We start from the raw sequence: 144,179 nt of genomic DNA, 5'->3' as shown, positions 1-144,179 counted from the left end.
CGAACGTAGGGGTGGATGTTTTGTAGAGTATAAAATGCATTTGTACCTAGTGGCCCATGTCTCTTTCTTTGGAAAATCTTCTATAATCCAACGACTTCGAGATGAATTCTAATCTGTATCTATTTGAAACGAGTCTCGCATATTATATTTACTTTTGGAACATAATTATTACAAAGTTTGCACAAAGTAATCATAGATGTTTTAAATCGATTTTCATACTATCAAGATATATATTGTAGGTAATATATTTGTGTATATATATATATTATTTTTGTTGCGAATATATTATCTATTACTTGTAAGTAACTAAAAATTCATTTAAAAAAATACATTCTGGAACAATTTGTTCGAAATTATATCGAACGAGCAGTTTATTATTTGCTATTATTTATATTAACATTTTAAACAGATAACGTATAATGTATGCATATAATCATACTAATTGTATTATATAAAGCTGATAAAATTTTCCAATAAACGTACTTTATTATTTACATATTAAAACGATATACATAAAACAATTGACGCGTATAGCATGTAATTACAATAAAAAGAGCTTAAAATAATTATCAGAAAGAAAAAATCTTTGATAGGAATATTGTGTTAAAAGTAATAATCACAAAGTAATAATTATTCGAAATCACGAACATTAACGTCGTTTTAATATAAAACATTATTATCTAAAGCGGAAAAAGAATATATCTTATGAAATTTCAGATGTTTTTGGTATTAGTGATATATCATGTTTTAATGTTGGACCATGTCAAAACACTTGTCATAGTAGAGAGTTCGATACATCGTCGAAAGTAGGAAAATGCATGCAAGTTTACACGAGTTGTCGTTCTATGTAGGATATTGCACCGGACAAAACGTCGCTCTACGCGGTAACTAGACAAACAAAGCCGAGCATACTGTCCATCTAAATCGTGCCAATCGATCAATCGATCGATCGAGCCTTCGATCAACGAGTCTATTCTCAATTAGCATCTGTCCGATTAACGTCCGTATATTCTACAGTAGGTGAGCTATTCGACTGCATGCGTATTTAGATTTAATTGCAGGACAAATCCGTGGCTCGTACTAGTCACCGATTCGTTATTGTAGTTCTTGTATTCACCTATGTACAATTTATCGTATCTATTTAACAACGTAACAATTTAAACACGTCAGATATTTCTTAGATAAATTATATGTTCAAATAACTTTTCAAAAATTTTAAATACAAAATTGTATTTTATTTATGTTGTGCGCGAGTAACGTTTTACATTTTGAAACCGAGCATCGAAATGTTTTTGTTTGTTTAAATTTAGAGAATTCATTTTTTGTTAAAATACATATAGATTTATATTTAGAATAATTCTACTGTAGGAAACATCTTTTTACCATATAAAAATGTACCATGTTATATCGTTTGTTGAGCTAAGAAGAAAAAGGAAAAAGAAGAAGAAGAAGAAGAAGAAAGAGAGAAAGAGAGAAAGAGGATGAAGACTCGAGGATTTCTCTTAGCAAATGGAAAATATTTATTCGCTCGACTTCACAAAAGCTTCAGCTCGTTCGTTCCCATATCGAAGGGGGACTCCTAGACGATGCGATGACGAACGAACAAATTCTGCGTGTGCAATAACTCTCTTTTAAGATCTTCGACCCTATATCTCTTTCTCTTTTCCAATTCTAAAAGCGTGAGTAAATGAACATGCGGGCCATTCTGCATTCACGGAATCGTAAAAGCACAAAGAGAGTACGACATTTTACATTTCCATCCGACGACGACTATTCCTGATACTTTTTCGGCAAATATTAAAAGAAGAAAGGGAAAAGAGAAAAAAGGGGGATCGCAAATTATCTTTCCGAATGATCGTTGAAAACATAATAGAAAGAATAAAGAAAAAAAGGGAAAGTGAGTGAAAGAGAAAGAGAGAGAAAAGAAAAGATTTTATTCTCACGTGCGATCGAATAACTTTTATCGCGAGATTGCAATTACAGTCGTGGAACAGAAGGTGATATCGGTCGAAAGTACCGACGACATCGACCCTCGCGGGACGTGTTTCCTCTCGAAGTGAAGTAAGTACGATCTTGCGAAACCCACGAATACGAAGATACAAGATATTTTTCGTTTTGTACAATACAAGAAACGGAATTGGGTCGGCTTCTATCCTCTGTATTATTGAAGATAAAAGTAACTACGGTTGCACTCTTAAGGGAGAAACTAATTTCGTTGAAAAGTAGATCTTATTGCAATCTTCAACCTTTTTCTTTTCTTTTCTTTCTTTCTTTCTTTTTTTTTTTCCTGTTTTTTTTTTTTTCTTTTTTCAAAGAAAATTAAATTTCTTTCATTATGATTACGGTTAATGTTGCCTACATTCAAGAGAACTTTCAATAAATAAGAAATAATCAACGATAATAACTTATCCCTTAATTCTTATTTTTTTTTCTTTTTTTTCGTAGATTAATATTTGAATGATAAAAAAAGGATTAGATAAATCGAGGAATCATGTTTCGTTTTTGAATTGATAACAATAATGATTCTAAAATCAAATAGAACTATCGTTGGAAGTATCGACTATACGGTCCGTTTCGTTATTTACCCATGATTTCGCTCGAATTGCCGGTGACAAAATCACCGCGATGTGGGGTAGCAAACAAAAGAGATAAACCCAGGGTTTGGCGCGAGGGAGTCGAAACACGACGGAGCGAGATAGAACTCATAATGAAACGTTTTCATTGGACGTTGTTAAGCCGGGTTGCAAGCTTACGTTATACGGGGGTAAATTGAAAGCAAAAAGAAAAAGAAAAAGAAGAAACAAGAAAAAAAAAAAGAAAACAAGAACAAGAAAAAATAGGGTGAGAGCGGGGGGTTGGAGGGGGAGGGAAAGAGAAAAAAAAAAGTGGAAGCAAGCCACCACCGCTGCCAGGTTTCGTGCGGTCCAACGAAATTGAACAAGCCCCTTCCTGCCTCTCCGATCTCCGTACCTTTTCGCAACCCCCTTAACACCTTCGCGTTCGACCAAACCCCGAAGTTCGTTTCATGTCGAGCATGTCTCTCTTCTTTTCACCGTTAGTCTCCCGTTAAATCGTTGCACTTTTGAGAGTTAATTAATGATCCCCGTGGTAATTGATTATTCCGCCCATCCGATGGTCGCTCCTGTGCCGTACATTATCATTGGATTTATCGCCGTTATAAACTTTGCGCGCCAGAGTATATCGTTCGAGCGGAATATCACAACCGAGCGATTCGTCGAAAAGATATTGGCTTAATTAAAGTCTTCTCTCTCTCTCTCCCTCTCCCTTTCCCTCTACCCCTTTCTTTCCCTCCCTCGTCTTCTCTCGCTTTCTATTTATCTACTCATTTATCTATCTATCTATCTCAAAGTACCGAAATTAATTTGGCAGGACGTTTGCTCTCTTTTGTTTTATTTCTTTTTTTTTTTATTCTAATTTTTTTTTTCCTTCCATAGAGCAGAAAAAAAACACGATAAAGTACAAGAAGCCTTTCCGGTGGGAAAATCAGAATGAGTGAGAATAAGAAGACGAAAAAAAGTAGATAAAGATAAAAAAGAAAGAAATAGTAGGCGTACCGCGTCCGTTTTTATTTGTAAAACGGCGTAGCTTGGCGTTAACGCGCCGTGACACCCTGTTCCCGCCTCTATATTGGGATTATTCGCATTCGAAATAACTGAAACGTTAACGCAGCAGGACCTTTTCGCAATATCGGCCTTCCTGTTTAACGAAGCGAAATAGAAATTTGCAAGAACGTAAGCAAGAACGTAGGAATTGGAATTTTTTTTTCGAGGAACGCTCGATCGTCGTGTAAAAAAAATCGTGACCGGTTACTATTTTCTTGATCTTTTAAGCGGAAAAAAAAGATACGAAAAACGGATAATTTCATTCGTTAGTTTTCAGATTATCGTAAATACTATTGTATAGGATAGAATCTAAATTATTTGAACAATTTAAAATAAGATACGTATCTATTATTTTTATATAAAGATATAATTAGTAATATTAATTATTATTATTCATTGTAATATTGAATCATTTTTCTTTTTTTTTTTTTTTAAAATAATATGTGTCTAATTTTGAAGCAAACGAACTTTATTCCGCATGTTGCAAATTATTCTTCGTGCCTTTAAAATTTATTATTCGTAACGAAAAAAAAAACAAATACCTTGTTATTTTAATCAATATTATTAATTATTATTACATAAAATAAAAATAAAAAAAAAAAAACACGTTTAAAATTTAGAATACATTGTACGAATTTGTAAACGTATGTCTATATTTTTTATTTAGTTCCAATGCAAAACATTTAAATATCTCAACACCACTTTAAACAAAAAATGAGTCTCGTATGTAAAATATATGAAAAAAATATGAGAATAAAATGTAGAAGAAAGAGACGAAAAAATCGTTATTTTTGTTGGAAGAAATAATTGATTTTCTTGGCTTCTATGCGAGGATGAGAGAAAAAGATGGAAGGGTGGAAAAAAGGAGAGAATTCTTGATAGGGAAAACAGGAAGAAGAGGAAGAGGAGGAGGAGGAGGGGACCATCGTGTCGCGTGCTTGTTTGCATTTCCCCGTGCTTCTCTACTGCAATTCGGCATGCTGGCATGCCTGTCCTCAGCCTCGATCCCGTATGCACGTTTGTCTCGTTGCACGTTCCTATATCTAGGTATATATACCCATATAACCTATATAAGGATATACATATACGTGCATATATATACATAGATGTATATAATACACCCTTACGAGATATAAGAACGGTTGAGAGCTCACCACACTCTCATCTCTTCTCCTCTCCTCTCCTCTCCTCTCCCTCTCTCTGTGTTTCTTCACCTTTACCGTCCTACCCCTTTTTCAACCACTTCTCACTTCTATCTCTCTCTATCTCTCTCCTTCTCTTTCTCTTTTTTGTCATCAAAATACCTACATAAGCTTTGTGGTGTGTCGTTCCGGCTAAGAAAAACTTCTTATAGTTTCGTGTCAGGAAACGTAAGACGAGATCCCATGATGAAGAAAATTGAAAGACTACGAAGAGAAGAGAAACAGAATGACGAGTCTTTTTGTTCTTCCTGATAATTGTAACGTAGGAGTTTTCGAAACATAACTAATCTAACAATAAGTTCTATAGCTTGATTTTAAATTATTTTAAAAATGCATACTTTTCACGCGATACTCTGGCAAGGATTGCTCTTTTTTTATTCTCTTTTTAATCACTCATGTATTTCTTTTTTCATTGTATTATCTTTCTTTGCGAAAACACTCTCAACACACACTTACGCATATTTCGATAACGTTCAATCCTTTTTTAATGTTGTCACGGCCGTCGAGCACAAAACGTTCCCTTGATTTCTTATCGTTCGTACACACATAACTACTATGGAGGCATACTATCCCGTTACAACAAAAAACCACTCAATTTAACAACTTTTCACTTCAGAAAGGATAATTCAAGCAATCTTTATACGATTAGCCGGAGTAAAGAAACGAAGTTTCGTATAATTTGAAAAATTCAACGTGTTATGCCAAACCAGTATAATTTTCTCTCTTTTTGATCTTAAAAATGATTTAAATTCTTTCCTACCAACATTCGGTTATTATTTTTGCATCGCAAGCTTTCTTTGTCTTCAAACAGCCATCGTAAAATGTGCACACCACGGGGGCGGCGTCGGCGTCGGCTTCCTCCTTTTCTTCTTCGTCGTCGTTTTAAAACAAAAAGAATATTCTTGGATTTATTCGTGGAGATACTTTTGGCGAACGTTCTCAAGGACATAAATAATGCAGGACAAGTTTTGTACTTCCTCGTTTATTTCATTTATTTTCTCCCTTCTCGACTTCCCTCCACCACCACCACCACCACCACCACCACCACTCCACCTTTCTCCCTCCCTCCATCCCTCTCAACTTCTATATTCGAACAAAGGTGTAATCGTGGCTTCTACGATATATCACGATTCTCCAACGGTGATTTAAAACTCTCGAATCTGTTTATCGAAAGAAGCTACTTGATTTACATAACACAAAGGAAAACTCGCCACGGCGAAAGGACGATACGTTCGAAGTTTTATAAAAGACGTACGAAGGAATCGAAGGAAGAAACGTTTTTGGGTAAGAACCGAAGTCCTACTACCTCTAGTCCATTTCGTTGGATTCGAAAGCATGATAAATAGTCGTTCGCATTTACGGAATTGATAGACCTATCCTTTGCCGTAGTAAAGAAACTCGGAAACATCCGAGAATAAACGGTAGTGAAGTTTGTACGAGACGACGAGTAACGGTTTAGCTCTTGTAACTATTTCAAAGCTTTTTCCCCGATTGCTCTTAGGTTCCGCGTAAACGTTTACACGTCTAAAACGAATGATATTGTTAAAAATGTGACATTAAAATCGTTTAAATGACGTTACGGGATCAAAATACGAAAAATAGAATAACATTTTGTACCGTATGGGATTTTCAACATAATAATATCATACTTAAAGTCTTAAATAATTATTAACGAAATTAATTTGAAATATATAACAATTAATTGTCTATAAAGTGGTTTGATAATAAAATTAGTACAAAAATTCGAAAAATATGAAATTAATCAATTTGGTAGGTGAACGAACGGCTTATTTGTTGAACGGTTGGTACTATCGAATGTAAGTTCTTTATTTCTTCTTACTTCTATAGAGAGAAGAGACGGTTAACCAGTTCGAGTTGAGGAACGCAAAAGTTTTGTGAAAAATCAAGGGAAATAGAAAGGGAGAGAGAGAGAAAGAGAGAAGAACTCGCGCGAGAAGAGACAAGACGACGATGGGTGTACCGTAACACGTTTCTCGAGGAATTTCACTCGGAATTCTTGAAATTCGTTCAAGTCTCGTAGAAAACAAAAGAGAGAGAGAGAGAGAGAGAGAGAGAGAGTTAAGAACAAGAAAACGGAGCAAACATTCCATCGTGTTTTCATCGATGGTAGTAGGATCCTTCAGTATCACTTGGAATAACGCTTGATCCGATTGTGTTTTCACGAAGGAATAGAACGGAATCGAGAAGGGCAAGTAGAAATGAGGAAAGGTAAAGGGTAAAAGGAAAAGAAGGATTCGTTAACGACTCGTATACGTATAAGCTGATGAACGTAAAAACAATTAACTGACCCCTGGAGGGTAATCAGATTTCTGTCTATGTAGATAATGACATTATCCACGAGTGCGGACGTAATGTATTAAAAAAAAAAAAAAAAGAAAGAAAAAAAAAGAATGAAAGAGAAATAAGAGAGAGAGAGAGAGGGAGAGAGAGCGCGAGAGGGAAAGAAAGAGAAAAGAAAAATAAACTAAAATAAAATCATAGAAGAAAGAAGTCTACATTGGTAAAAAAGAGAGAGAGAGAGAGAGAGAGAGAAAGATAGTTAACGATCCAATCGTTGTTCTCATTGGAAACCGGAAAATCGAGTATTAGCTCGTCCTGTGTGTTTCTTAATTTTCACAGCCGCAATGGTCGTGAAAAGGATAGCCTCTGTGGAGTTACCGGGGCGCGATCGATTTGTCAGAATTTTCAAGTAATACCGAAATCGTCGGTCGGACCATGAATGGCTGAACGAGGAAACGAACTAACGCGAAATGGTTAAAATGGCGCGCGAGAGCGGTTCATTTGTTTTAATTACATCCGCTCGTTAACGTGCCCTTGCGGTACTACGAAAATGCCGGAGAGATAGAAACGAGCGAGTGGGAAAGGGTATGGATTTTCGCGAAACACGTCGACGCGTCGATACATCCGTCTATATGTGTGCTTTTGTATATATGTGTATCTAAAATGCACGTGTACGTACGTGATAGAGATTGGATGAGCAAACGGTGCCGAGGGTAGAGATAGATAACAACCAGAACTGTTCGGAACACGAAAAGATTGCCTCAACTTTCGCCATAAATAAAGAAACGCGCAAGGAGGAGAGGATAATGCAAGGAGGAATGCACAGCGATAAGCTGCTTTAATAATAATAAACGAGCAAAGGAGTGGGACAAGCTCTCTTTCTCTCTTTCTCTCTTTCATTTTCTTTTTCTCTTTCTTTCGTATTCTTCTATATGCTCCTAAGAGAAATACCTTATTATCGTGCTCCACCGTTAGAACAACGTTTATGCTTATCCCGAACATTATCTACTCGTAATTTTTTTTTTTTTTTTAACGGAAATACTTTCCCCCTCCCTCCCCCCCCGCCTTTTATATTTTAATTGCTTTTAAAACTCTCTTCAGACCATAAGAATAATTTTCGTTAGTGCGAACTATCCCGTAGAAAAATTTTAACATGTGAGTTATCACTTCGACGACGATTAATTCAATTCCACCCAAGATTCAATTTTCTCTCATAATATCTGTTAATTGCTGTTTCTTTTCTTTCTTTTTTTTTCGCAAATATATTTCCAATTAATTTTCTATAAATCGATAAAAACAAATTTATTCTAGTAATTAACGAAGTATTTCATTCTCTTTTTTCTTTTTTTTTCTTTTTTTTTTTTTTTTTTTTTTTTTTTTTTTCTTATTCTCTCACCTTCTTTCTCTCTTCTTCTTCTTCTTCTTCCTCTTCTTCTTCTTCTTCTCTTTCTAACTTTCCATTTTTCTCACAGACAAAAGTTCGCTCAATCGTTCGATCGCGTTGTTACGTTATACGCGAGAATCTATCGATCCTTTTCGATACCGTGGTGAAAGAAAAAGGGTAAAAAAAAAGAAAAAAACAGAGAAAAAGGGAAAATGAGAGAGACCAAGAGCCGATGAAAACGGCTCGCAACGATCGCGACGATACACAGAAGCGTACGGTACGGTTGCATAATATGCAAATCAACGAACAAGCCCAGCCGATTTCTCTCCCCCCCCCCCCTATACACTCTCTGTCCCTTTCTGTTTCTTCCTCACTCTCTTTCTCTTTCTCTCTCTCTCTCTCTCTCTCTCTCTTTCATTCCCCCTCTGGAAATTACTGATGGAAATCTCGTTCGGTATCTACCTACTTAATGAATAGATACGTGAGAGTGCACCCCTCCGGATCCTCACGGAAATTCGAAACGATTCGGTCAACGATAAACTCGATAACGTTTCGTCCTAATGCTTGTCTCGCGAATTCGTGTTTCCCCTATCAAAACGCACGTAAAGATAGCAAAACGATTCTCCTCTCTTTCCGATTCAGCTTTCGAAAACGAGCTAATTCGTAGGGACAACGTGTTTCGTTGGTGGATCTTACAAAACAAAAAAAAAAAAAACAAGAACGGGAAGAAAAAAAGAGGAAACAATTCCGTATCGTTTTTACAAATTATCTTGACGACTTATCTATGCTAATTTTTTTGATAAAATTTCAATATAAACGGTTTTCTCGTATTATTGAAATGTAATTATTCGGCGTTGCACGTGACCTGTTGTTTTTAAATAATACAGGTTATTAATTTGCTGTTATATTTTCATGTAGGTTTTATAGAAAAAAAAAAACAAAGTTCAGTTATATTGCAAAACACGTCTACTGTGTAAAAAATTATAATTTACATTAAAAAGAGCAATTCAAAAATGAAAATAACGAGAACAATTGGGAAACTTATAATATGTCAAATTGATTATTTTCATCGAAGAAACAGTAGAGGAAATTATTGTATATGCATTGTTATAAATAATATGTATAAATTTATATACATTTTTCGTATCATTTATTGTTAAACAATCATAAAAATTAGTGCCATTTAGTGATGTTAATCTTAATTAATCTTAAAAATATTTTATTTCAATTATGAAAAAGTTAAGAATCGATCAAACGATTAGGAATAAAAATTGTAAAATATTTAAATAGTTGAATATTAATTCTAGTAGTCTTTTTATATCTCTATTTAAACAGATAATTGTACACAATTACATCGGTGGAGTAAGTAAAAAATTAAAAAAAAATAAAATCGATTACACAATTTATTTGTTAATATAAATCGTAAAATTAACATTTTCAATTATTATCGGACAAGTTGATAAACGATAGTTTCAAGACGTTTCAAGGTAAGTTATCGATAATAGAACATATCGGTCATCTTGTATGAATTCATAGCATCGAATTATCGATACCTTAAAGTGATATCGTATGATACGTGGATCTTCATTTACAAGAGAGAGAGGAAGAGAGAGTGAGTGGGAAGGGGGGTGAGGGAAGGATGAAGAGAGATATCGTCGACCACGGTTAGGATATCGATTTCCTCAAACTGTAGAGAGATCCAAGACCTTCCGCTTTCATCGTGATCCACTTGTCTTGGACACTTCGAATATACTCGAGTAATTATCGACAAATTGTTCTTGATTGGCTTAGAACTTGAATAGTTCAAGCTATCCTTGAAAGCACTCTCCGATATAATTTCGAAGCATCTTTTATCCGCTCGGTTTAATCCGATAATTTTCTGAACAACCGACGTTTCAATCTTATCGAAATAATCAATGTAATTGTTGTTTATTTTTTTTTTGTTTTTTTTTTAAATGGAAAACAGTAAAAAAGAGATAGCAACATTTTTTTTTTTTAAATATCAAGTATAAAATATATATACTTTTTTGTGGTTGCACAGTTCGATTAATATTTTTTTTTTTCTTTTTTTTTTTTTTTAATAATGCTGTAACTATAGAGTCATACATTTTGAAATGAAACACACGATATATTGCACAATTCTATATATTTCTTTTATTTTTATTTTGTTCTTGATAAAACGATTGCCGAGTATTCTATAAAAAAAAAAAAAAACAAAAAAAAAATACAAAATGCGAAAACCGATGAAGAACTAAATTATTATATAATTAATCGAGCTTGTTTTTTAAACTTTACCGAGCGATGTTTGGATAAAAAAAAAAAAGAGTTTATAAGTCAATTCGCGAAGTGAACTACTTGAAAAAAGGTCGCAAGTGTAGTCTGACTTGTAATAGTTTTTTCAAGATATACATCGAGGAACGCGAGGAATAGAATCGTCTCTCTTTACTCGCATTCGCATTCCACGCCTCCTCGTATCGTGTATTTTCGAGAAGACAAAAAAGAAAAAGAAGTGGAAGAAGAAGAAATAGGAGAAGAAGATAAAGAAGAAGAAGAAGAAGAAAATAAAAAAGTAAAAAAGTGAAAAAGAGAGAGAGAGAGAGATAGAAGAAGTAGGAGAAATAGAAAGAAACAAAGTATGTAGGATTTAAAACGCTAGAGGTTTTCGAGCGCAAAGTGCTCGAGCCACCAGTATGCCCTCCTCCTCCTCCTCCTTCTCCCTTACACCCATTCCCACTACCAGATAATTTCCACGTTGGGTTCCTCTTGGAGTTCCCTTTAGACGAAGTAACTTAGAACGAGAGGCAACTTACGTACTTTAGGCTTTGCTCTCGTGCGTGCTTTTACTTTTGGTGCCGGCGCGTAACGCCCACAGCGAAGTGTTTTCCATTTGGCTGACCTTGTAGCAACTAACTGCCGCCAACCTAGTAACGTATAGAAAGAAAATAGGACAAAAAACAAAAAAATAAAAAAAAAAACATGGCCAGCTCTATTTCTTTAAAACGATTCCTTAAACTGTCATTTGCGCTAAACAATAGACCCTTCCTCTCTGGTAATTACTCTGTCAGAAACAGATCGCAATTAAATCTACAACATACTCTTTAATGACAAGATTACTGGCATTCTTTTACGTTTATTTGTAGTACTTACTTATAGTACGTGTACATAGAAGTTAAATCGATTTTTATGCAAGTAATCTTTTAATTATTATATTCAATTAGATAAATTTCGTTTGCAAATATTTTCATTTATAGAAAATATATTTGATTAACATTTCTATTGGGTATATTTTATTTCATGTGTGTTTTTTTTGCTTTTTTTTTCACGACTTATTTAATAATGAGTAATATAATTAATATTATTACAAATATTGTTTCATTTATGTATCTAAAAATTAAACATAAAATATATGTATTACATTTGAAATAATTTATATTAACTTTGATGTTATATATGCAACGAATTAACGTTTAAGAAAAAATGAATCTTGTGAGATATAAGTTACAATAAAAACTGAGTATATTTATAATACAATTTTTACATCCATTAAAGCATATTTAATTGAATTTAATAAATACTATATACCATCTAATTGTTAATATTGAATATATTAAAAGACATATATTAATTTAAATGAAGGAGCTTAATGGTAGGCTAATTGAATTCAAAAATTTTGTTATGGATAGTAAAAGCAACTCGGAATGAGGGAATCTATGCGAGTGCTTTCTCGGAAAGTTGTCCGACTTTGAAAAGTTTTTGAAACGTACGGCCTGAAGAAGACAGGAGGCAGCAAAGCTCGCAGCTCATTTCGGACTTGGCAGACATGTCCGTGGACAAGTTCGAATTAGCAAGTTCGTAAAGTTGTGGAATGTCGATTGGTGGTCGCACGAACTGCTTTCCGTTTTCCTCGGAGAGTCGAAAGAGAACTCGCGCGAACGACTACCAACCTAGTAGAACTAGCAAAGCCTTTTGGCCAGCCATGAGTTCACGCTAGCCATGACGAGTACCTACTTCAAGAACCAAAACTCCATTTCGAGTGAAGGACAACGACGGAAAACGACGACGCTGAATGTTGGTTGGCGGCAGCTTGGTGAAAAATATCAACGACTTAAGCCTCGAGTAGAAATGCAGAAAACCGGAACAGAGTCACGAGTTAACTCGTAAAACTTGAAATTCTTAACTTTCTATTTTCCTCTTTTCTTTACCACTCCTTCCTTATAGAGAGTTCCAATATTTTCTTGGTGTTAGTCGCCTCGTGAAAACTAAAGCCGGCTCGTAAAAGGATAGAGATAGACAGAGTTCGTGTTTTATGACAAGAACTATTCCGTTAATGAATTCTTCATAGAAATCTCGAATAGTATCCCAAGTTGTAATACTCTTTTTTGATAATTACTACGCCGAATTTCATTTCATTTGATTTTACCTTTATTTTAACGTCCTTTTCTTTAAACTCGGTGTGCAATTATTTTTCAAACATCTTCTTTTCCTACTTCTTGGAGTTTTCAATACTTTTACATATTATAATATTTGATTAATAATATTAATTATACAATATATGAAAGCTTAGTTGAGTCGGAAATAATACTTTTACAAATTCGTCAATGCATTATCTATAATCATGAAAATTTATTCAAATCCTTTATCATAACGAAATTAATTACGAAAGAATATACAAATTCAGATAAATATTTCAAAGTAAAAGATGTTTATTACAATTACTTAAGTCTAATTTAATATAAATTAAAAAATAGTGGAAAGAATTTTACTATTAGGTAATACCATTAATAATAACTAAAATAAAGTACATTAAAGTAAAAACAAAAAAGTAAATTATAAAAAAAAAAACAAAATACCAAAAATACACTATTTCATTATTGATCATTAATAAATCAATATCGTTTACAAATCTGCCGATGAACAAAACGGTTTCTATATCGTCGTGAATGAAGATTAAACAAAATTATCTAAAAGAACGTGCACAATTCTACAAATTATTTTTTCATATGCGTATTCCGAGTTGATTTCTAGACAATTGTCAAGAAAGACATCGTATACCGGCAATACCGTATGTGTTCTAATATGCATTGAACTAACCGTTGATCCCCCCAGTGCGTATATGTGAATGCATTTCAAACATGCCTACCATTTCAGAGTGTTCAGACTCGCACGTGTGACGTAGTAGGATGCACCAGTTCAACTATAGATGTTATCGAATCGACATAAAGTGCTCCACCGACATTGTGATCCCCTTTCACCCGAATCTTGAGCATAATTCGACTTACAAGAGGCTTCACACTTAAGCCTGCTCGATGCAGTCCAAGCTTGTCAAGACACCTCAAGCTTCTCTTTACTCTCTCTCTCTCTCACTCTCTCCCTCCCTTGTTCATGTTGTGGACGATTGACGATAACAATCCTTCAGATTTGCAATCCTGCGAGACGTAAGAACTCTACAGAGAGAAACGATTAAACTTCTTATTGTTAAACTTTTGTTTGGAGGGATAAAAATCGTCTTTTGTCCGAATGTTAATCACCATTTAGTTTACGTTCATACTATCTATTAAGAGGTATCGATAAGTATTTTTATGTCATAATTGAAAAATCGAAAAAGATCATTGAAAAAGAATTGAAACAACAAAAACTTCAACAAAGAACTTCATTTGTGCTTGTACGTATATTCGATGGATTAAAATACGTGAAACTTTAATAAAATTCATTTTCCTATTTTTACACTTTCGATAATGAAATCTCGATACGTTTAATTCAATAGAACTATTATATTATATTGATCTTCCTTTGCACAAATATCATCTTCTATAATAATTAACGTATTTTTTTTTTCTCTAGCAATTAATTTCAATTTATTTTTCACTAAACATTTTGCCCCCTAAAGATATTTAAGGACTCACCCAGAGGAATAAAGAGCTCACGATTCTAGACATTTACTTCTTATTAAGCCGTGTAAAACTAAATCTCTCCATCTTTTGATCCTAGATCTGAAGGACAATAAAATAGCTATGTAGGTGGCTCAGCTAGCTCCTCACTTCCGATTCCGACGCATCCTACGGATCTTTCTTATTCTTCCTTTTTCTTTTCTTCTTCGTACTTTTAGATATAGAACTTCGTATCGTATTTCACAGACAGTCTCCTAGGAGGTAAAAAAAAAAAAAACTTAAAGTCTTCCTATCTCTTTCCCCTTTCGTCTGTCTCTTTTATTCTTTCCCCTTTTTATCTTCCTTTTTATTTTAACAAAGACTCTCTCTCTCTCTCTCTCTCTCTCTCTCTTTCTCTCTTCTCTCTTTTAATACTAGTTACAAAATATCGTTCTTTTATACCGGAAATAGGTCATTCCCTGTAACGATGAAATATATAGGAATTTCGATCGCAAATACCATTTGAAATAGTTCACGAATATTTGTAATTATTCAATTTATTTCCACATCGAGTTGTTTACTTTCAATTTAACAAGGGAACCTTACACTGGGATACCCACGGATTTTAACGAGCTTTGGTATATTAGTAGTATACTATTAGGTTGTTATCGTGGTAGAGTGTTTTAGTTTAACGCGAAGCCATTTTTGAGAAAAAAGCTTTTAAAGTTTTGATTTTTTTATATACATGTTTATATTATCTTAAATGCGAGTTTTTATCAAATAGCGCTAGCGTATAGTGTTCGATTCTTTTTTTTAATAATTTTTTTCTATCTGTTTTCAAATGTTTTTTTATATTTCTAAATTTTTAAATATATACAGGAAAGAGAAAATTATTTATTACAAAAAAATTTGAAATAATAAATTTTTTAATATCTTGCGCACAAATAATAAAGGAAAATTTAATCCTTGAATTACAGTTAACATTTTATTTTTTAACAGGTATATTATACGACCCTGACGGCCAAGATGTGATGTAGCACCATCACCACTGTATTATATAAGTAATGAACGTTACAAAAAATAGGTGATATCGTTATCTTTCTGATTCGTCTCTCATACTCGCATGTAAATTCTATCTTGCGTCTCTTTTTCCGTCAAACTTCCGTCACACGGTAACCATAGAAATCCGATATTCCGACCTTGAATTTTAACTCCGGTCCACGTAGAGAAGTTTCACTTCGAAAAAGTTACATTTCCATATTTAATACGACGAGAAACGATGAAACGTATTCGTATCGGATTTTTAAATGAAACAAAATCGTGTTCGATTCCCGTTTTCTTTATAAAACGTAATTGCACGTTACTCGATAAAATCATGACCGACGTTACGCTACGGAACTTTGAAGAGCATTTCTTTCGATCTTTACCTTCCTCTTTTTCTTTTGCCGATAAGAAAAAAAAAAAATTATAGAGAGAAAGATAGCGAAAAGAAAAAGAATAAAAAAGAAGGTAACGAAAGAATAAAGAAAGAAAGAAAGAGTATAAGAGTCGTTGAATTTAATCGAATTCGGGAGACGAAGAGGTGCTCATTCGTGCACCGTAAAGAAACGATATTTTTACGAGTGCGCACAATCGTAGAAGAAAATTGTAAGAAAAAAAATTCGCAACTATATTATGAGGAATTGAGCCAGGAGAGGAAGTAAGTACAAATATCACGGCCTTGAGAACAGTTCGTAAGTGAACCTTTCATGTTGGTGGTATGTGTATAAGTGTATATACACACATGTCTACATACAAATTCTATTCTTTCCGTATCTATTCTGATAACACACGGACGTATTCTTATATTACGAACATACGAGTATAGATCTCCCGTCACGTATGACGGTGCAATAAAACCGTTCGCTGATGCATTCTAGAACACCGTGACTGTACTGTTAAGACAGGGACTTTACTACTGCGAGAACCTCACTACTACTTGGAAGAGAATAACAGAGAGAGGAGAGAGAGAGAGAGAGAGAGAGGGAGCTTTTGAGAGGGTCGACTGGGAATCAGCAGCTTACTGTGCTTGCTTTTGGAGAATTCTACAGTTGCCGCGCTGGATCTAATCTCTGTTAGGTCGATCGCGTTAGTCCAGCCCGATTGCGAATCAAATCGAACGTGTGGGAGCTTTCGATCCCTTCAAATGGTCCAACGTTCTCCAGTCTCTGTGCCGCTGTCTACACGAAAACGAGCAGAGTATGCGCGATAGACTCAATTTAGAGTTAACGTGTATAAATGTGTGTCTCTGTGTGTGTGTGTCTGTGCGCGCGCACGTGCGTGTGTGAAAGACAAAAAGAAAAAAATATAGATAGGGATGAAGTGAAACGTTCTCTCGTCCTAATTGACACCGCGAATTTCTTTCCGTTCGATCAAATCTTCCATTTCGAATCTGAACAAAACAAAACAAAAAAAGTGAATTATTTGGGATATTGATCATACACTTCGTGACGAACTGTGCCGTTTAATCGAAATTTTGTTATTATTTGATAGACGCGTTGTTAGTTTCTTTTCTCTCTTATTGTTTTTCTTTTTTTTTTTTTTCTTTTATATTTTCTTCGATCTTATTCAGAAAAAATTGATAGGTAATATAAGTTACAACAGTCACGTTTTGCGAGTGATTTAATGTTAACGTAGATTCTCTTGCTAAAGTCATCAATTATAGTTAAATTCCTGAACCGTATAATGAACGAAAAGGAGCTGAAAAATCGAAGATAGGGGGTAGAAAATTCTTGCGTTGAACCTTTAGAAAAGTAGTTCAAAGCATATAGCAGCTTCAAAGTACTGTTCTGGTTCGGTACTAAGATAAGAGTATGAGCCAAACAAGAATCGAGATTCACCGGGTACGATAAGATAAGATACTTTTCGAATTTGATTACGGAAGTCCGTTCGCAACAGTAAGATCCGATGATAGCTTTGGCTATCATTACCAAAGCTAAAACCGAATTGAGACGATAAATCGTTCGTCTTCCTTCCTTCCTGTCTATCTACCTACCACGTGCAACATTCGTGATCAGAGAATTCGATGAAATCGAAAAAAGGGAGATGGAATTAGAGAATGAAATGAGAAAAATAAATAAAAAAAAAAAGAGAGAGAGAGAGAGAAAGAAATATAGGGTGAGTACAAAAGGTTTTATTCATATCAATCATCTTTCCGTATTTTATTTGTATTTCGATCAAATTTTGATATATGTGCGAGCATAGTTCAATATCGAGGCTGCAATTTGGGCAAGAGGTAGCCTGTGTGTAAAAAATAAATTATTTCAATTTCAACAAATGTTTATTTAGTTTAGAACAAATAGATTGGAAATAATTATAGCCTAAGATTCTTTACTAATTTGTTGTTTTGCATGGTATATTCTACTTATTAATTTTGGAGGATATAATTTCGCCCAGTCTATTGTTGCTAAATTTTACTGCTGTCTCGGTGTTCCCATTTCCTCCCGTCCCCCATTGACTTCTGTTCTCGGATTTTATATCGCAGAACTTCGTATTTAGTCATTTAATCGTCGATATTTACAATTACACGGCCTTCGTTATTTTCCTTATCCTTTATTCATACTGATACTTTGTTAAAAGAAATTCTTGTTATTTGAATTTCAATATAATTTCAGATTGCATTTGCGTCTATCGAATAAAATATCAACTGTATAACAAACCATGTCAATTTTCCTCGTAACGCGATCTTCAAACTAACGACGACATTATCGATCGGCGCAACCCTTCTTTTTTCTACCCTTTCCTTATTTCTTTATTATTATTTCTTTCTCATTGTATTTGGATTCTCGTCTTGAAAACGACGAAATCGTTATACCTCCATAATCGATTATACGATAATCATGAAATTCGACTGAATAAATTTCATTACTTCTTTCCTTTCCTCATTTTCTATACCGTTTTATAAATTTTTCCCCTAGAATCTTTTTTCGAGGAAATATAATACTTTAAAAAAAAAAAAGACGAAAAAATCGTTTTTAATTTAAAAAAAAAAAGGATCTTCTTCTCGCATCGACGACTTGTCGAACCTGTTTTAGCGTTTCGATGACGTAAACTCAATTTAAGCTGTCACATATGCCGGTTAAAAACACACTCAAGTCAAGTTTGATATCATATGGATAGCAAAAGAGGATTTACTTTGTCCACGTTTCACGCTTCGTTCTAGTGCTGCTTCCATGGTTTAACTCGCAAGAATAAAGGAGAAAGAGAAAGAGAAAGAAAAGCAAAGCAAAGAGAAGAGAAAGGGAGAAAGAGAAAGAGATAGGAAAATGTGGCCCCTTCTAGCCCTCTTTGGTCCTTTCATCCCTTTTGTTCGTTTACTGGCGTTCCTTCGTCTAGTATTCTCTCTCCCTTTTCTTCTTCCTCTTCTACTCCCTTTATGATTAAACTAGAAACAGTAATTAGACTCCTATTTCAAACGAGACCGGACTCCAGAATCCGTCTGTTCGCTGCCAATTCCAGTAATAACTTTCGACCTCGTATTAAGTACTTTATTTTCCATCCAGGCTTTTCCTTTGAGATGTCGTCATGGAAAAAGGAGACTAGACGTTTCTAACGTACAAGCGTAACGGATTCGAAAGCCTTCCGTTGCCTTTCCTTAGAAAAATCTCTATTTCAGTTTAACGGAAAAGTAAAAAGGGAACAGGGGGAAACGAACGGGGGTGAGGATGGAAGGAGAAAAAAAACGAAGATAGCGACAAAAGTATAGACTCGTTGAAAATTGGACGACCAAGTGTTGAGGGGAAGTAAGAGATAAGAGGATAGAGGAGGTGGGGTGTGGGGGGGAAACGATAGTACGGAAAGATAAAGAAGACAAAAAAAAAATAGAAAGAAGAACTGATTCGCTCGAGTTACAAAGTAACGTTGGAAAAAAGTAAGGGATATACCCATCCTGTGTGTCGACGTTTGCACTGATGTTCTAGCATGACGTTTGCACGTGCTTGCTACAGTGTAGTATAAGAGTATGAGAAAAAGAAACTAGAAAAAAGGGGTAGAAATGCAAACGTTATCTTTAAATCCTAGGAACAGACCGTGGATGAAAAGATCGAAAAGAATTACGACCGTGACGCTAAAAAATCTGCGATTGTTACTGCAACTGTATAAACTGAAACTGTTTGCTATCTATCCCGTATTGGAATGTAAATTCACCGATACGAGTTTATTTATTTCTTATCGTAAAAGAAAGTATAAGTATGCATCGAGTGAACTTTGTTGAATTTAATAAAATAAAGGATCACGAGTTTAGGTATGTAGGAGTTTAGGGTAATAGTCGAGGTTAGAAAACTTTTATAAAGTAAAGTAGAATTTCTTTGTGATGTTGGGTTTAGTTCTTTCTTACGCATCCCACTTTTCTTACAATTTTCTTATTTTCTTATTCTTTATTCTTACAAGAAGAGTAAAAGAGAAGGTAGAGAAAGTAAGAAAAAGTTAACACTTAATGAATTGTCTTTTCCTCTTTTTCTTTGTGCATGGCTTACTCGCGAACAAGATAAAGCGAATTAAGTTTAACTTGAATTTTAAATGGAAATTTTGTCGCGTAACCTTCAGCGCGTGACGGTTAATTCGCGATAAGGATACCGACGAGAAGGCAAGTAGGTTCTTTAGTAGTCGTGTGAGCTCGAGTTCCTCTAAACCGTAGACAATGACGATGAATACGGACCATGAATTATAAAAAAATTTAATTATATATGTGTTCACATATATACACGATGATGATGATGATGGTGATGATAATGATGAAAAATATGGCTTTCCTTAGTTTTATGTTTAATTCGTATGAAGGAAATAAATGAAGTGTAATTTCTTATTTATTTAAACGTTGTTTTTTTTAAATCTATTAGAGTATCGGAAAATAAGAAGAAAAAAATACCGATGGAAATGGTTTCATTGACGATAACTTTTTGTTCTATCGAAAATACGTTTCGTTAGAAGTATAACTTAAGTGTAATTTAAGAATAAAGTTAAGATTTACATAAAGTACGAAAAGTTCGTTCTATTGAGAGGTAACATGAGTATCGTTCAGAGTATCGTTGAAATTAAGCATTAAATCGTAGATTTCAATATCAATTGCAGACTTTTTTACGATACTCTCGTTATCTCTTTTTCAAAAAAAAAAACAACTTCTTTTCTTTTCCAAGCTTAAGATTTTAAAACATTGAATACACTAATGGTGCTCGCAATATGATTTAACAGTAATATAATACAAAAAAATAAGAAACAATAAAAATAAAAAGTTAATCGACATTTTCTATATGAAATTAATGTTTTTATATGAAAAATAAATGATCATTTTTCTTTATGCTTGGTTTTTCGGCCTTCTATATACCGAAAGTATAAACACAACAAATACCAAAAAATCTGTTATTTGATTAGATGAAAACATTAAAAATAAAATCGTTATTGTTAAATAATGTAAACAAGAAATAATTCGATGACTTTAATTCAGTCTTCCTTTGCGTTTCGACGTGTAAACATCGGTGAATGTAACAAATGAGTAAAATTTAATATTAATTTATTTAAATTTTTATTTCCAGATGCTGGAACCTCTTCAAATAATAAGACCTGGACACACAATATTACTTTCGAGTATCCACATAAATAATTATTAAAATAATCATTCATTTGTTACCAATTAATCTATATTACACTTATAATGAACAAATTCGTATCATTGCTTTTAATATAATAGGAATATCTTGCAATAATATTGAAAGCTTGCCTTTATATTTTTACATATCTTTATTTTTTTTAATTTATGTTGAACATATTGAATACGAATTAATAAATTAAAATCAATCACGGCTTAATATTATATATAACGCGATAAAGTGTGTGTAAAGTGTATTTCAATACTGTTCTTAATATGTTTGTTTTTAGCGAAAATATTAAAGAATTTATTTATGTTAATTATCCGAATTGATCAAAATAATTTGTGATATAATAAATATACTTTTTACAGTTATTTATCATTATAATAATTTCGAATATCATTGTGCGTGATATTAGAAGTACAAAAGAGAATGCTTTAAAAGTATGAAAAAGTGCAATGAATTCCAATTCCAATTCCAATTCCAATTTTCCATTCCAATATCATTTCATTTTCCAATATCGTATCATAAATTCCAATTTGATTGTACATAGATTAAAAATAATTCTTAAATGTAATTGCAAGTTATGGCTTTGTCAGATATTAAAAAATAACATTTACAGGAATATAGATTTATTCGCTATAATAACGAGAGTATATACAACTATTTATGTATAAAACAATAACCAATATGACGGTGAACAAGAAATGTTTAAAAATTCAATCATTTCGATAAATGCTTCGAATTATTTCAATAATAGAAACTAATTGCTATTTTTATAATTTTGTTTAAATGTCAAATTTTTCTTTTTATATTTATATATACTTATATATATTTGTACAATTATATTATCAAAATACTGTTATTGTTAACAAATAAGATATCAAAAGCAACTACTTTCAACTCATATCATATTATTATATTAACAGATGACTATAGAAAATCATGTTTTTAAATAATTTTCATTTAATAACAGGTACCCCATGGACATTGTTTAACATTGTTAGAATTTAATTTACATTTTACTCTTTATTACAAATTCAGATTAGTTATAATGCATATTAGTAATAAGACATCATTTTAAATAATTAACAAATTTCATTCTATATATGGATCCTTTTGAAGCTTGTCAGCCAAATTAAGTATTGTTTTTAGTGTAAAATTAGATTGATTTAATTATTAAATAATAATAATAATAGTAAAGTCACACCGTTGCCTCGTGAATCTTTGAAAACAGTAACCACCACACGATGAGATCTGGACAATATATATTACTTTCAATTTAATGTATATCAATTAACAATTATATGATAGAAATCTTATCGAAAATAATATCGAGCTAATATATCTACTTAACTAAACTTTAGTTACATGCATAAGTTTAATTAGAAAGAAAACATATAAAAGTCTAATAAAATGAAATAAAAATATGATATATATCTTCCTATAAAATATCTTATCATCTATCTCTACTTATTTGCCATGGTACAATAAATAATACGATAAAATTGTCTAATTTAAAATCTAACGGAAAAGTGAATTTTTCTAAATATCTTTTTTGCTTTATCACCTCACTTAAAGGTTTATCGTAAAAGGACTTTAACGTGGTCTTTTGTAGTCCGAGGGAAGACATCTGATGGTGTAGTTCCAAAAATGCGAATAGAGTTGTGGGTGAGTGAAGGTAACGTAGAGGAAAAGGAGATAGAGAAATAGAATCGGGGCAGGGGGCGGGGGTGGGAAAGGGAGAGGGTAAAGGAAGAGTATATGTATGTTGACTGCAGAAGCACGCACAAACAAACAAACGAATACACACATATAACATCTATACACATAGGAACCGAGGCAAAAGCAGTTAGAACGATTCGAGGACCCAACGTGCACGAGACAGCGGAAGCACTCGAGAAAATCCCTCGTTCGTCCCGACCAGCAATCGATTGCCGAAGAAAAGCATTCCCAGCAACATTGACCGTCGGCAAACAAACGCGGAAATTCGAGGATCTCTTTTCGAGGCATAGGCATCCTCCCTTCTTCTTCTCTTATTCTCTCTCATCCTCGCACGTTCTTCTCCTTTCCGAACTAAATCGAAATTTCGTACTCTGTCTTTTGTTCTATTCGAATTTTTATCGTACAATGTCAAATAATAAAAAGTTACGTGTCGATTCTTTTCCTTTCAAATATTACGATAACATTTTTTTTTTCTTTTTTTTGTTTTTGTTGATTATCTAATCGAAATCTCTCGTATTAAAATGTTTTCAAAAAAATTAATTTTCGAACGATTAAAGAGAAATTAAATGATAGTTTTACAATCAAAATGCAAGTATGTTATTATGGGACTAAGATTTTATATGAAATTTAGTTTTGATTTTAATTGTATTAATTAATGAAGAGCGCTCTAGATTTAACGATGTCGTGTATAAAATTATTGATCTATTCTTTTTTTTTTGTTTTTTAAATGACCTACATTTATTGGGGATTGCTCTTTTTTACTATATAAATTGTTTTAAAATATAAAGCTATGTATATATATATTTGACACATACTTTTTCATATTTCTATTTTATATTTATAATTTAAATCTCATAACTTGTTTAAAATGCCAATATATTTTTATTCATTTAACAGTAAATTGATTTTCATAAAAGAACATTAACATATACTTATTATTTTTTTATTTTATAGTTTATTTTTATAATTAGATTTTTTAATTATCCAAAATTTCGAATAATTGAACGTTTTGCTTTTAACTTTTGAAATTAATAATAATCTTAAATAAAAATGTATTTATTATATATAGAGTGTCATAGTTGAATATTTTCATTGTTTTTATTGATATAAGAAATTAATTGTACGATATACTTTGATTGATTTTAAAAGAGTCTCGTAAAGTCATCTTTTAATGAATTTTTTCAAAGTCGTCGATAGTTTTTAACCTATAATCGTGTATTCTTTTATATTGTACTTTGCAGTAAGGTGAGAAATAACATAAAAATAATTTTACATTTTTCTCAATTACCGTGAATGCAATAAAAACGAATAATCTTCTTTTGTTCTACAAAGACCAATCATTTATCTTATAAAATAGTTTTCAAAGAAGAGCAAATATTGTGGTAGCAACATTGACCGTTGTCAAACATGCTTGAGGAACTTCTAAGACCTAAGGTAACAACTTAGTATCCACTTCTGCGTTTAAACACATTAAATAGACATTGTGTGTTAGGTTATATATAAACTAAGGAAAACGTTGCAAATCGTTAATACCTTTGACGAGTATCATATTAGTACCTGTTAACTACAAAACGCTACAAAAACGCTAATATAACGCGCATGAATATAATTACTGTACTTGACTTCACGCATGAAAAGAAACGTGAATGAGAGAATGCGACAAAAAGTCTCGGATATGGATGAGAGCGCATTTTTAATTCTGACACAAGAGTGTTTTCAACTTTTCCACTATTTTTTTACTATTCCTGTTTTTCTCCCTCTCTTTCTCGTTCTCTTCCTGTATCTCTTCTCTCATTGCAAACGAGAATATCATAATCCAACTGGTAATTTTACTCGCAAAACTCACTTTTTCATGTGAACAGAAAAAATAGAAACACTAGTGTATATACAGGTAATATAACATAAAGAAACCCCTGGAATAGTATAGTTAATTATAAACGATATATAAATGGCTCTTATTTGTCATCTATTCATATTTACTCAAATCTTTTTACCATTATGAATATTGAATGTAAATGTATTTGTGCATTCATTAATAGTTTTTTTCAAATAAATTTATATCATATTTAGCAATCAATTACAATACAATATTAGTGAGAACTTGTACAAGTTTTGCGAAAATAAAAATATTAATAAAAAAAAAACACTTTTCAAAAAATATCTTATTCTACTGTATAAAAATTTGATATGTATCAATTTCTTATACGTAGATTGGCATATATGTTAGTAATATTTTCCTAAATAAATCATGATTTATTTTATTATTAATTTTTTAATTTCAGTGAAAAATTCATATGTGGAAAAATATGATAAAAGATTAATTATTTTATTTAAAAAACAATATATATAATATAATCTAAGCAGTATTCCAAAGAAGAAAATATTTCAAAAAGATTTGTGAAAGTTTATGTCTAAATCGTATTATGTTAAACATGCGTGTATTTAAATAGAATAATTTCTAAATCGAGTATAAATCTTTGATCGGTTCTTACGATTTTCATGTAATTGGAAAATACAAAAGTAATACGACCCGCGAACATGCTCTTAGTCGGTACTGAAAATGAATGTTCAAACTGTTTTCACATTGTCGGACGCGGAGGTACTCGCTCGCGAGTACTTGCGATGGTAATCAACTAGAAGCTACTGGCTGAAGCCCCTTTCAGATTGCCCTCGTTCAATTAGCATACATACGATAGCTACGGTGGCTTTTACTCGGCTACTCAACCCAGTTTCAGCTAAAACAGAAATATCAGGGCTGGTTAATTAATTCGAAGAATAATATCGGTGAAGTATAAAAGTTTGCTTAAGACGTTTCAATTTTCAAATATTCTCATTAGAAGAAAGGCAGGAAAAGCAAGGAGACGAATAAAAGAAAAGAAAAGAAAGATGCAAAGAAAAAGAAAGATGATGAAATGAGAGTGATAGGAAGGAAGAAAGAAAGAAAGAAAGGAAGGAAGGAAGGAAGGAAGAAAGGAAAGAAGAAGGTGGCCAAAAAGAAAAATAAGTACAATTTATTCTGTCGGCCCGTCCCTTTTAAATGCAAAGTAATCTGTGCCAAGTACCATCTAATTAGACATGTTGCAAAAATGAAGTGGATTAAAGTCTGCCTCCTCTGCTAGTCTAACGAGAATTACTAAAAGAGAATTCTTCGAGCGTAGAAAAATTATTACGCTTTTAAATAAACTTACGTACGAGAATACCTAACGGGTTTATTGTTACACTCGCGAAACTAGCAGCTAGGAGTTTCCGTTCTATATTAAAACACGTCCCGATATACACAAAAACAAGAGTTGTTCAAATACTGATTGGAGAATATCGAATTAACGCGGATATCATTTTACATATGTATAAAATATTATTCGCGAAATATTTTTCTATATTCAAATTCTCTTTCGTGTTAACGAGCGAATGTTCATCGTAGACTAAATCACGCGTATTTCCATTGAACGCTTCTCGAACAATTAAATACTTTTAATGAACACAAACAACAATAGTTAAATTATTGTTATCCTTGATAATATTATTATTATTATTATTAAATTGATTTAGAGAAATTGAATAAGACCACGTAAACTTGATATTCCTTGGAAGGCGTTTAAAAAAAATATTTCTTATTATCGCATTAGTCCATAGTATTCGAAAAGAAAATTCGTAGTAGTAGCTTTGAAATTCATAGGATTCGAAGATACGGTTAGAAAAGTATAGTATACTTCGTAGGAAGTACTTTTCAATGGAAGTACGTCTCGCTTTTCGTAACTCGAAAATGTTTCATGAAAATGAGCGTGCTACAGCATATTCGCATAGTCCGCATTGAGCCACTTTGTATCTCGACTTTGGCACTAACGAAGGGATACACGATTTGAACTAGCAATTCCAAAGGCGAATGCCGAAAGGCACTACCAAATTACGGAGAAGCAAAATGTATTCACCTTTTCACCCGTCAAATTCTGCATGCACGTCAAACGAATGAGTCTAGAGAAAGAGAGAGAGGGAGAAATAGAGACAAAGAGAGAGAGAGAGAGAGAGAAAGAGAGAGTGAAAAAGATAGAAAATATTTAATTAAATACATTATAAACGTTCAAAGACATATAACTATGATTAACGAATATAAAACAAAGGACCAAGCTCGATTTTGAGATTTTTGAGTAAACAATGTAACATTTGCTAAATACGAACTTAGGCATGCTACTCGGAAGATTGAACGAGGCCACAGAATCAACAGAACCAATACTCTTTCCGGAGATAACGAGCGAATTCGCGTTTTCTAAACTTCCATGTCCACTTGCCGCTTGAGCACGTTCTACTAAGTACGATAGAAAGAAAAGTACCTACCTGAAAGTTCGAACAAACCATTCGTTTGGACGAACATTATAAAATCGTCTTCTTGTACTTTCATTCCATGTAACTTTCCTCTTTTTACTTTCTCTCTTTTTTTCTCTCTTCTCCTTCTTCTTCTTCTTCTTAAATTTTACTTGACTTTAGAAATTGACACCGACAAAAACTTTTCTGTCCGTTTATAATTACTCGTCTTTTCTTTTTCTTTTATTATTATTCGCTTTACTTACCAAAGCCAATATTTGAAAAATCCCAAGATAAAATAATACCTAGAATATGAGAGTTAATTGCGAGTATATATCGTTAGAAAAACGATCAAAAAGTAAAAAGAAGATTTTTATCTTAATAAAGAAACGATTGTTATGAGTCATTAATATTCATATTACTTATCTTGAAATATTGTTTCAAGTTATATATTATATTTGGTTATTAATTATGAAATGTCTGATTTCGAATTGAAAACACAAATCTAATAACTATTCGTCTTTCGTGAATTCATATTTCGTGTAAGACATAGGTTTTTGTGAATTATGATTGAATTTAACGGTAATATATATATATTTAAGTTTATAACTATATAATTACTTACCATCTTTAACAAAATTTGTGTTAACGTCTAAAAAAAATCGCATAATGTAAAATTTATACGCGTGAAATAACTAAATTATATATAACTTATATTTTGCATCAATGAAATCATAAATTTTCGGGTGCGAAGAAACAACTAATTTAATAAAATAAGTGAAACGTAAAAATGTATGTTCCGATAATTATGAAAATAGATGAAGCTAAAAAAATGCAAAAAAAAAGTGAATTTTATAATTTATTTTTTGGTACAATTATTCGTATTACAAAATTAATCGTAAGATAAAATTTTTTCCCCTTTTTTTTTTAATATACGAATGTATGACTTTACAGTAACACGATATTATGAAAGATTGAAATTGTTAGATTTTCCCCTTTGTTTACAAATATTCTATTCTATGACCCACAAAATAGAAATCGAAAATGAAAAAAAGTTGAAAGTTCAAAAAATTAGATTTCTTTGAAAGTCATTCGCTGAAAACGTAGTCATTCGTATAGGTAGTACCTTTCTTTCTATGTATGTATATATATATTGTATATATAGATTTCTAACTACTACTTTTCACCAAAATCCGTACGCGTTTGCCTTGCTCGATTAAAGTTTAGCGCCACGAGTTTCGCCTTCCAGTTCGTACAGTCGTATATTTCATAACTCGCTACCCGCAATTTCGCTCCGTGTTCCGACTCAATTTCCGTTTCCCGATGTACGCCGATGGGACGACATATTTTCGAGCTGGCCAGATCGAAAATTTTCTCGAAATAAATTTCAAATGAGGGATAGAAATTAATGAACTGTAAATCGCCAGTTACATCGACACTATTATTATTCGAAAGAATATTAAATTAAGTAACCCATTTAATTACGTGCATAAACCCATGGGAAATATCATAAAAGAATAAAAGAAAGAAAGAAAAAGAAAAAAGAAATGTTTGAAAATTCATTGGTCAGATTTATATGATCGAAATTCGAAAAGAAGACAAAGAGAAACGAGATTGCCAATGTAAAAATATGGAATCGTAAGATTTGTACAAACGAATCACGAATGTCGTGAATGAAACAGAGGAGGAAGAAAAGAAAGGAAGGGGGGGGGAAGTAGGAGGAAAATGTATAAAAGAGGTGGAAAGGGACGAGAAGAAAAAAGAAGGAAGAAACAACGGGAGGGCGGTGGAAGTTCCGAAATTTTCTGATCGGTCAATAACGATTCTAGCGGAAATATAAATGGCTTCGTGAGTAATCAATTCAAAAGGGGGGGTGTGGGTGGGGGGTTGAGGAAAAAGAGAGGAGGGGGAAAAGAGTTGGCTTTGCCTTTTAATCTTGTAGCTTTGCCTCTTTTAATCTCGTTCTATCGATTCGGCCCCATTCCCCCTTCTCCACTTCGTAGCTATCATCTAGCCAGTGCAATTTCTCCTTTCGTTCGTCTGTCCGTCCGTTCACCTGTTCTCTTGTTCGTTCGTTCGTTCGTTGGTTCGTTCGTTCGTTCGTTCGTTCATTTATCCAACCGTACATCGAATGACCAAGCCGGACATCCGGTTCGGAGGATACGCTCGTCTAGGAATTCGAGTGAACGAGAAAACGTGCATACTGCGTGCGAGAGAGAGAGAGAGAGAGAGGTACTAGGATAAACACAGAGACGTATGGTCCACAAAATAAGCTAGTACCATCAACGAATTTTCGAAGTATTGGTAAGCTTGACGATTCAAACGTCGTTTTTTCACTCGATATCTCACTTTTTGCCATGAGGCATTCCTCTTTTTTTATTCTTCTTTTTTTTTTTTTTTTTTTTAAATAAAGAAAATAGATGGATATCAGTATCGATCTATGAGGAGAAAATTAATAATTGATATTTTCTCGGACAAACGAGTACTTAATTGCGATCATCAATTTATTGTAATTTCACAGTCTCTTAGTTTTGTTCTAGGAAGATGCATCGTTTTAATTATTGATTATTACAAAAAAAATCATTGAGAAAAGAGAAATAAAATACAATTAAATGATACAACATTCTTATCCAATGGTATAACTTCGTCGTTAAAAAAATGTTTTAGCGATGTATATAAGTTTGTCAAAAATTAATAAAACTTAAATGAAAAATCCAAAAAAACGTTTATTATTACTCGGTTGAATCTTTCATATCGAATATTTTTCTTTCCCAGGAAGACATTGTTGTAATCGATATTGAAATACTTGCGTGACGTGTAAATTTGTTTCAAGAATTCGATATGTCATATGTGTAACCCAGTTAATGGAACGTTTTAATTTAATGTATCGCATATATGTGGCGTCCAGTCTATAAAATGAAAATTTTATCTACGAACCAGTGTGAAATATAAGTCACTCATTTGTCAAATCAATTAAATCAAAATAAAAAGTAGAGACGATTAATAAAATAATATACATTTTCGTATAATTTATTATTAATAGGCCATAAAAATTATTGTAATTTAGTAACTTTAAATTGAATTATTAGATCTAAAAAAATTAATATTTATCAAATTTATAAATGACACGTATATTACATACGAGTATATATTATATATAAAAAAGAAACTACGTATGACATATTGTGTAAAACTACTTGGAGAAAAACATGGACTATATCGATAGTTTTTCTAAGCAATCCATGATAGCAATGCGTTAATAGTAAATCGAAAATACAACAAAACGAGTTCTCTTGAATTTGTAGGAAAGGTAATTTTCAGAAACTATCCATCATAATCTGAAAGATACTTCAAATTCAGCAACCAACGTAAATATCCATATTTATGTGAGCTACTTTATCCTGCGTAATTGTAAACGTTGTTTTCTTCCGTATTCGTATTCCGTACTTTTGGTTTGGTTTGTTTACGTTCGACAAATGAATATTGGCTCGCACATATTAACAAGAAAGAACGTTCAGTGACGAACTCTGCTTTGCAACCACCCATTGAATCTGAATAATTCATTCGCCGACGTAAGATAAACGTGAATTTATTTTCCACGAAATCCTGGAACGAACTCGTTCGATATTATACTTGTAAAGTCATTCAACTTACTAGTCTGACGTGTTAATATAAATATACTTTGATTTTTTTCTTAAAAAAAATTTAAATCAATTTCCTCTCATATAATATAATTATGTAAATATTTATTAACAATTTATGATCGATCAAATGATTTCGATTCAAAACATTTCGTATAAGCTTGAAGATATTTCATAATCATAATATTATCATTAATTTTGTTTCCAATCGAAATTTGTAAAACAATTGACGATTATCGCGAGAACGATTAGTATGTGGTTAAATCTTTTCAAATCGAAAAAATAAAGGAAAAAAGAAATACAATTTAATACAGGAAGAAAGCGGAGATCATTTTCTCGCGAAACGAGCCGACAATTTTCAACGTTGAAATCTCGAGACGCAAGTATAACAGTCGGGCGGAACGCATAAATCAGCTGCACGCGAACTGCTCGAGCTTGTAGAAGTGCCGAGGCCAGCCGAGCGGAGCCTTCAATAAAATGCAAAGACGGAAAGATAAAGTTAAAGATAAGCCGAGCCCAGACCCGCACAGAGAGTACTTGGACGCTGAGTCCAGCGACGAGGAGAGAGGCAGTAAGATTTACGAGAAAAATATTAAAGGCTCTAAGTTCGTTCGCAACCTTTCCTCTCTTTCTTCTTACCATGAAATTTTTCTTTTACCTATCTATCTCTTTTTCTTTTTCTTTTTCTTTTTCTCCCTGTCTCTCTCTCTCTTTCTTTCTTGAATTCTTTCACATTTTTTATCCACTCAAGATTCACTTCTTTTGACGAAATAATCGTATAATTTTCGTTTTCTCTTTTTCTCTCTCAATGATAAAAGAATTTATGTCGATAATTTTACAATTTTTTAATTCGAAACCTGCAGCTTCTTTCTTGATTTCACTTCCCCTTTAAGTTGGGTTAACTTAAGTTAACAGAATATACGTAAATAACGAATATCTTCTTTTATCCTCGTGTTCCTTTCTCCTTCGGGAATAATCATTTTATCAAATTACTATAAGTATCTATATAGATTCCTGTCGATATTCGATAACAGAATTCTGTATCTGTGAACTCTCTTATTTAATTCGCGATAATTCATGAATCACTATCAACGAGATCACTTTAGTCAAGATAGGTGCGCGAAATGACCTGCGTAAAAGCCATCTCTCAAACATTTTCGAGGCTTTTCGAGTTAAATCTCGGACGATTAAATTACAATTGACGTTAAAACGAGAGTATGGCTTTGAATTATGCAATGTCACGACTAACGCGACCGCTTCTCCTCGATTAATCGACTTGGTCTCCCTTAGCAGTAGCAACACCACTACCACCACCCCCCATCACCACCTCCTCTACTTACACCTCCTCCTCCTCCTCCTACGAGTTTTCCCTCTTCCTCCAGGGGACGAGTTTCTAATTTGTCTCTTAGATTATGGTAATTTCTCCCTCATACCAAACCGCTTTCCCTAGAGGGAGGGGGAGGGAGGGATAGAAACGAAGTAGAGGAATCCACTTGCCCGTTGGAAAATGAACCTAATTCGTCCACGCGCGAGTTCTCCCAGTACTTGCACCGCTTCCAAAGTAGATAAACTAGATAAAGCGGTAACCTATATATGTATGTACTACGTGACCGCGAACCATGTTACGCCAAATGCACCCAACCTGTGAAAACGTAGCGAATTCCGAATACTGAAACTGTCCGCGATTAAAGTCTCATGGTTAATCTTACACGTTGATCTTATAAAAGTAATTCGCATTTCTATCGATTAATTATTACAAGTTTTTAACGAAGGATCTTTTCGAGAATCGATTAGAAATTTCGTTCGACATAATCTTTAAATCCTGTGATAGTTTCTTTTCTACTTTCCAGACGAATAGTAAAGTGAATTTAGATTTTGTATTATTTGGTGTTAACAAATCGTAGAGACAATTTTAAGTACTGCTTAATCTTTTCTCGTCCTACTTTTCTCTTGCAACGAAACAGTCATCTTAAATGTTGTTTTATGCAAAACGCATTAGTAGCGGTTGTTGTACAGTACTTTTCATTTGTATTTAATTTACCGCGGCCCTGAGTTTGCAGCAAATCGATCGGTTTTTAAAGTGCTAATACTATGTACATGTACATACAAATAAATGCTCCTTTTCTTTCTTTTTCTTTTTTATTTTTGCTGTATACGTAATATTAGTGAGATAAATCGAATTTTCTCGATCGAAATTCAAATTTGAACTTTTTGTTTTCTAAGCAAATACATAGAACAACTAATGTTAACTGTCTAAGCTTTAAAGACAAATTTCCTACAAGTTTTAACTTAATTAGAAACAGATAATCTCGTTCCTCTAGATATATATAACGAATTGTATATACTCTTACCAAAAATATATATGTATATACGAAATTTTATTTATTTTGCCCTTTAAATTTTTTTATTATATTGAAAAATCTAAATAAATTGAAAACGTCAGTTAAAATTAAACGTCAGTAAACCTGACATTTCGCCTCAAAGCCTTATATCACTTCAAACCTAAAATTAAAAATGACAAAGTTTTGTCAACAGTTTAATTCAAAATTTTATTTTGTATATGTTTCAACGTGAAACAAAAGGGATGATTTCAAAGATGTTTATGATGATACATGCAAGGGGGGGGGAAGAAAATGGAGTTGGGTGATAATAATAATTGCGAACGATCCGTCGACAGCTACAAGTCAAACTCACAACATCAGTTACCCAGACACGTTAACCGATGCATGAGCGTTTAACCACGACCACATAACACGAAGGTAAATGCTAGTAGCCCGGTGCCTGCTAAATTTTCGAACGTTTTGCGGAAATGTCATACGATCGAGCTCGACCCGTTATCCGCTGTAATCAGGGCGCGTTCAAGTTTATCTCATGCTATGACACTGTACTTTCATGCACAGCCTGTTACATACCATACACAGGGAAAACCTGTCGTTGCTTTCCAGAAAATTCAACTATCTCGTCGATAAAAATCAAAGGAACCAATTTCGAAATAAAAATTTTAACCTTTTTCACTATTTCATCAAACCATTTTCCCATTCTCACCTCTTTTCTCAATGCATTCGTACGTTCTCGAATCAACTATAAATGCATCGGAGAGAATTCATTTTTCCAATAGATTTTCGGATTTATTAAAGTACTTAACAGAAGAGCCACGGTGTTAAAAGGATTATTTTGGTATTAAAGTTTACCCTAAAGAAAGAATTTATTCTTTTTTTTGTTCCATTTAATTGAAATTTAATATATCTATTAAATATTATTATATATAAATTTAATAAAATGTAGATTTTTATTTGTTATTATTATTATTATTATTATTATTATTATTATTATTTATTTCGAATTTACAATTAGTTCTATATATTATTTTATATCTCTTCAAAGAAAGACATAATACATATACACTCTAATCAATTTTCTTTCACGATATTAAATATAAACGTAAGCGGATGGCCTCATTGAAACAAGGAAAAAGTGTAAACTTTTTTTTTTCAAGACCGTATATACAGTTAATACTTACCTACTTTAATACGGACAACTCATTCTGTTAAAACGATAAAAAACAAGTGGTTTTTCAATACGCGCTAAATAAAGGTATTACTGACCTAAATAAATTCTTAGAATTTGACTGAACACGTCAATGTTAGACAAATGTGACACATTTCACATAAAAGTATCATTGACCTATATATATATATATTTTTTTTTTTAATTCAACTCATTTAATCGATAATAAAAACACGTGTGTTTATGATACGCGTATATATATATATATATATCTAACATATAAAGATATCGTTGACCTAAATAAATTCTCAAAACACGGCACGACGAGTCAATAAATAAACAGATGTGTTCTCGATACTTTCATAGCATAAGAATATACTCTGACCTACATAAATTTTTCAGAATTCGACTGGACGTTTAATGAATTTCGAATAGGTCGTAAGTCGAAGTATCCGATCGTTGATCTTCCATAAGGTGTATATATAGAAGTAAATTTTATATAGAAGTAATCATAGTAAAACGTAACGAATGTCTTTTGAAATTTGTAAACCCTTGCACGTCAGACATTTGTTCAATACAAATGTGGTGCCACTGGACAACGGCATATTGTATATAGGATTTTAAACGAATAAACACGGATAATAAAAAATAATATATATCGTCTACATACGGATTAATCAGCAAATCCAAATATCTCTAATTGTAAGTAAACGATAAAAATCACAATAAATAAATGTTTCTTTTTTTCCAGAAGAAAAAATTCGAAAAATAGAAATAAAACCAATACCATATAATAGGTTATATACTGAGTTCAATAGAAAAAAAAGAAAGAATAGCATATCCGTTTTCGTTATCTTTCATACACACATTTTATCGTAAAATGAGAATCCCTCGATCCTCTGAGGTCAAATATAAGAGACATTGATAAGTCTCCTAACGGATAGAAGAAGATGTCGCTAGAATTCGCATAATGTGTTCTCTATCATAGTAAGAGATAAATTACGGCAACGTATCCTAGAACTGCTCTCTCGTCTCGATTCTACGTCGACCGACGTGTTTCCTTTTCCGTCGATTTAGTAGCTCTTCGCGATTTATCGTTCCTATTAAATCGGCTAAGGGTAAAGTCGTGATAAGTTAGAGTGGAAGCAAGAAAGAAAGAGAGAAAGAGAAAACGAGACTTGGACGTCAGGTGAAAGACAAGAAAGAAGAAGAGTGGGTTAGAAAGGGATGGAAAATAAAAAAGTATTAGAAAGAAAGAGAGAGAGAGAGAAAACGATATCGGTATCGAGAAAAGAAAAAGAAGGAAAGAAAGAAAGAAAGAGGGAGGGAGAGAGAGAGAATGATATCGGTATCGAGAAAAGAAAAAGAATAAAATGAAGAAAGAAAGAAAGAAAGAAAGAAAGAGAGATTCCTAGAACGAATGCCTTCGATTTAACTCTCCTCTTCGATTTAGGAGGGCCCATCGCAGCAGGCGCCTTTCCAATCGACGACTAACGAACGATCCGTGCGTTCGTAGAATTTGTTTCCCTTCTCCGCTGAAGCTGTCCTTTTTATTTACGAAACCCTTACCCTTCCGTCTTTTTCTCTCTTTACAAAGAATCTTCGCGTCTTTCCTAGCTAGCTAGCTAGGCTATGCTAGGCTAGGCTAGCTAGCGAACAGCAGAGCAGAATCTTTAAATTTCTCAATTAAACTTCCCGACGATTTTATGACCTCCGTTTCTCGTGATTTAGGATCTAGATGAATTGAAAGTTAAATTAATTGCAGAAGGAGACGAAGGAAAGGAGGTCGAGGAAGAATTAAGAGCGGACTATACGAGGGAGGAATTGAATGAATTGGTGAGTGCCTTATACTACTTTGAGAAAAGGAATTGAGAAAGATGATAAAAGAAAAAGAACGTGTCGTTCCGCGTTACAAACGAGTAAGAATATAGAAAAATCTTAACGTCGGGGAGAGATAACTCGCGTCGAATAAAATCATTAAGGGCTAGATCATTCGTATAAAAAGACAGTTAAAAACTTTTATCCAATTTCTTATTAGAAAGTAACCGATCTTAACGATCTTTCAATATCGTTTTAATTGCATTTTCATTAAACACGTTCGTTCGTTCCGCTTTTTTAATTTATCCATCTATCTATCTATCTATCTATCTATCTGTCTTCTTCTTTCTTTTTCTTTCTTTCACACAATTTTCTTATAACGTTCGAAGAGAAAGAAAAGAGAAAGAAAGAGAGAGAGAGAGAAAAAAAAAGTAAGATCACAGTTTTTGAAGAGAAAAGTTCTTAATCCTCGGAGAATCTTAAATAGTCTACGTTTCTCGAATACAAATCATCCTCACCCTAGACGAATTTTCGTTGTTGGCTAAGGTATACTGCGTAAAAGATATGACGACACTGAGTGGATTGTCGAAGAAGGATTGGACGTATCAGTGTCATCTGATTATTCAAGAGTTCTTTGAAAGCCCAAAGCATCTCGTGCTCTGCATATACTACGAGGATAAAAGGAACGTACCAACGGCCTTACTGTATTTCCCGTCAACACCGGTACACGAGCTTTGTTACTTCTTACGGAAACCTAACGAGATATTTCGCTTGGAGAATTTCCACGACAGCGTTGCGTTTGGCTCGTTCAATGGTAACGTCGAAGCTTACATTCTCGGAGTTATTCAAAATGCTCTGGCGCCAATATTCTTTAAGATAGACTCCTGGCCCGACAGTATCCTTTATAACCCTTTTATTTTTATCCACTCGTATATTTTATTTTTCCTTTTTCGGATTAACTTTGAAAAAATCCTTCCTCTTTGGCAATTAAACTCACCGGGTGATTTGGAAAATCTTTGTGTCGAAATATCGAAATATGGCAAAAGTAACACTGCAAAACATTCGATATACGAACGGGTATATAGCAAGGTAGTAAAACAAAGAAAAATAAAAAGAGAAAAAAGAAAGTAAGAAATATTAGGCATAGGAAAGTTTTACGATCCTTCAAGGAACGACACGTGCCAGGCGAAAGTTTAATTAAATGCTCGAAGCCAGAATGCCGATCCTTCCGATAAGCGAGAATATCTTCATCTCCGAGGTAGAATCAAATTTAACTTCTACCTCGTAAATGATCTTCCCTATTCTTTTTTATCTAAGCACTCTTATTCTTGCATGTGCCTTCAATGTTATATATAATTAAATGAAAAATAATATTAATCATAAGAGAGAGAATTGGGGATTTAACTAACCTAAAATAGGTAGTAGATAAATGTATAGAGGATATATTATCGTAAAATGATAAAAGGGAGAAAAAAAGAAAAGAGAGAAAATTTAATATGTTAAGGAAGAGATATAGAAGAGAGGAAAGGTCCTAATCGTTAACTTCCAGGCAGTTTCGGTCAGTCCGAAACGGTAGGAACGAACGGGCAAGCAAGCAAGCAAGGAAACGCGGGCGGATGGAAGTAGTTGCGGTAGTTTCTCTAGATTAGCCTAGCACGATGCCAAGGGCGATCACGTGGATACGCGGACCGCACATTCGCTTCGGCTTAAGGTCATAACAATCTGACGTGATGACATTACCAAGTGAATTTGTAACTTCACTCGCAATCCCGTTACTAAAACGCGCGAGCAAAGTTTTCGAAAGCCCACGAGTTCTGCCGACGACTCCATCCACGTGCTGAACTCCTCTACGTTCCTGCGCACACCGAACGTTATAGTAACAGCAGCTCGATTTTCTCCTCGATGGGGACGACTAGGGAAAGAGACACACACACACACACACACAAAGAAAAGACAGAAAGAGCATACCAAGCGAAGTTATTATTACCATAATTTTCGGCTAAATGCACTGCCCAACTCGGCGCCGGTAAATTCAACGTCGATGTTTGCTCACGTACGTGAACGAAATTACTCAGTCGCCGAATACGAAACGATTGCGTTGCATTCGAACGAAATCCACTTCGTTATTTCTAATGGATTCTGAAGTAGCGGATTTGATCGAATTTCCACGGTTCATCGTATCCCTCTTTTTTAACTCTTCCATGTGACTCACTTCTGGTACGAGAATTTTCTGGATTTGTACAAACTTTTCATTTCTAACTGGTTTTTTTTTTCGAAATTTTAATTTACGTTTGATTATATCACCGATGACGTTTCTATTTTAACGACATATTTTCAATAGTCGCTTTCCTTTTGTGATCTTTTGAAAAGTAAGATTTGGTTCGGTTTTAAAAACAAAAAAATATAGCCGAATATTTTTATATGTATCACGATATTATAGTAATAGAAAGATTTCTATTGGAATTAAGAACATCCTAATATATATGGAAGTGTCGATAAAGACAATTAAATGTTACCCCTACCTTAATTCGACCTTGCTTCCGAAGTTTATTTATCTTCCTTAACTAATGGCCCACTGAAACACATGCGTGAGGATGGACTTTCACACGAATATGGACGCTTTTCTACACAACTTGACCGATCTCACGTACAAAATGCTGGGCTTAACTGTGATATATGTACCAACCTTCAATAAAGATCTCACTGTCGAAAAAGCCAGCGCTGATAAGGAGTTGATCAAACGGTTCGAAACTGTGGTGACTTACTGGACCACTCAAATCAAATTGACCCTTATCGATGAGGAAGAAACCGACCTGCACGAGCTTCTCTCCCTTGATGACGAATACGAATTTTGGATCTACAGATGTAAGTCAAATTCCTGTTACTTTCTTCAAATTATTCGGTTTAACGATCGACACGATTCAAATTATTATTATTATTATTATTTTTGTTGTTGATATAAGAAAATTGTTTCTTTACTTCGTTCTCAGATGATAATCTCTGTGGATTAAATTACCAACTTCAGAAGTCTACGGTTGATCGTATCGTAAATGTATTATTGGAAACTCAGTCAACTTACGTGCGTCAATTTTTGACGCTACGAGAAGAAATACAACAGAAAATGCTCGAAGCAAAATCGAACATTGAGTATTTGACACTTCTAAGGGAATCTTGTGAGGAATTAAAGCAATGTACGAGACCAGGTGGGTTAGTTCCGATTCTGCCAAAAATTATACATCTCTGTAGAACGATTTGGTTAAACTCGCCCTTTTATAACACCACCGAGAAAATGGCAAATCTGTTTAGCGCATTAAGCAATCAGATCATTATAATTTGTGGGAACTTTATCGATCTTCAGCAAGTATTCAAAGGAAAAACTCGTGCCAGTATCGAAATGTTCACCGATTGTATTCGTGCTTGCGAAGATTATAAGAAACATTATTTTCAAGTAATTACATTTATACATATTCTTTTAATCGGTAAATCGATAAAAATCCAGCCACGCGTAATTGAATTATATTGAAATTTAATTTAACTGCGTTGTTCATTTGATTTGATTTTTATTTTTTTTTTTTTTTAGAAATATCTGTTATTTTTAAAAACTAAAATATTTGAAAACAAAAAGAAAACCAATATTAAATTGCTTCTACAAAAGTTTCGTACAAAATTTACATTCGTTATAAAGCGAGATTGTAATAAATCTCGAAATATCCATTTCTCTTTCTCTGAATGCAGAAATAGTATGCTTTGGCAATTACAATAGATTACAAAAATATGGAATTTTTTGAAGTCGAATAATGTGTTTTATATTGATCAGAGTGTTCGGAATTTTTGAGTACATACAGAGAAAAATATTAATATGCTATGTAAAGTAAAGAAGGAATTTAAAAACATGGTTTTTTATTTTTGTTCATTGATCAGTATACGCGAAAGCCTGTCAATTTAAAAATGTGTTCAAATATTTTCATAACCAATCTACTGCATTTATATCTACTGCATAAAAATAATATGAGTAGGAATAATATGAAAAAATGAAAACTTATTCATGATCTTCGAAAGCAAAATTGATTTTGGTATTAATGAAAATTATTTTATATTAAAACTGCGCGTTTAAAATCGCATCATAAATATACCATGGATAAATACATTCAAAGCTTATTGTAAAGCTTATTGTGTCATATAATTCAGTAGAGCCATAGGTAAATGCATTAAGAGCTTATTGCATTTCATGTCATTGAAATTATTGTTAAAGTATGAGAATATCATAGAGAAAAATATATTAAATTGGAGCGTATTATTAAATAAATGTATTAACGTTAATCTACTGGAAAGAGATTTTTTATACATTCAACATTTATTCTACACAATTGAGATTTATTTATAACAATAACATTAATTGCTTTTTATTCGTATAACGTATTTTGGACGAATTATTTGTCAGTAAACGTAAGTCAATATTTGTCGCAGTACAATTTATAAGTATCACATTCGATAAAACGAAAAAAATCAAATCTTATTAAAATCGCTATTCAATCAAAAAAAAAAAAAAATAATCAAAATTCGCGCGCGTGAAAATTTCAAATAACGTGTAAGTTAATCTTGAAGAGTTGTGAACAGTGAAAACCCCTATATACCCGTTTAACTTTTCTTTGAGAACATAGAAGTAGTTTAGACAACGTAGGTATAAGTTTTCGCGTAAACCGAAAGGTGCAATAACGCCGACTTAGGCTTTCCCTTTTCGCGTAACACGATAAGCACGAATGAAATTCTCCTATGCCGAGTAATACGTCGCTATTTTCCGAGTTTCCTTAAGAAACTATATAGGTATAAGTAAGGTAGACGACTACTGTAAAAGTTAATTTTATGGTGACAAACCTACGGATGATATTTACGCCGCAATTATAATAAAATGTTAGAAACTAATAAAAAAGTAAATAAATTTTAAGTTACGTTCGCAATTTGAGCGAAATAAAAGTAAAATCTTTGACTCTCCATAGGATCTCTTTGTAATTTTATTACTCGATAAAACAATAACATAATTATTTGACAGATTTCAGATGCCCATATTACTTGTACCGAACATCCATGGGAATTAGAAGCCGATTACATTTTTCGTCATATAAACGTTTTTATCGAAAGATGCCAAGACATGATAGTCATCTGCGAAGGGATGATAGATTTTGCCAGGTATAAATATTCGGACATTTATTAAAAATCTTTAAGTTTACATTTTTAATAGATACATTTGAATATCTATTTTGGTTTATGTAAACATATATATATATATATATATGTGTGTGTGTGTGTTACCGTTAAAGTGTATGTTTCATTTAATTTTCATGAAATAACTAAAAAATATTATATGAAATAATTAAGAATTTTAGGAAAAATTGTTCAATCTGTTTAAATATATATTGAAAACAATTTTTATTTGAATTGAAATGTTTTGAATATATTTCCCACGATTCGCTATAAAATCTATAAGAGAAAACAAAAGATAGTATTTTTCGATTATTTTATAGAATGGACGAAAGAACGAGCATCCTAAGACCGACGTTTCCTGGAACCAAAGGAAAGGAACATGGTAGAGCCTGTCAAAAAATTGAGAGACTCTTCTTCGAAAGTTTCGAGAAAATCGAAGCAAACTCTCATAAAATATTCGACGTGTTGCACGTCGCTTGGAAGAACATTATGTCTATCTTTCGCGGCGAAGTCAGAGAATTGGAGATAATAATCGAAAACTTGGTAGCAACCGTCTTCGTCGTCATGAACAACGTGCAAGAAGGTATCGAGAATCTCCGTGGATTTTACAATTATATGAACAGAGAGAAACTACAGGAGCTCTTCAATAATAAGACTATGGAGGTAAGCGAGTTTCCAGAGCGAACTCGAACTTCGAAACAAGATTCTCTAAGTTAAACATTGCAATTGGAATTTCGAAAACTAATAAACGTAGCTATAAAACAACTCAGAAATGTAATATATGTGGGATTCCCTCTCTCCAGTAACATACATATATATGTATATAAATGAATTAGCAATTATATATCATTATTAATTGGTTTTAATTCATTGTTATTCATTAGTTCAACCACTGAGATTGGTACTAAATGTTTTAATAATAATTTAATATTAGCTTATAAATGACACATTTTATATTTTCATAAAATATATATATATATATATATAATATATACGCATACATATAAACGTTTGCACCAGCCAGACATATGTGTATATTCAGCTTTCGTCTNATATATATATATATATATGTGTGTGTACCTAATATAATATATATATTTAATTTACTCTCGATTTCACGTTAGTTTGAACTCATTTAAATTGTAATCTTTTAATATCTATCTTCATAACAGACCCATCTGTATAAATAGCCAATATGCTTTAGATTAATTTTAATAAAAACTTTAATAATCTTTTTTCAGGTATGGAAAATGTTTAACGATGATATTCAACACGCAAAGCAAGATGTCTTAGATAAAAAAGAAGAATACTCATCGATGACGTCATATTATTCCGGAAGAGCATTGGCTCTAGAGCAAAAAGCTAATAGCTTGCAAGCAACGAAAAAAATGATGGAAGAAGCTGAATGGTTGCCCTACTGTGCTATGAAATTCGAGGTCTTCTATCAGCATGATATCGTGATAAAATCAATCAAAGATGCTATAACCAATCTCTATAGTGAATGGATCGAAGCAGCTGGTGAAAATCCACGCACTCGTTTAGATCGATCCTTGATAAAGCGAATGGAAAAATCACCTTTATTATTCGAATGTAATATGGACCCTTTTATATTAGATCTTTGTCGAGAATGCGATAGTTGGATTAATCTTCTATTCGACATACCAATTCAAATGACTGTCATACACGCCAAAAAGGATACCATTTTTTTCGTTTACGAAGGTGTCCTCGCATTGATTTACACTTACAATACAATCATCGAAGGTCGGTTAATCATTCATAATTCTTTTATTTGATAATTACAATAATTCCTCAACCGGGAAAATTGTTGATTGATTAATGTGCATATATGTGTATCTTTTTATTTTTACTTTTACTTTTACGGGTTCGAGTCGTTTCTTTACAAATACCTTCTCATACTTATTCAATTCTACCAAAGAACCTGTATGGTCAACACGGTTTTTATTTTTGACGTGAACTAGTAATTCAACGTGGGCAAACAGTTGACATTAATGTGCATAAATAAAATTTATTTTAATTAAAAATAAATTGATACAAACGAGGATAGGAAGGTTCGAATAAATCAATGAACCGCAAAAGTCGAATGGTATATATTTATAATATTTTTTTGATGGAAATGAGCAACGAATGTTTAATTATTTAAAGAAAAATAATATTTTGATTATGGGTTAAAACTCGTTTTTTCACGTTTATGAATTATTTATATTTCGAATTAATCTCTCTTTTGTAAAATTAATTCATCTTCTATAAAAAAAAAAAAAACAAAGTACCTAAATTATCCTTGTAAACAACTATCTATTTTGATCTATCAAAGATTGATCGTTGAGAATAGAAAGAAAATTTCGATGAAGATAAGACGAACTATAGATGCTTAGTTGCAATATCTTTTATTCCAAACGATTTCCACGTACGAAATGATAAACGAGACTTTCATTTTTTAGCATTGTCCGACATGGAACGTGAACTGTTTCGAGGATTAATCCTACGACTCGACGGAAAGATCAATCCTGGCTTAAGTAGACTAACGTGGAATACGGACAACGTCGAAAATTTTGTCGAGGATTGCTACAACAAGACCGCTAAAGTATGTTTCAAACGATTTCAATAATGTTAACTTATAAGTGCTAAGTATAGTGCTATAAGTATATCTCAATCTTGATTTCATTTCATTTACTATGACATCGACAAAATTCCATCTCTAAAGTTGTTAGAAACTTTATTTATCTCATCGTCCATTAGGAAGTTAATTGGTATCTGTATGTAAATCTAACGAAGTATAATTATAATAATAGATAGAATAAACTAATCTAATTCGAAAGTTAAGTACACTTGAAAAAATAAAACCTGGATACGAAAGAAAGAATTATTTTCAGCTTAAACGATTCGTCGATATTTATAAGAAATCCAATTTTGAGATCCTTAAAATATGTGAGAATATTTGCAATTCGCCGATGATCAAGTTAAAACCAAATTATGCGTACACCTTGTCAGAACTGCAGGAGGAACTAACAAGCGTGAGGTGAGCCATACAATTTTGAAGCATGGAACTATGGAACTTTGAAACTCTCCCTAACTTTTCAGAGATGCGGTTGTTGCCGATATGGTTACAAAGTACAACACGATAGTTCAATATGTCATGGTAGTCTTCGAGGGATTCAAAGGAGTAATCCGAGAGTTAAGTTTTTTTTTATAATCAATACTTTTTTATTTACGATTACTATAACATATTGCCAAAGTAATACAATATAATTGAATTCCAATCTGTTTAGATGAATTTATAAATTTCACATATTTATTTATTTTTATTTACTTAATTATTTTTATAAATGTCTACGTATTATAATATTAAGGGTAAAACAAAAGTTCGTGCGTTTTTCTTTTTATTAATATTTCACTTGTATATAAAGTAATTTTATTGACTTTAAAAAATTGCACTATTTGAAATAACACAATAAACGCAGGAACTTTTGGTTCACCCTGATATAATATAAAGGATCAACGTGTTAAACAGTAACAAATATCATATATCATGTGTATGTATAATAATCTCAAAGTTATACAAGAATGTAGACGCTTAAATATATATATATGGCAGCACATACATTTTAATAGTAAAAGCAGCATAATGTGTCTACAATATGTTAAATTAAAAATATCAAGTAAGGTAAAAAAAAAAAAAAACGATAAAATCGTCTCTCGTTTAAAAAGACTTTAAGTATCAAGAAAGCGAAACAATATATATATATATATATATATATATTCTTTATGTATATATATACAATCCTTGAAGAATTTCGAAAAGATACTTTATAAATTTATGCGCTCGTAAAGCTCGCTAAGACACCGTAATAGTGCTTAAAGATCTGAAATTCGCTTCTTATGATTTTATGCACTCGCGGGACTTTCCTAGGATTACCTCTCGACTACTTACGAAGACTTTTATTGTCGTCTCGACGAAAAGAGAGACGAGGAGCACGAGATCCGTAAAGAGAAACGTTGAAATCGACGAGGCAGTCGTAATACGATCCTCTCGCATAGACGCTTGATGCGTTTACTCCGGAGATTAAACTTTCAAGTTATTTTTACGTTCCGTGCCATAATCGTACACCTATATATATATATATATATATATATTACATTATATTTATACTATACTCAATTCCATTGAATAACAAACTACCATATAATTGCTCGATTATTTAAGTTATTTTACGTAATAACATAACCAAGTATTACTATAATAATTATAACTATATAATAATTATAAATATTCATAATTATATAACAGTAACTATTTTATATAAATTAAGAGTAATTATTACTCTTATAGAGTCTCATTTTGGTCAACCGATACAAAACTTAAAATATTTTCATCTATTTTATTGTTTCTACTAAAACAAGTCATGGTTTGGAATTTTTTCTTGTGTTTTATTATTATTATATTTTTAACTAATAGAAAATAATCTTCCTTAATTATTTCCAATGTGAACTTTTTGAAGAAAGCTCCTAGTGATTTGCGTAGTCGCTTTAGTAATTATTTCAGTTCTATTTTTGAAAAAATTGAATCAAATTCTTTCTTTGTATGATTGTCGTTAATGAATATAGAAGTATAACAAAATTTTATTATAGATTGATAAAATGATTCTATAGTTGAGAAAAAAGTAAGTCATTACATTAATGTCACAGATCCAGTTACAATTCATCCCTTGCAACAACGTAAATGTCTTCACGCTCGCATGCACATTCAGTTAATTCGAAAAAATGTGACGTTATCATTTTTCAATGTTATTTAAAGAATAAACACAAAAACACGTCTATCTATGTTCTTAACATTTTTTGATATATCACCGCGAGAAATAAAAAGAGAATTTTTGTAAAATCGAACCTTTAGTTCCCCTTTAATGCAAGCCAAAAAGCGTATTAATTTTTTTTCCCCTCAGTTCTCCAACCGAATCCATCGAATAAATCCGTTTTTCAGATTACAACGACCAAAATGAATTATCCTCTTTCATATAACTCGAATCCAAGCCATAGATTTCATTTTTATATATATATATATATACATATACATATAAAGAGTCTCTCATTCAACCGCGTTCATCAATTTTGTATTTCCTTTTTTAAATATGAACTATTCAAGTTAAGCTCACAATATTACATAGATTCTATGGAATGCGAGTGCGTATAAGTATTGCATTGTTAAAAAAAAAACGAAAAGATAATATATATTTAAAAATATTAAACTGTCCAGAGGAGCGTAATTCGTACAAATTTTTAAGTACTATTTTCAGGCAACACATATATATATATTTAAAAATATAATTTAAACTAACTTTCCGGGGTATATCCAATAGTATATATATTCGCATTGATTTATTAACTTTAAATTTTCACTTAAACTTGAACGCAGTACCAATAATATTGGAGCAATCTCGATATACTGATTGAGGAAATATTGATATAAGTAGTATTATAACTTCATACGATACGTTAATTTAAAAAAGTTTGTTCATTTTAGACTTTAAAGCAGTGGCAGGAATATTTGGACAATCTAGATGTACTGATTGAGGAAGCACTGAGATTCTGCCTTAAGGGTTCCATGGATATTATGTATGAAGCCCTTCACGGAGACGGGACGACAGGACCATCTCCTCTTCTACTGGTGCAAGTGGACTTGCTCAACAATAAGGTAACAACAGAGAGAGCCATAATTGTGTCCCTTCGTAGACATTGTTCGAACGTCCAACGTTGCTAACCCTTCGGCTTACCACCTCGGAGATTCAAGAGAATCACGATACTGGAGGGAAGGGAAGCGACCTTCGACCAAGAACACTTGAAAGCTAACACGTTCGTGTCCCCGTGTTCAGATAAACTTCTCACCAAACCTGTCGGATATTGCCACGACCCTGTCCAACGTTCTCAATCACCTATTTACACCGATTAAAAACTTCCAACGATTAATTGAAAAATTCAAGGTTTCCTCATCTAAAGAAATACAACCTCTTTGGAAGGTCTATGAAAAGGACGAAGATCTTATTCGTTATCAACAATTGCTTAACAATGGTATTAATATTGTCTTTTGTTTTCTTTACTTTTTTTTTCTGATACAAGATGTCCCAACAAAATTAAGACCAAACTTATATGACATATTAATGAATTCAAATAATGAAAAAAAGTTCTTATAAACTTATACTCACTATAGTGATTTACTAAAGAGTAATAAGAGTTTATTATATACAACAAAAATTAAATAAAATTGAAATATATTTTCATGCATAAGTTTATGTGAACTTTCTTAATCTAATTGATCTCATTAATACGTAATATAAGTTTCGTCCTGATCTCTGGGAACATTTTGTATATATATGTGCTTTAAATAATACAAATTTCGAATTAATTGACAGAGACGAATTATTGTTTCTCTCAAGTACAAGCGTATCTTAAAACGTGGGAACCTTTTAAGGACATATGGGAGGTCAATAAGGACATTTTCATTCAAAGGTGATTTTCTTTTTACTTCGTTGTTCTGACATATCTATTTATAATCGTAAAATTCTATTGTACGCAACACGTTGTGCATATAAATATTATACATATATTAATTTTCCTCTATTGTTATACAGATACGAGAAACTGAAGCCAACGGTTACATCTTTCGATTCGGACATTAGCAGATACGCGAACGTTGCATACACTGTCGAGATGCAAGAGACCGTGATGAACGTACATTTTCTCGATATAAATTGCGATGGTTTAAAAGACATTATTATTCAAGAATGCGCTGCTTGGCAACTGAAATTAAGCACACTCATGTTACAAGTAACCGAAAACAAAGTCAAACACGTCTATCAATATATCGCTGAAAATTCGAAAAAGTAAGCAACTTTTATTTAAGAAACATTAACTACACAATGGCCATTTAAAAGTATTATTCACAAGAAAATATTAAATGTAGCGTGATGCTTAGGTCGATAACGCACGTGGTAAATATTCCATATTTTATGGATTTCCATGGTCCATAAACATAAAATTTTAACGATCCAAACCACATGTTACGCGAGTGATGGCATGACTTGCTCGATCGTTCGAAATGTTCCTTTTTCTTTTTTTTTTGCTACTATTTTTTGTTTTATTCTTTTTTCAATCCAAAGAACGCTTGCATATAAATTTAACCGTTCACAGAATAACGAAGGAACCAACGGATTTGATCAGTATGCAATTCGCAATACAGTTGTTCGAGAGACTTAACGCTGAGATTCCAAAGGAGGAGGCAGAATTTCCTAAGATCGTAGAGTTCTACGAAACGTTGGGTAAATCTTTAAATGTTTCCTCCTTTACGTGGAAAGTAAAAGGATCAATAATATGATTCTTTCTCTTTCTCTCTCTCTCTCTTTCTCTGTTTCTCGATAAGAATTTCCACGTAATTTAATATAAAAAAAGTTGTAAACGATAAACTTTCAAATTAATTTCTATATTTAAAATCGTCTCTTTTTTTTACTTCGAGAAATCGTAATATAATTCGATAATCGATCGACATAAATTAACAATACGTGATTTTAATCATAGAAAAATACGATATACCGACTACGTTTGAATTTAAAAGAAAAGTAAAAGACATCGACCGATCGTGGGCTGCCTATTTGGAGCTACTTGTTTCCTACGAAGCAATTTTACTCGAAAAGAAGGTACGTGATTCGTTCGGGTACGTTGCTCCAGGCCCTTTTTGAAATAAAATTCTACTTTCTTCCTCTCGCCTTTTTTCTCTTGGTATAAGACTAGAAAGTGCTAAGGTAAAGGGAAAAAGAAACAAAGAATAGATAAAAGAGTCTTCTTAACTTAACGAATCCATTACAGGAGGAATTCAAGAACGCTTTGCTTAAAGATTCTACTATGTTCCATGAAGATATAATGACTTTAGTTCGCAAATATAACGATACAGGACCGTTTACGTCCGAATGGCAAATAAATGGTATATATAGTAATTATTTTTCTATTTTATTGAATATTTATTCAGATTTACAAGCATATTTTGATTTTACACAGATGCATTTACGTGGATTAATGTATTTTATAAAGAAATACACTCATTGAAGGAACGAGAGAAAATGCTTAAAGCACACCTCACAGTTTTTGGCTTGAGTCAACCCGATTCTTTGGAATTGATAAAACTTAAGGAAGTACGACTTGGGGAACTCAGTTGAATTCAATAAAATTATCGTGAACCGTTATCGCGTTTCATTAAACTTTTTCGCAGGACACAGCAATCATCGAGATCGTATGGAAACTGACTGCCGAGTGGAACGAAGCATGGAATCGTTATAAGACCGAACAATTTTGGAAGATAGAAATGGAAGAGATGGACACAACTGCGAACGTTCTATTTCGAAAACTCACGAGACTCTACAGAGAGCTTAAGGAGAGAAACTGGGAGATCGTTGAGCACACGAGGTACGTCGAGGATCTCTTTCTAGTTCCTACTTAACTCTTCTTCTTCCAGTACTGTAGCGAACTTGTTCACTAGCTTATTCTAATACGGGTCACGGACCAAAAAGAAAACTGTGATTTGGTATAACGAGACTTCACTTCAAAATATTGACGATATTCTTCTTTTAAAAATTTCCTATAAAACATATTTTATTCGTTTTGAGAGAAGAAAAATGAGTATACTTTTGTATGACGTGAATTTCTATAACATGAATTTTTATAGCTAGTCAAAAATATTGCAACCACTATTTCCATATAACACGATTCTTCGTATGCCGTGGTTAATAATAAAATGTGTGAAAATTCCTCGTATTTAAAAATTAAATTTGCTTTAATTTTATTTTAATTTTTAATCATGTTATCAAGAATAGTTAGCAAAAAAGAGAAATGAATAAATTATAAATTATCTTGAAGAAAATAAGAAATAAATCTTATTATACGAGGAAAACGCTTAATGAAACGCTTAACATATTAATAGCATTATGCAGAAATTTACTATATTTGTATTCATCTTAACTATCGAATGTGATATTTAGAAAATTATTTTTTATTATTTATTAACCGATCATGAACACTTTTATCGCATAATGAACTTTACACATCCGAAATGATTCGTCGTGTTTTGTAACCCGAGAACTGTATATATGTACATCGGTGAGAACATAAATGGGCGAAACAAGTATAGCGTGCTCAACTCTGAAAAGCAAATGAAAAGCAAACAGAGACACGCAATTGACGCTAATTCTCAATGATTGTAGCATGTAGAGAGAGAGAAGCGCTTCATTCCGTGTCGAAATTATGATCACACGTTATCACGAATGTGTGAGTTCAAATTGACAAGCACAAATACCGAATAATTAACTACAAATTTCAATCCGAGCAATACTAAATTTAAGTGCTTTTTTAACGTTACATTTTCTCATTTACTTTTATCAAATATTTTGTAACACAGATCAAGAGTGGATAAATTTCGTCGAACGTTACCACTAATAACAGATTTGAAGAATCCAGCAATGAGATCTCGTCACTGGAGGAAAGTTAAAGATACCGTAAAAAGAGAATTCGACGAAATGTCCGAAGATTTTACCCTTGACGTTATTGCCAATATGCAAATGCAGAATTTTGCCGAACAAATCGCCGAGATCTCGAACGCTGCAACGATGGAACTTGAAATAGAAATGGTGAGTCTTTGGTTTCAGAAAAGATTTGTTCAAAAATTCTCCGGTGTCACAATCTCTCGCGAATTGGATCGAATGTTAATTTAAATTTTAATTTATGACGGCATAATGATATCGATAAAATTTCAAATAAATCATAGAAATAAATTTCAGAGATATTAAAAATATAAATTGGTAAAACCACTTGTGATAGGTCCCGCGATATATAAATTGTAAACTCATTAATACTGAATTCAATAACATTAAACATTAAATTTCAAACTTATATTAATGATTTAAAGTAATTATAAATATTGAGAAAGAATTCGATTCAATTATATTACTGTTATTCGTTTGTATAATGCATAAGTCAGTTATTTTTTCAACATCAAAGTAAAATCCATGAGAAAGTATTTTTGAAGTGAAACTTTTTAAGCGACGATAACGATAAAACTTTGTGAAACGACATGAAAAAGAGAGGGAACATAGAGATATGAAGAGAAAGTAGTAAAACAAAACACACAATAATAAAATATCAGATCGAAATTATTTAATAATCGCAGTATATTAATTTTTAAACAAATGTACTTTGCATTATTCTTACTCTAATGATTATTATATAAGCTAATATTTAGATTATAGTTCGATTAAATTTGAAAAACAAAAAATATACGATATTTTCGTAGGGATTGAAACGTATCGCTGAAGTTTGGAACGTAATGCCAGTAGAGATGATACCGTACAAGACTAAAGGTATTTACAAATTAATGAGCATAGACGACATATTACAAACACTAGAAGATCATCAAGTTCTCTTGTCTTCGATGAAATCGATGAGGTATCTATATTTATAAAATATTTTGATCACGTTAGTAGGATATTATTTATTCGTCCGTTCATAGATTTGTCGAGCCATTCGTAGTAGATGTCGATTATTGGGAACGGGCCCTGTCTACGGTGGGGGAGGTTCTCGAAATGGTGCTCAGCGTTCAAAGAAGCTACTTCTATATGGACAATATATTCTCCAGCGAGGACATTAGAAAACAACTTCCAAAAGAGACCGACGAGTTCGGCAAGTTGACAAGATCCTGGGTGCAAATCACGTCCCGCATGGCGGACCAAGGATTGGCTTTACCGACCACTCACGTTCCGCGTACGTATATATATATATATATATATATATCTCGAGATCGAAAAGTTTTATCAACTACGCCCAAGAGTTAACGTTGTTCGCGTGTACTTTCTGTGCAAAGAAGAAAAAAAAAAGAAAGAGAGAGAGAGAGAGAGAAAAAAAAAATGAATTAAACCCCGACAGATTTTTTTCTTTAACTCATTTCGATCGCAGTCTCGAAATAAAGGTACGAAAAATAACGCTTTTATTGACTTTATCTATTGTAATATTCCGCACTTTCTAACGCGAGACTACACGAATTTTCTTATGGAGATAAGAATCATTTAAACGCGAGGAAATTATTCAAATTACGAGTTACGGCTACGCGGACAGGATAGGATAGGAAAATATCTATCTTCCTTGGTAGTGAAAGAAAGATAGAAAATAAGAGGGAGAGGGAAAGGGAGAGAGAGAAAGAGAAAAATAAAGGGAAGAAAATGTCGTGCAACGAGGCGTCCACGTGCCTGCAAAATAATGTAAATCTACTAGAACGACCGCATTTGCATTTTTTTGCTTACTCTACTGAACGTACACCCCCGCTCCTTCCTCCCACCAGCCAATTTACTCCAAGTTCTGAATAAACTTAACGACAAGTTGGAGGCTCTGCAACGCGCTTTGGAACAATATCTCGAAACTAAGCGATACGTATTTCCAAGATTCTACTTCATTTCGAACGATGATTTACTTGAGATACTCGCCAACTCGAGAAAACCAGATCTCATACAGCCTCACATCAAGAAACTCTTTGAAAACATAAAATTTCTCACTTTAGGCAAGGTATATTACAGCGACTGGCGTTTTTTTTCGAAAGAAACGTTTAGCTGAATATAATATTGAAATATTTAACATAAACATATCTATATTTAACAATTAACAATTAATATTTAATAACGTAGAATTACGTCACCTGCATTATTCAGCTAAACAATTAGAAATGACGTCTCAAATGTAATTATCACAAACGATAATTTTTCTAACGTTATATTCTATCATCTTTATAATCTGTTTCTCAGTCATTAGCAGGTAAACCATTAGCCAATGGCATGAATTCCAGTGACGGCGAATACGTTCAATTCGTTCATCCAGTTCTCCTCGAAGGTCAAGTAGAAAACTGGTTGTGCAATATCGGTGAGTAATTGTTAAACTAACAATTATATTTTTATTTCGATACATATTTCGTTCGTTTTATATTGCGATTTTTTTATCGGTTGATACAAAAAAAAAAAATAGAAAACCCCTCTAAAAGAACCGAAAATCAATGGAAAGTCGTTCGTAATTTGCAGAAGAAGCGATGAGAGTGAGTTTGCGCGAGTTATTGAAGCAATGCAGAGGGGTGCTGCGGAAAATGCTCGCAAAACGCGACAGGTGGGTAAAAGAGTGGCCGAGCCAACCAGGAATTACGTCCACTCAAATCCAGTGGACGACCGACTGCACCAGGACACTCATGCACTGCAAGTGAGCGTTCCCTATGTATCTCTCTCTTCTTTTTCTCTTTCTACACGAATATATATACATACATATATATATATATATAGACATATGGTAGGTGCATTTCTCGATTGGTAAAAATTTAACAGGAGTTATCCAGAGAAATCGAAAGGTTGCAGGTTCTTTGCCTTTCCAAGTTAGTTTCGAAAGTTCGATTCCGGTGAAAATGTAGAAGAATGCATAGAAAGGAGAAAGAGAGATGGAAGATAGGAAAGGAAAGTAGGAGGATAAGGGAAGAAAAGGAGGAACCGAAAACGGGATAGGCAGAGGGTAAACGAGGAAAGGGACACGGTAACTCTAATAAGAGGAATTTTGCATATTCTACCTCTCGTCCTGCGATCCAACCATGCCACCCTTCCTCTTCTCGTTTGCATATACTAGCCGTACTGCGAATAATTTAACCCATACCAACACTACCGGCCATATCGTCTCTCTCTCTCTCTCTCTCTCTCTCTCTCTCTCTCCCTCTCTCTCTCTCTCTCTTTTTCCCCATTCTCTCTCTTGATCTCTTCGGCGGAGTAAAATCCCTACGTCCCGGGACCTTGGCTGTAAACGTTCATGTTACGCGAAGCTCTGTGTACCCGGTCGTTGCTCGAAGCATCTCGTCATGAAAGCAGAGAGAAAGCTGGAGTAAGAGCTTGGTGAGGAGAAAAAGAGCAGCCGGAGATCGTTGAGAAACACACACGGATGGTTGGTAAAACGTAAAGGAAAAATGCGTACACTAGGCGAATATCGTAGTCTTGACGATGTTGAACTTTGAAAGAGTGAGTGAGAGAGAGAAAGAGCAGAAGAAAAAGATAGACATTTTTATTTCTTTTTCTACCATAATCTTTTTCTATACACTCTTCCGTAATCGCGAATAACGTATGTTGGATAGATGTGAGTTACACTAACCATTACGATCAATTCTCGAATCTGTTGTCCATTCTATTCTTACAAAAATCGATTTTTCCTCACACACCCTAGATGTTGAAAGATTTAATAAAAAGATTTGTGATTTTTATTATTATTTATTTATTTATTTATTTGGAATTCAATAGATTGGTGGACTCCAAGAAACCCTTGAAACGATTAAAAAGGAAACAAAATCAGGCGTTGGCGAAATACTCGGAGGCAATAAGAAGCGATTTGAATAATTTGGATCGGCTCAAGTTCAAGGCCATTGTTGTAATCGAGATCCATGCGAGAGACGTTATCGAACGAATGTACAAGAACAGTAAGTTTTTATTTTTATATATTCATTTTTAATTTTATTATATATTAAAAAAACATTAATAAAAAATACATAAGAATAAAGAATAGTAATTGAAAACGAGGCGACGTCGATTTTTAAGATGCAATGTGTTTTTTTTTCACGATCATTTAATTATAACTAAACGTAGGAAATTAAATTAGAAATATATTTCGAAATTTCATTTATTTCACGTTACTCGAAATAAACCACCTTATTTGAAAACAAGTTTTTTAGTGTGAAAACTTCAAACCATTTCTCGCTTTTGAAACGTGCGAGAATTTTCAAGAACATTTCTAACAAAACTTGGTTAATTTAACGATGACTGTATGACCATAAGAAAATTTACCTTTTCCATTTACAAATACGAAATTACTCTTATTTTTTATGCCCTTGTTTGTTAACATACCGTGAAAAGCTCTTTCATACGATGAAGTTTATAGAAAAAAAGAAATAGTAAAAAAAAAAAACATTAACAACTAGTAAAAAGGAAGGAAAAAATAAAACAAAATTTCAAGTTATCACGCAAATAGTAAAATATACTTTTTATAAATAACATCAACTTAGAAAGAGCACCGTTTAAATCTCGTAACTCAAACGAAAACGTTCGAAAAGCTCTTTTCGTTTTCTTTCAGATTGCAAAGACGTCGCCGCCTTCGAGTGGTTATCACAGTTAAGGTTCTACTGGGAAAAAGACATTGAAGATTGCATTGTACGACAAACTAATACTTACTTTAAATACGGATACGAGTATCTAGGAAATTCAGGACGTCTCGTGATAACGCCATTAACTGATCGGTATGTTAAAAATTAATAATCAATTAATCAATTGATTCAAGTTATAGCTGTAACTTTAACTTATTTTTAAAAGCTATTACAATTTAGGGATATAATAAAGAAAAAAATAGATATTACTTCAATTAAGAATTCTAATTCTAACAATAAAACATTACTTTTTTTTTATTTTCAAAACTAATTTCAATCAATTAGAAAAGATTTGACGGGAGTAGAATAAATTTGAAGATAAAAAAGAGACGATAATGATTATTACAAAATAATAATAAAATTTTGAAAATATTCGAATAATAATAATAATAATAATAATAATGATAAATTTAATGGATAACATTAATAATGATCGTAAGGATAATAGGTGTAGAGGACTTAAGGAAGATAAAAAAAAGTTTACAGGATAAGAGTAAAAAGAACGTAAAGCGTGAAGAAGAACGGCAAAGGAGGAAACTAAAGAGACAGAAACGTAATCTACGACGATACTTAACGCGGTATCGATTTAATCGCGATAAAAGGGTACCGCCCGCAACTCCGGTGTCTAATTTATAGACAGGAGCTGGCCGATTCGACGCTTACTTTCTTTTTCCTCCCTTATAGAGAAGAATTTGTCTCGCGATAAAGAAGGATGCCAAGAACGCGCCCAACATCACCACCACCACCACCACCACCACCACTACTATCACAAATATATACTACTAATACTACTACTACTACTACTAACGCAGCCATTGCTACACAATGTCGAGTTATTATATCGAATTCTTTTCTTTGTGGCACGCCGTGCAATCGTTCCGCCCTTTTATTCCCTTCACCAGTCACAATCCCTTTATTTTTTTTCTTCCTCTTCTTTTTTTCCTTTCTTTTTCTTTTTTTCCTAAACTGATTAAATCGTAAAGTGCACTGGAGTATACAAATTCGATAAATCGAGACAACATTATTCTATTGCATCTCCTTTCTTCAAGAAAATACATGAGAGTGAAAGAAATATATATATATATATATATAGAGAGAGAGAGAGAGAGAGAGAGAGAGAGAAAGAAAGAAAGAATGATGAGTATGTAGATATATAAACTAAGAGGAAGAAAAAAAAAGGAGTGAATTTTTTAAAAGTATGGCATGCTCGATTTAAGACATTTCATATTCTTAAATTTGATTTCCATCACTTTTCCTCTAGTTTTTCTTTTTTCTTATTTTCAAAGAGATATCTTTTATTTTTTTACAATTTCGTTAATGCACAATCGTCGATAATATTCTTAATATCATCTTTTTGAAATCTTTTTTATATTTGATTATTTCAATACAGTTCGTTAATTTTTTTGCTTTATCTCGAATGTTTCTTCAACGTCACTATAAGATACAGTTCATTGATTTTTTTCCATTATATTTATTACTTTCTGGTAAGCTTTCTAGAATACTATTCCCTCTGTTCATTGGCAGATGTTACATTACTCTAACGACAGCACTTCATTTGTATCGAGGAGGAAGCCCTAAGGGCCCAGCTGGAACAGGGAAAACTGAAACAGTTAAGGATCTCGGAAAGGCATTGGGATTTAACGTGATCGTGCAGAATTGTTCCGAAGGGCTGGATTACAAAAGTATGGGAAGGATGTTTTCGGGTTTGGCTCAGACGGGTGCTTGGGGTTGTTTTGATGAATTTAACAGGTTAATAAAAGAACTTAAATTAAATTCAAATAATCGTTTTAATTTAAGCAATCATTTTGATCTATACTTTCGTATCGTAGAATCAATATTGAAGTATTGTCTGTCGTGGCACAACAGATACTATCGATACTAACAGCACTCTCTCAGAAACTCAAGAAATTCGTTTTCGAAAGCAAGGAGATAACATTGATCCATACCTGTGGTATCTTCATTACGATGAATCCCGGGTATGCTGGTCGCACCGAACTTCCGGATAATTTGAAATCCATGTTCAGACCAATCTCTATGATGGTACCGGACAGTAGTATGATCGCAGAAATCAATTTATTCGGAGAAGGTTTCCAGGAAACTCGTGTACTTGCTCGAAAGGTTATTATCGATCGGGCTTCGTTTCAAATTAATTCACTATCAAAGTTGTTGGACATTTTGTAATTTGAAAAATATTTTCTAGGTCTTCACCTTGTACACATTAGCGCAACAACAATTAAGCAAACAGCATCACTATGATTTCGGGTTAAGAGGTATAGTTACTTTGACTCGATACGCCGGTTGGAAGAAACGTCTTTATCCGGATTTAGCCGACGATGAGGCGAGTAAACGAGATAGGAAAAATAATAATAGAAAATAGTAATTCCAATAATATGTTGTTAACTGATATATATATATATATATTTGCGATCCTTTTCATTTCGTATAATTTATGAGGTCGTTTAGAAATGATTTCGAACGATCCGATAAAGTAAAATCTCATCGAAATGCAGGTGATCATTCTTGCAATGAAAGACATGAACGTGGCTAAACTTACGTCAGACGATCTGCCTCTATTCCTTGGAATCACCACCGATCTATTTCCAACCGTCGACGTGCCAACCGTAGATTACGAGGAAATCATCGATTATATTACTAAAGAGGCTATCAAGTTGAAGCTACAAGTAATTTCTACATATGATAAAATATTATCTCTCTCTTTCTCTCTCTATTCCTATTTGATTTTATTATTATTATTCTCGTTATTTTTAATAAGAAAAAAAACAAACCTCCTACCCTTTTTCTCAGCCGATTCCATCGATAATCACTAAAGTGATTCAACTTTACGAGACGAAAAATTCGAGACATTCTACGATGATTGTCGGTGATTCTAACACAGCGAAGACGGTCATATGGAGAATATTGCAAAATACGATAAGTGGGATGAAGAACGATGGAAAAGCGGGTTACAACGCCGTTCATGTCTATCCAATTAATCCTAAAGCACTGAACCTCAGCGAGCTCTATGGCGAATACAATCTCTCGACCGGAGAGTGGCTTGATGGAGTAATATCGTCGATCATGCGGAAGACCTGCTCCAGTAAAATGCTTTTATCTCTTCTCGAATTGAACTTCTAACAAAGAAAATGATTTCTACATTATATCGTTGCTATCATCATGATATTATTAATCCCATTTGTCTAATTATTAAAATAAAAATCACAACAAAGATCATGAGATAAACACCAAATATAATCAAACAAATATTGATAAATATCCTCAAAATTGTTTATAAAAACAAGCTCCAAACACAAGTGAATCTTGAACCATTATTATCTTTACAGGTGAATCGCTCGATGAAAAGTGGATTCTCTTTGATGGGCCTGTCGATGCCGTTTGGATCGAGAACATGAACAGTGTCATGGACGATAACAAAGTAGGTCTACCATCGGTTTATTCTAAACGAAATTATTATCACAGTTACCTCACTTACCATGAAATATTCCTCGGCACGTATATGCATGCATACATACATACATACATACGTAGTACATACATTCATAGATCTTGACACTGATCAATAACGAACGGATCACGATGCCGGAACAAGTATCCTTGTTGTTCGAAGTTGAAGATCTCGGTGTAGCCTCTCCTGCCACCGTTTCCAGGGCTGGTATGGTCTATAACGATTATAAGGATCTTGGTTGGCGTCCTCTCGTGAAATCCTGGTTACAAAGTCACGAGCAAAAAGTTGATTTCGTTGAACAGGTGAAACATACTCTCTCCTCAGATTAAAAATATATAATATAATAATATAAGAAAAAGAACCGAGAAGAATAAACCAACGAAAAATTTACATCGAAGTCATTTAAATGAACTTATCTTAGATGAAGGAACTGTTCGAACGTTTTGTCGACCCAACGTTGGAATTTAAGCGTCAGAAGTGCGAGGAACTCGTGCCAGTTCCCGAATTAAATTCCGTTCAGTCCCTTTGTAAGCTCCTAGATGTATTCGCCACACCCAAAACCAGAATCGAACTTGGCAACGACGAAGAAGCGTTCACCACCGTTTGTAGGATTTGGTTTCTTTTCTGGTACTTTCCGACCTGGTCTATCTCTAAAATATCAATTGCTACCCTTGCTCACGCCCGATTCCAGTTTCTTCCATAAATTTTGTCGTGATTCCTCTTGCATCTAAACGAAATTCCGCATTCGCCCAGATTGCACCTTACTTTTTATTATTCTTTATCTATTTCCATTTCTTTATCGACGATACAATTCGCAATAAGAAAACTATACTTATAACGTTATACTTCTCGGCTTTTTGGATGCTATCCATTTTGGATTTACTGGTTTCTCTTGCACCATTAATTGCAATTTCCTCTCGAATTGCCAAACGTACGTCGGATTACGAACGAATCCCTCCTCCGCCATTGATCACGGATGATCGGTTTACACGTGGAACGCTTAACTACGATATGATTCATTCGAAGGAATAAATTTTCCTATATCGGTATTACAGMACAATATGGTCATTGTGCGCCTCCGTTAATGAGGATAGCCGTCTAAAGGTGGACAATTTTATGAGAGAAATAGAAGGATCCTTTCCCTTGAGAGATACTGTCTACGAATATTACGTAGACGTGCGTCAGCGTAGCTTCGTCTCCTGGGAAGAGAAATTATCACAGAACTGGAGGTTCCAACCGGGGTAAGGACAAAGGCTTTTAAATCTACTCCAAACGATCTCTTTTTCGTCCAACGAATCGAACATTTTATTTTATTTTATTTCTCTTTATCTTTTTCTTTCTTTTACTTTAACGAGGAGAGAAAGAAAGTAAGAGGTTTTTTCGTCCTCAGGACACCGTTTTACAAGATAATTGTCCCAACAGTAGACACTGTTCGTTACGATTATATCGTGAGCAATTTGTTAATCAACGGTTATCCAGTTCTATTGGTTGGACCTGTAGGCACTGGTAAAAGTTCGATTGCAAAATCTGCTTTAGAATCGTTGGATAATATTAAGTACGGACTACTCGTGATAAATATGTCCGCTCAAACAACATCGAACAACGTACAGGTAATTTTAATGATTATTCAGTGAACCTCGAAAGACTTTTCATGGACGTCGGAAACAATGAAAAGGTACATTCAACAATGAATTTCCTATACGTCTAGGAAGCCATTGAGAGCAGACTGGAGAAACGCACGAAAGCGGTTTACGTTCCCGTCGGCAATAAAACGATGATAACTTTTATGGATGACTTTAACATGCCGATGAAAGAGACGTACGGAGCACAACCACCATTGGAGCTGATCCGTCAGTGGATCGACTATGGATTCTGGTAAATCAAAAAGTTTCACGAAAGTCCACAGGGAAGCAGATCTATTCGTCTATCGACTTCGAGAGGTGGTAAATCAAAGAGTTCGTAGAAAAGCAATGAAACGTAGTTTCTCTTTAAACCACAAACCCATCCACTTTTCAAGAATTTGTCAACGGAATTCGAATAACCGTACTGAATATTTTCATCATTTTATCGAATTTGACCAATTAATTATAGATCATATTTCGCAATAGGTACGATAGACGTAATCAAAAGAAAAAATATATACAAAGGATGCAATTAATAGCGTCCATGGGTCCACCTGGTGGTGGTCGTAATGTTATTTCAAATCGTTTATTAACGAGATTTAATATCATCAACATGACATTTCCCAGCGAGAAACAAATCGTTCGAATATACGGGACGATGCTTAATCAACAACTCGCTGACTTTCATGCGGAAGTAAAGAGAATTGGTAAATTATAATATTATTCTCTTAATCGCGCGCTAACGAGCTCAATTTGATTTGTCTTCTCAGCCGATGGAATAACGCTTGCTACTATAACTTTGTATAACAACGTTGTCTTAAAGATGTTACCAACGCCCACTAAAATGCATTATCTATTCAATTTGCGTGACATATCTAAGGTAATCTTTTTGCCGGTATAACAAAAAATTATTAGAAAAATAATCAAAAACAACAAAATTTACGCGATTCTATTTATTTATTCTAATAGATATTCCAAGGTTTGTTACGAAGTCACAAGGATTATCAATATTCGGCTCAGACCTTTTTACGTTTATGGCTTCACGAAACTTTTCGTGTTTTCTGCGATCGTTTCATCGACAAAAAGTAAACGAAAATTTCAAAAATATTGAGTAATTTGATCGCGAACCGTACATTTCTTTTTTTTTTATTTTTCTTCAGAGACACAGAATGGTTTCTTGGACAGATAAGCGAACAGCTTGGTAAATATTTCGAGATGACAATGGCTAACGTATGTCCGGATAAAAAAATTCCTCTTTTCGGTAAGCATTACCATTCCAATCTCTCTGGAATAATTTAAAATTAACTTAATCGCACAAGTTAAATGAATTCAGTAAAAAGAAATTAATCGTGCGCGAGAAAAAAGATAAAAAAGAAAGAACACGGCATATGTTAACATAACGCCGAATTAGAGTCATAATACGTACGCAACGATGAAGCCATAAAAAGACTGTCTAAAGAAAATACACGAGCGTAGGTAACTTTATGAATGCCTGGAACATATACGAGGATCTCGTGGATATTGCCGCCGTGAGACGCCATATAGAGGAACAAATGGACGAATATAATGCTTCTACTGGTGTAGTACGCCTCGATCTCATTCTTTTCCAGGATGCGGTCGAGCATATATGCCGCATTGTCCGTGTGATATCTCAGGTCAGTGATTCGTGAGCACCAGGTATGATATAATACGGGCATCAAGACCATTCCATGCCGCGTACCTTTTTTTCTTTTTCCTTACCAAAGAAAGTAGACGATTTTCTCAAATGCGACATGCTATATAAACTTTTATTTTTTATCTATAAAGTTGAAAGAATCATGAAGTACCCTTAGAAATCCTTTGATTGTTAATCAAATAGATTTGATTGTATGCATAAATTCAGAATTTTCATTGATCAAATTCAAAATTTTTCATTCTGTTGGTTGCAATGATTAATACAATATTGTGTCAGCGTACGTTAAACGATAGTATAACTCACAGAATGATATTATGAGAGATCTTTAATAAATACGTTGTAAGACATATGATTTCCTTTCAACGATGATCGATGAATATGAAACTAAATGGAAATTCCGAGGAAGACTGTCTGCTTTCTAAGCTAATTTCTAATGTCAGAAGTTCATAATGGCTCGAACAAGACTGAAGAGTAAATGTTTCATCTTGTAAAACGCTTCCGTTCTGAGAAACTATTCTAAATGAATAATTTAGTGATAATATTCGTCTTTGAGCTTCTGTTATTATTAAATTCGTATTTCATCGTCTAATCGATTCGTGAAATGCAAGGACAATCGTTTTGTGTAGCCCCGAGGCAACATGCTGCTGGTCGGGATAGGTGGTAGTGGCAGACAGTCGTTATCCCGTATCGCAGGTTACATGTGCGAGCTGACCACCTATCAAATATCCGTTACGAAGCAATACAAAGTGATGGAATTCCGTGAGGACTTGAAGAAGCTTTACTCTATGGCAGGGGTTGAAAACAAGCCGACTAGTTTTCTCTTCAACGACACCCAAGTGGCGGAGGAACAGTTTCTTGAGATCGTTAACAATATGCTGAGCACCGGTGAAGTAGCCAATCTCTACAAAAGCGATGAAATGGAAGACGTGAGTATCCATGCGATCACTGTAAACGTTGTAAAATCCTAGTACTTTACTACGTAATCCTGATCGTTAAAAAGGACTTTCTTTTCTCTTTTAAAAAAAGAATTTATTATGGCAAAGAGAATATGAATTTATCTTTATTAACCGATGACTGACCGATTATTCCTTCACTCAAATTTCAATATAACGATATCATTATAAAAAATGTTTTCGAGACAATATGCTCATATAAATCGTCTTACTTGTAGATAAAAATGCGTTTAACGAAAGACGCTATAAAGGCAAACATAATCCCGTCAACGGAATCGATCTATTCCTTCCTGATCGAAAGAGTTCGCGCCAATATGCACATGATATTGTGCATGAGTCCGATCGGGGATGCCTTCAGGAACAGATTACGGCAATACCCATCCCTGATCAATTGCACGACCATCGATTGGTTTCTGGAATGGCCGAGGGAAGCTCTTCTCGAAGTTGGCAACAAGTTCCTCATGAATCTCAATCTGACGCTCACTATCACCGGCGAAAATAAAGTGGTGGGTCTCGCGAGTTTCGTCCCGCACTCCTCCTCCTCCTCCTCCACAACCTTCTCCTTCCTTCTCTACTTCCTCTTTCTCCTCATCCCTTTTCTTCCTTCTTTCCTCCTTTTCCAGCCGATCGATTCGGCTCGACTAGATTCGATTCTGGAAATCGACGCCCCTCGCTTCCTCCTCCCCTGCCCGCTTTGCCTTTCACCCTCTCCTATCTACTGTAGCTCGCTTTCTCTTCCTTCTCATCGGCCGTACCGAGAGTTTCCGCAACCATTTCGTAAAATCCGATTATTTTCCCCTTTATAGTTTCTCTCATTCGTGAACGATACGACGCTTTGGCACGTCGCATCTCTCTACCATCGTCGTTTTCTTATCGGGTGCTTTCGATATCGAGAACCCCTTCTTTATGACCTTCCTTATTAATAGTCACAAACTCTCCTACTTCTTATTTATTAAGTTTCTTCCTTGTTTTCTTCTTTTTTGTTTTTTTTTTGTTCATCTATTTACAATATTAAATACGAAAAAAAAGAAAAATAATATATATGCGAACGATTGGAAACGTTATATTAAGTAATAAGGTATGAAATGTACGTTTTTTAAGTGGAACCAATAGGATGTTTCATACTTAATGATATATTAATAATAATAATAATAATTAGTTATATTATAATACAGGAACCAAGACAATCCGCGACTGCTATTCCGCTTCCACCGTTGCAAGAACGGATGCGGGATGGTATTGCATCAACGTTTGCTTTGATCCACGGTATGGTCTCCCAATTTTCCATTCTTATGATGAACGAAATGAAACGATATAATTATGTCACGCCTACGAACTTTCTTGAACTAGTCATTGGTTACAAAGAGTGAGATTAAATTGGATAATACATCCGACTATTAACAATCTAACATTTCTCTTCAATTCTATGCTTTCTTTATTTCATACAGAATGTTGATTGAAAAAAGAAAGGAATTAGCCAATCAGGCGAATAAACTTCGCGGTGGCGTATTCAAGATCGATGATACTCAGGCGAAAGTCAATGAGATGGCCGCCGAGTTGGAAGTAACGCAAGAACAAGTTCAAAAATCTACCAAAGAATGCGAGGAATTCCTGGTAACTATAGGTAATATTTGATTGATTTTTTATTGTAATAAATACACGCAACGGAAACTATATAAAATTAATCAAATACTGAACGAGTGATGAATTCAATTTTGTTTTTTTCCACCCTCGATATTTATCAAATGGTACATTGTTTTTAAGTTAATCAACGCCGTGACGCCGATGAGGCACAAAAAATGGTAACCGCCAGATCCCTTCGAATCGGTGAAGAGCAAAAAGAATGCAAGAAGCTCGAAAAGATAGCTCGTGCCGATTTGGCCACTGTCGAACCAGCTCTAAACGAAGCTATAAAAGCGAGTATCCTTCTCTCGTTTAATACCTCGTACAATTTCACGGTACAAGTGATTCGTTAAATAGCATTCTACTGCATAGGCCCGATACGTTCCAGTATAACGCATATAGTATACGTGTGTGTGAAAAGGATTAAAATACATAGATGCATGAGAATCCGCTAATCGAAATGCTATCGTCCGAGATTATGTAAACATATTCCGAAATGCTTTTGAATGGGTTGCCTATATTAACCGTAGAAATTTGAACTACGAGAACTGATTTTATTAAACTGGCATGCGCTAAAAGTAAAATTATCTTTTCAGGCTTTAGAAGCATTGAACAAGAGGGATCTGGCAGAAATAAAGTCCTTTGCCCGACCACCGGCGAAGGTTGAGATGGTAATGGAAGCGGTTATGATTCTTAAGAATGCAGAACCAAGCTGGGCGGAATCCAAACGTCAATTGGGAGACGTGAACTTCATTAACACTGTACCGATTCGTTTCTCAATTCTCTCTTTTCATAGATATATAACATTTTCGAACAATGATCAAGCGATATATTATCCCTTTTCATTTTTAGCTTCGCGATTTTGATAAGGATCATATATCGGATAAAGTATTGAGAGCAATTACAAGGTATACGACAAATCCAGAATTTGATCCTGTTAAAGTAGGTATTGTCTCGGTAGCCGCCAAATCACTTTGCATGTGGGTTATAGCCATGGAAAAATACGGAAAACTCTATAGGTATGATGATACTCATATATCTATTTATCTATATCTATCATATATATATATATATATATATATATATAAATTCATACGTACATTAGATAGACCAGATAAAGAAAAGAATAAGCGACCTATACCTCACGTAGAGGTAATACTATAAAATCATTCTCTCTCTAGGATCGTTGCGCCAAAAAGAGAGAAACTCGAAGCCGCCTTGGAATCTTTGCGGCAAAAGGAAACTGCTTTAGCGGAGGCTACGGCGCAACTGCAAAAGATACAGAAGGAGCTTGAAAGGTTGCAGGAAATGTACGACGCGAAGATGAAAGAAAAGGAGGATTTAATCAAAATGGCAAGGGAATCCTCTGGATCTATGTCTGTCTATCTATCTATATCTCCTTCTCTTTTTCTCTCTCTCTTACATTTGCTTCGTATAGGTGAAAAGATGTAGCCGGGAAATCTCTTATCTTTTTTTTTTTTATTTTTTTATTTTTTTAAATTTTATTTCTCATGACACGCCTTCTCTCGATCTTATACGGATAATATTCTTCTATTTGACAGGCTGACTCGTTAAGGGTGAAATTAGATCGCGCGGCTATGTTAGTCGAAGGTCTATCAGGAGAGAGAATTCGATGGTTGGAAACAGTAGAATCGTTGGGAGAGTTTTTCGATTGGTTACTCGGTAATTGTCTGATATCCACGGCTTTCGTGTCTTATTTGGGACCTTTCGTGTCAAATTACAGAGAGAAACTATTCACGATTTGGATGAAAGAGGTGAGTCAACTAATACTAAGATTCTCCTATAACTCGGCACAACACGTTTAAGCTCGCGCGTTCGTTACAAAGTAAATTACACAGAGATTATTCAAATTACAACGGGGGTATGATTGAAACGCGCGAAGGTAAGCGAGAAGGAAATCCCGATGTCGCCTAGACTCGACGTGAAGGAATTTCTAGCTGATCCCACGACGATCAGAGAGTGGAACATTCAAGGATTACCTTCAGATGGGTTTAGTACCGAGAACGGCATCATCGTGACGAGAGGCACTAGATGGCCACTTGTAATCGATCCGCAATGTCAAGCGATGAAGTGGATCAAGAACATGGAAGCAAAGAATGTACGTGTTCCATTTTCTCCTTTATCCTTTTCTTCTTTCTTATTCCTCGAAATGTCTTTCTGTATCGAGTTGACAAACCAACGGACGGACGGACAGACGGACGGACGAACAGACTGACAGATACTTTCTCTCTTTCGCTATTTTCTCTAATTCTCCATTTAGAGTTTTTCGAGAAAAAGTTTCGCGCTTTACCGCGTGTTCACAAAGACCACGAGGCAGCCGTTCGTTGAAAGGACGTGACTTTTCGCCCTAGCTTTACCAAATGTTATTGCAGTCTCTGCGAGTAATCGATTTTGGCCAAGCGGACTTTATGAAAGTTTTGGAACAAGCGCTCCAGTTTGGCTGGCCGGTTTTGCTCGAAAACGTTGGGGAAACTCTCGATCCAGTCCTGAATCCGATTCTGGAAAAAGCTTTTATCAAATCAGGTAAACGTCAAAGCCCCCCCTCCCAACAGCCTCCCCCCCCCCTCCACTTCACTCGCTATTGTTATCTCTCTCCTACGAACTCTTTATTGTTTTACCTATCGAACGATTGATTCGCAATTTGATATTTCCTATCACGTTACATTCAACACGCTAGAAATTAATTCGACCGTAACAATACTCCACACGTTTTGTTCTCATTTTTCTCTGTGGAATGTAGAAAATATATATATACGCGTTTCGTTATATATATATATATATATATATATATATATATATGATATATACGTGTATATGCAGCGTTTATATAATACATATGTATGCGTGAAAGTAATCACGCCTGCGTTTATATATGCGACACAGGTGATCAAGTGATGATCAAGTTTAACGATAAGATGATCACTTACAATGCAAAATTTCGACTGTTCATCACGACGAAACTTTCGAACCCCCATTACGCTCCGGAGATATCCACTAAAACAACGTTATGCAACTTCGCCATTAAGGAACAGGGTAACTAATTATCTTAGTGTACACCACCGAAATAGAGAGATCGAGAGCCTGAGTAAATACTTGTGCGCGTGTGTGCATGAAAGCTGTGTATGAAGAGTTAAAGGAAGGGAGAGAGAGAAAGAGAGAGAGAGAAAGATAGAGAGAGACTCGTTGATATGAGTGAGTGAGAACAACGACTCGGACATTTCCCTTACCACACCTTTGCCACACTTGCAGGATTAGAGGCACAACTCTTGGGAATCGTGGTCAGGAAAGAGAAGCCGCAACTTGAAGAACAAAAGGACAGCCTCGTCCTCACGATCGCATCCGGCAAACGGACGTTAAAGGAACTAGAAGATAGAATTCTCTAGTGAGATCTTCCATTCGCCGAATTGTTTTTCTACATTTTTATCATTCCCTTTGCTCATATTTCTCTTGCCTTCTTATAATCCTTATTTTGTTCTGATTTCTTTCTCTCTTTCTCTTTCTCTGCTGTTTTATATGCTACAGCTTGCCTTACAGACTTTTCTTTTTTACGAGAGATCTTTTGTTTATATTTTTCTTCTCTCTTTAAAAGTTTCATTTTACTTTGGTTTCTTTTTTCTTTTCGTGTTACGTGCCGGATTCAGTAGTAAACAGGACGCAATATGAATTCGTCTACAGATATAATAAATAGCTGAGGAACTTTGTACGTTTAGATGTATATTTTTATATTTTGTTAAGTTAGTAAATAGTAATTGAAGAAACTTTTTTAAAATCGAGAATAGATTAATTGGGAATAATATATTAGTTAGGCCGGGATTGAAAATTATTTGGTATGGATTTTGGAAAGAAAGAAAAAGTAGATAAATAGTGGGATATTTTTGGAGAGTTTTCAAAGAGCGAAAAAGATAATTAGAAGTGTAGGTGGAAATAAAGGGAGTCCATTTGTTGAGGAAATGTCTAGGTTTAGCAATAATAATATAATAACAATAGTAGATACGCGGATAATGGTGTAAATAATGATAATAATAGTGGAAAGGTATTTTATATTCATGAATTTTCGTTCGCTTATAAATTTTTAACAAAAAAAGAGAAAAGTTAAGAAAATAATTTGAAAAATATTTGGCGTAAAAAATCTCGAACTATTATTATCGTTGATACAATCAATAGGAGACGAACAAGTTGAATAACGAAATGTTCTAAAAATCTCATCCTAAACGAATCCCCCTCGTAAACACTCCCCGAGTGTCGATTAGGAGAATCATGTCTAGAATTCTCGATGACTGGAACGTGCGATATCCCTTTTGTAGTCTTTTGAGCGAGGCCGGACCTAACCTTCTTGACGACCTGAACCTTCTCAATACTCTGCAAACGTCTAAGGCTACGTCAATATCCATTGCTGAATCTTTAGTGACGTCAGAAGAAACCGAACGAGAGATAGACACAGCAAGGGAAGGTTATCGACCATGTTCTAAACGAGCTTCGATTCTTTTCTTCGTTCTCACAGATATGAGTTTAATCGATCCGATGTATCAATTTTCACTTGACGCATATATCGCCTTATTTATGCTATCAATCGACAAAAGTTCGAAAAGCATAAAACTTAACGAGAGAATTGAGAGCCTTAATGACTATCATACTTATGCTGTATACAGGTAACTTCGATTAATTATTTAATAATGATCATATTATACGTGAAAAAGATATCTCATACTTTTATTTCGATCCGTGTTTGCGTGTGTGTCAACAGAAATACCTGTCGAGGATTATTCGAGCAACACAAACTATTATTTTCCTTCAATATGTGCATTAAGATATTAGACGCTGAAGGGAAGATAGTCCCTGGGGAATATACTTTTCTTCTTAGAGGTGGAATCGTCCTGGATCGAGAGAATCAGCCGGACAAGCCTGTACCTTGGTTGCCTCCAGAAACTTGGGACAATATAACAGAACTAGACAAGCTACCAGGATTTCACGGTTTGATTTCATCATTCGAACAATACCCGCGGGATTGGCACAATTGGTTAGTTTCCTCATAATTTGATCAAATTATTTCATTCTTTGATATCATTTATCCGATCTTATTTTCTTTCTTTTTTTTTTGTTTTTTTAATTTGTCATAATTAGGTATATCAGTACGGAACCGGAAAATATTCCTCTCATTAGCGATTTAGAAGAAGGTTGTACAGCATTTCAAAAAATGATGATCGTACGTAGCTGCCGACCCGATAGAATGTCTTCAGCGATCGTAAACTTTATCGTACGAAATGTAGATCAAAAATTCGTCGAACCACCGGTACTTGATTTAAAAGCAGTCCTGGATGACTCCGTAGCTCATACACCATTAATTTTTGTTCTTTCACCCGGTGTGGATCCCACGAGCGTTTTAATGCAACTCGCAGAAAGCCAAGAAATGACAGACAAATTTATAAGCCTATCATTGGGTCAAGGACAAGCACCTATAGCAACAAAGTCTGCTATTATTTTCAATGTATATGATGTTACCGTCAAAGCTGGAAATTAATCATTGCTAGTAAGGAATTACTAGCAATGTCTGATTTCCGGCATTGACGGTAACATATATAACATATATTTGTTAATTTTATAACGTTTAACTTTTATCTTTAGAATGATACATATTGGCGCAAAAGAGGGATTATGGGTTTTCCTAGCAAATTGCCACTTATCGCTCAGCTGGATGCCGAAATTGGACAAGATTGTCGAGACCCTTGTCAGTAACAAAGCTTTGAATCCAAACTTCAGGTATTCCCTAACGACAGTATCGAAATAAAGCGATAAGAGAATCGATAAAGGAAAGTATCGATCCTTTTACAGATTATGGCTTAGCTCGAGTCCAACTCCTGACTTTCCTATATCAATCCTTCAAGCTGGGATAAAAATGACGACGGAACCACCTAAAGGATTGAAAGCCAATATGAAGAGACTGTATAGCCTCGTCACGGAGGCCCAATTCGACATGTGCCAAGCAAAATCCAAATACAAAAAGCTACTCTTTGTTCTTGTCTACTTCCATTCGATTCTCTTAGAACGTAAGAAGTTCCAGCAACTCGGGTGGAACGTCATTTACAGCTTCAACGATTCCGACTTCGAGGTCAATTTGAAAGGAATAAGAAATAAACTGGCAAGCAATATAAAAAACCGATTAATATGTTATGCGTTCGATGATACAGGTATCAGAGAATATTCTTCAAGTTTATTTGGACGAATATCCAGACACACCATGGGAGTCCTTGAAATATCTTATTGCGGGCGTTTGTTATGGGGGTCATGTAACTGATGACTGGGATCGCCGATTGTTGATGACGTACGTTCAACAATATTTCACTGACGAAGTTCTGACCACCCCTTATTATCGTTTGTCATCACTGCCAACATATTACATACCACGAGACGGTTCCTTGGAATCCTATCGTGATTTTATCATGATGTTACCAACCGTCGATAGACCAGAAGCATTTGGACAACATCCTAACGCAGACATAACAAGTCTTATCATGGAAACGAGAAATATGTGCACAACTTTAATGAGTCTTCAGATTCAAACGATCAGTACCGAAGAAGAAGCGAATAAGGAGGACAAGGTTTGATTCAATTAAAATCTTTATTCTACCGATACGCCAATAATTATGACAGTAAATTAAAAAACGTTCTTTTTAATAAATTTTTTATGATTTATCTCTTATATAAATACAATTATTTATATTATAAAAATATTATTATTCAAATTATATATTATAATTGTGAATAATATAGAATACATTTTAAAAGAAATTAATCGGCATCATAATTACCGGCATAAAAATGAAAAACAAATAATGTTTATCGAGTAATCATTGATATTATGTTAAAGGTGATACAATTAACTACAGACGTTCTCTCGAAAGTACCAGGAAACATAGATTACGAAACAATCTACCGATTAATAGGCCCTAGCAAGAAACCTCTCGATGTAGTACTTCTTCAAGAGATAGATCGCTATAACAAACTATTAACGAAAATCCGTAACAGTTTGAAAGAATTGCAACGTGGAATACGTGGTTTAATCTTGATGTCGTCAGATTTGGAAGAGATTTTTACGTGTATGTACGAAGGAAGAGTTCCTTCACTTTGGCTGACCGCTTATCCATCCTTAAAGCTTCTCGGTGCTTGGACCAGAGATTTGATCAGCCGCATTGAGCATTTTGCTTCTTGGGCTGAGACCATGCATCCGCCTGTGCTCTTCTGGCTAGCCGCTTACACGTTTCCAACAGGTTTCCTCACAGCCGTATTACAAACTTCAGCAAGAATGTTGAATATATCGATCGATACGTTATCATGGGAATTTGTAGTTCAAACGGTCGATGACTCTACCATCATCGAGCCACCTACGGTAAATTATGATAACACAAGGGTTAAACTAAAGAATTGACAATGTAGATCGATCGTTCATCCATTATTAACGTTAGATTTTCACTTCATATAAAAACAAATATACATCGGTATTGATAGCAATCAACGATTAGTGCGAGAAAACAAATGGGGTGATGGTGAATAGGGGATGGGGAGCCTGAAAAAAAAGAAAAAAATCAAACAATAAACGGACATTTTTATATGTCCATTTAATACTCTTATCATTGCTATCATCGAACGCGCTTTAAATTGATTTAGTTTTCGTTCGCTACGCAACCGATGCCTATCTAGCATAAAATGATTAACGCACCTATACGAGGCAATGAGAAAACGCAAGGGTGGAGGGGCGAGAGGGGGAAGTTTACAAAAAAAAAAAAGGAAAAATAAAATAAAAGGAAAAATGAAACAAACAAAAAACAACGAAACAATTTATTTTTTTCAACGTCAGCCTCGTTGTTTCTATTTGATTGAACGTTTCCGTATATCAAATCGTACGATTCCGTCATTAATCGATAACTATATCGTATGCCATCGAGGCAACGGTAAATTGATTGCCATTTCTCTCTTCTCCCGAATATTTGATATATGTATATGCAATTTTTAATATAACAAGCGTACAAATGAATGACTGACAAAATAGAGAAAACAAAACTAAACAAATAAAAAAAAAAATAAAAAAAGAACACAAAAAAAAGAAAATAAAAGAAGTCACTTTATTATGACAGGATGGTGTGTACGTGCGATCAATGTTCTTGGAGGGAGCAGGATGGGACAAGAAAAATGCGATGCTTGTTGAACCTGCACCAATGCAGCTTGTTTACGACATGCCCGTGATACACTTTAAACCAACCGAACGTCTAAAGAAAAAAACTAAAGGTATATATATATAATAATCTACGATTTCTTATTTTGAAAAATTTTCCATATAAATCTATAGGTATATTATATTATACATTAATATAATCATTTGTGTAATGTTATTTTTCTGTTAGGACTCTACACTTGTCCGACATATTATTACCCTCAAAGATCCGGCGATCAAAGTCGTCCTGCTTTCGTTGTTGCGGTTGATTTAAAAACTTTACCGGAAGAAACAGATTTATGGGTGACACGTGGTACCGCATTACTTCTCAGTCTAACTGTATAATTTATCTCGATTTAAACGTTTCATTTAATTATGTTAATAATACTCAGGACTATTTTTTTTTTATTGGTAACTTTTTACAGTATAAAAAAAGGAATATATTATTTCATTAACACCTTATTTTTCAAACGTCCATTTGATTATTTGTTAGTTTGTAAGAATATTAATATAAAAAAATATCGACGATCGAATAATCGTGTTAAAAACTAGTAAATATTCATATATATATATATATATATATATCTCTCTATTTTATTATGAAATATATATTATCACTGTTTTAAACGAGGTAAAATTCAACAGGACCGAGACTATAACAAAACTTAGACAACTAATGAAACTCGACACTTTGATGGTATCAGACGATGACGGGATGGGCTCGCCTGCTTTTACTATCGCCATGGGACGCTTTAAATTATCAATATTCTTCAAAGCGTTGTCGATAGTTTTATTAAGATCGACAAAATACGAAGCCCAATTCTCCATTTCATTTGCCAAAGGCAAAGTCGGTGGATCAAGAGTAGAAAATTTATCTTTAGCATCGAACAGTATCTTCATTATCCCAATAAGGTTTGACTGTGTTTGATTCCTTAGATTTTGAATAAAATCATTCACGGTAGTATTCAATTGCGCGTGGAATTTGATCCAATCATCGGCAGGTTTAGAATTTGTAATATTTGCCACAATTAATGCTTTCAAAGCAACAATTTCATTTTTCAAATCGTTAATTGATTTCGTATACATGTCACCGATACTAGCCCAACCATCGTTCGTTGTATTAATAGTTTTAAACAAATTCATTATCGTCTCGTTAATTTGATTTTTAAAAGTGACCCAATCATTTTCTGGTATGATCGTTGATGGCCAGAACGTTGGTTTCGTAAAAGGAGCAGCTTTGACCGTAATGTTATTACTATACGAAGCTTTCCCAATCTTGGTGGTTTCTTTGAAATTAAGCGTAGGCGACTTGACGATACTGTTTACGTCCATGTTGAATAAATCAACCCATTTGGCTTTGATACCAACAATTTCATCTTTCAATTCCGCAAATTCGTTCTTGAAAGAGTTACCAAAAATAATCCAACCAACCGGATCTATCATCGTTTGATTTTTGCTTTTAATATCTGCGATTTTTTGTGCGATAGATGCTTTTATTTTACTTTGAAAATCTAACCAATCGTTTGTTAAATTAACGAGTTGGAGTGTCATAGGATTTACTTTTGATTTGCCTGGATTAACGGTAGCTGCACGTTCAAATGGCACTTTTGGATAAGTGAATGGATTCTTTAAAATAGTTTTGTTGTTTGCAGTAAACTTACTGTTGATCTTGGCAAAACTTTTCATAATCTTATCTCTGAAAGTTAACCACGCTTCGAGATCATCAGGAGGTGGCATGTATGCTTCTATATTTTGCACGGTATTCGATACCGTATTCAAGATATCAGTTTTAATGGACATCCAGTCTAATGTCGGATCTGCTGGTTGTTCAGCTAACTCTGTTGGCATAATCGATTTGTCGGCAATTATCTTATCATGAAAAGTATTGAAACGAGCTTTATTATCCTCTCCGAAAGTAGCCCAAGCTGGATCGCCAGGTCCAGGCATATTAGAAGCAATATTCGTTAAAGCATCGTCAATAGAATTGATTATGTTGCCTTTAAAATTTTTCCAATCAAAAATGGCTGCAATACTTTCTTTACTTATCGCCATTTCAGTCGTTTTATTTTTCAATAGAAATTTAGAAAAGATATCCTTCTTTGCAGAAATAATTTGAGATACCAAATCGGCCGTTTGATTCTTGATTTTTGTTTTTAAGCCGATCCAATCGGTAGTATTCAGTGGAATACTTCCAAATCCTCCAATGGTATCGTTCAATGTCTTTACGATTTCGCTTTTGAAATTTATCCAATCGATGAGCATGGCTGCTCCAGGAGGACCTCGTAAAATAAAACTCCCATCTTCGTAAGGTGTCATCTCCACTGGTTTCTTTGTTGGATGTAAATCGTTAAGCTGGTTCCTAATCTCCGCAAATGTGTTATTCAATTCATTATGAAAATCTAGCCAATCGGGACTACCCGGTGGTAAATCGGTTTTAGTATTGTTAATATACGTCACTATTTCTTGAATTGTATCATTTAAAGTTTTCTTAAAATTCAACCAGTCCACAGCGAACGGAGTTACTTTTAGCATTGGTACCTTTGGACGATTTTCCTTCCAAGGTTCAAGAGACATTTCCGGTAAGTCTTCGCATAACATCATTGGATTGTGGATATCAATCGATTGCATTACTTTTGATTGAATTTGCGTTATATGATCAGAACAGTCGCACAATATTCTCGCTAAGGAACTTTTACGTAATTCTTGCAATTGTTCTGAAATCGATAATATTAAGAATTAAAACGTTTGATAATGTACAATTAAAGCTATTTAAATATATATGAGTATATCAGAGCAATATTTTACCTCCCGTAAAGGAATGTGATTGACCTGGCACCTCATACCAATATCGATCTCCTTTCTGCAATCTAGCGAACTGATCAGCAATTAAACATGTAAAAGTAGGACCAACGATCCCATCGGTTTTCGGTATTTCCGCCAATGCACCAGTATATAGATCAATATCGTAAACAGATTCGTATAGCTTTGATATCGCATCGAGAGCTTCGGGATCCATGTGATCGATCAGATCACTAAACGATTCGGGTTTCCCTAAATTACAATATTCTCTCCATTTAGTATAACCAGGTAGTCCGTGATCCCTCCCACGTTGAATATTCAACGATACGAGATCGAGACCACAAGGTATTGAAACGTTGTTAATCGGATCTTCGAAAAGATGTCTCGTTAATTGCGATGTGACATGAATTGAAGTCCTTTGAATGGCATTGCTAGTAGCCGAAATTACCGAATTACTAATACCATCGCTTGAATATAGACTATACGGATTAAAAAGCATCCTGTGAAGTTCAATGTAAGAGGAAGTGCCTTTTTGAGCGTCTGTCATCATCATCAAACCGGGCAAAAGTGTATGAGCAAATCTAAAAGCTGCAGCAGCAAAGCTGTTAGCTATAGTCGGGTCATTTGTCGGATCATCAGGACTTTCGTTCCATTCTCTATAACCCGAAGTCAATGGTCTCAAGTTTTGAAGATTCGTCTCCCGTTCTCCTATTATAATTGGAAGAAATTCTTCATAAGCAATATGCTGAAGTTGGGCGCCAATTATACGACGAGCTTCCTGATAAATCTGTTCGTCCGTCCAAATCGGATTGACCTTGGCCAATTCGTCAGCAATTTTATTGTGTTGTCTAGCCCAAATCAAATGCATAGTCGTCAAATGTAGATTCTCATTCGCTCTTGGATCCCCTGCGAGAAAACAATAACGTCCTCTTAAACGTTCTTCCTCTCTGTTACATCCGTCATCAGGATTTAAACTTGGTGGTAAAAGAGTTCTGTTATCTGGCGTCATTTGCATTTTCAATCGTCCACCTGAGAATTCACGCAAACTATGAGCAACATTCGAGTCCGATCCGTATATTGCTGAGCCGTCGATAAATGCGGTCACCTAAAAGTAAAATGATTTATTATTTTGCACAACTGACGCGAGATCAGAAAATAAAAAAAATGATAAATTAAATAAGTTGTTCACCTGATTAAGTTGTTCCCTTGGTCCAATTTTACATTGAGGAGCTGGTGCCGATCGAACGAACTCCATACAAGTTTTTCCAGTGACATCGTAAACGGGATCACCCGATCCCACAGAAACGGGAAAACATTCTGGATGACCAACGGAAGGTGGACAGCAGGAGATGGAACTACCGTTAACGCCCTGACTGATCGCAGTGGCGGTGATATCGTGATCGAGAAACTGGCCGAACACAGCTAGCATCACAGTGAACGAAGGATTCGAACTGGGCGAGGGCTTATGAACCTTCAAACTGACCTCTCTTGCTGAAGGTAACTCATTTCCGGAACGTGCTTTTCGAGGCGAATCGATTCCGTCAGCGTAATCTGCTGATAAGAGTCTCTTAAATGGCATCAAAGCTGAGCCTCGTTGCTTTGGGCGATTGCAGGTTCCATCGAAACTCCTATATTTGCCGATAGTACAATTAACATTTAAAAACTCTTTGCAAACACCTTTCGGTGCCCAGCCACCGTCAAAAAAGTAACCGATAGCTGAAGGTTTGCCTAAAAAGGATCTCGTGCTTTCGATCTTCTTTGTAGCGGCTATCTCGCCAATGGCAGCCAAAGCTAATCCACCTACGTTGACATTCGTTCTGACTGCCCATCGATGTCGTGATTCTGGCGATGGGGATGGTAAAGGCGAAGACAATGCTGCGGTATCAGCAGAAAGTCTCAATTGTACAGCCAATTGACCAGCCAAAAGAGCTTCTTTCAATTCAGTATCAGTCAAGTTCTGTATCGTTGAAAAGTTAACGTTACTATCTGCTCCATAAACGAAATGATTAATATCTGTAGTACTGCTGAAAGTATGCGAATCGAATCCCGGGGATAGACTCAATTTTAAAGTAACACTATCGTTTGTTTCCGATGAATCCGTCGTAGTCGATGTCACATTAGATGTTGTTCCATTATCAGATTGACTCACGGAATAACTGATCGTCACAATCAATGCTATCGTGAATATTGCTCTGAAAAAGTTCGACAAACGATTAATAAAAATGATCAAATAATTAAACGAAAAATCATATTTATTACTTCCTAATTATGTTTTTTTTTCTTTCTCTTGTTCTCAAACGAAAATCGGATAAGACAAATATTCTTGCAATAATTAGTTCGCTTTCACTATCTCTCTCTTTCTCTCTTGTTCTTGTATGTGCTATGTTAACAACAACAACAAAAAAACTTCTCGATCGAGGTCGCGAAATTGATTATTCGGTAATTACAGATTTTTTCTATTCGAGTCCAGTCGAGAGTACTTAGTCCTCGGGTTTGTTCCAATTATATTCAGTAGAATGTCGTAGTTACATAACCGAGGGCGGCGTTATCCTTACATTATGTAAATCGATCAGAACTCAAAGTGTTGAAGTACGCTTAATTGCAATTAACAGAGAATAAGAGTGGGTATTAGAGAGGGAGAGAAAGAGAGAGTAAGAGAGAAGACGATGAGAAGGAGGAAAAAGGATGGAAGTGAGGGGGGAGGGTAGGAGGGGGTAAAAATCGAACGTCGTAGCGCCTGTTCGCTGTTCGATTACTCGTGTAATCAAGGTCGACGTCACGTAACGCGAATCGACCTACGTTTAAAATACAATGTCGGTATATATGCATTGGATATAATATATTATTACTATATATTTTATTGTATTCGTGTGTTCATTTAAGCCGCATAGAATCGACGCTATTTTATAATATATATCATCTATGTTCCGGACGATGAAACGTGAACGTTGATACGCGACAAATTTGATACATGGAATAGCAATATATTAACGGCATGTAATAAACGTAATTTCGTGTATTATGTTCGTACTCTAATTATCACGCATGTATTTTAAATCAAATATCTCGACTATTTCCCCGGTTCTTCGCTCGATTAATTATTATCATCCGAAAGCAACAAAGCTTTCCGATTCGAATGAACAATCGTAAATCATCGAATTTTTGGGCGACAACGATCTCTCGATAATATTATATTTCGAAGATTCACACGATTCACAAACGAAGTATATATTTTTTCTTTTTGTATTATATCGATCATTCTATTCGATTAAAGTTCGCAAAGATATAAAGAATAAATCGTGAAATTTGTAAAGAAAGTAATGATATTTGATCGATTGAACTCACAGTGCAACGACGAGGGTAAGATATTGTATTCGTAGTTCCGTTTTACTCCTACGCGAATGAAATTGATAGGTGTCGTGCACGTAATATGATTGCGGTTCCGCAGCATGGGCCAACGGAATCTTTTCCGACGCGGACATCTTTCCTTCCGTACGTTAACGCGGCAACAGATAAACTAAAACGTATTGGTATATCGATAGACCACTCGAGGTGAGTTAAGAATTTACGTAAGTAGAAACTACTTACGAAACGTAGATATATAAAGTTTTTTTTTTTTATTCAAATCCGCGCGACGTACAGGTTACGCAGCGATTATGCGATCGTTTGAAAATCACACGAAGACTCACTTTTCTTTATAAAAACGAATAATCAATAACATCACACAAAACAAAACGCGTATTTCTCTTTTATAATATTATTACTTTATATAAAAGCGCACGCAGCAAGAGTATTTCTCGTTAATTCGCATAACGAACTTGTGTAATGAACGGGTGTGGTGAACGAAGGATAACGAGAATAGATACGGTGGTACAATGAGAGAAGAAAGAAATGAAAAGAAAAGAAGGTATAGAAGGCACGAAATAATTAACGATAGAATCGGTACCTTCCTTCCAATTCCACAGCTTGTTCCTGTTTCCCTTTCCTGTTCCCGTTTCCAAGAAAAATCGAGGAATCGTTTGAAATTTTTTCTCCTGTCTCTCGCTTTTCCAACCCTAGATAGGTAGATAGTAGTAGTAACTACCTATCTATTTCCTAAGTTACATTGTCGTGTAATTAAGTAAAGGTATTTAATTATGAGAGCGTATACTCTTCTCGACCCCGGTGCATTCCCAAAGTGTTGAGAGAATTCAAGCATGCAGTCTCGTAAATCAAATTAAAAGCCCGTAAACAGATCATCCAGAAGTTAATGATCGTAACGTAAAACAACGCGTTACGTGGATTATCATTTAGTATTCGTAATACGAATATTAAGCGATTTAACGGACAGGAAAATGGTCGTAACGTGTAATTTTCGAAAACGTTCTCGACCCTGTCGAGAATAGGTTTCCATGAGAAGAAAATGTGTTTCGCCTCGTTAATAAGCTGATATCTAACGGTACTAAACCGATACTAAACTATCTAATTACGCTTAAACACGATGTAACATCTATCCATAATTATGATACTTGAATAGATATTCAAAAATTTCAAACATTTCTCTTTGATCATTTATTTTATATTACGAATATTTATATTATAAATCTTCCTTTCTTAAACTTTATATTAAACCTTTATAATAAAACCTTTCTTTTTTTTCTGTTATCTTTTCAAAAAATTACACAAATATTCGACTTACATGAGACTGGCACAGATGCAGCATTGAAAGTTCCGAATTTGAGTTCTCCTCGTTCTCAAGAGACTCGAAAATTCAAGATGATCCGATGAACCGATTTGTCTGGTCAACGAAGTTCTTTCTGTTACACGCATACCTCGTCGTGCGCGCGCGCGCGCGCACGTTTTTATGTGATAGAAACGAAGAAAAAGGGAAAGAATATTGATTGGAAGGTGATAATGGAAAAACTAGTGAAATAATGCAAAAAGTATAATTGGATTCTACGAAAAGGCGATTAAATTCGAGTAGATTTTTTAACTTGATTTTAAATACGTTGACCGATAAACGAAAAGACTGCGACGATGGCGATGGTTATGCTAACACTCGCTCACTACCAACACTTTCTTTCCCTTGTTGTCTCTCCTCGACTCTTCTCCCAACTCAGTTCACCTTACTACAAGATCGTGTTATCCTATAGGATAAAAAAGGTTTCAAGAGGGGTAGCTGAACCAACGATGCTTTTATATGTAAGTTATTTTTCGTTTCAAGTAAATTAACATGTTCAATTTTATTGATTCGATAGTAATAAATGAAACTTTTATAAAGAACGAGGTTTTCTTTTTTGGTTGTAAATGAACTTATACCGAAGTAATTTTTAAGTCTTTTGTAACATACAAATTGTTTAGAAAAATATTCATTTGATTAATGAATAAAAAAATGATATTACAAGTAAAGAATGTATTGACATAAAATCGTATTTTTTGTTGTTGTTTAAATCAATCAAATATATAAAACATTTGACAATAATGTTACACGTCAATGATTGTAAATAATTTCTAAGAATATATCTTGTTGATTAAAGAAGAAAAAAAGTTAGCCGATAAAATTAGATTCAAAAGTAGTCTCAATTAGAAGAGAAAAATAAATCTTAAAAGAACATAGGTCTTCGTAAGAAAATAGAAACTAAGTAATAAGATGATAATGCTGAATGATTCAACGAGACGCTATAGTAATTGTATACAAGTATTTACGTATATATTTGCATCGATAAAAATATGACGAACTGGTTATGTTACATAAAACCAATCGCGAATAGAGGAATCGAGAATGTAACATGAGTCGGCTCGATGTATTTTTATTTTGTGGTATAAACCAATGCTGAATTGAAAACCCGTATACTGAATTCAAACACGAATAAAACATTCCCTGAAATGATTTCGGTAGAATACCAGTAATAATCTCAATTAATCTTAGGAACAATGATAAAATATATAAGCACTGTTTGTTCTCTAAAGTATAATTTATAATTAGAAGAAAAATTAAATTAATCAAAGCATTGAATCAAGTTATATTGAATATAATTCTCTTTAATTGTTAAAATGTTATAAATAGATCACACAAAAATACTTGTACTATTAATAATTTTGTTTTTTTTTTTATTTATTCATTATACACATTTAACATTGATATTTTTAAAGTTATTAAAAAAAAACATTTCTATTGGTATTCTTTTATCTTAATCAATTGTAAATATTACATAATTGTTAAAAGAAATATGAACACTTGATCGTTATAAACATATTAATAATGGAAATATTTACTACAGTGACTATTATTTTTTTAGATCTAATAATTTCTTCATCTTTTGTAATATGGATATATAAATACATACATTTTTGTTTTATATACCTAATCTATATATTTACATACGACCTTATAAAATATATAGGGAATATATAAAAGAATAATATTCACAGATCAATAAAAAAAAAGAAAAAACAATAATGTTTACGTTTAAAAATATAACAAAATATATATATATATACCATGTATACATGGTTCAAAGTTTTCAAAGGTTAATGATCGGCGAGAAATGGATTACTATCTAGATGCGAAACGTAAGACGATACTTCAGCCATGCATGGAAAGGCTTCTGTACTTTATTGGGCTTCAACGTGAGTGCGAATAAGTAGCATAAATCACGTAATTTTTCAAATTCAACAAAAATGAAATTATTCGAAAGAATAGGCCAATTATATTATATATAAGTAATCTTATTAACTTTCTTCGGGGTTAGAAGAATTATATCAAAAAATGGTTAAATGTAAAACGATTCTTTCGTAGGCAACAACCATAAGATAAATAAACGAACAAAGAAAAAAGAAGTTAGAAGAAGAAGAAGAAGAAGAAGAAGTCCGAGGGTACTGGTTGAATTTATTTCACTTATTCGGTACAGCAAAAGTTGTATCGCTTCGGTGCTCGAAGTTCGAGCCATTGTTCCTGATTCGGGACATACATTTCCGCTGGCATCCGCTCGAGACCGGGTGATTCCGGTGATCCGCTATCATTTGTCCTACGAGCTGAAGCACCGAACATACTTTTGTACTTGTTGCGTGAAAGAGAGAGTGAATGGAGATGACGGAGACTAATTACTTTCTAGCCACTTGAGAAATGCTTTCTCGAGTATTACTATCTCTCTCTCTCTCTGTATCTCACTCTCTCTCTCTCTCTCTCTCTCTCCGTCTCTCTCTTTGGATTCTGAACAAAGACGTCGACTCTGAAATCCCCGATTGTTCTCCCGAAGAAGCAAAATACACTTACCAAATCGTTTGTGCATAGCAATCGCTTCTCCTGGATGCCTAAGAAGAAGTCGTCCGACACCTTCGCAACGTCGTAACACTTCATTCTTCAACAAGTGATTTCTCACATTTTGCGAAATTATCGAGCATCCTTTTACCCATGTAGAGACGTAAGCAAAATCTGTTAATAACTGAAAAGCACCGTATTCGCTGGAAACGAATAGAGAAAGAAAAAAAAAAAAAAAGAAATGATAAGTAGAATGAATAAATAAAACTTTGATCGATTTAATTCGTTATTTATATACGTAAACGATCGAATTTACCTAAATTTGATACGATGTAAATAAATGTAATCGAGCCAAGCCTCGCACATTATTTTTAAAATCATATTTGAAATATCAGGATCCTCGATAACCTCGAGAACCGGTAACAACACCTTTTCTAAAAGAAACGTCCTTGCCAAACATTTATTGAAATTTGGTCGTTGTTAAAAAAGTATGCGTATGCAAGTGCATTAGGATCAATGCGTTACCAAAATAAGTTTCAACGTAGAGACTTGCTGTCACAGGTGCTACATCGCTGCTCTTCCTCCAGTAATTTGATCGTGGGAAGCACATGTGTAAATTCGCAAGGCTAACCACACGACAAATCTTGGCGAGAATGTCCATACACTTTGCCGGTGTATCCTGTCGATTCAAGGATATGTAATACGTAAGTAAAAAATATCTTATTTTAAAATATTACACATACTCAGATTTTTTTTTAATATCATTGAAATTTTTAATAATTTATATATATTATATTTTGCAAAAGATGTCAACCTTGATAACAATTTGCCATCGATTATAATATCTGTCGTTTTATTTCAATTAATTTAATAAAACTATATGTGAAAGAATCATAATATATTATCATTATTTCAATAAAGATAGCTTGTTAAAACTTTGAATATAATTACTTATTGTTAAGTACTATTGATCGTTCAATATATAATTTTATTTCTAGAATAAACTGTAAATAAATCATGGTATTACCTGCAACAACTGTACATTGACGTTCACTTCGGAAACGATTTTCGCTCTCATCTTGACGCAAACGAGCACTTGAACGCTAACAGATTCCTCTGAAAGTGCACTCGAATGATCAGCGAGCTACAATCGATAGAGATTTGATTCGACAATTGAATCTGATTTTAGAAACAAAGTAAGTATACTCAAAAAATACGTTTTAATGATAAGATTAAAAATTTTTATATATATATATATATCGATGAGAAATATATTGATGCACAAACACTGTCTCTCTAAATTTTGAACAATTATATTAAATAAAAAAATCCCATAGACGTTGATAATAATTTTGACCTTGAGATAGGATAATTCTTCGAGAGAATTGACGACATCGCCCTTGACCATTAAAAATAAGACATCCAAATCCCAAGTGTGAGCTATCATCTTGGATTCCTGCATGACCCAGAGCCTAGCAGTGTGGACCGAGTGATCAAGTCTGTGAAGGACGACGATCTGTTCTGAAATCGGCAATTCCATTAACGGCGCGCCGATCACCCATTCACCTCCAACCTCGCACTCGTTGCTCAGCGTTACCAGTAATTGGAAAAGCTCGGTGAACATTTGACCCGTGTCCGTGCCCTAGAAAACGGTTAAAGAGAGATCGTTAAAAGGGTTATAATTAAATCCGACACGACGGTCAAGATATTTGAAATTTAAATTCTATATCTACTACGAAGTATATTATTAAAGAAAATAAGGAAAGAAAAAGAGAAAGAGAAAGAGAAAGGGGGAAAAAAAGATAGATGGGCATATACATATTCATTTAACATCCATAATACATTTAACGAATTAAGCAAATATTAAGTCAAAATAAATTAAAAATTAAAGTAATTTAAATTATTTAATACTAAAGAAAATATACATTTATATAACATAATACAATAAAATAAATATATATTTATATATAACAAATATAAAACAGAATTAATATAATTACAATTAATTTTAAAGAGAAAAAAAAAATAAAGACCGACCTCAGAAGTAGAAGGTCTCGATTGGCATTCAAAAGCAGACGTATACGCTAATCGAAATAATTGGTCCCAAGATGTAATAGTAACATGATAACCGAGAGCATCGCATAAATTTTGTAAAGCAGGTCTCACCGTCAACGGAACTAAAATATCATCATCGAATTATTCGAACTCTTTGATTTCTAACATTTTATATATTTCGCAAAGTGATTACGTGCCTCACCCGCATTTTTTTGAATGAATTGTCTCAACCAGTTTTTCAAATGTTCCGCACCGTGACTATGATGAGAAGCCAAAGCTTCCGGTGACCACCAAAGGACAACGTGATCCAACATCCCGGAAAGAGCTGCCCAAGCAACCTCTTGGTAATAATTTTTTACTTTTCTTATTGCGCTACTTTTCAATCTCTTTTCTCCTATAAACAATTCGAGAAAATATATATATAATATTTAACTCGAATTAATTTTTATTTAAACACACTTTTGAACGATCACGAATCTACTCGTGTTTGCACGTGCAAACAATTTATTGTTAAAATAGAAAATTGTGCAAGCCGTTATTGTGATATTATTTATTGTATTTAATAGTTTTAAAATAATGAAATTTTTGCTATTATCAATATTCAAGAATTTTTCATAATCTATTTGAATTATTCATTTAGCCACTATGAAAAGCATCAAATTTTTGCATACAATAGTCAGTCAAAAATATTTTAATTATTATAAGTTATACATAAGTGGTTCATTATTCAATTAAACAAAATAGTTAATTAATTTTTATTAAGTGATATATACACGAAGTAAAATAATCATGCGTCATTGAATTCTTGATTAAAAAGTAAACTAATTTCCCGTAAGGGCTACTCTCTTATATAACGTATAACATTATTATTATAATTAATATTATTACAAGAAATTTTCTTCGTTGAAGTTAACTAATGAACAACTTTCTACAAGCAACTCTCTATTTTAAAAAGAAAAGTTTCTGAAGATGCTCTCTTCTTCACGTTAAATTTCTTTTACAGAATAATCATTACTTCAAAAGAAAATGAGGAAGGATCTTACCCTCGGTGATCTTCAAAGCATCGGAACCAAGCAACTGCGGTGAAATATCTCGGACGATACTGAGAAGTCTGAGGACTTGTTCATTCTGAGTATTTACAAGTGCTTGAATACTCTCAAGATTCGATGCTTGCGTTTGTTGAAATGTCGAGGCATCGCTTGCAATCGGTGGCGTCAAGTGCCTCGTGAGTGCTCTAGAAGAGGATGTTAAATTCAAATATTATTAATTTATCATCTACAACGATAGCATTAAATCGATCGAAGTCATTAAATTTGAACTAATCGACCTATATATTTCGATGCTGGAATTTTCAGAAACGTCAATGTCCGTGGGTGTTAATGTAACGTCTTCTTTTGTATGTGGCTCGTAATTTGCTAACAGGCAGTCGATTAACTCGTGACACGTTTCCTCCGCACGATTTTTCGCCAATATCTACGATTATTAAAATAATTTATATGTCTAATAATTAAATCGACGATTGAAAACTTCTTACTTGTAATATTTTCGTTACGGAAAATTTCTTCAATGGTTCTAACAAAGATGGACAGTCATTGCAAAAAACATTGACGGACGAATCCGTAATAACGTGATCCACATCGAGCATCTTGTTATATGCGTTGACCAATTTAAAAATAATTTCAAGTATCTTGTCGCTTTTCGAATCGACTATGTCGGTTATAAGATTACGCGTGAACTTTGCTACTACGTTGAGTTTTTTTTTCAAAATTATACAAAAGTGTTGTATTTTATACTTGTAAATCGGATGCGATGTCTCTATCATATCGTTCCACAATGATTGATAACTTTTCACTACATCCTCAAGATTGTTACCGATCTCTTCGAATATCTGTAATCACGTTACGATTCGTAATGAAATTTGATTATTTTATTAACATATAAAATTCAAAAATCAGTCGAACACTTTTTTAATACAGCAAGAGTAAAAAAAAAAGAAAGAATAAAAGGGATGGAGAGATGAAGTGGTACGATTATAATAATTAAAAGCAATAGTTTCCTACCTCGAGATCACAAGCTTGTGCTTTCTCAAAATCCTCGATGATTAAGGCTATACGTTCCGCGAGTTTGCTCATCCTCTCGTTTAACACGGAAGAGTCTGCCAGCCAGTTCTCGAGGGCAACTCCAGGAAGGGGTAGCCACTTGGCGATATTCGCTCTGTAATTAGTATCCATGTGTTTCCTTGATGACGGCTACTCCTGTATCTATATATATATATATATGTATGTATATGTATATATATGTCACCGTTAAGGTGTGTACTTTAGCTAATCCATGATACACCTACGTCTTATATGAAATAACTAGGCATTTTAAAGAAAGCAAAGAAAAAGAAAATGTTATTATATACTTAAAATAGTTGTTTTATGAAATAACTTGATAAAATATGAATTCACAAGAAGCGAGTTGTTAAATTAGAGATTTCAATTTGATTTGTCTTTAAAGTCTGTTTTTTTTTTTCTACATTAATGCTAGTAGTTATTCGTTTTTATCTCTTTTTGTACTCCGAAAGCCAATGTTCTGTTAGTGGTGCTGTTCGATATTTTAATCTGCGGATCAAATTTTAATTTCATATTTTAACTACTTGCCTCTCGTGAATTCTTATATTACTTACTTAGTTAAAGTATGTAATTCTTCCTTCTTCCACACTTTAACAGGTAAATATAGTTATTTCATGGCTTAGCTGGTTATTTTATGAATTAATGAATTTCACGTTATAATGGTAACATATATCTATAACTTTTCAATTAATTTACTTTTCCTTTTCATTCGATATAATTGTTTCTTATTATTATTATCTATTTCTTCCTTTTTCTTCTTCTTCGTAAATCTTCCCCGATTTTCTTCCGCATTTACTTCCTTTTCACAAATTAACATAACATATCAATTAATATCACAATTCTTTTTATAGATTGATTGTCGCTCATTTTTTTTTTAAATATCCATCTCGCGAAAAAAGAACTTTTAATAAATAATTAATTTTTTCTCTTTGTGCTCTGTGAACAATGCAAACAGTTCGATGAAGCAATAATAATCCACTGTACATCAATGGTTACCACGGATACCTTGGCGCATGACACTGTCAAAAAACAATCTAGTAGTTATACATATTTAATATATAATATTTGAGTAAAACTCATTGTGTTCTTCATGTTTTATATTTGTTCGATATTAATAAATCTATTTTTTAATGAAATACATTTGTAAAATATTCTTTATCGATCAAACATCTCTGTCAAATTATTTGTCATTGATTATTCCACGTTATTGATTATTCTTTTAATTAGCCAAAATATTGAACAACAAATAGCAGATATAAAAGATGATTCATAAAATTCATTTATATATAAGCAGAACAAATTTTTAAAGTTCAAATAAATTATAACAACAGTCGGTTCAACAGTTTTCTTCCATAGAATTCTACTTTATCGACACTACGCCATAAGCACGTTATCTTTTATCAGTAAAGTAAAATAAAATACAAAGAAATTCAATAATTTCTATCTCTTATACACTCTAAGCAATATATTATCCACGGATAAAATAAAATCAAATTCTATGTACGAGTTTGCCATCTTTAAATCTGTATGAACGGAGAGTATCGTAACGAGGTCACTTGAGTAATTTTCTACGGTGTTTTTGATCAAAATTTTTGCTGTTAGTTTAACATAACATAAAACAATGTCGGGCTTTAGTACCACGTTGTACAACATTTTCCTGAAAAGATCATCTACATATGTTATTACTATAATAGGCGGAACTTTTATCTTCGAACGTAGTTTTGATTTAGCCAGCAATAAATTGTTCGAATCAATCAACAAAGGAGTAAGTAAAAATTATAAATTAATGTCAATGTTACTAATAATGTTAGCAGTTAGGTGTTCCAAAACAAGTCGTTTACATTGTCGATAACCTTCGTTTGATATCTTACGTTTGACAATAAAGTATATTGTCTTAAATTGTGAAAAAAAATGAGTAATGAATTCTGTGAAGTAAGAATTATGTAATTTAGTGATGCAGGCATGTATAATAACCTGTTAAATAACTGTAAAATAAGATAGTAAAATAACTTGTTAAAGGAGTAATTAATTTAGATGAGAATTATGAAACTCATATGGCATAAAAGAAATATACTAACAAAATAAATTTATATTTTTTTTTTATTATAGAAACTATGGAAAGACATCAAACACAAGTATGAAGCAAACTGAATGGATGGATTAAATATTTTATACACTAGTTGTATATTTAATAGATATTTGTTTTCTCTATGAGAATGTAAATAAAAAAACAAGTGGTCAATAATAAATAAAGCATTTTGTTTCTATTCTGTTTTGCATGAAGCAAAACAATAATTATTGATCATTTATATGACCGCGTTATACAAATCTAATCATGATTTTATTTTTTTGTTTACTAATTTGAAAAAAGAAAATTCATTATTTTTAGTAGATTATATTTAAAAAATGAAATATCAAATGTGTACATAGTAAACATGAAATGTAGTCTTTAATAAAAAAGAAAAGTATTTATAAACATATATTTAAAAGTACTTTATTCTTTACTGAATAGTACTTTTATTACTTAAATTAGGATGCATGTAACGACCAGCAAAAAGAGTTGCATTTGTTTGCAAGTCTACTATAGCAAAAAGGAATGGATGATCGGCTCTGAATATTTCCATACTTGATCCCATTAGCGGCACAATTGATAATTCTATAAATATATTTAATCATTTCGATTATTTTATCATTTAAAAAATTATATTCGCAACAAGGGTAACAATCAACATTTTGACAGAGTTATATTACCTGTTACTGCAGATGCCACAGTTCCTTCTTCATTAACTTCTATTTTAGCATTTTGTATAATATTTTTAACGTATATAACAGTATCATTTACAATATTGGAAAAATCTGCCCTCGTATTAAATATGCTGCGAATTCCCAGCTGAAAAGAAATTTTTGTAAATAAAAAAATGACATTAAGATAAAGAATATAATTAAAATATATGAATCGTTTAATATATACGACTTTTTATCTATTTTTTCTAATTCTTGTTTCGTGGAGTTAATCAATTTGGCAAAGGAATGACTTATGTAATAGTGATACTCACAGATTTCAGTATAGATTTAAGATCAAGTTTATTTTCGATAGAAAACTTAGGAATTATCAGATTAACTTCTGTTAAATAAAGATTTGCTAATAACGCAGACATAGATACATAAGATAAATCCTTTGACAAAACTGTAAGATTTTGATCAATTTCCTTATTATTAGGAAGTATTATTAACATAACAGTCCTTCCATCCTAAAACATAAAAATTGTACATTATTCTTTATATGCATAAATTCATTCACTTTTATCATAAATCAAACTACAAAGAATAATGTTGTTTCATACAGTATATGGTATCTCTACTACATCTGCATTCAAGGATTCAATATTTCCATAACGATATTCAGCTGTGTTAGCTATAAAGTCAGTATTTTGACAACCAATGTTAGGAACATTGAAACAACCATTGAATCCTGCTTTTTTATTAAACGATAACTTCCACCGTCCTTTGAAATACAATGCTGAAGTCAAAATTAAGGATGTATCTGCACTAATACTGCCTGCAACAAAAAGATAATCATATAAATATTATTAACAATATAGATAGATCAGATAGTTGAATCAAATTTCTACCAACCAGGATCTGAAATAGATTGAATGTTGTTATGTGTTGCAACGCGTACCCAGTTATTGATTTCTTGTTCGGTAGCTTGTCTGTTATTAAAGTCAAGAAATTGAATGTCTGTATCATAATATTGTCTCAGAACAACACGGTAACCTTGCGTTACTGGTAAACCGTTTTTAGCCCACAATCGAGTTGCTCCATCTATTTCCGTACCATTTTTTACACTCTGTGGGTCAAAGATATTGTAAATATACACATGGACACATATACACAAATATGCACATATAGCTTTTTTTAGAAAAGTTATTACTAATTTAATTATTCGAGGAATTACTAATCGATGTGAAAACATACTTTCAAAGCAGTAAGAGCACGCTGAGAAGTAATCCTGATTTGGTAGACATTTTCAGTAAATCTCAATGCATTGTATATTTCTTGACGAGTTTCTCCTTCCGCACCTTCAGCAAGAATTGTTAAAGCTAACTTGATACTTGTAGGCGATACTATTACATTTCCTTCGTTTTGTTTAATTACCTCCTAAAAATAAAATATTTTATCAATGAATTATAACATAAATACAATCAATTGCATTCTATTTCTCTTGAGCTTGTTCTTACTTGCAACAAATCGATGTTGAAAAAATTGTATCGTTCCTCTACAGTGGGTATTGATGACACAACTATAAACGAAAGAAAAAAAAGGAACTGTAAATTATTTGTTATATATATATTAGAAATATTAAATGAAACAAATTATTTTCTGCAAAGAAAAAAATGACAATCAATATTATATTTAATAAGTAATAATTATATTTTATATTATTATTATTATTAATATTATCACCATCATTATTTAAAATTACCTAATAATATTAATTATACTTTCATAAAAATATTACAATATGAGATAAAACGAGCATAGCTATTTATATATTTGATTACTGAATCTCAGATAATACAGTAACTGAATTCAATTTTATAAATGCTCAATGTAACTCAATGATATTGTCTGATTTACCCACCAGAGAATTACGTTTTCGCGAACGAATATATAATTTATAAATTCTTCGTATATATATATACACGTGTAAATATACGTGATTGTTTTTAAATAAATTTCCGTTATATATATATATACATACGTATGTACCTTTCAAAGAGAAAACGTTGATAACGAACAACAATGATATTAGTTTCCACATATTTCGACAGTATATAGTTAACACTAGAGGAATAATTCGTTATGTAAATCTAACACACTTGAATGCTCTGAGTCTTGTACTTTTATTATTAAATGATTCCGTACGATTTTATATATCGCGTTACGATCAAGGCAAACACCGACGATGAATTAAAGCGTTTTTTTTGTTCGATGTTCGTCTACTCATTCTGTGAATCACATGGTCCCCACTTTGGAGACCAGGGTTTATTGAATTCATAATTCTACATAAACAAGAAGCAGATTACAAATATCAGTAACTTCCTCGCATTCTATTCAGCAACCTATATAATTTTGTTTTGTTTTGTTTTATATATTATTTTATTATATACGCAATAATAGAATTATTTGTGTTTTTTTAAATCATATTCTGAGTAAAATCAACATTTATAACGCATATCATTAATTCGACGAAGGAAGAACAAATGATCTGCAAAAACCGATAAATACTCTGACGAAAAATATGACAAATGGGAAATATCATATCGTTTCTTAATTGATTTTCCTTTTGCCTGATGTTTTATCTTATAAACAATTGATGTCTTTTGTCTTATCGAACAAGTTATGTATATACAGGAAATCTGAAATGGTTGGGACCAAACTTAAATTACGTATTACGGAAATCAAATTGATGAAAAAAATTCATATAAACTTATGTTCGAAAATGTTTTATTGGAAAAATATAAGCATTTAGAGATTTAATAATAATCTTCAATAATCCATTTGGCCTTTTAAATAACCCGATATCCCTCGACTTCTATTTATGTAGTCACTCAAAAGAGTTGGTTTATAAAAATACGATTGAAATAATAAACGAATTTTAGGAATATATTCTAAATACATTCATTATTATTTCCAATACAGTTGAGATTCAATTCGGCAGGGCTGCATTCTAGCAGAAAAAAACTACTACAATAAATTATAAATGTTTTTAAAAGCATATATTTTTTCAATAAAACATTTTCGGACATAAATTTATATGAACATTTTTCATATATTTGATCTCACATTAATAATGCGTAATATAAGTTTGGTCTTAAACTTTCTGAACATCCTGTATGCTGTATGTACAAATATAAACACAAAGAAACGTTTTAAACTTGACTTATCTAGTAAAATTTATACGTATATGTTGGAACGTAACACACTTATGTTAAACGGTAAAACGTATATATTATATGAGTTTGGAATTTCCATAGTGTTTACGTCATCGGAACGTCCCACCAGAGGCACTCATATATATAAAATTGTTCTTACAATAGTATTTGTACAGAAAATCAATTATTTGTTAATAACAAATTACGTTTAATCCGAATGTTGCATGCATTATCAAAATTTTTTTTGCACAAAACATATTTTCAAATACATTGATTACTTATTTTTTGTTGATCGCGTTTATAATAATAGTTTTAATAATTATAAATAATAAATAAAAGAAATACCAGCTGTTTATTTCCTTGGGCAAATTATAAAAATAAATCTATTTAATTAGAAACCTCACGAGAGACAAAGTGAAAAAAATTGTATAGAATGTTTAAAATAAAATATTTAAATCTTAGCTCCATCGCGATACAGCTACGTTTCTCTTAAATTAGTATTATCTTATTTCCTTTTGGTATTCTAATTAACAACTTCAGTAATTTTATGAAAGTAATTTTAAGAAATAAATTAAAGACATAATTAAGACCGAATGTATAGATGCGATAAAAAAAATATGTTTAAACATATTTATATATACAAACATAATTATTAATACTTTGAATAAATAATAGATTTCCGAAAAATTTAATACGTCATTCATTTTAGGAAACTTTTTATCATTTTGTAAAGTGGTCAAATAATTTTGACAGATGGTATATATAATGACTCCCAAAAATATTCGGACACTTCAGTACGTCTAATTTTATGAATTGACATTTAGATTGTTTTTTAAAGCAACCCTAATAATTGATATAAGCAATAAGTCATTTATTAATCTTGATAAACATATATAATTTATTTTCAATTTGTTTAATGCTAAATTCTAAACTTAAATAAAATAGCACTGTGATAAGCATTAAAAAGTAGCAGAAATATAGGAGATGAAAGAAATATAATAGCACAAGAGAAAGAATTGAAAAATTAATGTCTACACTTTCGTCTAAAATTTCATTCATTCCCCCTTACATCTCATCCACTACATTCTCACTCATTCCCACATACATATATATCATACACGTATAATATGATGAGCGGAGTGAGTAAAAAATTGTTAAAAAACCGAAAAAAAAAGATATTTAGGAAAAATCACAAAAAAAGACATATTTCTGTTATTATATTTCCAAGTTAAAGTTACAAAGGTATTAAGGTTTAATATCTTTTTACTTAAATTCGTATAATACACGAATTTTATTTTTAAATTATATTTATCTCGACTCTCTTTGTTTCGTTTATCTATGCGATTCTATTATAACTTTATTATAATCATAACTCTTTGGTACAGTATTTCTGATAGATATAATAGCAGTTTGTAGCTATTATTGTTAAGCCATAATAAAAGAAATTGTTATTAATTGTAAGTAATATATATACTTACATTACAATACATGCAAGGGTTAAGTTGCATTAGTAGTCATTAAGTATGAAATGCTTGATTTTAAATTTAACGTATTCGGAATAATTTTCGTTTCATACTTGATGATCTAATATATATATATATTCTTATTACATATAAGTATTTATATACTCATCTAAGTATCTACTTTTAACAGGTTCACCTCAAAATTATAGCCTCTACAGAATACTGTTATTACATTTCATGATTATTATTATAATACCCCTTAACTATGTGTAGTAATTAATTCGTTACATTTTAAACAAATTTACTATTTATTTATAAAGTAATCATACATATGTATGATTTCCATTATTTTCAATAACTTTGGTCCATTTTTTAGGCCATCACTAAATTCAGTGACGAAAATAATATGATGATTTTGATGGAATGAATTGAATATCACAGAACCAAATTATATATATATATATATAAAATTGCTACAATTAATATTTACATTCACATTAATTTAATTTATTTGATTAATTTCAACAAATAAGTTATTAATTTAACCGTTTACTCGATTTAAAGCATAAATTAAATCTTCGATCAATCTTGACTCAATCAGCGAGATATCGAACAATGATCGAAGTGTTAATAGAAAATAAATAACCCATAACCAAATAAACACCATATACTACGGAATACTACACATTCGTTTAGATTTTAGAGGCAGAAAAATGTTAGTATGACGCGTTACGCCATTCACCATCCACCATTTATCAAATCCCTAATTTTATAAGTTTTTACCGGAAGTAGATGGTACAGTGGATTGTGTTTTCTCATTGAAACGTGATGCAACATTCACGTTTACGTTTTTAGTACTTCCTTCTCGTTGCAAAGGATTCATGACTTTTCCGATGTAAAGAATAGTGCCCGTCGTTTCGTCTTCGATGTAAAATACGAACGGATGATTCGCCTTGAAGGTTTGATCGCCGATTTTATTCCCAACTTGTACAGCTGTAAAAAAAAAAATAATATATGTAAATAAATAAAAATAATAATTAGACTTTTATAGTACTATATGCAATATTAATGTCACATACTCATACATACATATAAATGTATTTTTTTTTTTTCTATAAAATCAATTATTAGTTCAAATTAAAAAATTTATGCTTGACAAATCAAAATTATACTAAAGGTATATATAATATAATATATTACAATTACTTATATATTAATATTAATATATATAATCTAATATAATATATATATATATTCTAATCTTTTTCGTGTGTAGACAAGTAAAAAATAATCGAATTATAGAGGATTAATTAACGAATTATTTATATATAATTAAAGTGACATATGAGAATCGTATTCATTCGAACATGAAATAAAATAACACATGCTTTTTTTCATGTATTTATATACGTATTTACTTCCTGCTACATTACTACAATGGTATTCGTTTACAATAAACTTACCGGTGGCTGCGTAAGCGGATGTTCCATTTTCATTTACTTCAATACCAGTTTTTTGCAGGATATCCTTAACGATGAGGCGCCTGGATTCACGTTTTGTCTTTAATATACCTGTCAGAGTGGCCGTATCATCGAATATATCTCGAATACCTACCTGTAATTTATTAAAACAATAAGAAACAAAAATCAACAAATTCGAAACGAACAATGAATTATTAACAAACTTTTAAAATATGTATTTGTACATACCTTACGAAGAACAGATTCCAAATGGCTTGTAAAATCGAATTTAAATTTAGGAATAGTAACTTCAACTGGCGTGTCTTGCATAAGCCATGATTGTCTCGCTAATATAAAAGGACTAATTTCTTTAATCAGTCGATTTATTCCGTTTACATTAAATGGTAATATCAAATACATAGCGAACTTGTGACCCTACAGATAAAATCAAATAATAAATAAGACTAGGAATTACCCATTTTATTGATGACGAATAGTTCATTGGAAATTGTTTGAATAATTGAACAATCAATCGAATTACCAAGTTTAAGATAAGATATTTTGATTAGAAGGGTAAACATTTCTTTACGCGTTGTCCGTCATAGGAATTTTGTATGAATCAATAAATCGGGTTGGAATTTATTATAATATTTTGAAGACAAATATTATAACGATATTCGCGGTCTCTCGTCTATATTTATATAATCTAATATGTATATATGTATATTATATACATATATAAAAATTAGCCAACCCGATTACTGATAACCGGTGTGACTCGCATGATAGTTAATAAGATTTACTGTAGTCGTTGATAAAGACTTACGTCATACGGTAGTCGTAAAATCTTAGCGTTCAATTCCGAAGATTCCGTGTAATAGAATCGATTGCTCGTGGTCATAAATGGTACTTCTACGACATTTTTGTCGCTTATATAAAATTTATCCGTACGAGTATCTTCAGTTTTAAAGAATCGACGTCTCCAAATGCCCTTGAAAAAGAGTGCATTGACTACCAACATCACCGAATCTTTCAATGTTGTTTCTACGAAAAATAAAAAAATAAATAAGTATTTATGTTTAATTTTCTAATGTGTGTTAGCTTATTCGTGATATCGTTAATTATCTTTAATGATATTTACCATCTTCAATCAATTTATCAAGATTTCCATGCGTTACATTTTTGACCCAACTATTAATATTTTCGCTAGTTAACTGAGTATCTGACAAATTAGCATTTATAAGATTAACCCCATAAAATGCGTCGATGATGGCAGCATAACGTTGTCTTGTCATGATAGAATTATCGATGTAAAGACGAGTACCTAGATTCAACTCGTATTCAGGACGCATCATCTGTAAATGTGTAAATGAAAAAGATGTTTCCATTGTTTACCTTAATAGCTATCATTTGAAAATCTGATAACGTTGTAGGAAAAAATAAATATCCTGTCTATGTAGTTATAGAAGAACGATTAATGTATTCTCGGTAGCATATAATCGATATATTCATAGGAGAAAAACGGGTAGAGAAAGAAAAAGAGAGAGAGAGAGGAAGAAAGAAAGAGAAAAAGAGAGAGAGAGAGAGAGAGAGGAAGAAAGAAAGAGAAAAAGAGAGAGAGAGAGAGAGAGNAGAAAGAAAGAGAAAAAGAGAGAGAGAGAGAGAGATTAAGGATTAAATATTTTTACATTTACCTTTAACGATAGGAGGATTTCACCAAACTTTTCACGAATTGCCGATCGGCTAACTGGTAATTCCATGACTCCAGCTAATTCTTGCGCTGTTCGATCCTGAGCTCCTTCGTAAAGCAAAACTAATGCCAATTTTATAGATATCGGTGATACTAATATATTTCCATCATACATCTTTCCCATAGCCTGATAAATAAAGATATATATATATATATATATAGATAAAATAAAATAAAATAACAGAATTGAATTAAATTAAATTAAATTAAATCTTCGATTTGTATTGTATGTATTTAATTTGTATGTGGATAATCTCTATAGAAAAAATTATTCACTTTAAAAAGTATCCAGTCAAAAACGTTGAAACGTTCTCCAAGATAAGGAACGAAATCTTCGGCATCATCGTCATATGTAGTAGCGTTGGTTCTCATCGACACATTGGTAACATTCAAATTTTTTGGTTGTCTTTGTACAGCAGCGCTGTTTATTGTAGAAACGAACACGTGACTCCATAAAAATAAGGTGCAACCTATAATTAGTATCCCTTAATTAGCCAAGACCCCCCTCTCAATATTTATGGAGAAGATGAAAAACAAAATTCTTGTTGGAAGTAAGCAATTATTAACAATGAAGGAAAAAAGTAGCAATACAACACATTCATTAGATTTATTCAAACAACATAACAAACATCGTGATTTCGGGTCGCAAACGAAATGTAGAAATTATCGTCGAAAAGTCGGAACACTTTTTGAGTACCGAAACAACTTTTAACCTTGAATTGTAATGTCATATATAAAAAGAAAACTCAAATGAGTTGAAAATAATCAAATATGATTATGATTATTAGTCGCGCATCGATTAACACTGCAATTGAAATTTCTATTGTCAATAATCGAGAAATTTGTATTGTTAATAATTGAGAGAAAAATATCTTATGTTTAATTTGAATTCACCGTTATTTAATAGCATTCTATGCGAATCTTATGTTTAGTTTGAATTCAACGTTATTTAATAGCGTTCCTACGAACACTTTGGGTACGTCTATCAATCATGCGATTTATTACGTTCCATCGTACTCTCTCGGTGAATTAATATTTTAAAGATTATATTTATAAATGCACGAATATATTTTAAATATATTTATATCAGTTATACCATCGTTTCGTTAAATTACTTCATTAATTCTAATAATTATTTAATTATTAATCGTTCGTCCTAATACCGCGATCGATGTATATATATATATATATTAAAAATATATTAAAAATATATTAAAATTATACTCGTTAAGAAATAACTGTTCATAATGGATGGAAAACTCAAGGATTTATTTTTAATACAAAATACAACTGTCGAATAAGGTAATTTACAAATGGATGGATCAATCGGATTTTATAAATCAATCTAAAATAAACACTTATTCTTACCTAATATTTCAATAAGCTTCATGATGATGATTTTTCTATAGGTAACGTTAATATAAAATTAGTTTGTTTATCAGAAAAATACGAATTTGTATGTAAACGCGACCGATGATCTTCGCAACTGATACAATGTACAAACGAAGCGAATACGAGTTCACTAAAGATTAAAACCGGTCGAGCATCGGTTGCTGTATAAAAGTTAAAGAGAATACAAGAGAGAGAGAAAGAGATAAAGAGAGGGAGAGATACAAGAAGAAATATAGTGGGGAGAAGAAAGAACGGAATCGTTGTTAGAAATAAGCAGCTTATGTGACTCATGTAAAAATAATTCTGTCTTTTGAAAGAATTTTTTGTAATGTTTTTTTTTGTTTAACGATTTCTTAATGATATGCGTGATGGAATTAACTAAGAATAGAAACCAAAGTTTAACTCAACATAAACCATCTTAGGTTTATTTCATCGTTTCTTTACGAAATCCTCGTAAAATCCTTTGACGTCTAACGCTATAAATTACTCGTATAGATTAGATCAAAATTCTTTTTAAATTCATTGATAAAATATCTCCGACCACAATGAATCGTGAAATTGATATATATTTGATAAGATGACGTTATTAACGAACAAAATAGAAAAGATTTAAAAAAAAAAAATAAATTAAAAGAGGATTTCTACAAAATAAGATAAAAATAATAATGTTGGTGTTAGTAAATGAAAAACATTTGATGGGAAAATGATACGACAATATCCTTTTATTCGCTACGACAATTATTGCAATTAGATTTTTTCCGTAAGATATATAAATCAGAGAATCTGATGACTACGACAAAAACACATAACAATACAATTAATTAAACTAATTGGATTAGTTTTTATTGTCATTTTATTATTTCTTCTTTTGATTGATCGCGTTTCTTTCGTTGCATACCGTGGTACTTGTTATAAGCATTCAAAATATACACAGTAGCTGCATTTAAGCTTTCGGGTGTAATGTAGGTTCGTGCCAAATCCGTAACTTGTTCTTTTACCTGTTAAACATAACGGAGATAAAATAATTAGCATAGATCTTTTAATTATTAATTTAGAACGTACGAGAGAAAAATCAAAATTGATTCTACTTACCTGAGAATTGTAAAGAGGAAAATCTGATAAATTAATGAGACAGATATTAGTAAATGTGCATATTACAATAGTAATAACACTAACGACAACGAAAGCAAGCGCGAAATATGCTAAAACGGACCAAAATTGAGAACCATACAACATAAGGCTAGTAACTAAAGGAATCAAGCCTTGTGAGAATACAAATGGCCAATCATGCTTTTCCTGGGATGATATCGGAGCTTGGTATTCTTCTCCTCTCGATTGAATTTGATCTCCTCTACTATTTAAATAATTTGGATAAGCTGGATATAAATATTGTCTCGATGGTAATAAACTTTCTGGCAAATATGAATTCATTTGCAATTGATTATTGTTTTGATTTTCAGCGACTGTCAATTGTTGAGATTGCTGTTGTGATTCTTGAGTTGATTGCAAGCTACTGTTACGTTTTACAATCGAACTCGCCAATCCCAAGCAGATCAATGTAGATATTATTAAAACACGAAACATTTTCATTGTTTTATTAGATCATTTTTTATATAAATCAATACATTTATTTAACAGGAGCCTAAAAATTGAATATATATATAATTAGGACTTAAAATAAAATATAATAAAATATTGAAGATGTTCTTACATTCGTTCTAATAGATCCTATTATAAGTGAAACTAACGAGCTTTTCCAAACGTTCCTGGTCCGTTTAACGTAGCTCCACAAATGACGAAAATTTTCCTAGCTTCTCCTTATATAGTGCAGGTAGAATTTGTAGGGGCATTTTTTTGGATATCTTTTCTCTTTCCTTAGCAATTCATCCCTTTGTTATTGAAGGACAGCACTTTAATCTGATAATGCATACCTGGTCGACTAAAGGTTCTTCTTAATCTTATCCAGTTTTCCAAAAATACTGCATATTTTCTGTTATGACCAACTTCTACAATTCTGTGTGAAATTTTCAACGGGAATGAGAAATAAATAAGATGATTGTATTCCTTGAAAAATCATCATAATATTTTCTATTGCGATATATAAATTATACAAAAATATATCTTATATAAATATCACCAATAACGTTAACAATACAAGCCGACTTAATACATACACACATATGTTCGTAAATCGATCCAACCGATTATTTATTATTATTTTCTGTTATTATTATCGTTAATTTCAATTAATTGTATATGTTTATTCATTTAATTATTCTAAACATTTTTCTCTTTTTCTCTCCATTTATATATAATATATATAAATATTTTTTTTTGTACGTCGTTTCTCTTCTGATAGTTCATTTCTTTGTTACTGATGGACAGCATCTTCACCTGATATACCTGCTCGTCTAAAATTTCTTAATCTTATCTAGTTTTCTAAAAAACCAACGAACTTTTTGTGTTAACTAACTTCTTAAGTATTGTCCATGAACTTTCCAACGGGAAAAAGAAATAAATAAAATACTTATATTCCTTGAAAAAGTAATACAATTTCTTATTGCCAAATATAAATTATACAAAAATATATATACATATTAATATATATTTATTATTACTATTATTATTACTACTATTTGATTAGAAAACACGTGTTATACGAAAATATTTTCCACGCCAAATTGCTTTAAATTATCAAATAACAGTACTCGCCGAATGATCGAGGTAATGAAAACGGTAAAATAACATTTATATTATATAGATGAAATATGCAAAATTAGCTTGAACAGAACCAATTGTCTCTTATCTCTATCTATTCTTTCTTTTGTGTCTACTTAGCGTCTCCTGGTTCCTACTATATTCGAATTCTTCAAGGTTTGTTCTAACTACATTGACACGTCACGATTTAACTATATTTAATTATAGAAATAAATCTGTTGTATATTTGTTATTCATTTAAATTATGCATAAAATCTAATAACCCTAGAGTAAAAATAGTTGAACGAAGACAATTGGAAATAACAATAATAAGAGAATTATTTTTTCTTCAGCGACAAATTTTCATATATCTGTATAATATACGATATGATATTTTAAATGCGAAACAATCCTCTCATTTAATATAAATTTTAGTATAAAACAATGCTTTGCTATTCATAAATATTTCTATACAAAAAAAAATAACAGTAAAAAATTAACACATTCAATGTAAAATTAAAAGTATCTGAAATTATGAGAAATAGTGTCATATTTAAGTTTGGTTTCTATCTTTCATAGTTTTCTATATATATAATACAATACAAAATTTTATGGATGTAAACCTTTCAACATCATCGATTCATTTTGAATGTCTATACGTAATTTTTCAGTTTCATCCTCACTACTATCATTTGAAGAAATATTTATTACTTTATTCTTTTTTCTTTTTTTTCTATTTTTCCATACACTATTTTCTGATCTATCAGATTTAATTCGTTTCCTCTTTTTAGTTTCTAGTATTTTCTCTGCTTCTTCCAATATAGAATATCCATGAATAGGTTTACTCTCATCGACATCGTCATCTTCATCACCATTTACGCAAAAGGAATCCTAAATAAAACAAATTTGACATTAATTAATTTGCAATTAAATATTACATATATATACTTGAAATAAAAAATATTCAAATTTACCTGAAGGTACGTTTCATCGGCCTGTGAACAAGGTTGAGAATATATATCTGTTATTTTTGTAGATACTTGAGGTTCTTTAAAAACAAAAGCACCAGGTTTTTTTATAGGACTTTTACTGGCTTGTAGATATAAAGCATGTACATCTTCCTCTTGTGCGTATTGAGTGTAACTAACAAAATCTTTTAAATCCTCGTCTGCACCAGAACTTTCACTAGAACTACTATTACACGATACTGCTGCTTCATAATCAATATATTCGCATTGACTTCTCACTTTACTCTTTTGACTTCTCACTTTACTCTTTTGACTTATTGATTTGTTTTTGTAAGAGGGATCCCTTGAAGATTTCATATATTTTGATTGACTGCTCTGACTTGTTTTATTAAAATCTTGTGACTTTAAATATTTATCTTGGGCTTTAAAAGAACTTAATTTGTTAAATGTCATTCCTTGTTTTTCAACTTTTTTAAAAGTCTTATCTTTGCAATAGCTGCTACTTGGAATAGACGTATCATAATTTTGACTTCTCTGTTCTGAGAAATAACTAGTTTCCAATTGATTTAATTTTTCTATATCGTTTGTACTTATAACAAAATCATTTTCAGAATCATTTTGATCGTCCACGGAAATGGAATTAGGAAAGGAATGCTTTATAGTAGATAATTTTTTTGCTATTTTCATAGAATTATTTTTTACACGTTCTTCTGGTTTGGATTTTGGCTGGAATGATATCCACTCATCGCTATCCACATCATCCCCCATAATATCATTCGCGAAAGATGATACTAAAGCATCGTTATTTTTTACACTATCGTTAGTAGTAGAATTTAAATTAAAATACTTTGAATTTGCAGCTGAAACAGACGATACTTCAAAGTCATTGTTCCATTCAAAATCATCAACTTCAAACTGGTTTTCTCCTATACATTTTAATTTTGTATGAATACTTTGTTCTGAGTTTAGTAAAGTTTCATTTTTCGGATTTGTCTTGTTCGTTGATTCATTGCCTAGAGAAATTATTTTCAAATCTTCTGAATCAGATGCAAATATATCATCTTCGGATTCATAGTCACTCATTCGTATATTACTTTGTATAAGTGATTTATTACTAGTTGATGTATATTCAGACTTTTGTGCTACATATTGCAGTGTATCTTTTACTTCCGTAAATGCATTCCGTACATCCTCTTTGGAATTTATTTGTGCTATTTTATTAACAGCTTGACTTATGGAATACATATTTTCGCAATGTTTTGAGCGTTCTTCTTTAGGTTGTTTCTTATCTAACATGTTTGTTAACGTAGAATTATTTGTTTTTTCTTGTATTTGATTACTTGTTGTTATTTTTGAAGAGTCATTGTTTGAATCAGACATTTTTAATTGATTATTTTCAACATTATCGGTATTACAATCACTTTCAATAGAATCAAATGAATCATTAAATATATCTTCAAAAAAACTAACTTCGGCATCCATTGGTACATAACTATTTGTATTCGAAGGATTAAAATTATCACTTTGTTTACTACATTTTGTACTTATTACAGTTCCAGCTGTACTATGTTCTACAATATTAACGTTAGTATCCTTATTATTTAAATTATTTCCGTCATCTGCGATATCATCAGAATCGGTACTTTCATTGAGTAAATCTTCGAACTTGGATTTACTAACAGTACATACATTTATGCCTATGTTTACTGGACTCACAATATTGTATTGATTATTAAAGCAAAAGTTGTCGTCATCATCATAATCATTTTGAGAAGGTTCTTTTGGCAATGATAAATCTATTTTAATATTACTTAAATAATCAGCCAAATCATCAAGTATATCTAAACTAGGTATAGTAAAATCAATGAAATTTGTTATTGATTCAGTTAAAGACACATAAGTGGTATCCATTTTAGGTTTTTTCGGTTTCATTTCCTCCTCTGATTTCTTCATAGCGTACAATGTTAAAAAGTCAACTGCTTCGTTGTCACAAGTTAGCAATTTAACATTCGATGCTTTTATTAAATTAGTTTTATTATTTGAGATAGTAGTTTCTATTATAGTAGGCTTTACAATTTCAACAAAATCATCATCGTCGTTATTATAATCATTATCATTATTAGGCTGCTCGTCAAATTTTGCTTTTAGGAGAAATTTTGACAATGAAGGCTGATTCGTATTTCTTATTTCATTAATAGAAGCTAAAAATATTCAAGCACATTTTTAACTATTTTATCAGTGAGATATAATTCATTTGTGAGGTAAACTATGATTACATCAAAATACTTACATTGTTTGGCAGTTTTTATCTTTTTCGTAGATGTTTCATTAGACTTTTGATTATCTACTTTCTTAGATTTAGTACCTTTTTTCACAGGAGTTTTTGGTTTTATATGTATATGCATTTTACGACATTCTGGGTTACATACGTCTGGTATCATGCGAGGATTTTCCTCATATAAAGAGGAACTGATATTGCTTGTATTGAGAATTTTACTGTTTAAAGATTCTCTTCTTTGCATTGTAGATTTTAAGGCCTATAGATTCACAAATAATGCATATATATATAATATAAATTTAAAAATTGTATAATAGAAATAAATCGGAAAAAAACAAAAAAATAATAGTACGTACTTCGTGTTCTTTACCATCTGTAACAAGAACTATTATATGACCATCTCGTTTTCGTCCAGTTCTTCCCATTCGTTGTACAAGACGAGTAGGAGATTTTTGTGATACATCAAAGCATATTATCAAATCTACTTCTCCAACATCTAATCCTTCTTCACCTACAGGAGCAAACATTAATTATTACTACTATTTTTATCAAAATATACAAATATTAACCGTATTATAATATATACCTATACTGGTAGAAATGAGTACATTAACACGATTTTGCCTGAAATCTTCTATCGCCTTTATTTGACTTTTCTGTTTTTGTTCAGTTTTGCCAACAAACATTTGAGGTCTTATCATGGGTTTTGCTTGTAACAATAAAATGTATACCTCGCTGACAATGTCTCTATACTACACTTAAAATTAAAAAAAATTATTCTTGAAATAAATATTAGTAACAATATATGTATTTATATAAAATTCATATATGCACAAACCTCTACAAAGACTATAGCCCTTGTATCTTTTCCAGAAGAACTTGCCATTGAGAAATGATGCAATAATAATTCTCTTAATTTTAAAAACTTATTATGTCCGAATACAAGATTATCTGGAATCTAAATATACAAAAACATTATTTAAGCATTATTATACTGAATCAAATAATTAATAAAATATTAAGACATATGGTAAATTGAAATACTAACTTCTGGAATATTTCCACTAATAAACAGTTGAGGATCAGGAAATGGTCCCAAATAAGTTTGAACTTCTGCGATTAATTCTTGTAGTTGAGTTTCACTGTTCATCCAAAATTTATCAGAATGATCTTAAAAGGACATTAAACATATTAAATATATAACTAGTGCCATACAGATTCATATTATATAAACATTTACTTTGATAAAACTTATAAAAGGCACGAAGTCCATGCCGAATCATTAATTCATAAGCATGATACATGGTAAGCAAAATATTTAATGTTTTTTTAATTTGGTTATTATTTCCTGATTGATTTGGCGTGTTTTGAAATTCCCTTAGTATCATAAAGATCTAGTTATAAAAAGAAAAAGAAAAATATACATATATATATATAAATATACATGAAAATATTATAAGAAATATAACTGAATTATTATTATATACAAATGAACTTACTTTGCCTTTAGAAATATTTGCAGTTTGTCCGCGAATAACATTGCATCTAATGAGAAATTTTACATGACGATCCATTATATTAATATATTTATCTTTAAACTTTTCTAATTCTTGACCAAGAGGAACTAAAATGATATCTGTCTTTCTTTGATTAACATATGGCATTAGATCAAGAGATGCTTCATCTCTTAATTCTATATGCGAAATGCATAAATTTTGCACAACCTATAATACAGTAAAAAGTTTAGGAAAATAGTTTATTAATAATTTAAAAAGGTATTTTTTTAAAGTATACCTGATGAACATTAGCAATTTTATTTCCCGGTGTTGCGGAAAGTGCTAGTATTCTAAAATATCGATTTTTCTCAGTCAATATACGGATACACTAGAAATATCAAAATTAAACAAAATAGAACATTGATTTATCTTATCATTAAGAAATTTAAAAAATCATGTACCTCGCAATATGAATGTTTACCCAATGCTTTATGTGCTTCGTCTATCACAACACATTTTACGAGTTCACTAGGAATAATATTATTTTCAAGATCATTATGAAATACTTGAGGTGTAGCAAAAAACACTCTTTTCTTAAACCAAGCTATTTGACGTGCTTTATGATTTACACTGCCTATTAAAAAAAGAAAATCCATATATTAATTGAAACTTCAAAAAATGGTGATAAATTTGCAAGCTAAATATATTATTTCTACTTTGAGAATTTGTTATATTTAATTTATTATGTGTATATTTAATTTATTATGTGTATATTTAATTTATTATTTATTAATTTATAATGTTATTTTTTAATTTTTCATATTTAAAATAAATTTCCTTAGTAATTAGATTTAACACCATTAGATGAGAATAATTTTTGTTATCGTTCAATAATAAATGATACAATAATTTTTTTACTTTTTGTTTTGTCGAATTAATTGATATAGCTTATGAATTACTCAATTGATTTTTTAATAGATACCTGTGAGTTCAATACTTTCTATACTTGGAATAGCCATCACATTATAACAAGCATCAATTTGTTGAGCGACTAAGGGCTTTGTTGGTGCAAGGAAAACAATTTTTCCACGTGGATACCATCTCCAAAAATTATACATTACCACAGCAGCAACAAACGTTTTCCCCAACCCTAATAATAAAATGTATCTCTAATAATAACATACTTCTTAATCTTTTATCATTTTTGTAGATGCATTTATAGAAATTATTTTTATAAAATAAAATTAAAAAATTATCTTACCGGTTGGTAGACATACTAGAGTATTATAGAATAAAGCTTTTTTAACAATATTATATTGATATTCTCTAACAGGATAATTGTCTGGATAAATCCATGTATTTCCAGCAGACAAATCAAATCCATTTGTCTCTAAATCAGTTGAAATATCAGGATCCTGTATACTTTCCATTTCATTCACTTCTATAAGGTTAAGTATTCTTAAATACGAAAAATATTACATTTTAATAATTTTATAATAACATATTTTATAATATACCTAAATCATCCATGAATGAAATACGTATTAATTCCAATTGTGTGAAAATGAAAAATAAATATAAATTTGTAAACACGATGATAACACATTCAGCTATGCAATATTAAATATTTAAGTTATCTTTCATGTAATAAAAATTAATATGTATACATAATTCAAAATTTTGCTGCACTTTATATATCTCATTCTATTGATAAAATATGATAACTGTATACTTTTATTTTGTTCATCAGCTAATAATTTGATAAACATAAATATTTTTTCCCTTGTCAGTTTCATATAATTAAACATAGTTTAACACATACTTTATTTCACAACATTTGATTTATATATATAAGAAAAAACATTTGGAAAATAACATCACATTAAACAAGGTATTTTGTTTAACAATTTAATTGTAACATTCTAATCATGAAACTAAATTGATTGAATACCATCTTGGAAACGGTTAAAAATATTAACCAATCGAGATAGCGGATTGTCACGTGATTACTTTTTGACAGTAACAAATGAAACACAAGTCAAGGAATATGAAATCAATGTATACGTATGCATTTAAAAAATAACAACTCAGTATATTATCAGTAACGTGTTTATTAAAAAGTGTTATTTAAAGATTTAGGTTATGGCTGTCAACATATAACCAAAACAAGTAGGATACATAATTTCACAAATTATTTTTACTATCTTTTACAATCATTTAATACTTTTTGATTTGGTACATTTTTTTTTATTATTTTCTTATTCGTAATTTTTGAAAAAATCATTATGCATTTATTCGATTGCAAAATTGAAGATTTCGATTCAACAAATATAAATTTACATATTTTGCTCAATATGATTTACATCAATGATAATTATCATTTATATGTATATATCTTGCACACATGCACATTTCTAAATGAACATACATATATTCTGGAGATAATAAACTTGTAATAATCATATAACTTTCTGTGTATGCAATATATATTTTAATATATTATGCTATTAAATATATGTCTTAAAATTATAATGATGGAATCTAGAATGATTCAAATATTTAATTGTCAATACATTGACTTTATGTACAAGATATATTATTTACAAGTTTATTTAATCGAAATGACATAGCGGAAGTATTTAGTATCTCCGATGATATACATAATTGTAACTTTTCTATACGAAGACCTCATATTTTAAACATTTTATATTGTGCAATTATTTTACATCTTATTTTATTCATAAAAATGTGAATTTACTTTCACAAGAACATATGGGAATTTATATACATATGCACCTGATTCATTCTTAAATAGGACTCACATTTGAATGGTGAAATAGGAAATAACAAATTTTGTAAGATCTTATATTAGTAATAATTTAGTTAGTATTAATCACATATGTATGTATGCTTCATAGAAAATATACTGTTTTGATAAGTTTTTATATGGATCATGTATGTATGTAAGTGTATGTGCATAAGTTTTTGAATTTTGGCTGTATGAATGTTCATGCAAGGACACTTAAAGCAAGGCACAGATACATTTTTTGCAATATTTCATTGATTATAATATTATGTAAAAAATCTGTATTATTTAACATTTAATAAGTTTTCCTCTGTTTGGGAATAATTGCATTTTAATAAAAAATAGTTGCGTTTTCCAGCCATAAGTTTAATAGTAGCCAGTGATCTTGTGTTATTTAGAATTAATAATATAATATATTAAATATAGAATTTATACTTATAGAATTTATGGCTTTTAATTAAAATAAAGATAATTTTATATACGTATATTACATATACTTTATATCTGCTAAATTACATATAATATTGCAGATAGAGAGCATTATTTTGATTTAGGATTTAAATCAGCATATATAAGCTCATATAGGTATAAAAATATAATGAAGCAATTAAATGGAAGAAGCCACGCTTAGTATACTTTCAACAGGATAGTTTTCTTTTTTTTTTTATACAATGTGCGTTTAAAAATTGTTCAGTACTGCTTAGTTATTTTAAAACCAGACCTTTCTCAGTCTCCAATATTTGATTAATTATTATGAAGAAAGTATGTTTTCTTTTTTCTGAATTAGATACATGTGTAACTTTTAGATATATTATGCAATAAAAGAGAAATATATCATATTTATAGAAATTATATCAAGGTAGGAAGTTATATCTGTTATTTTTTTCTTTTTTATCAATATTTCATTTCTTTTTTTTTATAATAATTGTAACCTGTTTTGATTATGCAGGCATATGATAAATATGAGATGATAATAGATAATTATTTCCAATTGGAATTTTTCGTTTTTGTGGGACTTGATCGGTATTATTTAAATCAAATGAATAGTTTGAATTCCAATCTCGATTAAAAATATTTTCCAGTTGTTGTCTTATACTTTCATGATTTTTATGGCCAACATCTTCAAAAACTGTCCCAATTCCTATAAAATAAGTAAGAATAATGATAAATAAGTACAAATAGTTATAAATATATATATAAAAAAATGTACCTGCTGTTTTTATAAAGTAGTCACCAGACCAATTACTTGTGCCTATGTATGCAGAAATATCCGTAACCATATATTTGTTATGATTAACTCTTGAAAACGGTATATTGTCCAGTTCTGTAGAAGTTGGGACTATAAACCGTTTCTACAAATATTGAAAGATATTTTATTTGTTATATCATTTTTTCCACATAAAATATTAAAATAATTATTATAACATAAAAGAATACTCACTATTTCAATGTTAACATTTCTGTAACTATTCGTCAATGTTTCTAATGATTTAAGAAAATAACTTTCAGATGCTCTTGAATGTTTCCACAGTGATATTAACAGTTTGATCGTGACTTTACGATCAATAGCAGCTGCTCTCAAAGCATTATCTATTACTGGCCAATATCTGAGAAAATGAAAAAAAAAAACAAAAAATGAAATTAAAGACTATTTCTTATATTTGATATTATACAATTTATAAATCCAATGTTTATAAAAAGTATTTACTTTATTTTTGGGGTATAAATAACCAAGGGAAAATAATCCATTACGGATATGTAAATGAATTTCTCCGCTTTTTCTATGCAATGTAAAATGGCATCTATGTCGTTGCTTCTACCAGTAGGCGAAAATGGAGGTGGTGAACTCTGTAAATGAATATCTTATCATTATTGACAAGTTCGTATAGAATTTATTTGTAATTAAATAATATAACGAAATACTTACAGCGATATACGTTTTGTATTTATTACCCATTAAGGTAAAATTCATAGGATTATCGATATTTATTTTCGTGTTGACGGAGTCCGGCCACGTTGGTGGCATTCTACCATCTTTGCCCAATTGCCAGTAAATCTAAACAATGAAATACATAAATTTTTAAACATCGTGTATAATCAAATAGTAATAAAATTAGTTTGTTATTTATAAATGACTAACGTCGAAAATTTTGGCATAATCAGTCGCCAAACAGGAACAATTTAAAGCAACCAATCCCAGTTCTTTAACTTGTGTAAGAGATCGCCAATCCATGTTAGCTGAACCAACATATACATGTTGTCTATCTATCAGCCACAATTTAGTATGAAGTACACCCCCACCTAAGAGGCCAGCAAAATTCAAACTTCTTACCTGAAAAGATAAACATATTTGTACGATCCTAGTTGTACTTCTATTAAATAACGTAAAGAAATAGAACAGTGCAAAACGAAAGTTCAAAGTTCACTCTACCGAGATGCGACACGTGGTATCGGTTCTTGAGTAAATCATGGCGAAGTAGAGAAAGTGGGTAATAAGTAAACGTAAAATTAGGTTACACCCGCATAGTGGTATTCTCGTTAGATATAGAAGAGACACAGGAAGGCAACGAAGTAATAGAAATTTATTGGAGTGTTCGTTAAACCGATTTGTAATGCTTCAATAGCAATCGTTCTTCAACGAACAATAAAACAAATCTGCAGAATCAAAGGGCTCACTTGTGCGTGTGCTTTCTTCGTCAATATTTCAGTATCGATGTTCGGATACGAATGAGAAGGCATGTTCTGCGCTATCTTTAATGAAATTTGTCTGTCCCGTCCTGCTTCAATAAGTGCTTGGAATACGGCCTCGCCCTAAAATCATTGAACATTTTTTAATATTATAAATGATGAATCATACACATGTAACATAAATAGAATTAATAAATAAATCATTCACTGGCACCTGCCTCTTTCGCACTGTCATCCGGATAAACGTCCTGTCTTCTCATGGTCCAATACAAGGACGCTATCTCTATCGTGTTTTCGGCCATTGCGATTAGGTTCATCCAAGAGTCATAGGTAGTCTCGTGTAACACCGAATTATTGCTATAATTCAATCCAATTGGTATAGATTCGACGAGAGATATACTACAGCTATCCATACAAGTTAGTTCGGCATCGATGCTCGTAGAATTTAATACGAATTTATCCGTGGCATGATCAAGAAGGGGTAACAGAACTACGAGAACGATGAGTATCAAGATCACCGTTATTGGTATGCAACTTGGTCTGCACCATCCTTGCGCACCCCACCTTTATTAATAATAATGAGATAATAATAATTTAACAATTTGATATACGTATGCAAAATAAAATATAAATAGGTTGTCAAAATATATGTCAAAGCTTAAACTATGTATTCTTCATACGCAAAGAACAAGAAATAATAAATTACCAAACTTTATTATAAAGAAAAATAAAAGAGGAGAATTATCTAATATAATCACATTTTGTTGTAATTAATAGTTTTACTTACTTTGCATTAGTGAGAGGGTCGTCTACGTCGTTTCGCAGCATGAATCCAGATTGGTCCCATAACTCTAAATCGTCATCACCTGTCGACGAATTAACGTCCAATCTTGCATTTTCCGAGACCGTCTAACGATAAAACAAAATACGTTCGTAAAAAGGATTTTCATTAACTAAATTCGTTTCGACAATTCCATATAAAAGAGTATGTCGGTGTAGATAAGTGTACTTACACGAATACTTTCAATGTTTCATATAGATATATATTATTTATCATTATTATATTATATTTTACATTTTACAACTTGGCAGCTCGTAGTCGTTCGTTTGGACGTTGATCGTTTCAAACATAGATTCCACGATATTTTCACTAATCACGTTATCGTAATAACATGGTGATATGCGCGAGCGCGCGTGCGACAGTAATGATGTGATTGATAGAAACGAGGAAAGGGGAAAATGCATGTCAATGGAGCAAATGATTATAATGACAGATGGCGAGGTTCCGCTATGGGAAAAAAAAAAATAGAAACGAATGCTCTGAGAGCTTACTAATCGAATCTCTCGTTACACGACGTTAAATTTATTCGTTTTGAAAAATGTGTCGATGTAATAACGTATGTATGCCACGTAGTATGATGGTATATACTTACATCGTATAACGATCTCTAAAGGAAACCTTTACTTTCGGAAAATCAAATTACGAATATGATGCACGCGTGTGACAACAAGGAGAAAAGAAAATACAATAAGATAAAAGAGAAAAAGGATCGTTAAATCTACTTTTTCGTTTTTTCTTTTTTTACAATAAGCCAAGACATTTCATCTTTCTCGTAAACATATTATTAACTAATATAAATGTGTTACTACTTTTCCCTAAAATTAAGTTACGAATGTAAAGTTCGCTTTTTAATAAAAAAGAAAAGTAAAAGTAATGTAACATCTCTACTTTTTTTTTTAATCCCTTTATGATATGAAAAATATTTTGACCTTCTTTCTACTATTCGCGTTATTTCGAATAAATCATCTTGCGTAATATACCTTAATGAAAATCCAGATTACATATATGACGTGTATGCTGCTTATGTAATTAAAAATAGAAAAGAAATAAAATTTAGTTGGTATTTTTCTTTTCTTCTTTTTTTTTCTTTTTTTCTTTTCCTTTTTTTCAATAACCAGAACGTTTCGGTTCGCGAGTTCATTTTTCCACGGTACAATGCGCGCACGACAATGTGCTTATCGTTTTGCGCGAACGTATTGCGTAAGGCAGTTTAGTAAAAATGACTGCAAAAAGGAGTAGAGTCGATAGAACGACCGACTAGGAAGTCTGTCTGAGGCAGATAAACGAACGAAAGGATGAGTGATGTGTGAATGGAAGCTTCGTGGTAAAAGAAAACGTCTGAATTTTCTCTTTCCTCTCTCTTTCTTTTTCTTTTTCTATTTCTATCTCATTCTTCTTTTTTTTCAGACGATGGTATTGAAAACGATAAGAATGGTGTTCCAATTTCGTCATCTACTGGTCTTCATCGCCAATGGGCGACATGAAATTTTTGTCTTCGGGAACAATACATTGTCTCGCACATTGGTTGTTTGATTCCTACACGAACTAGGTCAGTGATTGACTGCTTATTATTATTTTGGCGATTATTTCGTTATTATATTATATATTCGTCGAGATTCATAATATTTATTCGTAATTATTAATAATAAAAGATAATCTTAATAATCGATACTCGTTAAACGATAAACAGTATTTCATGATAAATTTATATTTTGTTTGAATAAGGACTATTATATTAGAGTAAATAATGTTGATCATGTTTTTTTTTATCCTCTTTTATAAAATGAATTTACGAGAGTAAAAAATCAACTAATGATTTAAAAGAATATCGATTATTTTTATTATTCATTAATACCGATTCTTATTATTTGATAAAAATAATCGTTAATCATTTATTTCGAGATCGCTTCTTATTGATAATATATATTTCTATTTAATTATTTATATCTATACCTATATATAATAAACTTTAGTTAAACTTTGATTTCGAAACGATAAAACGATAAAAAAAAATAGAAGAAAGAAAATATTTGAAGAAAAGTGGGTCGATGGTCGTGGTATAGTTTCTTCCGAAATTCATAAGAAAAATTGTTGGTACCGAGTTTGGGGGATAAGAAGGAGAGAGAAATATAGAAAAAGAGAAAAAAAGTAAGTAAAAGTTTTTCGACGTTATCAACGATGTTCTTTCGTGGTCGAAAGGAAAACGTGGCAACGCGGCACCTGGCACCACGTTCAAATGTCAGTTTTCGAGGCTGATGCATATTTGATGAAGCTTTCTGCTACATCGCGGTGAAGCTTCAGCAACCTTATCGATCTATTTTAATATATTTTGTCACGAAACCTTGGCCCGGCCAACTTCGAAATGAAAAAATATGTTTGTCTTAAATCGACATTCTTTTAATCCTAATATGTCCTAAATCACTTCAGCAATTCCCTTGATTGAACAAAGATTCTTCTCATATTTCTTCTTTTTTTTCTTTTTTCTTTTGCGCGCATGCGACGAAACACGAAAATGTTCTCTTTGACCTATTTTTAAATTCTATTACGACTTTATTTCGTGCATAGTTTCCACGCTCGTAGTAATTACATCTCTTTCACAACGTTGTACGAACCGTTTAATTACTACTCGAGATCGATTTTCGTCGAGCCCTCAATTTCGAAATTGTTTCTCCTCCTAACGTTAAAAATACTGTAAAGGGTAATAGCGTACTAGGCGTTATATACACTAGTGGTGTATATACATATATATATACCTGTGAAATTATGAAAAACGAAACATTGAAAAATTGATGGCCTTAATATAAATACCTATCTGCTATTACATACGCATAAGAAGAAATGTATGTAAGTAAATACGTATACATCTATAACGTGATCGTTTCGGTTGAAACGATGGGGTTAAAGTTGTTTCGGAAGGTCCGTGAGTAATAAAAATGTCTGGAAGTAATAAAATAGTCTCAACTCGATTCCCGAGTCCGCGTAAACATGTATAAGGAATAGAAATTATTATACGTTTCTCTGTCTTTCATTTCGGTTACAACGAATGAACACGCGATCCCTTTGATATATTTTTCGTTGTAATTTTTGTTTTTTTCTGATTTCGTATTTCTTCTTTCGGCCTATTCTTTTGTTTTTTTTTTTTTTTTTTTATAAATTGTCAATCGATGTTCAAGAGATTTGGAATAATCGAACGTACCGTTCGTACATCCTGCGAGATATCCAATGAGAATTGACTCAAATCGATATGGACAAATGATTAATCGCTCGGGAAGACAATATCCACGCTATTCCATGAGAAATGATGCAGTCATTCTTTCTTCAAGGTTACCTTTGCGAGAAATACGAATGATGCGTTTTAAACACGCGATAATATTAACCTCACACAATATATATATGCATTGTATATGTGGCACACGTTCATAAAATTATCATTTCCCCGTTTATTCCAACTTTTATATCTATAGAACACATTGGTGTTATAAAATAATTCGTTTTATATGGTATTAGAAAATATTACAAATTAAAGAGTTTGAACGAATGTAACAGTAATTCTTATGTCTCGCTAAAATATCTTGAACCAAGTTCTTTCTTCTTCTTCTTCATCATCTTCGAAAGAAATAGAAAGAAAGTGAGAAAGAGTAGCAGCCTCTAGAGAAGAAAATTTTATCGTCCGGAACATATATTACTTTCAACTATAAATATCGATAGTACATAAACGTCAATTTATTTCTTTATGCCGGTGGCATTAGGTAGATACACTCCCCCCCTCTTCTTCCCTCCCTCCCTCCCTCACCCCTAGATGGACGTGAATACGAAATAGGAAACTAAAGGCGACGGATAGGGTGAATGGGGGAAAATGCAAAAAAGCACTTTCTACCTTTCCATAAATCATTTTCCAATTTCACTAACTCGTGCCCGAAAAAGAATCGATGTGTGCATCTACATGTATCTCGTATCTTTGACATCATCATCGAAAGGGTTGTGATAGACACTGGTAAAAAAAAAAAAAAAAAATAGAAAAGTTTGACTTTCGATCTTTCTTTATTTTTCTTGTACATTTTCTCATAGAGTTTTCCCTTCAAATTCTATTCTTTCCCGTGTACCGGGTTATAGGGGTGGAAAAAGGAGGAGGAAGCACGCTTAAGGGAATACTAATCGTGCCGAAGGAGGAGCGTACGACATGTAATAATGGCAATAACGGATTCCTCATTGCATATGGTATTATAATCACGAAACTGGTATGAACTTTAACCGTGCTTCACCGACACTATCTCATCGTCGTCGTCGTCGTCGTCGTCGTCGTCGTCGTCGTCAGTGCCACGGGAATTGGTTTTGATACATCAGATTATACTGTTCTGAGAACGCATTGAACTGTTCGTGTTGATGAAGCTCGATGTAATAATGCTTGGGATGCCCGTAATTCTACGTTTCTAGCACTACCTTCTACCCCCTCCCCATATCGTTCCTGGTCTCATGGGGTTTTTCGGACTTTCGCCACTCTCATTGCTCTCGAGCATGCACCTTCTTGGAGATAGAAAAAGAGAGAGAGAGAGAGAGAGAGAGAAAAAGAAAAAGAAAAAGAAAAAGAGTATATTTGTGTGCGTGAGTTCGCCTATATTTGGAAAAAGAAAAGAAAGACATGTGCCCCAGGGTCGAATCGATTATTTAACAACGAATGATGTCGACGAATGGCACGCAACTCCGACACCTATCTCTCTCACTCTTTCTCTCTCTCTTTCTGTCTCTGACAAGAAATTGTGGCCCTTCTTCTCGAAAACTTCGGAGTAAAAGGAAATAAGAAAGGTAGGAAGAAAGAAAGAATCGATGGGCGAGACCGTCGCCTGAAATTTGCCAATAATCTCTCGAAGGGGTGATTTTTATAGGATTAGTCGAATGTTAGTGGGTGCGTGACACGAGAAATATTTAGGGCAATATCGGAAAAGAAAGAAAAAAAGAGAGAGAGAGAGAGAGAGAGAGATGAAGAGGAAGTATAATAGTAAACGAATTATTCTTTATAGAGATTTAGATAATAAACGTGTATACGTAACGCGTAACAATTTACAAGATTGTAGTTAACAAGTCTTGATTAAGGGTTATCGAAATAAATTACATAGCGATAGGATTTCTTAGAGTTCGATTTGTTTCCAGTTATTTCGAATTATTCGATCGTAGGAATATATGATGGTATATAAATAAACCTATAATAATGCTTATAATCATTTCAAGAACACGAACGTTTTCAAAGTCCGTGTTAAAAGGTAATTGTTGCGGTTTCTCGTTAATTCTATACGAACATTCGATCGGATTTCTTAGTAAAAAAAAAATCTTGCCAATAAGAAAACATATAAGATATTTAGCATACCGATAATTTGTGCTTGATTTTGGGTGTCCTGCTTTTCCTATGCGGTAACAGAACCACAACGTCTTGGTCCTTCGTCCGTGGTTCGGCATATTTCGGATACGGTTTGCCCGAAGACGTTCCTCGTACCGAAGTGGATGTCGATAGTGTGGTCGATCCACCCGCGGTTGAATATTTCGAATATGCAACGTTCGTTACATTATTGCTTCCGCCTCCGTAAGAAACGTTGTGTGTATTGTTTACCTAAAAGACATAACATAGGTATATAAGTTAAAAACGTATATTAATAGATACATTATACGATACAAATTATTTTATGAATGAAAATATTTTGATTAAAAAGATTCGTTATAAGTTCTTTTTTTATATTTTTGTTTTTTCTTTTTCTTTCTTTTCTTTTTTTTCTTTCTTTTTTTTTTCTTTTCTTTTACATTTTTTCTCCCTCCGCGTTTCGTAGATAGTAATTATTTTTATTGGATTAATTGCGACAAGTATACATACACACACGAGGAAAGATTAACAATAAGTAAAATGTCTCTGTTAGAGAATCATCTTATCAACTACATGTGAGTCACGTATGGTCGCGATCATAAATAAGTATATATATATATATATATATATATATATATATATATATATATACGTATATCGCTGACCTTGCAGAGATACTATACGTTACGTACATTAAAACATTTCTATGAAGCTCTCGTTCTCGTCATCTACACACGCGCATACATCCAAACATTTATTCGCGTCGATAGATATTTTATTTTATACTTAATTAAAGAACATGCAATTATATTTCATGCGTTAACGCCAACACTTTACTAACAGATAAAGAGAGAGAGGGGCCAGAGGGGAGGGGAGAGTATGCAGCTCTCGTAGTTCATTGACTCAATGCTTGAAAAGAAACAAGTTGACTATTTAACCACTGTGCTTCGAATCGAATACTCACAAAGAAAATCGTCATCGTAGCAAAAATAGTATGTATTCTCTCGGAGAATAATGTTTATCACAAGATAATACACACAAATAAAGAATAAAAAGTAAGTATGTAGACTGCTTGACGACTCTTTTTCCGCGTATAAAAGTGGAAGGTATACAAAGAGCTAAGTGTCGCTCAGCTGACGATACAATTGTGCCATCTTTGAACTCATGCGTGAGCGGGAAATTCAAATGCAGTTGAAAAGAGAGTCAATAATTTAAATACGTTGACTGCTACGTCAAATTTGCATGAATGCTTTTGCAGGAAGCCGCAAAAGAGTAAAACGATAAACCGTATTTAATATTTGTAATACAATATATAACGTTTTCATTGTTGATTAGTACATTTTTTAATTCATAATATTGTCTAAAATTAGTTATGATATTTAAAATGTTGTATTCGTCAATATTTATTTATTTAATTTTAATTATTGAAACATTTGAAGCGTTCTGGTCATTGATGGATACCACCGTGGGAACCATCGAAGAAATAAATTCCAATTATTGATGACCGACGTATAGTAGCAGTAAACGTGTTAAAGAGTTTGATCTTTTTTAGTTCGTAATGATATATAAATTCAAAAAGAAGATAAAATCATAATCAAATATGCTTACGTACACATGTGTATATATATATATATATATATATATACATAGATAGATACATAGATAGATCGATCGTGCATCGGGTGAACTTACCTGTACAAGAATGTGGCAAGCTTGAGAGGCTATTTGAAAGAGGCCATCCTGTAAATTTCTCCCAGTGTTATCGGAAGTATCACTACCGCCTTTTTTCCAGCCGAAGAAGGACATTATGAAGAACGTTTACTCCTTCGACGTTAATATTAAGAATCTCTCAAAGATGGAATAAATGAACTCTTCGAATCAGGGTTGTGCCAATCGAAAAAACCTCATCGAACTCGATCCTGCCTCCATATTGGCCGGAAATATTGATTTCTATCGGTATATGTGTACGTTTGTATATGTGAGTAAAAAGAGAAAAAAAAAATAGAAATAGAATAAGAGAAGGACGCGTTTTTATAATATATTCATAGCCATGCAAATTTATTCGGCTTGCTGTAACATTAGCGTGCTGCGGATCGAGAGCGTACGATGAAATTTCCCGAATACAAATTTTGATTAGAAATAACTTGATACGTGCGTATGCATATAGGTAAATACTAGGAGGTATAGGAGGTATATATGTTCTAAACGTTACCGTTAATTAAATCATTAGATATTCGAATACGATGGGGTTATTAAATTGACTACCCTTCGGCTATCATACGAATTCGGAACGATCGGAAAAGGATTTCTCTCTCGATTAAATGCTCCCAATAAAATATGATATTGTAAAATAGAACGCGAATAACTAAATTGAATAACGAAAGAGTAAAGAAGAGAAGAAAAGAAATGGGTCGTACGCACGTGTGCTTCGTACCGTTCCACCCTCCTTGCATGCTTTTTCACATTTTTTTCTTTCCTCTCTCTCTCTCTCTCTCTCTCTCTCTCTCTCTCTCTCTCTCTCTCTTTCTCTCTTACTCTTTCTCTCTATCTCTCTTTTTCTTTAGGTCGATTCAGCACTCTAGCGTGGTATCCTCGATGAGGTTGAACAATATCTTGAAAATCGAAGTACGAAATCGATGCTGCTGAAGCACGCAAATCCGGCTCTTTTAAACAGGATGCACGTCGTCGTACGCTTCATTATCGATCACGAACGGGATAATTGCTGTTGTTGCTCTCTTTCGTTTGTATGGATACTTGGGTATGTGTGTGTGTGTGTATGTTGTATGTAATATGAGTTATCTCACGATGAAATCTTGGAGTCACTATATTCTCTGGAGTCGTCGTCGCTTAGGAAACACGCAGGCTGTGCCGTTGCATTGCCGCGAACGGTCACAAGCATCCTTGCTTTCGTCGTGTGTGCGTTGAGGAAAGATAGAAAGAGATAGATTGGAGAAGGGATGACGAATGAGAGGAAGAGAGAGAGAGAGAGAGAAAGAGAAAGAGAGAGAGAGAGAACACAATGGAATTTCGGCGAAGGAAGGAATCCACGGTCGCGGGTAGGTCGAACCACACCGTTAAACTCACCTACGATCCCTCGAGCTACCGCCAGCGGTTCTAGTTGCGGTGTCTCGAAGGTAAGAAGGGGATGTTTCAGGGGGTTGTGTCCCGCCAACAACGGACCTGCGCTCCAGGAGCTTTGCTTCGCGTGGCCTCGATACGTTTTCCGATAAATATACAGCCTGAAAGCAAGAGGAGAAAGAAGGGAGAGTGAGAGAGAGTGAGAGAGAGTGAGTAAGAGAGAGAAGTAGGATGCAAAACTGCGGGAACTCGGCCTAGTCGTCTAGGCTACGGAATATTAGTCGTCCTCGTAACTGACTAACGATAAAAGCCAACATAACATTGGTTTCTTTCCTTGTCTTTCTACATAACACACACCCTCGCCCGCTCATCTACTCTTTTATCCTCTTCTCTCTGTATCGTCTTTGTCTCGTACGCCGTCTCGTTGAATAATGGACGAATGTCACATTCTATCGTCTACTACCATTCCGATCGTTGTTGCCCACGCTTTTGAAATAACACCGTTTATCATCGTCGCAACGTGTAATTGTACAGAGGGAAATACAAGATGGTAAAGACGGGGGTGGAATATGGAGAAACTGAGTAGAATTCCAGACGAACGATATCGTCGTTCTCGTTCTCGTCCTCGTCGGCAATGGTCCCACGATCGTCCTTCCGTCTTTTTCTTCCTCCCACGTTTCGTTAATATTTTCTATGACAATTTATTATTAGTTCGGTTTTTTCTTTAATTTATTATTAGAATATGATTGTGACGAAAAGAGTTATTTCATTCTGTCGAATGTGGATAAAATGATCGAAATTGAATTTAAATTAATCATCATAATAATTCGTATTAAACAATGGGAACATTTGAATATAGAAATATTTGAATTTATTTAAAAAAATTATTATTTAAAGAGATAAAAAAAGGTCAGAGATGAAATTTGCTTATGGAAGACCGATCGAGCGTGTAATTTCACTAAGTTACTAATACCACCTGCCGATAGATTGCGCTGGAATCGTTTTGCAAAGTACAGGACGTGTTACTCATGCGGTACTTCCCTGAAAATACACACACACATACATACGTCTTGTTTGAGGCCACACCTCTGTTCATTTAACAGACTGTATGCCCCGCGCCAATTTCCGATAAAAAAGAAAAAGAAAGAATGAGAAAAGCAGTACAATGTTAATCGATACTATTTTATCGATACTGCGACCGATATATCGGAGCAAATAGAAAACGATCAGTGTTCGCATGCACAGTTGTTTTCAATGTTGCTCCTATCATTTTAGAGTTTTTCTTTTCCTATTTTCTTTCCTTTTTCCATTTTAGTTTTGTGTTTTGTAGTTTTTGGTCATATGAAGCTTGTGCGAAACTTGCGCAGAAGGTACTGCACGTTGCAAAATTCCGTGTCGGAACGAAAGGAAGGAGAGATATATGCAAGGCATCGATAATTACCGGCAATACGTTTCTTTCGTAATCGATTAAAAGGTCAAGTCGATAACAGGAAAGATTAAACAATATGTTTATGATAAAAATTAGTATATCTTATTTTCATTGATCTAGAAACCTCATATATACATGTATATGTATTTAATAAATATAATACGAAATAATTACAACATGTAACAATTATTTTTATTTACTTATATCTCTCTATATATAAAATACATTAAATAGATTATACAAGATGTAACAGATATTATTAGAAAACACAAAACTCTATCGTAAAAATAAAATCGGGAGTATTTATCTTAATCGAAGAAAACATTTTTGAAATTCGAACGACTTACAAGAATAAAAAGATAATCCATTAGAAAAGAAAAGAATCAAAGTATCATTCGAATCTTGTATACATCATCCAAATGTGTATTCGCCGTATTACGCACCGCTATCAAGAATCTCACGAATTTCTCTGGTTTCCTTAGTTAGCCAACAAAAGGCACAAACCAGCAGTAACAGCAGCAGCACAGCATCCCATCCGATTCCATCTCTTTTGCTTTAGATGCACTCTCGGCTATGGCTCGACTCGCAGGTATTTTCTTCGTTCAACGAGTTCTTCATAAAATAGAGAAAGAGAGAGAAAAAGAATAGGGAGAAAACAAGAAAGGAGAGGAGAAGAGAGGAGAGAAGAGAGAGAGAGAGAGAGAACTAGCTAGACAGTGGCTTTCAACCTTGGGCTTCGTTTTTCCGCGGTAATGGCGGGTGCCCCTGAAACTCGCCGGTGTGTCCCCACCACAAGCTCATTTGGCAAAGCATGGTATGGGGGAAGAAAAGCCGAGGGCTTCCGGAAACGCCCGAACACGTTCTCTTGGCCTTTTCTACGAGCGATCGAGCGACGCCCTTCCACCCCTCTACCCTTTCCCTACCCCCATAGCATCTAACTCTCATTCGGTTTCTCCGCGTGTACCCAACGTTTTCCCCCACCATCGCTTTGCTCCCTAGCTCTCATGAGTAGTGGTGTAGTAATGTAGTAGTGTAGTAGATACTTCTGCTCTATCCCCCACCACTCCCTTCGTTTCCGAAGTCGGTGCTTTCTATTCGACGGCCATGGTTCGCGGCGGCTCGGGTAGCTTCGTCGAAACGTTCTCGTTGCCTCCTCCCTTCTTCGTTGGCTAAACGTCCTCGTAGTCCTCGTAGAGCCGCCACCGCGAGCGCTCCTAAGAGAGAAGATAACGAGAGAGGGAGTGTGAACGAAAAGGAGAGGGAGGAAGGAAGAAGATCACGACGACGACGGTCGGTCGGTGAACAGAGAAAGAGAAGGAGATTGAGAAACGTAGAGAGGGAGAGAGAGAGAGATAGATAGAGAGAGACAGACAACAGGACAGATAGGTGTAGTTACTTTTGCTGTGGTGGGAGATAGATAGATAGATAGATAGATAGAGAGAGAGAGAGAAAGGAGAAAGTGGGAGTGAGTAGAGTAAAATAAGAGAGCAAGAGGGGAAAGAAAGATAAGTAGGGATGAACAGAGTGAGAGAGAAATAGAAAAAGAAAGGGTAAAAGAGAGAGAGAGAGAGAGAGTGATACTTGCGAGAGATCAAGCGAAAGACGACGACGACGAAGAGGACGAGGACGAGGACGACGATACTTCATAGGCGAGTACGCGCGTGGCGATATACAATACTCGTGGCATCTTCTCTCTCGATACTACGCTGGTGGTGCGCTTCGAAGCCGGTTTCTGTATTATATGTTGTTCGTGCATTTGGAATCCCCGTTGCTGGGACGAGTTCTCGTGGCGTTTCTCTCGATCGGACGCCGCCATTGTTATCGTCCGCGTTTGAAAAGAGAAGACGGCGGCTCGGTCGCGTCATTTTTGTCATTTTCTTCCCTTATTTCTTGTATTATTGTCACCATCTTTATTCAACGTATACTTGTAATATATCACAAACTATAAGTATATTTATCTTCTTTACTATTATAATTTGTTTTCCTTGAAAAAAATAAAAAAGATATAGAAAGCCGGTTTATATTATTAACAAACAAGCCGGTATTATGACAAGGAAAAAGTGTACTTTTAACGAATAACACTTATCCAAGATTCTTGTTATTTTGGTTTCCTTACCCCAACGCGGATCTCCCTCGTTTCTACGCCTTTGCACGTTTGACAGGTGCGTTCGAGAACCGCGTGAACGAGAAAGAGAAAGATCCAGTGGAAGGGACGATAAGATCGGTTTTAAAAGGGAGAGAAAAAGAAAAAGGGAGGGAGGGAGTGAGAGAGAGAGAGAGAGAGAGAGGGAGAGAGAGATAGCCAAGCAGCTCCTCGACACTCCGTGCAGTTTTATTGTTTTCCTTCTACCAGTAATAGTTGGAAGGGCAAAAGAAAGAGAGAAAAAGAAGGGAGGGAAGAAAGGTCGGTCGTGAGATCGAGAAAACAGAAGTGAAAGAACGAGAGGGACGATATTCTCTTCTCTTCTCTTCTCGTCCTTGCTGCTGCTGCTTGTTGTTCTTTGTCGTTGAACCGACCCTGGCATTTTTCCTTCGGTGGTAACCACTACTTACCGCATACCGCAACCCTTTGGTTGCTTCTTGTACTACAACTTCGAGAAAAGGAAAAAATAACGAACGTTAGAAGGGCCAACAAATTTGTAAGAAGATAGAATTAAAGAAGGAAAAAAAGATAGATAGAAAGATCGAAAGAGAACAAGGAAAAAGAAAAGGAGCCAGTGTTCTCGTGTACACAGTGTCCAGTGCATTATGTGATTGTTTTCCCAGCGACGCGCTTTCCTCGGCCACCGGTGATCGATTCGAAGAGCGTGAAGGTTAGTTCCTCTTTGTGTTTGAATATTACACTCCAAACTCTCTCCCTCTCTCTCTCTTTCTCTCTCTCTCTCTCTCTCTCTCTCTCTCTCTCTCTCTCTTCCTATCTATCTATCTCTGAACGAGGAAAAGGATAGTTAAAGAAAGAGAGAGACAGAGAGAGAGAAAAAGAGAAAACGCATATGTATTGTATATATATATATGTGCATGCACGTACATATGTATATAGGTACATATGTGCGTGTCAATAAATCGATGAATTTCCGTTCGCAAGCGTGACCATCAGTAGTCACTCGAGTATTCAAGACCATGTGCGTGCGGCTTTCCTATTTCCTTTTTTTGCGCTTGAATTTTCGAACCATTCAAGGCTACTCTCGGAGGGAAGAAGAGGGTTGCGAGTTTCGCGCCCCTTCACTCCAACCTCTCGGGATCGTCCACGAGGGGACGCTTATAGGGCGACTTACTCGGTTCTCTTTGTCTTTTTCGGTTTCTCTTATATTGCAATTTACAGATGAATTATCTCTAAACGTACGTCTACAACCACTGGTCTATATAATGTGTGATCGGGTTTTTTTTTTATTTTCTATTTAAATTATCTATTTCTATGTGTGTTATTATTCATTTTTGTTCATTTGTGATTTAATGATAATTGTAATTATAATTATACAAATTGTTTTATTGTCAAAAATATAGTAAGTTTGGTATTGATGGAATTTGAATTTTCATTTAAAAATCATTTATTATTTATATCAATCGATAATTTAACGTTTGAATTATCAAATCCATTCAAATTATATATTTTCGATTTCTTCAATAATTATTATTATTTTATTTTCATAGATATATATTAAGAAGTTTATATATATATATATAATATTATAGTATTTGAAAATCACAAAAGGATCCAGAGAATGATTTGAAAAGTATAAAACTAAAAAAAAATAAATTCTTATATTTATTATTACTTACATCATAATTGGATAATATAAAGTTGACTTTTTATTTCAACGTTTAATTACGAGAGAGAACATTAAAATAAAGATAAAATTGTATAATTCTTATAATAGCATTCGAATTAATTTAAATCAGTAAAATTTATTTATTTATCTATATGATTTTGTGTGATGAGTATAATACAAAAAGTGTATATACCGGTTTTATCGTAATATCCACCTAACGCGCGTAATTATCTAATTAAAGCAATTTACATTTGTAATCAAGGGGCAGGTGTTTCGAATATTACCCGATGCGCTCGAAGAAGCACTAAGTCGGTTGTTAAGATCTCTACCTGCCTATCTTCGAAACTAGTCGTTAGAAAAATGTTCGAAATTTTACAGAGCCAGAATATCTGAAGATGTTTCTTCTTTTCTTTTTCTTTTTTTTCTTCCACCCTCCTCCTCTTTCCCCCAGACTAATTCGGTTTCCTTATAATTTCGATCATTAGACTGATCTTTATCTACGACAAGACAACGTTTCTTTATTTCGACATGCAATGAATTAAACTCTAAAACTTACCCCGATTATTTATATATAATTATTTATACTGCAACCCCATTAAAATGACCGATTTTTAACAAAAGTTATATTTTATTGTACAATTGAATATGTGTTTATTAATTTAAAATTAGAATTATTACATGGTTTTTAAAAGGGGATCGTATAAGAAATGGAAAATCAAAGTCAACATTTTTGTTATATTTTACTGTTTTTTTTACTAACTTAAAGGATAATTATTTTTCTCGAAATTTCGATTTGAAAGGTACACCGCGTTTAGGTCATCCAATTGAATGTAGTGTGACGACAAAATAAATAGTTATTTTATTTACCATTAAAAAAAAAAAACAAAATTACTTTCCGCGAACAATTTAATAAATAGTTATCTATTATAATCTATAATTGTTACTTCTAATTCGATCCCCTATTAAGATGGGGTCCCATCAGGTAGAGAAATACATAGTAGTATCTATGGTATTTCAAATTCGCGGCGTATATACGTCAATCCGGTTAAAGGTTTAATTATAAATTTTTGCGTTGAACAAGCCGACGATAGTTGGATCCTCGATTCGTAATTTACCGTAAGGAATTCTGTTATTTGCTCGTAATAGAGAAAATCGTATATGAACATAAGAGAAACCGTGTATATAGAAATACGCGTAGCTTATGTAAATACATAAGGAGAGTAGTACGTAGAGATACATACGCATATTATATAGACGCACGAAATATTTGATATGGTTCCGCTTGATTCTAGAAATTATCTATCCTCTCTCATTTTCTCTTTCTCTCTCTTTTACGAATTTTTAAATTAATTGAATCTTTTAAATAACATCTTGATAAATCTCATAGAAAAATGTATTCCATTACGTTCATTTATAATCATTATTATATTCTATTATTTGAGGAATTTTTTATATATATAAAAAAAAAATAGGAATTTTTGTTAAAAAAAAAAAAAGACGAATTGCCATGGTGAAAACGTAACGAGGTTACGTCAATTGTATGGAAGAAGACAATAACAAGCTGGACAAAAGCCATCTGTGTCACTTACGTAATGCATGTTCGATAAATATCGACGTGTATGTCACATAAGTACGTAAGTAACATGTATACCTTCGATTCGTAGTAATTATTCATATCGTAGGCGTACGTCAGTCTTTTATTGGACCCAATAAAGTTCGCTATATCAATATTTTCCTATTGCCGAGAAAATTGTTTTTTATTTTCTTAATTAATTTGTGATAATCAGGAACGATTAGTTTGATTTAAGGAATACATAGATTATATCGTAGGAATTAGTATTAATTGTTATTTAAATTATATTTGTATAGGTAAATGTTTAAGAAAAAACGTGATTGTTTGTAAACCACATTCTCGTTTACCGGCTTTAAGGAGTGATCTTATGGAGAATTTTTTAAAAATACGAATAGGCTACAGCTTGTTCAACACCTGGCACTTTTGGTATCATTGTAATACCGAAGAAAAGATCTCTATTGCTAGGTATAGTTATATATAGATATAAAAAGGGAAAATTTTCTATTGACGACGAGCGAACGCTGTTACTTCTTTTCTTCCTCATTTTCTATTTGGTAAAGGAATCACGCTGGGCTGTAACAAAAAGCATAATAATCAATTTCCGAGCATCTCGAAGCAATTAAAGTGGACGATGCTCCAGCGTGTTATTATGGTTATTTACCAATCTAGTGAATCGGTACTTGGCAATCACGCTCCTATAGAAAACTAGATAATGTCACGAGTGTCGTTTGTATCGAAAATGAAGAAAATGAGAGAGAGAGAGAGAGAGAGAGAGAAAAAAAAAATATAGAAGTAATCAAGGAAAACTTGAGAAATCTTGAAACAGGGTTAATAATCATTAGAGTGCCGAAAGGATATTTTTTTTTCTTTAAATTATTACATCCTGAAAAATAAAGTTTTTTTTTATCTTTTTTGTTGTTATGAGAAATCAGATACGTAGAAAAAACAAATGTAGAGTTTTATTTAAAAAATTACTGATAATCTTGAAAAGTCATAAAAATGATTATTTTTATAAAAAATATTTCCCATCAACGTATTATATGCTCAATACATTTATTTATAATGATTATCGAACATACTTATAATATTTATACGAATTTTTAATAACCTGTGTTAAACTTTAATCACTGTTTATATTATATTATTTTAAAGATACGATTGTGATACCGTGGCATTCTCGAAAACATGTAAGAATATTCTACGAAAACTTTCTGAAATATTTCTTAGTAATTAATTACTTTCCTCGCTTTATCGTAAAAGTAGCAGCTATAATTACGCAACCTATTAAAAATTTTAATTCAGACTCATTGGTTGAAAAACTATAATGTACATCGTATTTCAATTTATCGTGAGAGAGAGAAAATAAAGGGGGAGGGGTCGATTTACCATGTGGTCAAATAATTATTATTATTATTAGCTCAAATATATCTCCGTTAACTTTTTGATTTCACGAAACAAGAAAATGCTTTTAAAATACAAAATCATGAAATTAAGTAAATTTTAAATGGTTCTTTTTAAAAGCAGCCACTTTGACTGGTATAACATTTCTAACTTTTGAAACAATGAATATAGTTAAAATAGTTAAAATAGTGTAACTTTGAGTAGAAAATGTTTGATATTAAATTAAACAAATACCGGGAATACGAAAAGTGGTAATAGTTATTGAAGCAGTCCCCCCGGTATATCTATACAATATTTCTCCTTCTTTCTGTCTAAAACATACAATATACACATTCTAGACTTTATAGTTACATCTCGCTATCGAAATAAATTTCTTTAGTCTTCGTTAGAATAATGCTTTTGCGTGTTCCTATGCAAGCTTCAGCGAAGTGCGCGACGTTAATCGAGTTTTTCGACGATAAAGGCGTTACGTGTCGTGATTCTGCGTGGGTGTCTCACGCGTACGAAGCTTCTTGTCGCTTCATTAAGATACACGACCAGCTTAATGATCTCTATGGAGATTTAACATAAGAGAAACTCACTCGACAATGAACACGAAGCTTTACCGGACAACAACGAGTTAAGAATCTTTGAATGAACTCACTCGACTGTGATCAACCAGAGGGGGATCAACATTTTTCATTTGAATTTCTACTACTCTCCTTCACGATCCACTCTCATTGTTTGTTCATTTGGATTACATGTTTCGTATAAATTGAATTATCTTTTATTTCCTTTTTTTTCTTTCTCTTATGAGTTAATAGACGTTAATAAAACTTTTCTTCTCTCCTTTTTTAATTGCTTTGTTTTTTTTTTATTTTTATTTTTATTTTTTTTTTTAATAAAATATAACATACGAATTAAATTATCATTAGTATGCAGGGATATATTAAATTTTTTATTTTATCGAATATTATGTTTATCTATAATTATATTAATATTATTTACATAATATGTTTTCATATATGTATTTCTTATTGGTTTTTTTTTAATCATGTATGTATATTTATTAAGCAAACTTTTCGAATCAGACTTTTTTTTTTTTTTAAAAAAGAAATTTAAATTTAATTACTAGAATTTCGATATTTCGCAGAATCTAAAGAAGAGATTGTTATATAGCCGGATTCGGAGCATTCCTAACTTATATAATATATGCAATATAAAAATTAATTAATTTCAAGTAGCACACCCTATCGATCGAATAATTTTCGTTTATTAGTTTATAACTATTTATCGTTATCCCTTTTACACCGGTCACATTCTTCTTATTTTATAAAAACTGTGTTCAAATATTGTTTACATTTTCAATTTTCCATTTCTATTGGAATAGTTTTAGTTAGTATTTTTCTTTTCAATAATGAAAAATATACATTTTTATACAAAGAATTTTTCTCTCTCTCTCTATTATCAAATAAACATTATCTTTCTACTACTATCTATCTATTATCAAATTAACATTTAATCATTGATACGTTTTATTATATTTATCATTACATTTTTCTTCTTAACGTATTTATTCAAGTTCGTTCGATTACGCATTACATAAATATACTTGTTCACCTAGTATGATGCATACATGCTATTACTATCTCTATCGTCTCTATTTATAATTTATCTTTTGATATACACATTATTTGACTAGATGGGAATACAATGCATTTATATGTATTGTTATATGAATTGAGTGGGAATAAATGGTAACAAGAGCATCGCAAATATCTACCATGAATACGTGTAGACAACACGTATGCATTGGCGACGAATGGCACGTTTCATTTGTTGGAATTAAGATTGAAAGGTACCGGAAGCACGATGGATACAATTCTCTTAATATCATATATCTCATAACCAATGATCATCGTAGATGATGGTAAAATTGTTTCTCATTTTTAACATATCTTTTCGTTTTTCATTTATACATTTTGAATTAACGTAATATCATAGATCACTTTTATTCACAATATTTTTTAAATTAGATGAATTTTATTTTTTAGCCATTTTATAAGAAACATTAACATATATTTTATTTTATTTTATTTTATCTTATCTTATCTTTAGTAAATAATGATAGATAGAGAGTCGACATACGCATTAAAAGTTTGATTATTTGACGTATTATTCCGATCAAGTGCTGGTGACAGTAAGAGTACTTCATTCGTTAATTTGACTTTTCCATGAAAACGAGTAGTATTGTTTTTGTTAACTCAATATTACATTTCTTACTAATAGAAAATAAGTTTTTATTTTTTCACAACTAATTTGCTATATTTTAAAAATTAGTCTTAATTAGAAGTATTGGTGTATACAATAACGTGTATAAATTTCAGTGAGATCAATTTTCTTTTACTTAAAAAGCTAGGAAAAATCTTGTTTCGAGAGGAACGAATTTTTTGTTCATCAAAATAATCCTTTTCATTAGGATAAGTTCTAAATAAATCAACGAAAAATCGAAACATAAAAAAACAAGAAAGATAAAAACAAGATGTACGTTTTACAAATATTTTTCTTTATTTGGAATATATTCAAAATTAGATTTTAAAATAAACGCATATACGTAGGTAAATACATTGGTGGCGTTTATGTCGGTTCGTTTAATCAACGCATATAGGAAGAGAGGAGAATAGAATCAGGAATGTAGAAAAGAAAGAAAGAAAAAAAAAAAATAAAGATAAAAAAGAGAAAGAGAAAAATAGAGGAAGAAAGGAAGAAGAGAAAGCGCTGTCTCTAGCATGGTCATAAACAAAACTTAAAGAAACACCGGCACGGTACTTAACGAAGCAGAGTCGTACACGTGTACTATGATAAATAATGCATCCCTCGTCCCTTCCATTCACGTGGCAGAAAGCAGTAGGTACATACGTGGACAGTGCATAGGCCGGATGTACATGTAGTTTTGAGTCCGATCAAGAAAACTTGTACGACCATATAGACAGACGTTCCTTTCACTACGTGAAAATCTTCCTAACACTAAAAAAGCCAACCCTTTTGTTTCGTGCATCAAGTGTAAATATATACATATAAATATACTTTCGTGTTCTATTAGTGTGTTCCGTTGTACGGTATTATAGTGTAGAATAATCCTGTGTATATGTGCGTTTGCATTTGTGAGAAGAGACAAAACGAATAATGAAAGAATATTTGACAATTTTTCAAAATATCTAAATACTTTTGTCATCATATCATCTCAGCCTTGGATTGTCCAGTTTTTTTTAGTCGACAATTTTCAGTGTAACTCCATTGGAACTTTTAAAGGTGTGTGCTTCTTTTTCTTGTGGTTTTTTTTTTTTTTTTTTTTTATTTTTTATTGCTGTAGAAAAGATCTTTTTGAAAGGTAAAAATCGTAAAGTACGTTTTACCGACCTATACTTTTGCTGTCCTTATTTTTCTTTCTCCTTTCCGTTGACGTAGATACAACGTACACGTATATACTACATACATATACACGCGTGGTATTACTCGGAAGAGACATTTTTATCGAAGACTAAAGTTAGTTTGCTCGTTCGTTGGAAAGGCCACGGTGGTCTTCTTCTGATACGTTAAATAGATATTGGTGAGGAAGAGGAAAAAGTAAAAAAGGGACCAGAAAAAAAGTAAGAAAATAAAAGTCAAAGCGCTGATAAAGAGAAAAACTATATAGTTGGAAAAAAGAGAAGAAACGTGAAAAAGTATGGAGTATGTACGATCGACAAATAAATCGTTTCGATAACCCAACAGCGTAAATCGGGGCCAGGAGTTTATCAAGTTTTGTTCAAAATGAGTCGTGTCTAAACGGTTGTGCTCGATGCGCATACACACATTCGTTTATTTCTTAATCATTTAACTAATCTACTCATTTCCGTGTAATAATGAACTCGTCAAAGCAAACCGAAATACGAATCTTCACATAAAATATATATATATGTCTCTGTATTTTATATATGTATTAATTTACTTTTTTACTGTAAATTTTGGAAATAATTAATATTTGTTCGTAATGCAAAAGCTTCTAAATTCTTATACATATAAACTTATTTTAGTATTATTCCAATTTCTAATTGATATTAATTATATTACAAGAGAGAATATTTTATCGTTAGAGAAATATAATTTCACTAGTAAATACGATTAATATTTTTGTAAATAGTACTTGTCGATAACACATTTTTCATTTTATATTTTTATTATAACTGTGGAATTTTATCGTGATAGATAAAGGATAAAAAAAAAATGCAAAAAAGAAACTTAAAGATTGGTTCAAGGATTGAATGTGTAGTATTATATATATATATGTGTGTAAGCGCGTTGTGTATATATATATATAATTATAATACATTAGCATTATTGTCAATATGGTATGATAAACGACTATGATAAAGTCGGCCATTTAAATTCTCGCAATAAGTCTAATGGAAACGTCAAAGATTATTTCATTCGGGCAACTCAGCAATTTGCTTCATCATCGTGTTATACTCCGCAAAAGTTTGAGATTGGTATTGATTCGTGCGCGTAGTAGAAACCCACCAACAAAGATATCATCCTTCCTTTTCTCTCTTTCACTTTATATGTATACTTTCGTATGTGAGACATTACAAATTTTTCGAATTATTTTCATGCATAAATCCATTCGTTTTTGTAAGAATAACTGTAAGTGTCCTATTTAGAATTTTTCTTTTTAAATTATATTAACAAATTTTAACGATCATTTTGATAATTAATTCATTATTCATCGATCAATAGTAAATTCGTGTTTACACATGCAAATACTGTTATGTAATTATTAAAGTATATAATTTTTTTTAATAAGATCTCAAAATTTTAATGATAATTTTAATATATTACTAACCGATCATAATTATGTTCGTGTCTGTACATGTAAGCAATTTATTTAATTATTACAGTATAAAATTGTACAAATCGTTATTGTAAATTACTGCAGTTGATAACGTTTACTTCAATTTTAGTATAACCAATTTTTCCGAATTTTTATTATTGTAATCCAATTATTAATATGACCATTACGAAACGCATTAATTCAACTGTATTTAATAGGATATAATTTTGTAGAAAATAACTGGTCAACAATGCGTAAATCGTAATTTCGAATATATTGTATTTATTGTAATATCATCGAATTACTTTGACGTTCATTTAAATATGCTTTAAATCGTTGATTATTAGTGATTCACAAGTTAATATATTATATTTATTTTATGTCAAATTATTCCATTTTTATTATATAATATATCTATTGAAATAGATTGAGAAATTGGTAATACTTAATTTGAGAGGTTTCTTTTTTTTTTTGTTTTTCATTTTTAATTAACGTCAGTTATGTGTTACTAGTATTTTTATTTAGTACATATCACTCAAAAGATTTTAATACCACTAACGATTCTCGATATTCCCGTAGAAGAGTTATAGCTGAAGATTTTGTATATAAATAGTGTTTACACATATATTCATATCTATATTGCCATATACGTTATGTTTCTATTTGGTTTCGATGAATTTTAACGACAAAAAAGCGAATGGTAGAAAAAAGGAAGAGAAAGAGAAAGAGAGAGATAGAGAGAGAAAATACAAATAAAACGATAGATGCAACCAATACGTACGGGGGTTTCGACCCTTTTCGATTCGTTCACCAAAATGCTCTACAAAATATCGGATACATCCGTTACAGGAAATATTTGTTCTCTCGGACGTTTCACTGTTTATTTTCTTTTTTTTTTTTTATTACGAATTTATATATCGGCGCTTGGGTTACGTTTTGCTTGTTAAATGAATGCACGTACGTTTAGTTCTTTTTTTTTTCTTTTTTTCTTTTTTTTTTTTTGTGTTTCTTTCACGCGAGTATTTTTATATTTATTTTTTGGTTTTTTAAAACTAAAGTTTGCGCATACACACACATATATATACATGAGTACATATATTAGAGATTTGAAAATCTTTTAACTTTCTTTGACTATATTTGAAAAATAAAATATTCCTTGTGTCGTATATATAAATATTAATTTTAACGAGATTTTTTTGTAATCCTTCATCGGTAAAGCGAGTATGTTTGGGCCAGTATCATATTTGAATAACTATTTCATTTAAATCACTTATGCGTATGAATAATTAAGTTCTTATTATTAGAAACATGCATGAAATCCTTTTAAAAGAATATCCTTGGTTTTGAATTCTTTGTTTTTTCTTTTTTCATTGTTCTATTCTTTTATGTTTGAAAAGATGCGTACATACATATACATTCATAGATCTATACACATATACACATATACGCATAGAAAACATACCTATAGGGTACATCCGTGTATGCAACGTGTCGCATGTCAGCGAACCAGCCATTCAGGTATTACTGGGCATACGTGGTCCGTCCCACTTATGAACTGAACTCTTTTTATCGCTATGTAGCGTGACTCATGGCTATCGACGTCGGATACGATCGCCGTTTGTAATTCTGTAAGAACACGAAATTACTCGATCGTCGTCGGCGCACTTATTTGTTTCTAAACATGTCGAAAGGACTAATTTACATTTTTAATGTTCTACGATGCCCCCACGTAACTTTTTTTTACTTCTGAACTCCAATAATTTTTGTAAGTTAGACAAATATTTGACCACTCTCTAATAAAGTTATATTTAAAAAGAGATTTAGACAAAAATTATATTATATATTTTCAAGAGAACAAAAAATATCATTTATTTAATCTTTAATTATGAAATTTTACGGCGTCAATCTCTATGTGTAATAATATGATGTCTTATTTTATTATTTATAAACATTTTCCAAGAGATTTTGATCATTTTGAAAATAATTTTGATTTATTATTAATTGTACGTTAAGTTTACAGAGAACGATTGAAACAATCGATTCTATTGAAAATGTGATTAATAACTTTTATCAAATTTCTATCGATACAAATTGTTGTGTTTTTAGAATGTGACATCAGATAAAGATTACGAGTTAATAATATGTAGCAAAAAGAATAATAAAAGTATACAGTAATAAGAACTCTGGAATTGTTTCTAAATGAATATATATTATAAATTTTGCTGTGGCCAAATATTTTTTTATGACATAGTATATGGTTATACATGTATTTACGTACGCATAATATAACAGCAAGATGGAAGATTGTATTAGTAGATGAATAAATGTCTAATAGCAGTGGAATAATATTAAATGTAGGACGAGAGACACGTTTTCTCTTTCCTCGAAGATAAAAGGCATCCCACGGAGTTTTTAATTAATATTTACGATCGGGGATGTAAAAAAGTTGACGTTTTGGTACCTCTCTTAAATCTAAAAATGAGTTCCTCTTAACGATTTCATTTTTTGCTCTCCACTAATTTAATTAACTTTTTCTCTTTTATTATTTTATTTATTTCTTTTTTTTTTTTTTGTTTTTACTTTTAAACGAATTTACTTTCATTTTATTATACCCATCGAATAATGGTCAATTATAATTATCAAGATGATCTATAATCGATGATGACATTCTTCGTGTTCTACATATGAATATGTAAATAATATATATATATGTAGTACACACACGTGTCTATGTGTGTGCGCGAGAGCGAGAAAAAGATATAATGAGACTATTCACTTCGTATTTGTCCCCATGTGTATTATCCATAATGGCTAACATAACTTTTTACTCTGACTACTGTGGATAGAAAGGCGAGTAATTTGCGGTCAACGTACGACAAATATTGAAACTACACGCACAACGAGAGAAAAAGAAAAATTACGTTTATTGTATTAAACGCAAAACTCGTATAAGTGTAACATGATAAAAAAAAAAAAAAAATACAATTCTATATATATTTAACTATAAGTATAAACTTAAAAGAAGAACAATGTATGTAAATGTCCCCATGATTTCATAAAAAAGTCGCATTATTAAATAATATCTTTCGCGAATAGATTTCGTCCTTTGTGGAAAAATAAGAAATAAGAAAGAAAAAAAAGAAAACGAAGAAATCATAATATATCGAATTTCCGTTTGTATTTCGTTCGATCGCAATATACGTCGAGACATTTTTTTTTTATTTCTTTCTAACGCCCCCATCCCCTATTCTGTCATTCACATTTTATTGATAATAAACGTGGCTCTTTCGAAATAACGGCAGGAAAAATACGTAGAATCTTCTTCAAGTCTGACCAAACAATTCTGATGATAGCAACTAGACGATTTCCTTTCCACCCCCATCTCGAAAAAAGGAGAGAAAGAGAGAGAGAGATATAAAAGATGGTCTCATCGTGGCTGTAGTTGTTGTTGTCATGAGCATTGAAACGATGGTATCGCATGTACCGTGGTAGACGATCTTTCTAAGCTACTAATCGAAAGTACAAAAGCCTTAATTCACGGTCAATCGTTGGTTGGGCTCAAGAAGGGAGCGATTTTTCATTACAGCCAATGGATCCGGCCGTACATTTTCTCCTTCTCTCTTTTTCTTTCTCTTTTTACTCATTCCCTTTTACTAGATTCTCTTTCTCTCTCACTCTTTCTCTTGAAACGTACACACGTGCGTCGAAATATTTTCGATTCTTCGTTATACCCTCTTGGACATCGTTTGCAATCTAATACATATGTGTACCTATATATATATATATATATATATATATATATATATATGTATGCTTATATACACATATACAAATATATGTATAATAGATCATGCTCGCGGCAAAAGCATGTTGAAAATAACGTCGTTCAACCGCGCCCACTACGCGAATATACGACCACTTCGATGAATATGTCCTATAATATATATGTATATAATATACACACAAGAAGAATCCATATATGTATTATATAACTGTAGGTATATAAATTTGTCTGTTTGCCTGTTTCAGGATGCAGGGACTGACGTTCCCGCGTCGGAAAGGGAGATTCACCCCGTCTTCGTCATCCTCGTCGTTACTAGTTCTACTCCTACTGCCACTAGCCGAACTACCCCTAGCGAACGGTGAGTCACTTTCGTTTCTTCTATTTACAATCTACATCCTCGTCGATATATACATACACAATACACGTATATAAAAGTGAAGCGAAGGAACACCCTATAGAAAAATAATCCCGTTTCTATGTACAATATATATATATATGTATATCTATGTATGTATATAGTATCAATCTGTGAGTAATACACATACACACAATCGCAGAAGAACTATCTTTCTTCCATTCTTACACTCTCTCTCTCTCTCTCTCTCTCTCTCTCTCTCTCTCTCTCTCTCTCTCTCTCTCTTTTTCTCTTTTTATTTATCTTTCTCTTTCTCGGGCGTGGTACATCGAACCAAACGAAATTTTCAACGAAACGTATGCAAATACATGCATGATTCGATTATCCGTGCAAGAATCTCGGTTTGATTGGCTCGAGTGGGTGGCAATAAATTTCAGAACGTTGCTTCGTTCGAGCATGCGCTTCCGAGCTTCGTTTCATCCATTTTTCTTTCTCTCTCTCTCTCTCTCTCTCTCTCTCTCCCTCCCTCCCTCTTTTCCTCCCCCCTCTGTCCCTATTTCTCTCTCTCTCTCTCTCTCTCTCTCTCTCTTTCTTGCAGCTAAGAGAATTGTTTTCGTCGAATTCGTTCGCTCGGAAATTTCGTTCGATGCACCCACCAACCCCATCGTTGCTTGGTGCGCCCGTTGTCGAGTTTTCCCCTCGATCACCAAGAAAAGTGGAAGGTCGAATGGGTGTGTTATCCCAGCTTCGAGCTCACTGATCTCAATGCGATTCATTGTAGAAAAATAGTCTGTAAGTTGATTTACTACACAACTATGCGCTTTATTTTCAAATCGTATCAATAATAATAATAATAATAATGATAATAATAATAATAATAATAATTTAATTACCATACTTGTTCGTATTATTCTTTGCATGTACGAACCTAATACTCGTAAACAATTCTATTGTTAATTTATGTACACGTTTAATCTTATTTGTTCAACGAATCGTCGAGAGAGATTAATCATTTTAACGAGTCTTTCGTTACTCAACGAGGATAAAAATTAATTAATGCTGAAAAATTGATCATTTAAATTAAATGAACATTTAAGAAAAATCGTTATTAGATCGTCTCGTTACCGAAATATCAGGGGGGGTCGTTTATATATATATATATATATATATTTACGTTCGTATTTACAAAACGTCGAATAAAACAAAAATCGAGTAGACAAAATGATTGAGATTTATTTTCAATATCATCTATAAATGTCTGAGCAGACGATTCGTTCATATTTAATAACGTGTCGATCTGCAACGAACTTTACCCACGTTAAAATCGTTATATTTGCTGCAAGTTCCACGCACAGTTTTGCCGAGGGCTTTAAACACACTTTCTATATACATATACCAAAATGTACACATATATTTCTATATATATATATACACATACACACAGTGGAACCTCGATTTGCGAATATAATTCGTTCAAAAAAAATGTGCTCGTAATCCAAAAAGCAATTCGTATATTAAAACTCGAATTTCGTCGTAAGAATAAAAAAAAAAAAAATACATTATGGAAAATTGGATAATACGTTGAACGATTATTATTTATATAAAATATTTGTATAGATGATATATATATATATATATATATATATATACTGCTCGTATTGCAATATATCGTTCGTTCATTAAATCAAAATTTGTTTTTGTCATTTTGCGGAAAATTCGTAAACCAAGTTACTCGCAATCCAAGGTTTCACTGTATATACATATGTATGTATATAGATATATACGTGGTTGTTCTCTTTCCGTGTGTGAAAAAGAAAGAAAGAAAGAAAGGAGAGAGAGAGAGATAAAAAGAAAACGTATACACATATACATATACGTATAGAAGTTTTCTACCAGCAATGGCAATACTTCGCATCCATTTCTCCTATATATATATGTTTGCCTACGTGTACAGGATATTGCTGACATTAGTGATTCTAGAAGCGTGCTGAGAGGCCAGCATCCCTCGTTCTATTGGTTTGGATGTCCTTTGGTCCTCTTTCTCCCTTTGGTCCCTTGGCAATACACGCGGCCAGTACTCCCAGTCCGGTCACTCGCGTTTCTTTTTTTCATTTCTCTTCGTGCCTAAAGTATTTTCGCGAAGAATCGCTATAGTAAGGAGAAATAGGAAGAAGGGTGGGCGGTGGAGGATGATGGTTTGGATGTGGAAATAAAAGGAAAGAAGAAGAGGAAGAAGAAGAAGAAGAAGAAGTAAGAAAAAGGTTTTGCAACCCTCGATTCCTTCGGGCAAACATTGCTCTGGGCGTAAAAATATTTCGTTTATACGAGTCATACCGTAACTATCGTAGTAGCCTCGAGGATAGGATGGTAGGGATCTTTTATCACATCGAATGAAATTTTCATTCCGTTAGCCCTCCATTTACACCAACGATGAGAAGAGAGAGATAACAATCATTCGCATTTTTTTCTAACAGAAATCGTATCGAGTTACTGAAAATTCTTGAACAAATATTTGTTTACCCATTTATTCAGATTTATCAAATTAAGAGTGTAATAATTAATTTTAGTCTTTTGATAATTAAATTAATCGCATTAAAATTGATATCTTGTTTTCGTCAAAGTAATTCGGTAAATGCCTAAAAAATGTACCAATGTCATAGAAAATAATTGAATACCATTACGAAATATAACACAAATCTATTATAAATATATATATATTAAATTTGTTTTTAAAAAGGTATCAATTTAATTGCTACGCTTAATATTTCTAGCTATATATGTTATTCATACGAGTACATATTTTAAGATAGTGTTGACAAGTCACAAGACCTCGTTATTTTCTCACATCACTTAGAAAGAGAAACGCATATGGAGAGGATCGTTCGTTCGAAGTATAGTCTGGCATACGTTACTTAGCAGCACGCTTCCATGAACGTTACGTATATTACCTATATATATATATATATAGAAAGAAAGAAAGAAAAAGAAAGAAAAAGAAAGAAAGATAATCTCTTACTCGGTAGTAGTAAAGCAACAAGTCTCAAGAGCTGGTTGCTCGTAGCCGGTGGTCGACGTGTCATTATTTCGTTAGACGAAATATGCCATAAATTCTACGCAACGATCCGTCCGGTTCTATTGATCGTAGTAACGAGTAACGACGAGTTCAATCACAACCCACTGGTACCTATAACCACGACTACTACTACTACTACTACGACTACTATTATTACCACTAGACATTCTTGTTTGCTTTTTTTTTTATCCTTTCTTTCTTCCTTCCTTTCTTTCTTTCTTTCTACAATACCTTCTTCCCCTTTTGAAAGAGTTCTCACAATGCACCAGTCTTCTCCGCCGCAGTCTCTGCGACGACGAAGCTCTTCAGCAGATCATAAAGAAACCGGACGATCCTGCTGAGCTTTCTTCTTCTTCTTCATCTTCTTCTTCTTCATCTACACGAACGTCTCTAACCGCGTATTTATATACTTACACTTATATGTATATGTATGTATGTATGTATTTATGTATACATACCCTAATACACGATCATCGTCCTGCTGCTGGTCGTGCGAATGAATGTTACCCACGCGCGCACATACCATTCCTGTGGAATTTTATATACCAAGATCAAAATTTCTAGACGGCTCGCTCCGGTAGACGAAAGGATTCTCACGCAATTCACACCCTTCTTCCTTGGGATTCCTCATATCAATGAGCTTCTGGGATTTCTTTAAGTATTTTTTATTATTTATTTTTATTTTGATGTCACAGGTATATGTATGTATGTATATATAATATAGTAGCTTAGTTCCAGGTGTATTTGTATTCCTGTTATGAATTCAAAAGAAAATTCTAGGATTGTTCGACTAATGTAATAAGAAATATATATTTTTATTTTTTTTTAGATAAAAAACAGTAATCATTAGGTCATAACATTTTGCGAAACATCATCTTACCGTTACACGCGTGCGCCTCTTCAAATAATTTCAAATTGTTATACAGTTTAGAAAAGTTTAGAAAATTGTTCGTTTAAAAATTCTGTTGTTTTCATAAAATCTCATAAATAACATAATTAAATATTTATTTAATTGTTCAAATATTTAGATTCCTTAACCGTTGTATAATTTCATTTAATTAATTTAATATAATTTCTTTCATAAATCAATATACAAATAAAAGAAAAATTATTCATCAACGTTAGAATATTCTTAAGAAAGAGATATCAACCAAATATAAATACTTGTTACATACTTGTGTCGAGTGGTGGTGGTGGTGGTGGTGGTGGTTTAGGGATACCTTTATATCGTTTCGCAACGTTGCGTGCAATTCGAGCTTATATCAACGGGGCTTGTTGCTTCTTGCATTCTGCTTGAGAAAATGCATCTTCGCGAAAACGACTCGCCATCTGGACGTCGTACGTCGTTTGGTTTTATTTCTTTTTCTTTTTCCTTCTCTCTTTCTCTCTCTTTGAGCCCATTAACGCATTCCTGCCACCAGTCAGCAGTACTCTTCTTTCTCTCTCTCTCTCTCTCTCTCTCTCTCTCTCTCACTCCCCCTTTCTTCACCCTGTTGTTTCATCCTTCTCGTCTTACCGTCCCTCATCCATTCCCGTTTAGTAGTCGATTCCTCTTTCGAGCACGAGACCATCCACCATCGTCTTTCCACGTACGCTTTTTTTTCTCTTACTGTTTTTTTCCTCCTTTATTTTTCTTTTTCTTTTTTTTTTTTTTTTTCTATTTCTTTACATCTCCGCACGTGCGTCACCCACACGAACATGTATAATACAGGGTGAACCATATGATATGATGGGCAGTCGCGGATTAAGCGTTTGCGTAGGAAAATGGGGGAACCCTGAAATATGGGGCCTTAGGTGGGGGGATCTTATAATTGTTCTCTTTTCATTAGGATTCGTTGAAAATTTTGTTTAATTTAATAACTTATAGGTAACGCGCGGCGTTATGGTACCCAAATGTTTTTCATTATATTTTCTTTTTTTGTCTGTTAATAATAAATTAATGGGAATTTTTGTTGAAACTTTTCATTTTTATTAAGGGCTAACCCGCTTTGACTTTATTCGCAATCGATTATGGGGGATTAAAATTTATTGAATAAAATATAATATATGTTTCCTTTTTTTTTATGTTATACGTTGTCGATTTTTTTCTTTTTCGTTTAATTTACGCATACGAAAATTGATATTTCTATATTTGTTTGAATTTAAAATAAAAACTAACTAAATAATAATATAATTTTCTAGGTACTGGTTGAAAATTGTAATTCATATATATATATATATATAGATGTATTATTCGAATTGAATTATTGAATTAATTCGTGAAAACGTACGCGTTTCGTACGCTTGCTGGGAAAACAATTTTAACGAAAATATTAACGTTAACATCCAAAATATAATCTTTCCCCCTTTTTTGTCCGCTTCGATAATTAATCGCGTTAAATATATTGTTACTCTACGCTTTATAAATTCAGGGACACCCTTTGGATGTTCTTGCATCTCGTCGTCGAGATTATTTCCAGCCGTAGTAGTAGCGGTAACACACAAATCCCGGTTTACTTCTTTTTTTTTTCCTTTTCCTT

The 144,179-nt window shown here is 32.5% G+C and overlaps 8 protein-coding genes across 17 annotated transcripts in view; 3 read left to right on the top strand and 5 right to left on the bottom strand.

Moving 5' to 3' along the window:
• The first annotated feature begins 36,554 nt into the window (after positions 1 to 36,554).
• On the top strand, positions 36,555 to 73,354 carry LOC106786407 (dynein heavy chain 2, axonemal). Its single transcript, XM_014747761.1, is given in 64 exon segments — positions 36,555 to 36,887; positions 38,588 to 38,855; positions 38,981 to 39,438; positions 41,041 to 41,177; positions 41,513 to 41,855; positions 42,434 to 42,953; positions 43,652 to 43,845; positions 44,084 to 44,229; positions 44,292 to 44,373; positions 46,729 to 46,899; positions 47,078 to 47,273; positions 47,615 to 47,711; positions 47,834 to 48,085; positions 48,393 to 48,520; positions 48,777 to 48,895; positions 49,065 to 49,179; positions 49,254 to 49,406; positions 49,472 to 49,658; positions 50,647 to 50,875; positions 51,538 to 51,689; positions 51,754 to 52,004; positions 52,579 to 52,799; positions 53,036 to 53,150; positions 53,306 to 53,477; positions 54,551 to 54,726; positions 55,377 to 55,539; positions 56,971 to 57,195; positions 57,276 to 57,564; positions 57,647 to 57,784; positions 57,957 to 58,127; positions 58,252 to 58,543; positions 58,788 to 58,879; positions 59,008 to 59,211; positions 59,331 to 59,536; positions 59,965 to 60,150; positions 60,300 to 60,519; positions 60,618 to 60,784; positions 61,018 to 61,238; positions 61,302 to 61,411; positions 61,501 to 61,616; positions 61,692 to 61,792; positions 62,008 to 62,186; positions 62,833 to 63,132; positions 63,378 to 63,665; positions 64,335 to 64,525; positions 64,608 to 64,783; positions 64,924 to 65,075; positions 65,379 to 65,543; positions 65,635 to 65,801; positions 65,964 to 66,135; positions 66,345 to 66,557; positions 66,686 to 66,901; positions 67,176 to 67,326; positions 67,687 to 67,836; positions 68,053 to 68,185; positions 69,108 to 69,452; positions 69,548 to 69,820; positions 69,925 to 70,269; positions 70,426 to 70,560; positions 70,633 to 70,909; positions 70,989 to 71,399; positions 71,669 to 72,187; positions 72,933 to 73,083; positions 73,200 to 73,354. Coding segments are annotated over 64 exon segments (13,380 nt in total).
• Positions 73,355 to 73,449: 95 nt separating this feature from the next.
• Positions 73,450 to 80,829, bottom strand: LOC106786424. 4 transcript variants are annotated; one of them, XM_014747804.1, is made up of 4 exons: positions 80,487 to 80,829; positions 76,998 to 78,000; positions 75,815 to 76,913; positions 73,450 to 75,723 (listed from the first exon to the last, which is right to left on the bottom strand). In XM_014747804.1, exons 1-4 carry the CDS (start codon positions 80,615 to 80,617, stop codon positions 73,607 to 73,609), a joined length of 4,350 nt encoding a protein of 1,449 aa, XP_014603290.1. In that variant the 5' UTR covers positions 80,618 to 80,829; the 3' UTR covers positions 73,450 to 73,606. The 4 variants fall into 4 exon arrangements, with proteins under 4 accessions (XP_014603290.1, XP_014603291.1, XP_014603292.1 ...); XM_014747805.1 differs by lacking the exon at positions 80,487 to 80,829 and adding an exon at positions 79,755 to 79,802; XM_014747806.1 differs by lacking the exon at positions 80,487 to 80,829 and adding an exon at positions 79,498 to 79,511.
• A 1,856-nt stretch (positions 80,830 to 82,685) lies between these two features.
• On the bottom strand, positions 82,686 to 87,334 carry LOC106786408 (coiled-coil domain-containing protein 142). Its single transcript, XM_014747762.1, has 12 exons — positions 87,164 to 87,334; positions 86,638 to 86,991; positions 86,431 to 86,576; positions 86,147 to 86,337; positions 85,306 to 85,497; positions 85,086 to 85,225; positions 84,406 to 84,690; positions 84,076 to 84,192; positions 83,574 to 83,727; positions 83,365 to 83,482; positions 83,064 to 83,251; positions 82,686 to 82,822 (listed from the first exon to the last, which is right to left on the bottom strand). Exons 1-12 carry the CDS (start codon positions 87,332 to 87,334, stop codon positions 82,686 to 82,688), a joined length of 2,193 nt encoding a protein of 730 aa, XP_014603248.1.
• A 1,396-nt stretch (positions 87,335 to 88,730) lies between these two features.
• LOC106786418 (cytochrome b-c1 complex subunit 9) lies at positions 88,731 to 89,512 on the top strand. Its single transcript, XM_014747793.1, has 2 exons — positions 88,731 to 88,985; positions 89,330 to 89,512. The coding sequence occupies exons 1-2, from the start codon at positions 88,842 to 88,844 to the stop codon at positions 89,369 to 89,371; spliced, it is 186 nt and encodes a 61-aa protein (XP_014603279.1). The 5' UTR covers positions 88,731 to 88,841; the 3' UTR covers positions 89,372 to 89,512.
• Positions 89,513 to 89,602: 90 nt separating this feature from the next.
• On the bottom strand, positions 89,603 to 99,379 carry LOC106786415. Its single transcript, XM_014747791.1, has 15 exons — positions 99,201 to 99,379; positions 98,109 to 98,302; positions 97,777 to 97,959; positions 97,224 to 97,437; positions 96,909 to 97,126; positions 96,332 to 96,517; positions 96,086 to 96,236; positions 95,406 to 95,615; positions 91,462 to 91,523; positions 91,199 to 91,381; positions 90,857 to 91,070; positions 90,565 to 90,779; positions 90,277 to 90,471; positions 89,972 to 90,110; positions 89,603 to 89,876 (listed from the first exon to the last, which is right to left on the bottom strand). Exons 1-15 carry the CDS (start codon positions 99,220 to 99,222, stop codon positions 89,722 to 89,724), a joined length of 2,541 nt encoding a protein of 846 aa, XP_014603277.1. The 5' UTR covers positions 99,223 to 99,379; the 3' UTR covers positions 89,603 to 89,721.
• Positions 99,380 to 102,484: 3,105 nt separating this feature from the next.
• Positions 102,485 to 108,599, bottom strand: LOC106786423 (Fanconi anemia group M protein homolog). Of its 2 annotated transcripts, XM_014747801.1 has the most exons (14): positions 108,181 to 108,599; positions 107,925 to 108,104; positions 107,646 to 107,813; positions 107,125 to 107,297; positions 106,962 to 107,051; positions 106,667 to 106,891; positions 106,408 to 106,561; positions 106,216 to 106,337; positions 106,006 to 106,125; positions 105,754 to 105,919; positions 105,524 to 105,678; positions 105,180 to 105,426; positions 102,896 to 105,090; positions 102,485 to 102,812 (listed from the first exon to the last, which is right to left on the bottom strand). In XM_014747801.1, exons 1-14 carry the CDS (start codon positions 108,191 to 108,193, stop codon positions 102,531 to 102,533), a joined length of 4,290 nt encoding a protein of 1,429 aa, XP_014603287.1. In that variant the 5' UTR covers positions 108,194 to 108,599; the 3' UTR covers positions 102,485 to 102,530. The 2 variants fall into 2 exon arrangements, with proteins under 2 accessions (XP_014603287.1, XP_014603288.1); XM_014747802.1 differs by lacking the exons at positions 107,646 to 107,813; positions 107,925 to 108,104; positions 108,181 to 108,599 and having other exon boundaries at positions 106,962 to 107,013; positions 107,125 to 107,212.
• A 1,789-nt stretch (positions 108,600 to 110,388) lies between these two features.
• Positions 110,389 to 121,536, bottom strand: LOC106786410 (phospholipase D3-like). 5 transcript variants are annotated; one of them, XM_014747776.1, is made up of 12 exons: positions 121,433 to 121,536; positions 120,041 to 120,298; positions 118,361 to 118,600; positions 112,945 to 113,066; positions 112,376 to 112,721; positions 112,146 to 112,280; positions 111,610 to 111,801; positions 111,397 to 111,525; positions 111,178 to 111,317; positions 110,911 to 111,076; positions 110,680 to 110,821; positions 110,389 to 110,610 (listed from the first exon to the last, which is right to left on the bottom strand). In XM_014747776.1, the coding sequence occupies exons 2-12, from the start codon at positions 120,152 to 120,154 to the stop codon at positions 110,411 to 110,413; spliced, it is 1,926 nt and encodes a 641-aa protein (XP_014603262.1). In that variant the 5' UTR covers positions 120,155 to 120,298; positions 121,433 to 121,536; the 3' UTR covers positions 110,389 to 110,410. The 5 variants fall into 5 exon arrangements, with proteins under 5 accessions (XP_014603262.1, XP_014603264.1, XP_014603261.1 ...); XM_014747778.1 differs by lacking the exon at positions 121,433 to 121,536 and adding an exon at positions 120,884 to 121,426; XM_014747775.1 differs by lacking the exon at positions 121,433 to 121,536 and adding an exon at positions 120,770 to 120,875.
• Positions 121,537 to 124,021: 2,485 nt separating this feature from the next.
• Positions 124,022 to 144,179, top strand: part of LOC106786412 — a 52,463-nt gene continuing 32,305 nt past the window's right edge. Inside the window, exons 1-2 of one of the 2 annotated variants that reach the window (XM_014747780.1) lie at positions 124,022 to 125,668; positions 138,478 to 138,590. In XM_014747780.1, the coding sequence (XP_014603266.1) occupies positions 138,479 to 138,590 (112 nt within the window). In that variant the 5' untranslated portion in view covers positions 124,022 to 125,668; position 138,478. The remainder of the gene's footprint in view (positions 125,669 to 138,477; positions 138,591 to 144,179) is intronic. The other variant, XM_014747781.1, reaches the window with a different exon arrangement.

Source organism: Polistes canadensis, unplaced genomic scaffold (assembly GCF_001313835.1).
Source record: "Polistes canadensis isolate GaletaPanama2010 unplaced genomic scaffold, ASM131383v1 scaffold_73, whole genome shotgun sequence".
Taxonomy (NCBI): Eukaryota; Metazoa; Arthropoda; class Insecta; order Hymenoptera; family Vespidae; genus Polistes; species Polistes canadensis.
The sequence above is the reverse complement of the archived record's forward strand: the minus strand, read 5'-3'. Positions and strand labels throughout refer to the sequence as shown.

Excerpts from the sequence above, each read along its gene's own strand:
- LOC106786424 (XM_014747803.1), bottom strand. The coding sequence starts at position 79,290 with ATGTCCGCGTCGGAAAAGATTCCGTTGGCCCATGCTGCGGAACCGCAA. Across the intron at positions 78,001-79,153 it reads CTTACCCTCGTCGTTGCACT|AGCAATATTCACGATAGCAT; the intron begins GTGAGTTCAATC and ends GAACTTTTTCAG. Across the intron at positions 76,914-76,997 it reads CAAGGGAACAACTTAATCAG|GTGACCGCATTTATCGACGG; the intron begins GTGAACAACTTA and ends TTTTACTTTTAG.
- LOC106786408 (XM_014747762.1), bottom strand. The coding sequence starts at position 87,334 with ATGGATACTAATTACAGAGCGAATATCGCCAAGTGGCTACCCCTTCCT. Across the intron at positions 86,577-86,637 it reads CCGTAACGAAAATATTACAA|ATATTGGCGAAAAATCGTGC; the intron begins GTAAGAAGTTTT and ends TAATAATCGTAG. Across the intron at positions 86,338-86,430 it reads TCCAGCATCGAAATATATAG|AGCACTCACGAGGCACTTGA; the intron begins GTCGATTAGTTC and ends ATCCTCTTCTAG.
- LOC106786418 (XM_014747793.1), top strand. The coding sequence starts at position 88,842 with ATGTCGGGCTTTAGTACCACGTTGTACAACATTTTCCTGAAAAGATCA. Across the intron at positions 88,986-89,329 it reads TCGAATCAATCAACAAAGGA|AAACTATGGAAAGACATCAA; the intron begins GTAAGTAAAAAT and ends TTTTTATTATAG.
- LOC106786415 (XM_014747791.1), bottom strand. The coding sequence starts at position 99,222 with ATGAAGCTTATTGAAATATTAG. Across the intron at positions 97,438-97,776 it reads AAATCCTCCTATCGTTAAAG|ATGATGCGTCCTGAATACGA; the intron begins GTAAATGTAAAA and ends ACACATTTACAG. Across the intron at positions 90,472-90,564 it reads TAGTAGAGATACCATATACT|GATGGAAGGACTGTTATGTT; the intron begins GTATGAAACAAC and ends TTTATGTTTTAG.
- LOC106786423 (XM_014747801.1), bottom strand. Across the intron at positions 105,679-105,753 it reads ACTCATTTCTACCAGTATAG|GTGAAGAAGGATTAGATGTT; the intron begins GTATATATTATA and ends TTGCTCCTGTAG. Across the intron at positions 105,427-105,523 it reads CAGATGGTAAAGAACACGAA|GCCTTAAAATCTACAATGCA; the intron begins GTACGTACTATT and ends GTGAATCTATAG.
- LOC106786410 (XM_014747776.1), bottom strand. The coding sequence starts at position 120,154 with ATGTCCTTCTTCGGCTGGAAAAAAGGCGGTAGTGATACTTCCGATAAC. Across the intron at positions 111,802-112,145 it reads CGAAGAAAGCACACGCACAA|GTAAGAAGTTTGAATTTTGC; the intron begins GTGAGCCCTTTG and ends TTATCTTTTCAG. Across the intron at positions 110,611-110,679 it reads CTACTTTATAAAAACAGCAG|GAATTGGGACAGTTTTTGAA; the intron begins GTACATTTTTTT and ends CTTATTTTATAG.